The sequence below is a fragment of the Hyla sarda genome, chromosome 4, assembly GCF_029499605.1.
Source record: "Hyla sarda isolate aHylSar1 chromosome 4, aHylSar1.hap1, whole genome shotgun sequence".
NCBI classification, from domain to species: domain Eukaryota; kingdom Metazoa; phylum Chordata; class Amphibia; order Anura; family Hylidae; genus Hyla; species Hyla sarda.
Genome location: NC_079192.1, coordinates 378,907,953 through 379,052,131, shown reverse-complemented (window position 1 = coordinate 379,052,131; position 144,179 = coordinate 378,907,953). Strand labels below are relative to the sequence as shown.

General features: G+C 44.2%; 3 protein-coding genes and 1 long non-coding RNA gene across 6 annotated transcripts; 2 read left to right on the top strand and 2 right to left on the bottom strand.

The window, feature by feature from the left end:
• Positions 1 to 28,974: 28,974 nt before the first annotated feature.
• Positions 28,975 to 78,437, bottom strand: LOC130267323 (zona pellucida sperm-binding protein 4-like). Of its 2 annotated transcripts, none has more exons than XM_056516892.1 (14): positions 78,308 to 78,437; positions 66,610 to 66,687; positions 34,175 to 34,296; positions 33,705 to 33,798; positions 32,606 to 32,758; positions 32,070 to 32,260; positions 31,730 to 31,827; positions 31,061 to 31,188; positions 30,390 to 30,579; positions 30,164 to 30,314; positions 29,775 to 29,853; positions 29,585 to 29,698; positions 29,345 to 29,470; positions 28,975 to 29,127 (listed from the first exon to the last, which is right to left on the bottom strand). In XM_056516892.1, exons 3-14 carry the CDS (start codon positions 34,217 to 34,219, stop codon positions 28,976 to 28,978), a joined length of 1,521 nt encoding a protein of 506 aa, XP_056372867.1. In that variant the 5' UTR covers positions 34,220 to 34,296; positions 66,610 to 66,687; positions 78,308 to 78,437; the 3' UTR covers position 28,975. The 2 variants fall into 2 exon arrangements, with proteins under 2 accessions (XP_056372867.1, XP_056372868.1); XM_056516893.1 differs by having other exon boundaries at positions 33,705 to 33,795.
• LOC130267326 (uncharacterized) lies at positions 36,490 to 83,396 on the top strand. Of its 2 annotated transcripts, none has more exons than XR_008843144.1 (3): positions 36,490 to 36,538; positions 65,440 to 65,550; positions 83,273 to 83,396. It is a non-coding gene; the product is annotated as an uncharacterized LOC130267326 (long non-coding RNA). The 2 variants fall into 2 exon arrangements; XR_008843143.1 differs by lacking the exon at positions 83,273 to 83,396 and adding an exon at positions 79,887 to 80,011.
• LOC130267324 (zona pellucida sperm-binding protein 4-like) lies at positions 79,117 to 90,237 on the bottom strand. Its single transcript, XM_056516894.1, has 12 exons — positions 89,561 to 90,237; positions 86,444 to 86,565; positions 85,847 to 85,949; positions 83,259 to 83,411; positions 82,644 to 82,834; positions 82,164 to 82,261; positions 81,961 to 82,088; positions 80,478 to 80,667; positions 80,255 to 80,405; positions 79,915 to 79,993; positions 79,671 to 79,784; positions 79,117 to 79,263 (listed from the first exon to the last, which is right to left on the bottom strand). Exons 1-12 carry the CDS (start codon positions 89,742 to 89,744, stop codon positions 79,130 to 79,132), a joined length of 1,647 nt encoding a protein of 548 aa, XP_056372869.1. The 5' UTR covers positions 89,745 to 90,237; the 3' UTR covers positions 79,117 to 79,129.
• A 12,340-nt stretch (positions 90,238 to 102,577) lies between these two features.
• Positions 102,578 to 118,714, top strand: LOC130267321 (zona pellucida sperm-binding protein 4-like). The gene is made up of 12 exons (XM_056516885.1): positions 102,578 to 102,990; positions 106,710 to 106,831; positions 109,038 to 109,143; positions 109,652 to 109,804; positions 110,175 to 110,365; positions 110,787 to 110,884; positions 111,124 to 111,251; positions 111,994 to 112,183; positions 113,782 to 113,932; positions 116,848 to 116,926; positions 118,269 to 118,385; positions 118,578 to 118,714. The coding sequence occupies exons 1-12, from the start codon at positions 102,807 to 102,809 to the stop codon at positions 118,712 to 118,714; spliced, it is 1,656 nt and encodes a 551-aa protein (XP_056372860.1). The 5' UTR covers positions 102,578 to 102,806.
• The last annotated feature ends 25,465 nt before the right edge of the window (positions 118,715 to 144,179 follow it).

Genomic DNA, 144,179 nt, shown 5'->3' with positions numbered 1-144,179 from the left:
GGGGTAGAAATTTGTACCCAGCTTATAAAACTTGTTCAAGTGTCTCTGGACATGTCTCTGTCCCTGTCATTGTCCACAGTTTTCTTTGGTCGGAGTCTGAGTGGGTGTTAACACTTCCACCAGTTGTTATTGCAAGTCAGGAGTGTTTCTCTTTTGGCTCGCTCTGGGAGAGGGATTCTATATTAAAGGGGTACTCCGGTGGAAAACTTTTTATTTTTAAATCAACTGGTGCCAGAAAGTTACAGATTTGTAAATTACTTCTATTAAAAAATGTTAATCCTTCCAGTACTTATTAGCTGCTGAATAGTACAGAGGAAATTCTTTTCTTTTTGAAACAATGCTCAGTGCTCTCTGCTGACATCTGTGTTCGTGATGTCAGCAGAGAGCTCTGTGTTCCAAAAAGAAAATAATTTCCCTGAAGTATTCAGCAGCTAATAAGTACTGGAAGGATTCCGATTTTTTAATAGAAATAATTTACAAATCTGGGTGGAAGTGGAAAAGATTCAGCTCACCTGATCCTACACGTGCAGGGCTAGCCTTTAATTTACAAATCTGTTTAACTTTCTTTAGCCTTACCCCTTTAAGTCCATGGAGACCATCTCCTGCAGGAAGACTAGGAATGGAGCGCGCCAGGACCAAGGAGTGCTCATCCGCACACTTCACCTGGCTCATTCTGACAATGGAGGTCTGAACGCCCAGACCCTGACTGATCAAAACTTTTTACTTGTCTCTTTGTGATGGCAAAAGTTTATTTTCAAGTGTCAGGGACATTATAAATCTTTATTCACATATGGCATTGCTATAGTTGTGTTGTCAGAATCTTAAAGTGCAAACCCAACCTTAACAGTTGTGTGACTGATACATAATCATTGCATAATAAAAAATGTTCTACAAAGAAAAAAAAACCCTGTATAATCCTACTGTGTTGATCCAGAGGAAGGCAAACAGAGGGAAATCCCTAGTCACGTAGGTCTAGGCATTTATTATATTGTTCCTTGATGTTAACCCCTAATGACCAGGGCTGATTGGGCTTTAACCGATCAGGCTATGGACCAGGGTATTCAAGGGGTAAAGGGATTCTCTGATCCTGGCCTTCGTTGTTTTAAGGGTAGGGAAGACCTCTGACTGAAGAATGGAGATATGCTCTGTCCACCAAAAGGGTGGCCAGTAGGGGACCATGGGCAGTATGGAGGAATTGTATTGTGTGCATTTTTAGGGTTAATTTAACTATCCTATATTTTTTGTTGACCTATAAGTAACGTGTACCAAGTTTGGAAGTGATGGTGAATCAAACATACATACAGTACATTTATCAAAGCCGGTTTGTCACTGGAGAGCTAGTCTTAGGTGGGTTCAACAACACACACTAGAACAAGTGGGCTCAGCTATATCAATCACCATATGATACACAGGGGTGCTACATTGTGCATCAAAGCACTGACACTTCACCATACAAAGAAAAGGGATACACAGTACAGCGCACACCCAAAATTATAAATATAAGTTTATTAAGGTTATCAAATTACACAGCAGACAAAGGACATTTAAAAACAATTAAAAGGGCCAACAAGACCACTGCACAAACAGGGTGGGTCCCTAAAGGACCTCTACCCAGGACACCAGCTTCACACAATATATTGTTTGCCCGCTTTAACCTGTACTATGAATAAATACACTTTGTGACAATCTTAGCTATTATACAACCAGCATCCAGGTAAGTAAGATGAGGTACAGTGAAAGACGGCAGATGGAGGAGTATCTTGGCTGGCGCCGCACTACCCCCCCCCCCCCATATTATATGTGGGGGCATATGACAGGGGGCATTATATGTGGGGGCACATGATGGGGGAATTATATGTGGGGGGCACAGGACAGCGGGTATTATAAGTGATGGGCACATGACAGCGGGTGTTATAAGTCATGGGCACATGACGGGGGTATTATAAGTAAGCGGCAAATGTCAGGGGGCATTATATGTGTGGGGGGAGCATGACGGGGTGCATAATATGTGAGGGGCACATTACAGGGGGGCATTATATGCGAGGGGCACATGTCAGGGGGCATTATATGTGGGGGGCACATGACAGGGGCCCCCCTGTCATGTGCCCATATAATGCCCCCTGACATTTGCCACTTACTTATAATACCCCCCTGTCATGTGCCCATCACTTATAACACCCGCTGTCCTGTGCCCCCCACATAATGCCCCCTGTCATGTGCCCCCACATATAATGCCCCCATGTCCTGTGCCACTCACATATAATGCCCCCTGTCCTACCCCCTCAGGGAGCATAAGTCAGGGATATATGTCAGGGGGCATTATATGTGCATTATATGGGCACATGATGGGGGGGGGGGGGGGGGCTGTCCTGTCCCCACATATAATGCCCAATGTCCTGTGCCCCTCACATATAATACCCCCTGAGGTGGCAGGACAGGGGGCATTATATCTGAGGGGAACATGACGGGCATTATTATGTGGGGGGGGAACAGGACGGGTTATAATTATTATGTGGGGGCACAGGATGGGGCACTTTTATAAGGAAAGGGGCTTATTCACATATATACGCACTTCTTAAAATATTTTAATCACTATTTTTCAGTCTTCATAGGGACTTATATATGGAGTCTTTTGATTGGAAAACACTGAACACCACTGTGTTACTGGGGGGGGGGGGGGTGTTCCGCTTCTCCAGTTTGTATGGTGCAATTTATATACTCTAATTAGGTGTCAGAAAATGCTGAAAGTTGCATTTAGTTACTAGATAACTACAACTCCCAGCATGCCCTGATACAGTCTATGGTTGTGTGGGTGTTGCAGCATGTTGCACTGTATAGTAGTGCAGTTAAGGTTATTGTGTAACATGCTGGGAGTTGTAGTTTTGGTTCATGTCAGCTGTAGAGCCATAGGCTGTGTCAAGGAATACTGGGAATTACTGTTAGTAACTACAACACCCAGCATGCCCTGATGCAGCCTATGGCTCTGCAGCTGACCCGAACCAAAACTACAACTCCCAGCATGTTACACTTTATAGTTCTACAGTTTAGGTTACAGTGCAACATGCTGGGAGTTGTAGTTTTTAGTTCGTGTTTGCGTGCATCCGTGGGGCTCTTGGTCGGCGGGTGAGTATGAAGGGGGCGGGATTCTGGGGGTGTAATATAGTGCGGGTGCCACTGAAAATAAATAAAATTAGATGGCACAACTGGCAGCAGCACTTGTCAGTCCGCCCCTGTACAAAACATACATACACATACACATATACATACACCGGGCCACTGACCCCTATATTATACATTACATACATACATCATACATACACCCGCCGCTGCCCCCCCACATCATACATTACATACATACACCATACACACATTATATAAACACATACACTCACACCATAAATATACACCATACATACATCCGCCGCTGCCCCCTATATCATACATTACATATACACATGACACATACACCATACATATGCACACATTATACATACACCCGCCGCTGATACACCCCACATCATACACACATCACACATAGTCACTATACACTTTATATACACATGACACATACACCATGCATATACACACATCATATATACACAGACATCATACACACATCATATATACACAGACATCATACACACATCATATATACACAGACATCATACACACATCATATATACACAGACATCCTACATATGCACACATCATACATACATCCGCCGCTGATACCCCCCTAATCATACATTACATACATATCCAACCACCCTTCCCGCCACCTGCATGCTCAGCCTCCTCACCTGAGCTGGTGTGAGGTGAAATCCCCGGCCCGTGCCGTGCAGTCTCCTCACACACGTCCCCCTCCCCGTATTTTCCCCCGTGAATACTTGAAACCTCCCCGTGATAAATGAGGTCCTGTGTAGACAGAGTGGGGGAAGGGAGAGGCTGTGTACGTCCTCATTCTCCCCCTGTCGTCTTGTATTATGCAGAGCTGCGCTCTCCATCCTCGGGGAGGGGCGTGGCTTAATCATCTCCTGCAGACGTGCGACCCCTGGCTCTGCCCTCGCTCCTGCGATCTCCTCACACTGACTGGGGGGCTCTGAGCAGCGGCCCCCAGCTACTGAAATCAGCTGGGGGCCGCCACTGCCCCCTCCATACACTCTGAGCGCCGGTGTGAGGTGTAGACTTGCATCAGCTCCTGCGCCTCACACCGGCATAAAGGAAAAATAAGGGAGAAGTCGGTCTGTCCCTGCTAGCCCGATACAGGGCTAAATCTATGAACAATTCACCTGCCCGGCGCCCAAAACTACTTGTCCCAGGCGTCGGGCGATAGGATTTCCACATTCCTGCTATATATGAGTGGAACAGAGTGGTTTGCATTTCAGAGGTATAGGCCGGCATTTATCATTGTAGATGTAAGTGAAGTATTCTTCTACACCTTTTTTTTGTGTGCTGTAATGTGTAGGAGCACCAAATTTATTAAAAGGTAGCAGAGCATTTGATAAATTTTGTGCAGGTAACATTTTCTAAAATTTCACTCTTCACATACACCAAAAAGCTAAGTCTGGGCTGGTGTAGTTTTAGAGACATTTCAGTGGCTTTGTGCCTTTTTTGCGCCTTTTCACAAAAAGGTGCAGTTCATAAAATCTGTCCATATCATGTGTATTGCCAAAATCAGTGGATTGCAACTCAAGCGCAAAAAAGGCGCAAATAAACCCTGCTTGTGCCTTTTTTGCACTGTTTATGTTTTCATTTCATATATTATGTAAATATTTTCATAAAAAGGCCCAGAAAAATTCTCAGCACCAGGCCCATGATGCTCTTAATCCGACCCTGGCTCCGGCCCATAGTTGCGCACGTGCACAACATATTTATGGTCATGTCTATTCTAGCTGTATAAAACAGGCCATTGCGCCTGTGCACAGCATCAAAAACCACAAGGTATTCAATTTCCATGTTGGATCAATTATAACAAAAAACCTTTATATACTTCACTCCCATACATGATTTATGTTACAGAAAAAGTAGGCTAAAATTATTATTTACATATATGCTTATCTATTATGGAATAATATAGCATTGTAATAATGTATGTATCCAATTCTAACATATAGCCTATCCAGTCACTTAAGCATATGCCAGACATTAGTTGTATAGCATATATATTTCCAAAATAAATTCCCCCTTTCTAAAATCTTCATACTGCATGGTCGCATGAGCTATGGGCTCTTACAGTAGGTCATGTTCCCGACAACTTGAAAGACGTCCGGAGCTTCCTGGGATTTGCCGGTTAATACCGTTGCTTCATTTCACTTCGCCCATATTGCAGAACCCCTTACAGCCCTCTTGCCCTACAGCGAAGGAGAACTACAGTGGAAAGCTACCTGTGGCCTGGACCAAAGAGCACTAGACAGCCTTCCAAAGCCCTGAAACACCTATTGACGGAACCACCCATCCTGACATGGTCAGCAACCAAAAGATCGCACGTTTGGACTTCAAGCTCCATTCAATAACCCTCCGCAAGCTTCTAAGAAATGTGTCTCTGACCACCAAAGAAGGATCCAGGAAGCATAAGAGATTGTCAACAGAGAGATGGGTGAGACTCAACAGAGGCAGCAGCAAGGCTACAACCATCATGCCTCCACCAAACCTCTCCAAATAGGTGACATGGTGTGGCTGTGGTAGTTCCCGAGAACCCACAAGTTGGACTCTGTCTGGGAAACAGAGCCCTATACAGTGACCACAGTACCCTATCCCGACTCAGATGTGTATGCCATCCAGAAGTCAGGGTATGAACCGCAAGTCATTCATCGCAATCGAATCAAGTTGTGTCACAGGGAGGATTTGCCTGTGCTCCTGTTGCCTCCCTCACCACCAGTCAAACCTGCGAGGAATTCAACCATCCTTTAATGTTCCCATGCTCCCTCCTGGCCGAGCTGCAATCTTCAGTTTCATACCCACCTGTGGGCCCGTGCAACCAATTTAATCACCACACCAGCACAAGTTCTGTCACCGTTGGTGCAAGAATATACTACAGTCTCCAGCCCACCTGCCTCATCCATGTCCGAACCTTCAAGTCCAAGTCCTGCTGGTCCAGAGTTACAACCTACTTCGGCTGCTGAAAAGGGGTAATCTGTCGCGAATCCAGCTGAGTCAAGATCTCCTAAAGAGGTTGCTGTTCCTGAGTCCCAAGAGATGGTGCTGCGTAGGTCCCAACAGTGCACACAAGGGCAGATACCATCCAGATATAAAGACTAATGTAAACTTAAAATTTACACATAAGTAATGTACACCACAAGTCACATACAGTAGTACTGTAGCACTCAAAATTTCACAGTCTACTTGATATCATATGTCAAATGTCTCTGTCATATATTATTTTGTTTGTGTGCAGGATACTTTCCTGGCCAGAAAGTATTCCTGATACTAAGTAATGCACTTTGTCAATATAACCATCTAGCTCAGTTGTCTAGCATTCCTTTCCTTTCACTGCTTAGCCATTGGGATAGCGAAGATACCGTTCGTGTGGTTTCAGTACCCAAAACAACACTCTGGCCTCACGAACATTAGGAGTCAACAACACCTTGCCCCTGGGCTTAATACCATCTTGCCCCATCCTCCTAAACCGCTACACCACGTGGTCCCGCCATCACCGTAGGTCACCACAAGGGTTTTTATTTGTAATTGTAAATATTTTACCCATTGAGTAGCAGAAATCTGTAACAGGTTGGTAGGGCATGGTTGGCTCTAGATATCTGGACACTCTTACATATGCAGTATATGATCTCTCCAACATTAATAATAAAAGTTATAATAAGTGATCTCCATATGTAGATACCATGGGGGAAATTTATCAAAACCTGTGCAAAGGGGGAAAAAATAATAATAACAGGAGAAATCTGATTAGTAGCTATTGGCAACTGCTCCACTCTTCCTCTACACAGGTTTTGATAAATCTCCCCCAGTGTCCTTCATCTCCTAATATTAGGGTCCCCCAATGACTGTGTGTTCACATGTGTCCATCTTTACAATAATTTTTCGATTTTGCTGCAGTTTGTAGAAGACCCCAGCGGTTTTGTTACATGCGGGCACAGCCTTACAGGAGTGGTGAAATGAGCCTGTCAGTCATAAGTTCTACCAGACTCTTCTAATGGATCAGACTACCCTTCCAGCAAGGAATATACTATATAAAGGTGCTGAGAGCAGCCGGGCCCTTGTCCTCCTCATAAGTCATGGCTGCAACTAAATCCATATAAACCTCCATTTCTAATGTTATAGACTGAGCAGTCTATGTAGTGGCCCTTGCATAGTGTTGGGCCCTAGGTGACCTTCCAGTTTGTCCCCATTATTATCCACCCCATTTACCATGCAGAGGAATGTGTTGCGATTTTCAGAAGATAAATCTGCAAGTCTGTAATGCTTAAAAAATATGTCAAGGGGGCGGAACCTCGTTCAGCCCAAGAGTAAGCGACCATTCAGGTAGATCGGCACTTGTAAGGACAGGCGGGTCCATGTCAGCTGCTAGTCAAGCAGAAGAGATGCAAAACCATCTGGATATTGTGGGTTTGGAGACTTTCTTACCGTGCTGTGCGCCCTGGTATACAACAATGAGATTAAGCTCCTTCCTAAAGTCCATCCTTTGAAGACAAATTTTAAGACATCTGAGCAGATCCAAGGTTTTCACATTCTCATCTTCACCAGTAGAGACATCAGGTATGTACTGTGGAAGAACTATCGTCTGGTTACCATTAATGAAAGAAGGAACTTTCAGAGTCACAGATGGAAAAAAAAAATTCAGTAAACCCTCATCAGGTAGAACGCAGTGTGAGATTCTCTAGCTGAGAGGCCTGTCATTCATCCCTCATCAGGTAGAACGTTATGTGAGGTTCTCTAGCCAAGAGGCCTGTAGTTCTTCCCTCATAGATAGAATGCAGTGTAAGATTCTCTAGCCGAGAGACCTGTAGTTCTTCCTTCATCAGGTAGAACATAGTGTGAAGTTCTCTAGTCGAGAGGCCTTTAGTTCTTCTCTCATAGGTAGAACGTAGTGTGAGGTTCTCTAGCCGAGAGTCCTGTAGTTCTTTCATTCTCTTGCAGAAGGGACAGCTAGTGAGAATATAACCTTAAGAGAGGTTGTTCAGGCTCCTGGTAGAAACTTGTTTCCTCAAGGAGGCTCAAACAGAGGAGCACACAGCTGCTTTACAGCACAATATATGAGGAACATTCGGTCCGAAAAACCCTTGGCTTTACATCTGGACCTATCAATCTCCAAGCTGTCAGATTGAGAGACGTGGCAGAGCTGTGTGCCCTAAGACACCGGGTTCTGCTTAAAAGGAAGCCTTCAATACATCCCTTGGCTCATCAACATGAGCTGGGAGAACCATGACCCCTTGGGTCAAAATGGCATCCCGCAATGACAGGCTAGATCCTGCCAAATTTTAGTAATACCCTCTGTATTATTGAAGTTGGCAGAAAAATATGCACTAGTTGGACTTTCCACGGTATGGACAATGAGTCTACTGCAAAAGGGTAATCTACTGAATAAAGGGAGCAGAAGGTCTTGAGTTTGTTGTTTAAGTGGGCAGCCATAAGATCTATTTCCAGTACTTCCCAGCGGAGTATGATCTAGCTTAATATCTCTGGATTCAAGGACCATTCTCTTGGAATTGTCATATTCCTGCTCAAACGATCCGCTAGAACATTCTGTACTCCCTGATATGAACAGGAGATAACCTCCTTACCCAACTGAAGATCTTCCCCACCTCCAGGAGGAGGACTTGAAATCTGGTGCCTGCTTGTTTGTTTATGTAAGACACAGAGGCCATGTTGTCTGATCTTACCTGTACTGTTCTCTCTAGGTGGAGAGGGGAGATTGACTTCAATGTGTAAGACTGCTTTGAGATCTTTGTGGTTGGAGGAAAGAGTTCTTCCAAATTCCAGACTGTTCTGTCTTATAGGTGAGCTCCCCATCCCGAACCTGAATCCTCCATTATGAGAATCATCTATGGTGGTTCTTCTGAAGACACACCATCCTGAAAGTCCGCCACCAACTTACTGATCTTCTTGTGTTGTGGACAGTACATGAAGGGTATCTATATCAGACAGACAGTCTTCTGTTCCATCTGTGCAGGATCTCTGACTGAAGCGAGTAAGGATGCCACAAACGCAGAAGGCAAAAGAGAAAAGGCATAGTAAACCCATCAGAGTTCTGAGGTACACTGCGCCAAGGGTTCTAAGAAACTAAAACCACTTCAATGCCCTTTCTCTCCTGGCTGGCGAGAGATGAAAAGAAATAGACAGAGTCTATTCTGAATTCTGACGCTTTCTGGGTGTATTCAGGGTCAAATCTGATTGGTCCAGATTGATAATCCAGCCTAGCTCTGTAAGGAGATCCTGGTAATTCTGTCAACTGTAGAGAGCTGGCAATGATCAGCCAGTGGTCAGGTATGAGATAATTATTATCCCCAGTAACCTGAGAATCACCACCATGGCGCAAATGGGACTGATGTTATGCCGAAGGGAAGTTCTCTGAATTGAAGGTGATGCAGAATTCCTTGAATTCTTACTGCAATCCGAAGAACCTTCTGTGCACTGGCAGGATAGGAATATGAAAGGGTCTTTCAAATCCAGAGATCCCATAAAGTCTCCTCTCAAACAGAGATTTGCCAGATCTTATTGTTTCCACTTTGAAACTTTTGCTTGCCAAGTGCCGATTTAGGCATCTCAGATCTATAGTCAGCCTGTACTTCACCAATGGTTTTTGCACCAGACTGCAAAGATGGTACTTTGAAAGGTTGTCCCTTAGCTAGGTGGGGGTCTACAATTTGATGAGAGCAGGCACATTCAGCTTAGGATGGCATTGACCCCAATCAACTACTGATGTTCTCCTTAGTGCCACCTTGATCCTATGATCAATAGGATCACAAAGGCTGGACTCGTCTTCAGACAATAGTCCTCTTGGACAACTTAGTGATTGCTATGTCTACTGTAGGACACCACCTTGGTGATCATGGTATCTCCCCTGCCACCATAGTCTTTTCACACTTATTCTACTCAGCCATATAAGACTGATGAGGGCTTCTTCCCACATAAAGGCCCTAAGCCCTTAGGAAGTGGATGAGACCTCCCACAAACAGCAGTCTGACCCTCAATCTGCACTAGCTGAATTAATTTTTTGAGGTCAGGGGAATAGGTCTGTATGACAGACAAATTGTATAGTCGCTATCATCAGGCAGCGGATTGTCACCATTTTGCACACTCTGTCTTCTTTTAGCAGTGGCTTTGCCTCCCAGATCTCTGTTTCCAGAATCCACATAGACTAAAAAGGAATCTGAATCTACAAAAAATCCTGCAGAAAAACAAAAATACTGCAACACAGACCAGCAGTATCAGTAAGAAGAACCAGCAGCTCCAAGAGACTGAGCATCAATCCAGCCTCCTTATATAGAGGCTAGGAGCAAACAGCCTGAGAGAGGCTAATAATAATAATGTAATATACATAGAATATATATGACGTACCTATAGTCTGAACCAGCCTCCTTATATAGAGGCCAGGAGGAAGACATAAGCCTCTCCTGACAGAGGATGAGGATGATAATAATAATAATAATAATAATAATAATAATAAAATATACATGGCATATCTATAGTCTGAGCTATTTATTAAAGGATATAACAGGAGCGATGACCACAGAGCTACAGCTCGTCTTCATCCAGCAGAGAGCCGGAAGTCAGGTGATCAGTCAGGAGATCCCAGTCAGCTGATCCTCCAAATTAAATCACTCCCAGATAACAGTAAAAAAAAAAACAAAAAAAAACATCAAGACCGCAGCGAGCGGTAATACAGGAGAATCCCGTGTACAGAAGTGACGCACATCCCCACCCAAGCCAGAGACGGACACCAGGCACAGCGCAGCAAGCATAGCGTCATATTAAGCCACGTTGCCCCCGGCGTCCGCCCCCCGACTCTAACAGCAAGGAGCGTGCCAAAAAACACACATGATGGCCCAGTACTGGAGCTGTTACCCCGTTCCCTTGCTGCCCTGTCAGGCAGCCTCCCTTCAGTGTCCCCCCATGTACATATGTTTACCATGTATTATACTGTGTAATGTGTGAAGAAAGTGTTGTCACTTTAAGACTGTTTAACATGTGAGTTGTCATGTGATTGTTACCCAGGAGGTATCAGTGATCAGGTGACCTAGGGGTGACCAATGGGACCACACTGTTCGCTCTCTTGGAGCTTAGAGCTCTTGTTGCTGAGATCCAGTGCAGTCGAGTCTACAAGTAAGCCACAGTCACAGCATTGTCAGCCACAAGTCAGTCAAGTCAAAGTCATCTGTCAAGTCAGCATGGCCTGCACTAAATTGTCCCATTCTACTACAAGTCACAGCAAGCCCTTAAGGGGGTTCTCCGGTGCGTACACATCTTATCCCCTATCCAAAAGGATAGGGGATAAGATGCCTGATCGCGGGAGTCCCACAGCTGGGGACGCCCGCGATCATGCACGCGGCACCCTGTTTGTAATAAGTCCCCGGAGCGTGTTCGCTCCGGGTCTGATTACGGGCGACTACAGGGCCGGCGGCGTGTGACATCACGCCTCCGCCCCCGTGTGACATCACGCTCCGCACCTCAATGCAAACCGACGGGAGGAGGCGTGATAGCTATCAGCCAGGCACACTCCCGCGATCAAGCATCTTATCCCCTATCCTTTGGATAGGGGATAAGATATGTAAGCACCGGTGAACCCCTTTAACGTCTCTGAAGTCACCTCTGTGTGCCTGGCTGAACTGTATATACTTTTCCACCTGTCTAATCTCAGTAAAGCTACCGTTGTCCGTAACTTGGCATCAGAGTCATTATTGCCCCCATGCCTAGCCCAGGATCCAGCGGTATACCTTCGGGTGGTATTGCCACCCTGGCATCATGAATACAAGGGGTTAATGCCATCTGCTCCTAGGGTAATTCCATCTGCCCTGCATCACACCCCATACCACACACAAAGCAGAGCTGTGCAAGTTCTGTAGTCCTGCTCACATGACTCAGGGGGAGTGCTTACAGGGAGCCTCATATCCCCTTGTGGGGAGGAGGGGCTCTAGTTACTCCGGTTGTTTTTATTAAAATTATCCTAAGGTCCTGCAAGCTCACAGGGATGGGGTTACTCCATGATTGTGAGGAAATCTGGTCATACTGGAGATTGTTCCTGGACCTGTTAGCGCCATCTTTAGTCTTTTCCATGAGGCCACATTCACACAGTGCAGATCTGGCCCGCATTTAGGATTCATATTTACAACCCAGAACCAGGAGAGCATGAAAACTGAGAAGTACAGTATATATCTTCACAAATTTGTTGGCTTAAAATGACAGATTCAATTCACTTTCACATTATACGTAATAATAATTTGTATCAGGTGTCACAGGCCCCTGATCTAGGGGTAATGAGGGTCTCTGAGGTTGGATCTGCATTTCTAAGGCATTTATAGCATATCCTGATAAGAAAAATATAAAACCTGTATGACCTATCTGCAACGATTTAAGAAACGTGCCTGGCCTTGGGCCAAGTAGTAACTAAAATGCTTGTGTGCCCAGCTCTGCTGAGAACTCTTTATACATATTCTTCTACCTTCCGAGTTGGTTGCCAGAATGCTAATTGTGCCTTAAAAAAAATGCCTTGCCTAGTTAGGATTGTCTAAATTACTGTCATAACTAACCCCTTAACGACAATGGACATAAATGTATGTCATGGTGTGGTGGTACTTAATGGCGTACATTGGCACCATTGCGTACATTTACACTCTGCCACGACCGCGAGCACCGGACCATTGCTCGCGTCATGCGCAGCAGGTCCCAGCAGCTATCAGCAGCTAGGGACCCGCCGTAATGGCGGATGTTCGCCATTAATCCCTCAGATGCTGTGATCAATACAGATCACGGCATCTGCGGCAATGCGGTGCTTTAAATTGGTGACCAGATCACCCACAGCGCTGGTGCGGGGATCCGATCATCCAGCATGGCGGCCAGAGGTCCCCTCACCTGCCTCCGGCCATCTGCTGGGGTCTGAGATCGAGCAGAGCAGAAGACAGCCGATAACACTGACCAGTGCTATGCCCTATGCATAGCAATGAACAGCATTATAAATCAAATGATTGCTATAAATAGTCACCTATGGGGACTATTAAAGTGTAAAAAAAAAAAAGTAAGTATAAAAAAAAACGTGTCAAATCCCCTCCCCCAATAAAAATGTAAATCATCCGTTTTTCCCATTTTACCCCCCAAAAAGCGTAAAAAACAAACAAACAAAAAAAAACATATTTGGTTTTGCTGCATGCGTGACAGTCTGAACTACCAAAATATATTGTTAATTATCCCGTGTGGTGAACAGGGTAAATGTAAAAAAAATAAAATGTCCCAATTTTTTTTTTTTTACTTTTTTCCCAAAATTTTTTTTAAAGAATTTTATAAAGTAGTAAAATATCAGAAAAATTGGTACCAATAAACTACAGATCACGGCACAATAAAGGAGCCCTCATACTGCCCCCTGTACGTGAAAAAAAGCGTTAATTTTTAACGTAAATTTTTTTCCTTTAGTCCTAACAGCAGCACAAGTGGGGTGTTCTGCCCCTGTGAAGCTGGCAGGACGGTGGAATTTTTAATTCCGCCCAAGTAATTAAACATTTAATTAGTACCCCATATCAGGCCTCCTCCCTTAGGCCACATTGCTTTATAACAAGTAACAAACAAAAATATACGGGCGGGAAATTTGTGTGCTGCTGTTAGGACTAAGGGAAAACAAATTTACGTTAAAAATTAACGCTTCCCTTACGTCCTAACCAGCAGCACAAGTGGGGACTTAGCAAGTAACAACACAAATAGGGAGGGACTACGGCAGAGTGGCACTTAGGATTGATTGCCCAAAGGCCAACTCTTCCGATCGTTTGGCATGGACCCTGTAATGACTAATAAACGTATTATGGGTGCCCCAGGATGCAGCCGCACAAATTTGATCAAGAGGAACAGCTTTCCTTTCTGCAAAGGAAGTAGAGACTGCCCTAGTAGAATGGGCAGTAACAAAGGCAGGAGGAGTTAAGTCCTGGGCTACAAAGGCCTCCCGGATTGCCTCCTTAATCCATCTACTCAGAGAGGGTTTAGAGGCTTTAAGACCCTTGTTCTTTCCTGAAAACGAAACAAGAAGGTGCTCCGATCTTCTAAATTCTTCAGTTCTGGAGATGTAGACTCTGAGAATTCTTGAGATGTCCAGAGTGTGGTCAGCAACTTCCTCAGGAGAAGCTGGATTAGGACACAGAACTGGAAGAGATATGACCTGGTCGGTGTTGGAAAACGTCGGAACCTTAGGAACAAAGGTGGGTAAATATCTCAACAGGACTCTGTCCTGGAGAAACAATGTATAAGGCTCAAGGGACGAAAGGGCCTGAAGCTCGCCAACCCTTTTGGCTGAGGTTATGGCCAACAAGAAGGTGACTTTAAGGGACAAATACCTAAAGTCGACCTCTTCTAGCGGTTCAAAGGGATGAGAGCATAACCCTTTAAGAACAGTAGGCAAATCCCACTTGGGAATGGGTCTGAGAACTGTAGGTTTAAGTCTTTCAGCTCCCTTAAGGAATCTTTTGATTAGAGATTCTTGAGATAAGGACCTGCCTAAAAAGGCAGAGAGTGCTGAGACTTGTACCTTTAGAGTGGATGGGCTAAGACCCTTGTCAAGGCCATCCTGAAGAAACCGTAGTATTGCAGAAAGAGGAGGATCTGAGGTTACTACCTCTTTCGTAGCACACCATTGAAGGAAAATCTTCTTTATCCTGGAATAGACCTTATTTGTAGACTCTGCTCTAGAGTGTGCAATGGTTCTCAAGACCTCCGCAGGAAGCCCACTACTTAGTAGGGTCCTGTCAATCTCCAGGCTGTCAGATTGAGTCTCCTCAGATCTAGGCAGGAGCCTGTGTTGTGAGACACAAGGTTCTGCACGTGGGGAAGCCTCCAATAACAACCCTGACTCATCCTCATGAGTTGGGTGAACCAGGACCTCTTGGGCCAGAATGGTATGATGGCAATCACTGAGGTCTGGTCTTGCCTGACTTTCATCAATACCTTCGGTATCATGGAAAGTGGAGGGAATATGTAGGCCAGCCTGAACCTCCATGGAATGGACAGAGCGTCTATCGCCACTGGGTTGTCCTCTTTGTAAAGAGAGCAGAATTTGTTCACCTTGGCGTTCAGACGAGTTGCCATGAGATCTATCTCTGGCAAACCCCACCTTAAGGTTATCTTCTTGAAGATGTCTTCGTTCAGGGACCATTCTCCTTGGACCGGAAGCCCGCGACTTAGACGATCTGCCACTATATTGAGATCCCCCTTGATGTGGATCGCAGAAAGGTGGGTTAGATTGAGCTCTGCCCAAGAGAGGATCAGTCCGGTCTCCTTGAGGAGCACTTGGGACTTCGTGCCACCCTGTCTGTTGATGTAAGCCACTACCGTGGTGTTGTCTGACCGGACTCTTACCGCCTTCCCTAGAACAAGAGGCGTGAAGTGGAGGAGCGCTAGACGAACTGCCCTCAGTTCTCTCATGTTGGAGGAGAGAAGTCTCTCCTGAGGGGACCAGGTACCTTGTACCGGAATCTCGTCCAGGTGGGCTCCCCAGCCCAGAAGGGAGGCGTCCGTTGTCAAAGTGATCCAACGAGGTTGAATCAAGGACTTCCCATCTGTCAGATCCCTCCACCATCTGAGGGATGCTCAGACTTCAGGCGACAGGGTGCATTTTCTGTCCAACCCTCTGGGGTTGTGGTTCCAGACAGTCAAGACCTGATCTTGTAGAGGTCGTAGATGCCATAGGGCCCAGGGAACTGCCTCTGCAGATGCTGACATGTGACCCAACATCTTCATCAGAGTTCTGATGGATACCCTGCGAGGGACCATTAGAAACTCGGCGGCTCTTATGACTCGTTCTCTTCTTTCTGTAGTGAGGGACAAAGTCATCTGAGAAGAGTCGAGAACGAAGCCCAGAAACTTTCTGGAGGTGGCAGGGATTATTTCGGATTTTTCCCAATTTATAATCCAGCCCAGACGCTGGAGAAAATCTAGAGCCAGATGAAGATGGGAATGTAGTACGTCAAAGTAGCGGCCTTTAGAAGCCAGTTGTCTAGGTAAGGTATAATCTCTAGACCTCTTAATCTGAGGGCAGAGACTACCGGAGCCACCACCTTTGTGAAGGTGTGGGGAGCAGAAGTGATGCCGAAGGGCAACACAGCAAACTGGAAATGCCTTACCACACCTCTTATGGAGACAGCAACCCTCAAGAATTTCCTGTGGGCAGGAAAAATAGGAACATGAAGGTAAGCATCCTTCAGGTCGATAGTAACCATAAGATCTAGAGGGGCCAGAATGCTGATGACAGAGCGAATGGTCTCCATCCTGAACCTTCTTTTCCTTATGAACCGGTTCAAAAAGCGCAGATCTATGATCATACGCCAATCGCCTGACGGTTTCGGCACCAGAAAGATCGGGGAGTATACCCCTGAACCCCTTTGATCGGGGGGAACGTCTTCCAAAGCATGCTTTTCTATGTATTGGAGAACAGAGTTCTCTAGAATAGCCTGCTTTGGCTGAGGAAGTAGTTTTGTTAACACAAATTTTCTTGGAGGAAGGGACGTAAACTCTATTTTGTAATCTGACTGGATAACATCCAGTACCCAGGGATCTTGGATTTCTTCCATCCAAGCTGGAAGAAATAAACTTAAACGACCTCCTACCGGAGGGGGATCGGTAGATGACTTCTCTACCTGACATAGAAGGGAAGGGAGAGGGGAAACGTTGGTGGGTTCTAGAGGAGAGTCACAGCTCTGCCTTTCGATCTTTACCACGGCCACGGCCCCCTCCACGCTTCTGGTTGGACTGGCGCTTTTGGGATCTGGAAGGGCCCTGGTACCTCCCTCCCCTTGCTCTGCCCTTACCCCGAAAGGATTGGACAGGTAAGGATTTTCCTTTTCTTTCCGCATATCCTTCCATGATGCGGTCTAATTCGGACCCAAAAAGCCAATTGGGCTCAAGAGGCATACCACAAAGATTAAATTTGGAGGTATTGTCCGCCATCCAGGGGCGTAACCATAAGGGGCGCCTACTAGCCGAAGAGAGTCCCATAAACTTGGCCGCAAGCTTGAGGTGCTGTTGGGTCGATTCACAGAGAAAGTCCACTCCTAGAAGCAGTGTTTTAAAACTGTCCAGGATATCTTCCCTGGCAACATTTCCCTCAATCTCGGACTGGATCCGAAGAACTCTATCCTTCACGAATTCAGCAACTTCGTTAGAAGCGATAGCCACAGTAGCAGAAGCTGAAGCCGCAGTGTAACTGCGCCTCAATAATGAGTCCACCTTTCTATCAAGGGGATCCTGAAGGTTGCTTCCATCGTCCGCTGGAACAAGGACCCTCCTAGATAGTCTATTGACCGCCATGTCGACCTTAGGTGGAGGGACCCAGGAATCTAATTCAGCCTCCGGCAATGGGTACATGAGTCTGAACCTCCGGGTGAGAACTGCTGGCTTGTCCGGATGTTTCCATTCAGTTTTCATTATTTTCCTGAGGGTATCATCCACCTTGAAAACCCAAGGTTCCCTAGCGGTGGATGTTGAGGCTTCCCCCTGATCAACATCCTGGTCCCCTGACCGGATGGATCTAAGTAATCTCTGAATTTTCTCTATTGGAAAAAGTGGTTGAGAGACTACTTCTTCTACAGATAGCTCCGACTGATCTCCCACTGACATGGCGGGGTCTTCTACAACCGAAGGAGGGCTAGATGAGGTTCTAGGCCTTTTGGGAGCTAAGGAACTCTTTATTTCTGAGATAGAATTGCCCATAAACTCTTTCATCCATACAAACATGTCATGGACAGTGGGCTCCGCAGGGTTAGCAGGTGGACGACACCCAGGACACCTATTGTACTCATAGGCATCCGGTAGCGGGGTGCCGCAATCAGCACATGTCAAATGACGCTTCTTAGAGGCGGATTTGCGACCTCCAGACAAATGATCACTCAAGGAAGGAGTAGACATTGTCTAAGAGAAAAGAAATCAAAGGGTTAGAAACAATTCTACCTAACCCTGTTGCAGAGCAACCTACAAATAAATACCTATTAGGTAAATAGTTTTGCTCTAGCAAAGAAAACTCAAGGTATAGCACAGGTTTAACCAGTGCAAGTACTCCAGCTAGGGTAGCAGCAAGAGACACACTAATGGTCCAGCTGCTTTTTATAGGGGAATGGGCGCCTAGATTTAAGTTAAGCCCCGCCCCCTACAGGATGTGATGTACAATACCGAACAAAACATCCAATTCATGGAGAAATGCAGGATTATACAAGATGTGATCCTTCCCACCCTTGGAAGGGGCACATGCACAACAGGATTTGCGAAAAATCCTAGAAATTAAGGTAATCTGCGCTTTAGAAGCGCAGACGCCGGACCGGAAGTCGTCAGACGACGCACTTCCGGTCCACGGAGCTGCCGCAGCGATGGGGCGAAACAGACAGCGCTGCCAAATAAGGTAAGGGCGGACTTAGCCCAAACAGTGAGGCATCAGCGGACCCCTAACAGTTAGGAGGGGCGCACAGAGCTGCTCACGCCAACTCTCGCAACTTCAGTCAGAGACCGAAGTCGCGGACCGCTGAGCTTGGGACAGAACGCTGTCCCGCAGTAGAAAAAGATAAGAAAACATTATATATATATATATATATATATATATATATATATATATATAAAAAAAAAACTCTCCCGTAAGACTTGGGAAGGGAGAGGGATCCATGCAGGCTCTGCTAAAAAGTAGCAGAGCCTGCCCCGTCCTGCTGTCCGCACAGGACAGAAAAAAAGCAATGTGGCCTAAGGGAGGAGGCCTTATATGGGGTACTAATTAAATGTTTAATTACTTGGGCGGAATTAAAAATTCCACCGTCCTGCCAGCTTCACAGGGGCAGAACACCCCACTTGTGCTGCTGGTTAGGACGTAAGGGAAAAGAAAGTTATCGGTGGTCAACACATACTAATTTTGTTAAAATAGTTTGAGATTTATTTTTTTAAGCGCTACAAGTATAAAAGGCATATATCATGGGTATCGTCGTAATCGTATTGACCCACAGAATAAAGAAAACATGTCATTTTTACCGTAAAGTGTACAGCGTGAAAACAAAACCTTCCAAAATTTGATAAATTGCGGTTTTCTTTTCAATTTCCCCACATAAATAATAATTTTTTTTGTTGCTCCGTACATTTTATCATAAAATAAGTGATGTCATTGCAAAGTAAATTGGCGACGCAAAAGTCAAGCTCTGATATAGGTCTGTGGATGGAAATATAAAAGAGTTATGATTTTTAGAAGGCGGAGGAAGAAAAAAACCAAAATGCTAAAATAAAATTTGCCTGGTACTTAAAGGGGTACTACCGTGGAAAGCTTTTTTTTTTTTAATCAACTGGTGCCAGAAAGTTAAGCAGATTTGTAAAATCACTTCTATTAAAAAAAATCTTAATCCTTCCAGTACTTTTTAGGGGCTGTATACTAAAGAGAAATCCAAAAAGAAATGCATTTAATGTGATGTCCTGACCACAGTGCTCTCTGCTGTCCATTTTAGGCACTGGAGAAAATCCCCATAGCAAACATATGCTTCTCTGGACAGTTCCTAAAATGGACATCAGAGGTCAGCAGAGAGCACTGTGGTCAGGACATCACAGGAAATGCATTTTTTTTGCATTTCTCTTTAGTATACAGCCCCTAAAAAGTACTGGAAGGATTACGATTTTTTTTTATAGAAGTGATTTACAAATCTAAATATAAACTAAGGGGTTGTGAGCGCTTCTAGGTGAGTATGAATAAATGGATTAATATTACCATTAGTATCTATATAGAGACAAAACAGCTGTTATTACCTTGTAGTTGTATATTCTGATGAGGATGTAAAGGCCTGTATTGGATGGCTGATTGAGTCCTGCTTGTTCTAAATACCGTATATACTCGAGTATAAGCCGAGTTTTTCAGCACGATTTTTCGTGCTGAAAACACCCCCCTCGGCTTATACTCGAGTGAACTCCCCCATCCGCAGTGGTCTTCAACCTGCGGACCTCCAGAGGTTTCAAAACTACAACTCCCAGCAAGCCCGGGCAGCCATCGGCTGTCCGGGCTTGCTGGGAGTTGTAGTTTTGAAACCTCCGGAGGTCCGCAGGTTGAAGACCACTGCGGCCTTCAACATCATCCAGCCCCCTCTCACCCCCTTTAGTTCTGAGTACTCACCTCCGCTCGGCGCTGGTCCGGTCCTGCAGGGCTGTCCGGTGGGATAGTGGTTCCGGGCTGCTATCTTCACCGGGGAGGCCTCTTCTAAGCGCTTCGGGCCCGGCCTCAGAATAGTCACGTTGCCGTGACAACGACGCAGAGGTGCGTTCATTGCCAACGTACTTCTGCGTCATTGTCAAGGCAACGCCTCTATTCCGGGCCGGAAGCGCGGAGAAGAGGCGCCCCCGGTGAAGATAGCAGCCCGGACCACCTCCTCACCGGACCACCTCCTCTCCGGACAGCCCTGCAGGACCGGACCAGCGCCGAGCGGAGGCGAGTACTCAGAACTAAAGGGGGTGAGAGGGGGCTGGATGATGTTGAAGGCCGCAGTGGTCTTCAACCTGCAGACCTCCGGAGGTTTCAAAACTACAACTCCCAGCAAGCCCGGACAGCCGATGGCTGCCCGGGCTTGCTGGGAGTTGTAGTTTTGAAACCTCTGGAGGTCCGCAGGTTGAAGACCACTGAGGGCGAATGATGAGAAGAGGATGATGAAGGGGGGGGTGTGGGGATGATGAAGGGGGGTGGGGATGATGACAAGGGGATGATGAAGGGGGGGTGTGGGATGATTACAAGGGGATGATGAAGGGGGTGTGTGGGATGATTACAAGGGGATGATGAAGGGGGGGTGTGGGATGATTACAAGGGGATGATGAAGGGGGATGTGTGGGATAAGGGGATGATGAAGGGGGGGATGTGCGGGATGATGACAAGGGGATGTGTGGGATGATGACAAGGGGATGATGAAGGGGGGATGTGTGGGATGATAAGGGGATGATGAAGGGGGGATGTGTGGGATGATGATGAGGATGTTAATGACGGGTCTGGATGATGACAGGGGGGGATGAGGTATTTCCCACCCTAGGCTTATACTCGAGTCAATAACTTTTCCTGGGATTTTGGGTTGAAATTAGGGGTCTCGGCTTATACTCGGGTCGGCTTATACTCGAGTATATACGGTAGTTGTATCCAATCGTGTGGGTAGTGGCTAGGTGTGGATAATGGGCGATATTTTGTACCTTGTATCCTCCGTGTGGGTACCAGCTTTGATACGATCTTCCAGACCTGCTACTAAAGATGGAGTTGCGCTAGGAGATGCCCCGGCCGGCGTCGTCTACTAACAGCGTGCGCGAGTGGGATAGGGAACAACCAGGATGAAGCCTTTCGGCAATGTAAGTGACGTCTCTCCAGGTACCTGCGAGTGTTAGACGCGTTTCGGAAGTGACGACTTCCTTTCTCAAAGACATTAGCCATTTATTCCCATATCCCCATCAGGTCCACATCAAGGTGATTGCTAATTCCAACAAAGTAATCGTTGATTAATTGTACAGGCGTAAAAACTGAACTGTCCGTTATTGTTTTAGAGTAACGTCCATATAAGTTCGGGGTTTATTAGTCCATCACTAATAAACCCCGAACTTATACGGACGTTACTCTAAAACAATAACGGACACTTCAGTTGTGTAAGACCAATCAGCTGACATACCTCAGGGACTACTCCCCTCATCATACCCAACAAATAGTTTGCGCCCTCCACATGACCATAGCCATAAAAAGGTACTGAGCTGCAGTACCAGGCTCAAAGTCTTGCATCGATGGAGCTGTGCCAAGTACTCAACCACTTCTTCAGCTGCTGATCATAGAGACTTTGGGGGGGTGTTCAAGAGGAAATTGGTTCTCTTAGGGTATGTACACAGGCTTTATCCACTGCAGATAAATAAATAAAAAAAAGTTAGAACCTGTAAGCAGAGTGAACTAACAACTCATGGGGGCCCCCTTAGACCCCATCCTTGTCTGATCCACAGTTATAGATGCCCTGCCCATTTAAAATAATTTTTTTTATATATATTAATATTAGAGTACCTGTCAAGCCATATTTTCTCAGATTATGCCTGAACTATTTCTAACACCTGTCCTTAAAAATTTCCAAGCTTTAAAAAGCTCTGAATCATACCTTACTCACTCATTTATCAATGTTTGCTTATGTATTCTTTAGTAATTTTTTCTTAACTTTTTTTTTGCTTATGTGCGACTTATCAACTGGTTTCAGCCTGTTGATAATTTTCTTTCACGTAAGCAATTTTTCTCTTTTTTACTTTGGTAGTAGCTTTTTCTGCTCCATGTTTGAGCTGGAGTAAATTTTGTCATTTACCCTTATTGCGATATATCTGTCTCTCTCCAATTTTTCGTGTGACATTTTGACTGAAAAGCGAGATAAGCAAGTTTTCCAAAACTTAAAAGGGGTTATCCAGGAAAACACTTTTTTTTTATATATCAACTGGCTCAATCTTAATCCTTTCAATACTTTTCAGCTTTTGAAGTTAAGGTTGTTCTTTTCTGTCCAAGTCCTCTCTGATGACACCTGTCTCGGGAAACACCCAGTTTAGAAGAAGTTTGCTATGGGGATTTGCTTCTAAACTGGGCGGTTCCCGAGACACGTGTCATCAAAGAGGACTTAGACAGAAAAGAACAACCTTAACTTCAGAAGCTCATAAGTACTGAAAAGGTAAGATCATGCATTTTAAAGCCTATTAGTTTCCCCCACATTAGGTGCAGTCCCTGAGGTCATGTGGGGCTCTGTACGAGAGAGAGCAGCCAGGGTGGCGGGCGCACTGATAGCTGGCACAGTGAACTCAGACGTTGCGCTGCTGCGCTTAGACGTGAGGTCAAGTCACCCCCACGGTGACGTGACCTCACATCTAAGCGCAGCAACGCGCCACGCCGGAGTTCAAAGCGCCTCTCCCAGGCAGCTGACCACCCAGGGCCGTAAGTAAGAAGCAAGGCCGGCCCTCTTTTTCTGCTAAGATATTTATCGTCGGCGCCAGGCGGCCTATGCGCAGGGCCAGTGCAAGGAATTCTTGCTACACAAGCGAAGCTCCATTTTGGCGCCCCCCCCAATCCTCAAGTAGAAAAACAAAGCCACACCCCCCGCCCGCATCTCCCACCTGCTAGCTAGCAGCTCTTACAGTGAGGACATGCTAGGAGTTGTAGTTCTACCAGCTAGCCAGTGGGAGGTAGATGCGGGCAGATGGCCGAGGAGCGGAGCTTCACAAAAAGTTGTACAAAAAGTAGCAGTTTGCGACTTTTTGTGCACCTTTTTTAACCACCTAAGGACATAGGACGTTCTCTAATGTCCTCACTACCTGGGCTTTAATGCCCAAGGACGTTAGAGAACGTCCTGTTGTATTTCCGGTCTCTGCCGCTCGCCAGGCAGAGATCGGAACTGGATGCCTGCTGAAATCCTTCAGCAGGCATCCAGGGCAAACTCTGAGAGGGGCCATGTAGGGAGATCGCCCTTGCGATCTGCGGCAATACCGGGCTGATCGGTAATTTCGCATGATCCCGGCTGCTCACAGACAGCCAGGACCATGCTGAAGACTAGGAGCGAGGTGGCAAGCCTGCCACCTCCTCCGATCCCCTGCGATTGGTCGGTTAACTAACCGACCAATCGCAGGGGGGGGGGGGGGGGCGGCGTGGATACTTCTTCCCACCCTGCCCGGCCCCTTGAAGTCTGGGCATGCTGGGAGTTGCAGTTTTGCAACATCTGGAGGTCCACAGTTTTGGGACCACTGTGCCCTTCCAGATGTTGCAAAACTACACATCCTCAGCATGCCCTTACTGTCCAGGCATGCTGGGAGTTGTAGTTCTGTAACATCTGGCCCTTCAGATGTTGCAGAACTACAACTCCCAGCATGCCTGGACAGTTTTGGCATACTGGGAGTTGTAGTTTTGCAACATCTGGAAGGGCACAGATTGGGAACCACTGTATTAGTGGTCTGCAAACTGTAGTCCTCCAGATGTTGCAAAACTACAACTCCAAGCATGCTGGGAGTTGTAGTTCGGCAACATCTGGCTCTAAAGATGTTGCCGAACTACTCCTCCCAGCATGCCTGAGAATGCTGAGAGTTGTGGTTTTGCAACAACTGGAGGCACACTGGTTGGAAAACATTGTCGGTTTCCTAACTCAGTGTTTCCCAACCCGTGTGCCTCCAGCTGTTGCAAAACTATAACCACCAGCATGCACTGATAGACTGTGCATGCTGGGAGTTGTAGTTTTGCAACAGCTGGAGGTCCCCCCCCCCCTGTGAATGTACAGGGTACATTCACATGGGCAGGGGGCTTACAGTGAGTATCAGGCTGCAAGTTTGCGATGCAGCAAATTTTGCGCGGCAGCTCAAACTCGCAGCGGGAAACTCGCTGTAATCCCCCGCCCATGTGACTGTACCCTAAAAACACTACCACAAAATAAAAAGTAAAAAAACACTACATATACACATACCCCCTACACAGCCCCCCTCCCCTTCCCAATAAAAATGAAAACGTCTGGTACGCCACTGTTTCCAAAATGGAGCCTCCAGCTGTTGCAAAACAACAACTCCCAGTATTGCCGGACAGCCATTGACTGTCCAAGCATGCTGGGAGTTTTGCAACAGCTGGAGGCACCCTGTTTGGGAATCACTGGCGTAGAATACCCCTATGTCCACCCCTATGCAAATCCCTAATTCAGGCCTCAAATGCGCATGGCGCTCTCACTTTGGAGCCCTGTCGTATTTCAGGGCAACAGTTTAGGGCCACATATGGAGTATCGCCGTACTCGGGAGAAATTGCCTAACATATTTTGGGGGGCTTTTTCTCCTTTAACCCCTTATGAAAAGGTGAAGTTGGGGTCTACAACAGCATGTTAGTGTAAAAAAATTAATTTTTTACACTAACACGCTGGTGTTGCCCTATACTGTTCATTTTGACAAGAGGTAAAAGGGGAAAAAAAAAGCCCCTCAAAATTTGTAATGCAAGTTCTCCCGACGGAGATACCCCATAAGTGGCCGCAAAGTGCTCTTGGGGCGCACAACAAGGCCCAGAAGGGAGAGTGCACCATGTACATTTGAGGTGATTTGCACAAGGGGTGGCTGATTGTTATAGCGGTTTTGACAAACGCAAAAAAAAAAAAAAAAAAAACACACATGTGACCCCATTTCGGAAACTACACCCCTCACGGAATGTAATGAGGGGTGCAGTGAGAATTTACACCCCACTGGTGTCTGACAGATCTTTGGAACAGTGGGCTGTGCAAATTAAACATTTTGTACAGCCCACTGTTCCAAAGATCTGACAGACACCAGTGGGGGGGGGGGGGGTAAATGCTCACTGTACCCCTTGTTACGTTCCTCAAGGGGGTCTAGTTTCCAAAATGGTATGCCATGTGGGGGTTATTTTGCTGTCCTGGCACCATAGGGGCTTCCTAAATGCGACATGCCCCCCGAGCAAAATTTGCTCTCCAAAAGCCAAATATGACTCCTTCTCTTCTGAGCATTGTAGTTCGCCCGTAGTGCACTTCAGGTCCACTTATGGGGTAGCTTCATACTCAGAAGAGATGGGGTTACAAATTTTGGGGGGTATTTTCTGCTATTAACCCTTGCAAAAATTGGAAATTTGGGGGGGAAAAAAAACACATTTTAGTGAAAAAATATATATATTTTTTTACATATGCAAAAGTCGTGAAACACCTGTGGGGTATTAAGGTTCACTTTACCCCTTTTTACATTCCTCAAGGGGTCTAGTTTCTAAAATGGTATGCCATGTGGGGATTTTGCGCTGTTCTGGTACCATAGGGGCTTCCTAAATGAAACATGCCCCCCAAAAACCATTTCAGAAAAACATACTCTCCAAAATCCCCTTGTCGCTCCTTCCCTTCTGAGCCCTCTAATGCGCCCGCTGAACACTTTACATGGACATATGAGGTATGTGCTTGAGAGAAATTGGGCTACAAATATAAGTATACATTTTCTACTTCTACCCCTTGTAAAAATAAAAAAATTGGGTCTACAAGAACATGCGAGTGTAAAAAATGAAGATTGTGAATTTTCTCCTTCACTTTGCTGCTATTCCTGTGAAACCCCTAAAGGGTTAAAACGCTGACTGAATGTCATTTTGAATACTTTGGGGGGTGCAGGTTTTTATAATGGGGTCATTTGTGGGGTATTTCTAATATGAAGACCCTTCAAATCCACTTCAAACCTGAACTGGTCCCTGAAAAAGTTTGAAAATTGTGAAAAATTGGAAAATTGCTGCTGAATTTTGAAGCCCTCTGGTGTCTTCCAAAAGTAAAATCACGTCAATTTTATGATGCAAACATAAAGTGGACATATTGTATTTGTGAATAAAAAAATTTATTTGGAATATCCATTTTCCTTACAAGCAGAGAGCTTCAAAGTTAGAAAAAATGCTAAATTTTCAATTTTTCATCACATTTTGGAATTTTTCACTAAGAAACGATGGAAGTATCGACAAAATTTTACCAATATCATAAAGTAGAATATGTCACGAAAAAAACAATCTCGGAATCAGAGTGATAGGTAAAAGCATCCCAGAGTTATTAATGTTTAAAGTGACAGTGGTCAGATGTTCAAAAACGCTCCGGTCCTAAAGGTGTAAAATGGCCTGGTCCTTAAGGGGTTAAAATGCTACAGCACGTTTTGTCAGATCTGACCTGGCTCAAATTTGCGATTTTTTTTTTTTTAAAGGGGGTTTGGACTGAGACCAGAAATACACCCTGACATTTAAGAATAAGCAGTCCATTTTTTTTTTTGGTGGGGTCTGAATGCTGGGACCTCCACCAATCACCTCGCTTCAAGTTGCTTTCAAGCTGTTGCAAAGCTACAACTCCCATCATGTCTGGAGCCTCAGGCATTATGGTATGCAGTTTTGTAACAGCTGAAGGCCACAGATTGGAGTACAGTGTCCCCATCATCACTGCAGAACTTACAAATTACAGCTCTGATGGGACAGTCAGGAGATTACACAATGATATCACTGACGTGAGTGGTCTCTGTTGTCGTTCCCTTTTCCTCTGGTCCAGACGCCAGGTCTTCTTCCAGCTCCATCTTCTCTGCAGAGTCCAAGGCCCAAACTTCATTGTCTCCTCACTGTCAGCAGATCCTCATCCTCTGTATGACGACAATAATCATAATACTGCCACCCACTGAATGCAATACTGCCATACACTGCACCCTGAATATAATACTGCCATACACTGCACCCTGAATATAATACTGCCATACACTGCACCCTGAATATAATACTGCCATACACTGCACCCTGAATATAATACTGCCATACACTGCACCCTGAATATAATACTGCCATACACTGCACCCTGAATATAATACTGCCATACACTGCGCCCTGAATATAATACTGCCATTAGCCTTTGGATAGGGGGATAGGTTATAGATTGTGTGTTGGGGGGGTCCAAGCATTGAGACCCCCCCCCCCCCCCCCCACGGGGGCCCAGTCAGTATGCCAGAAGCCGATGTCGGCACGCTCCCTCCACGTATCTCTATGGAGTATACGGAGGGGTGTGTTAGGCAGCACTTTGTGCGGGGTCGGCATACCTCTTTTTTCCAGCTGACTGCCAAGGCCCATACTGGAGATCGCGTGGGTCCCAGCACTCAGGCCCCCCCCCCCCCCCAAATCTATAACTTATCCCATATTCTTTGGACCCCGCATCTATCAATCATGCCTATACATCTCCCCCTTATCCTTGGTTTCCTCAGCCTCACAACCCCCCCCCCCCCCCCCCCAATCCTTGTTATCCTCACTATGAGATGAGCGAATTTACTGAAAATTCGATTAGTCACGAACTTCTCGGCTCGGCCGTTGATGGCTTATCCTGCATAAATGAGTTCAGCTTTCAGGTGCTCCTGTGGGCTGGAAAAGGTGGAGACAGTCCTAGGAGACCCTTTCCTAGGACTGTATCTACCTTTTCCAGACCACCGCAGCACCTGAAAGCTGAACTAATTTATGCAGGAAAAGTCAGCAACTGCCGAACCGAGAAGTGAAGTTCGTGACGAATCGAATTTACTGTAAATTCGCTCATCTCTAATCCTCACCAACACCCCCCAGCCTCCACTCCTTCAATCATATACACCCCCCCTCCCAAATCATAAATATACACCCCCCTTATCCTTGGTACTAACCCCCCCCCCCCCCCCTCTCCTCAGTCTCCTAACCCATCCCCCCCCTGCACGCCAGCTTTATTCTTTTGTTCTCCTCAGCCTACCCTCCGCAGCCCTAATCACATGCAGATCCGTCCCGCACTCAGCAGCAGTGCCGGGCTCCCAGCTTTACGGCGTGAAGACGCAGGGGGAATGACGTCGCTCGTGACTCCCCTGCGCTCCCAGGGCTACGGAGAAGCAGTACAGCCGCAGGCAGCAATGAAGATGATTGCTGTGCTGCTGCGGCCAATCCTGCTGCCACCTGACCAGATGCACCCACCAAAGTAAGCCACGGCCCTTCTATCAGCTGCCGTGCTTGCCGGTGGGAGGCAGACAGAGCGGGCAACATATTTTCCACATAAACCTAGGCAAGTTCCAAAAGGAGCAGGAGTTTAACTTATTTTTGCAGCGATGAGAATAATGCCTTAAAGTGCACGTCAGTGCTCTCTTCTGTACGGGCCAACCACTCCGACAGCCCAGGAGTGAGGCGCACACTGCACCCAGCTGTAACTCAGTCAGTTGAATGACCTGGTACAAGCAACATTTGACATGTCAAAATGTTATGCAAACAACAATGCTGCTTTAAAGTGTACCTGTCAGGGCCAAGCAGAATTTTTTTTTAATTTTATATATGTGCCAAACAAAAACCACAGAAACCATGCTTTGGTGGGTGTCACTTTAATAATAGTTTTAAAGAGTACATTGTTGGGTTCCGACTCCTGTGACACTGCCAAACTCCAAACATTGCGGCGGTTAAGGCAAGGACTCCTCCTACTACAGCTGCTGCTCTCAGCCACAACACAGTGTGCGAATCCGGATCAACACCTAGTGAAGAAAGTTAGGAAGCTACATGTGATCAGTGAAAAGGTCCAAATATATATTTCTTTTGAACACTGCACCACTTTTGTCCTTAGGTTGTGGGTTATATTGCAGTTTTGTTTCATTAAAGTGAATAGGTCTTGGATAGGTGTGATTTTATTTTATATTTTTTTAAATAAATGATCTCCATCCCTGGCAAGCCCCTTTAAACACTATTCATTACCTTTGACTCTCTTGGGTAAGTTTTTGCCCAAATCTATTAAGTCACCATCCATGGAGTCTTCCTTTTCAGCACCAACAAAATCTGGATCAGATGTTTCGTTCTGCATATCATAATCCCAAATGTCTCCTGATGAAATGTACCATACATAACTAATGGGAAGTCAGCAGCATTGAGTCCTTATACAAGACCATAGATCAAAGGCTAGGACATTAACAAATGGTTAAGGAACAAACATTTTACCTTGAGTGCTAAAATACAAGTCAACGTTCATGTGAGATGGTGTTTCAGGGTCAATGAAGTTAACAGGGCCTTTGCTTACTGTGATCTCCTCCCAGCTTTCCTTGGTGGCTCGTTCTGCAGATAAACATTGTAAATTCTTTGACTTCCAGCTGAAACACTCCACACAATGCTTTAACATAGAAGCTCTTACTTTTTCTTTGGCCACATGAGGTTCTGCAGGATTCTGTTGCAGATGGGACACATACAGCAGCACTGCAGTGAAAGTACACCTGGAACATTAAATTGAAAAAGCCTCCATAAAAGAATGAGTAACGACAGTACAGATCAAGCTACGGTATTGCCAAAACGTATGCACTGGCTGTCGCCATGTTTATATAGACATGCAAGCTGTATCAATGTTTCTACATAGGATCTCCCCATTACAACTCAGTCAGGTTTCAGATCTACGGTCAGATTATGGCTCCTCCATATTACTTAAATTTAAACCTTGAAATCTCACTGGCCCCACCGATCCATTGGTATTTGCCAACATACTACCTCTAGTAAAACGCATGCAATAAAATATCAAATATACTTTACCAGTCCACCAAGAGAATGTTGCCCATTTGGAGCCATAAATGTGAAGGTACTGACAATGAAACGTTGGTAGTGGGTTGGGTACTGCACAGCCTGTGAGGAAGTGCCAACTGGGAGTTGCCTAGTCATGTAGTTGTCTCCAGTAAAGGGGCATCTGAAATACACATCACATGGTTACAAGGTTCAAACCGTCCCTATGGCATAAAAGCTTTTTATTTTCTAATCTTACCCATTTACTAGTATGGGCCACTGGACTTTTTGAGCGGGATCTGAACTGGGAGTGGCCCAACAGTTATCCAACATTAGAATAAGGCTTTGATCTGTTCTTCCTAGTATGTGGACCTCCAAGGACACAGGATCTCTGAGAAATTTAGTCACAGGATACTCGTTGTCCATGTAGTATGATGTATAGGCCTCATCTACAAGATACAAATTTAAGACAAAATAAGCCATGTTAGGCTGGGTCCAGTTATTTGCATCACAAACTTACAGCAATTTGCTGCACAAAAGTGGAAGAGATTTGAGATGCTAGCAACATGTACTATGCTGAAAATTTCCAAGAAGTCAAACTTCATGTTTAGTCTGAAACCCATGGCAAAACCTGTACCAGAAGTTATTTGCTACAGATGGGCCCAGCCAGTTTCATAATTGCCTTGCTTCAGGCAAAGAAGTTGGCCAGGGAGGTGTTATCAGACCTGCGGTCAGGCAAGGGGCTTGGAGCTGGAATACAGATGCCAAAATGCATATGTAACACTCCTGTGTAAAACACAGCCACAGCAATAAGTAGGACTCCCCAAAGGTGGGCATTATGTGCCGTGTATAAGATTTGTACAGGCTGGCAAGCACCCATACGTAGCCACAAACAGTTAACACATTGCAATATGACCAGTCAGATGTTACCTTTAGCTATCCTCATCTCCAGCACCAGAGGTCCAGTAGTTGACACAGGAAGTGGTGGAGGCAGTGTAAGCACTTCGACTTGTAGCGGGACATCGCCAGTCTGAGCATAGCTACAGAGGACAGTCAACCTTGGAGACAGGGAAATATTTGAGTATTTTGGGAATATATCACTATGATGACCCTTTTAGGCGCCATTAGATGTCATGAAATTCATGGTGCCAGACTTCATTTTTCTTAGAGTAAAATTTCCACTATTTTGCTACCATTGGGCCAGGTTCACACTTACGAAGTTCAAAAAAAAATTATGTCCGGAGTGCATTAGACAGCACTGGGACCGCGTGGACATTGCCTTCCAATGTCTGGAGTAGATTCAGCCTGAAGAACGAACAAGTTCATTTTTTTGGTGGCAGATTGAGTGGTGGGACGTCGGCCAATGAAGTTCTGTGTGCACTGTGCAGTGTAATCGCCGATCAAAGTTTCTAAGCAGACTTCCGGTAGGAAATTCTGTAGTGTGAACCTAGCCTTATAGTACACAGACCGATAGTCCTGAGCAAGATTTCACCCCCAATAAAATCAGTCTGGAATGGGCCTCTCAGCAAGGGCCCAGAGGCAGCCACATTGGCTGTAACTATGGCTCATATGCCTTGCCAACTGCATTAGTGCTCTTACCTCATTGTACTGTCTCTTGTGATTGAGGACCCTTGCCAGGTCTTAACATCCATAGTGGCTTGAACAGTATTTTCATACACAATTGTGTTACCAATAAGCTGCCAACGGATGGAAAATTGTTTAGAGACATAAGCAGTCACAAAAAAGTTACTAAAAATAATGCACATTACAGCTAGAGAAAAATTTGACTCTCATTAAGATTTCTTTTTCTGAAAGTGAATATTCCTACCTTCCATTATGGCAAACACACAAACCCTGGCATGTTTCATTGGCAGAGGCCACCTTGCTTAAGCTTGCCCAGCCATGGTAACAAAATACAAGTCATTTATTTTATTCTTACCCGACTCCCTTTACCACAGGAAAGAGGAAACTGAAACACGAGAAAAGTTGAACTCTTGGAAGTCGTCATTTCCGAGCATGATGAAGAATCTACACCAAGGACAGAAGCAGATTCCAAGATCAAGGATGGCGCAGTCAGATCTTTTGAGACAGTGATCAAAACCTGCCCTTCATCTGTACACCGTGTAGTCACTGGAAGAGGAAACAGTATGGACTGTTCAGCCTTCACAATTGTCATGAATGAAATTTTTTTTTATATATATTATATATATTTTTTTCTCTAATCTTAAATAACTTCTATTGATCAACCAAAAACTGCATATGATTTTGCAGAACAGCGCAACACATTAGATCTGGTCATTGCTGTCAGTCCCTTGTAAGACTAGTAAATAAAAACTAAGAATGTGCGTGATCTGTGCACCCCAAGCTATTTAATGACTAAAATCCATTTTTTGTGTTAGTAACATGTTCTCCTAAACTAAAAAAAAAAAAAAAAAAAAACAACAACATGCATGCCAGGGAAAGGGGTTAACTTACACTTGTTTCCATAATAACACTGAGGCAGGTCTCCTGGAGAGAAGCAGCATCCTAGTTGCTCACAGACGTCAGAAGGCACAGACGAGTTAGCACACAACAAGCGGTCAGTTCTCTGGATGGCAGCACAGTCACTAGGGCTTGGAGCATCCAAAGCTGGGAAAGAATTTAGAAAACTTCTATAGAAGCATTCAAGGAGACTTTTTTTCTGTATATGGGGATATATGAAGGCTAATTTTTTTGCACCATGATCTGAAGTTTTTATCAGTACCATTTTCATGGTACTTTTTGATAGCCTTTTACACTTTTTTTAGGGTATACAAAGTGACCAAAAATACACAAATTTGGTTTAACACAAAAATGTTAATGCCGTACACATAAAAAAATTCCATAGTATGGACATTTATGCACGCGGCGATACCACATATGTTTATTTGATTTTCTTTTTATAAATAGGAAGGAGGTTGATTCAAAATTATGGGAAGTGGTTAAATCACATTAACTTTTTCTTCACTTTTTTCCAGTGTTATAGCCCCCATAGAGGACTATAACATGCAATACCTTGATTGCAGACACCGATCAATGCAGAGCCATAGCATTGCATTGATCAGTGCTCTGCTGCTTCAGCCTGGATCTGCGGTCAACTTTGATTGTGGCATCTAAAGGGTCAATACCGATATCAGCCTGATAGGCGATGTCCGATATTAGCCACAGGTCCTGGCTGCTGATTGCAACTGGGACCTGTCGGGTATGGGAGCAGGCCAGTACTAAGCTGCTGTATACTGCAGAGGAATCTTCTCTTTTTGAATTTCCTTTCTTTCTGACCACAATTGCTCTCTGCTGCCACCTCTGTCCATGTTAGGAACTGTCCAGAGCTGGAGAGGTTTGCTATGGGGATTTGCTCCTACTCTGGACAGTCCCTAAAAGGAACAGAGGTGTAACCACTGGTCAGTCAGAAAGGAAATTCAAGAAGAAAAGTAGTATACAGCAGCTGAAGTACTAGGAGGATTATGATTTTTAAATAGAAGTAATTTACAAATACATGTAACTTTTTCTGGCACCAGAAGTATTTTTTGTTTTCCACTGGAGTACCCGTTATTACCTGGTAAGGGTGGGCACTTTAGGTCCTTTTTATGGTGTTCCACTTGACCATTCTTAATACGTTCCATGATCAGAGTCATGACATGATCTCCCTGCTGAACAGAAGATGCATAAATTATACATAGAGATCATATTCCCAGTGTAACAAGTTTAAAAGCACAACTGCCAAGTGCTGTACAACACTAACCCTTGGTCCAAAAAAATAAAAAAAAAAACTCGCCCAATAGCTGTATTTTTGTGGACCCAACCTTTAGTTCTACATTACTAAATAAGCCATGATGATCCATAATCAGTTTATCATTACTATGGAGGACAGAGTGGCTGTCAACTTTAATACAGCCACGTGAGACCAGTTTTGGGTTTGCATATAAGACTTTCAAAAACCCCTCTCCTAATTGGTTGCTTTAGACCAGTGGTCGCCAACCAGCATGCTGGGTAGCAGTTTTCATGCCAAATCACCACTTGACCTACCTCTTGTCTGACATAGCATCCATCATAACTAGCACCAATGGTCATTGAGCCATCTAGGTTTTGTGCTACCCAGAGGCCACAAGTCGTGTCATTGTGCAGATCTTGAAACTTTCCCTCATGGTCTAGAAGAAAGACAAAGTTCAACTCATACAATAAATAAGTTATCCATATTATAATATAACTAAAATGGCATAACAACCTGTCATGATTTATGGCAACTTTAGTTCTACTGCATTAGAGTGGGAGGGTTCCTAGGACATGAATTTCAAATTAGTGGGGGTTAAAATCCATCAACCAGGGGGTGACCTGACCCCCTGTGCTATAAAGGCATCGTAGTTGCAAATTACATGTTCCCCCCCCCCCCCCACCTTTTAAAAATCATAACCCTTTCAGTTTTGCACCTAAAGAGCCATATTATGGTTTATATTTTGTGCCACCAATTCTACTTTGCAGTGACATTAGTAATTTTGCCAAAAAAAAAAAAAAACACAGCGAAGCAAAAAAATAAAAAATAAAAAATTGAGAGACAAAATTGAAAAAAAAAAAAAAAGCCATTTTGTAACTTTTGGGGGCTTCCGTTTCTACACAGTACATTTTTCGTAAAACATTACACTTATCTTTATTCTGTAGGTCCATACGATTAAAATGATACCCTACTTATATAGGTTTGATTTTGTTGTACTTCTGGAAAAAAAAAATCATAACTACATGCACGAAAATGTATATGTTTAAAATTGTCATCTTCTGACCCCTATAACTTTACTTTATCGTGTATCGGGCGGTATGAGGGCTCATTTCTTGCGCCGTGATCTGAAGTTTTTAGCGGTACCATTTTTGTATTGATCGGACTTTTTGATCATCTTTTTTCACGATATAAAAAGTGACCAAAAATATGTCATTTTGGACTTTGGAATTTTTTTTGCGCGTACGCCATTGACCGTGCGGTTTAATTATTGATATATTTTTATAGTTCGGACATTTATGCACACAGCGACATGTTTATTTAGATCTTTTTTTTATGGGAAAAGGGGTGATTTGGACTTTTATTAGGGAAAGGGTTAAATCACACTTACTGTAAAAGGTAAAAAAAATAAAAATAAAAAGTGTTATAGCCCCCATAGGGAACTATAACACTGCAAACGTTGATCTTTTACGCAGATCACTGCAAAGCCATAGCTTTGCGTTGATCAGCGTTATCGGCGGTCGATTGCTCAAGCCTGCATCTAAGGCTTGGAGCAATCAATCGCCGATCGGACGCGCCGGAAGGTAAGAGGACCTCCGCTCATGCCCTAGCTGATTGGGACACTGCATTTTCACTGCGGTGGTCCCGATCAGCCCCACTGAGCAGCCAGGAAGCTTTTACTTTCGTTTTACTTGCGGCGTTCAACTTTGAATGCCACGTCTAAAGGGTTAATAGCATGCAGCATCGCGATCGCTGCCACGCGCTATTAGCCCCGGGTCCCGGCTTCAGTTGCATGCTGGGACTGACCCGATATGACACGGGTTCACCGGCTGACCCCGCGTTATATCTCGGGAGCTGGCCAAGGACGTAAATATACAAGTCCTTGGTCGTTAAGTGGTTAAATATACCGGCAGTGCGTTTATTCAACCAATCCTCCAACTCCCGGAATGTTGCACCATAACCTATAGCAGGGTTTCCCAACCAAAGAGCCGCCCGCTGTTGCAAAACTACAACTTCCAGCATGCCCGGACAGCCGTTGGCTGTCCGGGCATGCTGGGAGTTGTAGTTTTTGCAACAGCGGGAGGCACACCTGGTTGGGAAATACTGACCCATAATATATACTACAACATGCTGGGAGTTGTAGTTTTCGTTTGGGGCAGCTGCTGAGCCTCAGGCTGTATCAGGGCATGCTGGGAGTTGTAGTTAGTAACTAACTGCAACTCCAGAAATAAAAAAAGTCACAAAAGAGTGGTACTGTTCAAAACTACAGATCGGGATGCAAAAATAAATATGAGCCCTCATACAGGCCCATATAAAAAGGAGAAAACATGGGGTTATAGGGGTCAGCATAGGACAACATTTCCCTCGTATATGTACCTGTGATTTTACACATTTATAGTTATGCAAATTAGCATGGCCTTTTTTTGGGGCGCAAGAAAGGTGACAGCCCTACTCATAGGGACAAGTTGTAAAAATCCCAGTAGCAGCACCACTCTTGGCTATAGGCTATATCTGGAGTGATTTTCCCACAACAACCAATCACAGCTCAGCTTTCACTTTACCTCAGCTCCTTAGCTGAGCTGTGATTGGTCGCTGCGGGAAAATCCCTTTATTTGTTCTACCACACAGTTTTGTAAATCTGGGCCATTGGGTCTCAGCCACGAGACAAGCTGTGATCATGGGTAATAGACTTTTCGGCACTTCAGTGTTTTGCCAGACAGTCCAAGTCATTCTCTCCATAGTCTGAAGCAGGGAGTTAGTCAGATTTGATTGACAGCCAGGGAGTTCAGCACATGCAGCCATTCACCATATTCTATATACGGGCCTGTACGAGGACTTTTTTTGCATCCTGATCTGTTTTGAACAGTACAACTTAGGTTTTGAATTTTTTATTTATTTATTTTTTATTCTGGAGTTGCAGTTAGTTACTAACTACAACTCCCAGCATGCCCTGATACATCCTGTGATTATATATCATAACAGCCCATTTAGTGACTAAATATCATAAATTAGTAATGAGCAGTAGAGATGAGCGAACTTACAGTAAATTCGATTCGTCACGAACTTCTCGGCTCGGCAGTTGACGACTTTTCCTGCATAAATTAGTTCAGCTTTCAGGTGCTCCCGTGGGCTGGAAAAGGTGGATACAGTCCTAGGAGAATCTTTCCTAGGACTGTATCCACCTTTTCCAGCCCACCGGAGCACTTTAAAGCTAAACTAATTTATGCAGGATAAGTCATCAACTGCCGAGCCGAGAAGTTCGTGACGAATCGAATTTACTGTAAGTTCACTCATCTCTAATGAGCAGCATTGCCCATATTCCAATTCGCCATATTTCACGAATATTCATCCTATAGTTGCAAATTCGTTATATTCGATGAAGAAAACAGTGAGGGGGGGGGGGGCGGGCGGCGCTTCGGCAACTTTACTATTGGTTGCTAGGGACCTCTGACAAGTGTATTTGCATCATTCTAATTGGCCCACAAGTAAAAAAAAAGGAGGAATATGTAAATATTCACATATGCAGAAAAAAAAAAAAATAAATAAAATAAAAAAAATATATATATATATATATATATATATATATATATATATATATATATATATAAAAATATTGGCAATTTCAAATATTCACGATAATTCAAAATGCAAATATTCGGGTCCAACACTTATCATAATGCCAGTAAACCCCTTCAACTAACTTCATCTTGAGAAGGGATCTATTGTACTTACCCAACACTGTCAAAGCAGAAGCAAATTCTGTATGTATAGAAGGAAGAGAAAACCTCAGATCACTGGACCGACATTGCAGATTGGGGACTTCATCTAAAAACCCCTCAATGCCAGATACTAAACATTGGAAGCTACAGCACCAGACAACCACTAGCAGCTCCAGCACCCACCCCATCTTAACTATAGCTCCCAATACTCCCAGTAACCACAGATCAGTCCTTTATACCGTGAGAAGGAGGGAAGGGTCTCATTGTGATTGGACATGGATGAGACTACCTACAGGTGTATATTATCAGCGGATAACAAACCTCCATTCAGGGTGTTCATACACTTACAGTAAATTCAATTCGTCACAAACTTCTCGGCTCGGCAGTTGATGACTTTTCCTGCATAAATTAGTTCAGCTTTCAGGTGCTTCGGTGGGCTGGAAAAGGTGGATACAGTCCTAGGAGACTCTTTCCTAGGACTGTATCCACCTTTTCCAGCCCACCGGAGCACCGGAAAGCTGAACTAATTTATGCAGGAAAAGACAGCAACCGCCGAGCCGAGAAGTTTGTGACGAATCGAATTTACTGTAAGTTCGCTCATCTCTAATTGCAATCATTTTATACAAAGCGGAGAATAGATTATAAAAATAGAGAAGAATTCTCAGCCTTTCCTTTATGGATTACATACTTTGGCTAATTCGTGGTACTGGACCTAATTACTGCATGTGTTTTTGGTGCGAATTACCAAAATCTTTGTAAAAATTTGGATTTTTATGGAAATGCGGTAAAATGTGCCATTTCTTACTGGGATTTAGGTAATTTATGGCAAAAACACATGCAGTTATTAGGCTCAGTTCCCATTATGTCCCTGCCCCCGTTCATCTTATTCGTATACTGTTAGGCTAGGTTCACACTGCGGAATCTCCGGGCAGAACATTTCTGCCAGGAGATTCCGAGTGTGGCCAGTGGTGACTGAATCATACGGCGCTAGGACCGCGCAGACACTGAAGTCTTCAATAGACTGCAATGCGTTCCGCGAGTATTTCAGCCTGAAGAATGAACAACGCCATTCTTCAGGCTGAAATTTTCAAGTGGATTTTCCGTTCACAAATTCCGAAGTGTGAAACCCGTTCACTATACAGTACATTTTAGTAAGCGGAATTTCTGCCTGCAATTTCAAAGCGTGATTCAGGCGGAAATTCCGTAGTTTGAACCTAGCCTAAGGCTAGGTTCACACTGCAGAATTTCTGGGCAGAATTTCTGCCGGAGACTGAACCGGGGGTGCTAGGACCGAGCAGACTGCATTGCTGCTCCCATAGACTGCAATGCATTTCTGGGTGAATCTTTTTGGAGAAATGCTCAGAAATGCATTGCCATCTATGGGGACGGCAATGTAGTCCACGCGGTCCTAGTGCCGCCGACTCGATCTCCGGCAGAAATTCTGCCCAGAAGTGAACCTAGCCTAAGAGGGAGCAGTGGATCAAATTCACTTCTATTGTTGTATAGAATGACTTAGTGACTCAGTTCAACATATCTGCTATTTTAGGCAAACTTATAATGGGGGCTGAGGTGCTTTTGAAATGGCGCATACATCCCGAAAGGAGAAACTAGATGACTCAGTTCAGCCATACAAGAGAATGGTGTCTGCTGCTCCCTTTAACAGTATAAGAGTACACGTTGGCATACCGTTTTCAGTGGGATAGTGACGGATATAATTAATTAGGGCAGCAATGTAGCTGCGGTACGGTTAATTACGGTAGCTGCATCTTCATAAATGCCATTAGGGTAGGTTCATGCTACATTAGTGCCCCCATTAGTCATATCTGTCAGCATTCTACCATAAACGGGATGCCTACATAAACTGTTAATGGGAGCAGCAGACCACCATTAATTTGACCCTTGTTATGAACCTTTAAGGACATGTAAAGGAAGGACTTATACTTCTCCCTTAGGCTAAGTTTCTACTTTTTTTTTTTTTTTTGGGGGGGGGGGGAGGATAACGCCAAGAAAAACGTCAATTCTGCCAAAAAACGCTGCGGCCAGATGTTAGCTGTAAATCAATGGGTAATCGGTAAATTTTTATTCCACTTGGCGTTTTTTAGTCAAAATTGTGGCGTTTTTCTCCCATAGAAGTCTATGGAAGTGAAAAAAACGCCAAGAAAAACGATATGTGGGTTTTAACTTTGGTGTTTTTGCAGGCGGTTTTTATTCTTTTTTTGGACTTCAGCAATCCAAAAAAGTGATGGAGATATAATTTTTTATAAAATTTCGTAGGGTACCATTAAAAAAAATTTATAAAAAAGATACAGTAGTGAAGGAAAAAATTGTATCTAATGAAATGTATCTTTTTTATAACACACTGTTCCATGATGGGAGTAGTATTACCTGTACTAATTGACAGATTGCCCGTTGCGATTCTCCTGTATAATGTATAGATGCGGCCGGCCGCTTTTCTATGGTCTCCTGCACTGCCGTAAATATACACCTATTCATATTTCCTGCAGAGAGCTGTGATTGGCCAGTTGGTTCCAGCCAATCACAACTCTCTGTGGGAAATAGGAATATGTGTATATATACGTCAGTGCAGGGGACTAGAGATGAGCGAACTTACAGTAAATTTGATTCGCCACGAACTTCTCGGCTCGGCAGTTGATGACTTATCCTGCGTAAATTAGTTCAACTTTCAGGTGCTTCGGTGGGCTTGAAAAGGTGGATACATTCCTAGGAAAGAGTCTCCTAGGACTGTATCCACCTTTTCCAGCCCACCGGAGCACCTGAAAGCTGAACTAATTTACGCAGGATAAGCCATCAACTGCCGAGCCGAGAAGTTTGTGACGAATCGACTTTACTGTAAGTTCGCTCATCTCTACAGGGGACCATAGAAGAGCGGCCGCCCGCATCTATACATTATACAGGAGGATCAGGAGTGACATCCACTGTGATCTTTCCTTAACTGCCAGTACTACTACTCCCAACATGGAGCACAGTCTGCTTCATGCTGGGAGCTGTAGTACCTGCTTTAAAATATCGCAACAGGTGTCAGAAATTACACTCGCTGCGATCTGTCTATTAATGCAGGTACTACAGCTCCCAACGTGGAGCAGAGTGTGCTCCATGTTGGGAGTAGTAGTACCTGTAGGTAAGAACAAATCACAGAGATATTGCAGAGATGCAGAGCGGCTGTATACAGCGCTCGCATCTCTGCACTATACTCCGGCCGGCCACTTATTCATTCATATTTCCCTCTGAGAGCTGTGATTGGCTGCAACCATCCGGCCAATCACCACTCTGGGCGTAAAATACGAATGAGTGATGTTTTATTCACATCACTGGCTTAGTACAGAGCAGAGATGTGAGCGCTGTATAGAGCCGTTCCACATCTCTGCTATATTATGGATGATCGCATCGGGTGTCACAACTGACACCCGGGGCGATATGTCTATTAGTACAGGTACTACTACTCCCATTATGGAACAGTCTGTTCCATGCTGGGAGTAGTAGTACTACCTAAAAAAAATTAAAAAATAGAGAAAAAAAGTGAAACACACACACTTTATTAAAAAATAATTAAAATATAAATTTTGTAAAATATTTTTTTTTCCATCACTACTGCGTACTTTTTTTTTAATTATTATTGGTACCCAACAAATTTTGGGTACCAAAAAAGACTGCCAAGGTGCAATTTCCACACAAATGAAAAAACGCCAGAAAAAAACCCCAGATGCAGGAAATTTTTCTGGCGTTTTTTCTTGCGTTTTTTCAAACCAAAAAAACGCAGGACAAAAAAGCAAGTAGAAACTTAGCCTCATGGATCCACTTCTAACTTTAGCTCAAAAATTGCAGTGGCAGTTTTCGAAAAATTGTCAGAAAAAAAACCAAATGGAAAACCTAAGGTTGTGTTTCCACACCAGTAACCACCAGCAGGAAATCTGCTGTTACACTACAATTCATTAGAACAGATTTTCAGACTGCCAACAGACAAGTTCAAATTAATAGTAGCGTAACTTGCTGCAGGAAACCCTCTGCTATTTATCAGGCTAAGTTTTGACTTGGTTCTTTTGTGGCCCAAAAAAACACAAGAAAAAAAAGCCAGAAAAAACAATGCGTTTTTTGCCTTTGAGTGGAAATTGCATTTTTGGCCCCTTTGACATTTTTTCGAAGTTTGTTGGGTGCCAAAAAAAAAAAAAAAATGCAGTAGTGATGGAAATAAATTTAGCTGTCAATGATGAAAATGTAGTTTGTGTGTGTTTTTCACTTTTTATTTCTTTAATTTTTATATTTTTAGGTAGTACTGCTACTCCCAGTATGGAACACACTGTTCCATGATGGGACTAGTAGTTCCTGTACTAATAGACAGATCGCCCGGTGTCACCCCTGACACCCGATACGATCGTCCATAATATAGCAGAGATGTGAAGCCGCTCCACATGTCAGGGATGAAGGATGATCGCAGGGGGTGTCAGGAGTGACACCCGCTGTGATCTGTCCTTAACTGCAGGTACTACTGCTCCCAACATGGGCCAGAGTGTGCTCCATGTTGGGAGTAGTAGTACCTGCAGTTAAGGACAGATCACAGCGGATGTCACTCCTGACACCCGCTGTGATCCTCCTGTATAATGTATAGACAACGACATGTGGGTTTTAACTATGGTGTTTTTACAGGCAGTTTTTATTCTTTTTTGGACTTTAGCGATCCAAAAAAGTGATGAGTGGTGAGATACCTTTTTAAATAAAATTTCATAGTGTACCATTAACCCCTTAAGGACCGGGGGGTTTTCCGTTTTTGCATTTTCGTTTTTTGCTCCTTGCCTTTAAAAATATCATAACTCTTTCAATTTTGCACCTAAAAATCCATATGATGGCTTATTTTTTGCGCCACCAATTCTACTTTGTAATGACGTCAGTCATTTTGCCCAAAAATTTACGGTGAAAAAAAAATCATTGTGCGACAAAATTGAAAAAAAAACGCTGTTTTGTAACTTTTGGGGGCTTCCGTTTCTACGTAGTACATTTTTCGGTAAAAATGACACCTGATATTTATTCTGTAGGTTCATACGATTAAAATGATACCCTACTTATATAGGTTTGATTTTGTCGGACTTCTGGAAAAAATCATAACTACATGCAGGAAAATTAATACGTTTAAAATTGTCATCTTCTGACCCCTATAACTTTTTTATTTTTCCGTGTATGGGGCGGTATTAGGGCTCATTTTTTGCGCCGTGATCTGAAGTTTTTAACGGTACCATTTTTGCATTGATAGGACTTATTGATCGCTTTTTATTTATTTTTAAATGATATAAAAAGTGACCAAAAATGCACAATTTTGGACTTTGGAATTTTTTTCCGCGCACGCCATTGACCGAGCGGTTTAATTAATGATATATTTTTATAATTCGGACATTTCCGCACGTGGTGATACCATATATGTTTATTTTTATTTTTATTTACACTGTGTTTTTTTTTTGTTGGAAAAGGGGGGTGATTCAAACTTTTAATAGGGGAGGAGTTAAATGATCTTTATTCACTTTTTTTTCACTTTTTTTTTGCAGTGTTATAGGTCCCATAGGGACACTGCACACACTGATCTTCATCATTGATCACTGGTTTCTCATAAGAAACCAGTGATCAACGATCTCAGGCACTGAGCAGTCATTCGGCGATCGGACAGTGAGGAGGCAGGAAGGGGCCCTCCCGCTGTCCTGTCAGCTGTTTGGGATGCCGCGATTAGCCGCGGCTATCCCGAACAGCCCTACTGAGCTAGCCGGCCACTTTCACTTTTAGCCGCGCGGCTCAGTACTGAGCGCGCGGCTAAAGGGTTAATAGCGCGCGACGCCGCGATCGGCGCTGCGCGCTATTAGAGGCGGGTCCCGGCTTCACTATGACGCCGGGCCCGCCGTGATATGACGCGGGGTTACTGTGTAACCCCGCGTTATATCAGGAGAGCAGGACCAAGGACGTACCGGTACGTCCTTGGTCCTTAAGGGGTTAAAAATATATATATATTAAAAAAGATACAGTAGTGATGGAAAAAATTGTATTTAATGAAATTTATCTTTTTTATAACAACATTTTTATTAATTTTTAAACAGGGATCAATTTATGTGGGCGGACAGGGCACTAAAAATGTAGCTGACAATAATAAAAATGTAGTGTGTGTGTGTTTTTTTCACTTTTTTTTTTTTACATTCATAGGTAGTACTATTACTCCCAGCATAGAACATGGAACCATCTGGCCACTCACAGCTCTCTGCGGGAATTATGAATATGGGTATATATATATATATATATATATATATATATATATATACACATCAGTGCAGGTGACCATAGAAGAGCGGCCAGCCGCATCTATACATTATACAGGAGGAACGCAATGGGTGTCAGAAGTGACACCCGGGGCGATCTGGAAATTAGTACAGGTACTACTCCCATCGTGGAACAGTGTGTTTCATGATGAGAGTAGTAGTACTCCCTAAAAAATTTAAAAAAACATACACACTACATTTTTATTATTGTCAGCTACATTTTTAGTGCCCTGCCCACCCCCATAAATTGTTCCCTGTTTAATAATTAATTAAAATTTAGTTATAAAAAAGATACATTTCGTTAAATACAATTTTTTAATCTTTTTAAATATTTTTTTTTAATGGTACACTACAAAATATTTAATAAAAAAGGTATCTCCAAATCGTCCAAAAAAGAATAAAAACCGCCTGCAAAAACACCGAAGTTAAAACCCACATGTCTTTTTTCTTGGCGTTTTTTTTACTCCCATAGACTTCTATGGGAGAAAAATGTCACAATTTGAGGGGAAAAAACACCATAGGCTCAACAAGCTGCGACTTTGCAAAACCGCTAAGGAGCTAAAAAAGAGTGAAAAAAATGCCAAAAGGATAAAAAATGCAAACATGAAATGGGGGGCTCAATCCAGTACTCTAGTACAATGGGTGCTACTCAGTGAAAAAAGATTCAATATATCCAATGGAAAGAAAGCTACACTGAAATACAGTAGCACACTAAAAATATATAATATAAATATACAAGTAATCTTTATTGCACAATGACATAACAGATAAAACTGGCCATTTAGAGCCAAAGCACAATTCAGAGGAGAGGCCATGAACCCCTTCCCCTGGAGAAAAGCACCCGTCCCAAAAATATTATAAGATGTAATACCTGATGCACCCCAGTCAGCTCACCACATAGCTTTGTGGTGTCTTACGAACAGGATATGGGTGTGTGCCTACAGCTGTTGCCACCATTAAAGAGAACTCCCCCATTAAGAACTGTGATTAATGAACTCTGCAAAGATTTCACAAGCTGTGAATAATTGTGCGCACATGTGTGTACAGGACTGTGCTTACAATACTGTGTGTGAGAAGTGCGCACGAAAAGTAAGGGGGGAGGCGAAGTTTTTACGATCCTACGATCCTCTGGGCCATTCATCCCTGAAGGGGTTAATTACTTGCCCGAAAAGCGCGCAAAGACAGCCTTCACTCCTCCACAACCCGCCCCTGGGCGTGGACATCAAGTGCACTTGTCGCAGCCCAAAGGGAACTTAAATTCAGTGTTGTTGTTTGCTGGGGAACCAGAAGTCGGGGCTGCACCGATGACGTCCTTCCGGTCGGCAGCCATTTTGGAGAAGCCCCATATAAAAGGAGCACTGCAGGGCGACCTCTTCAGTCTGCACAAGGAAAAGAAGAGTACAGACATGGCGGAGAGCAGCATTCCACGTGGAGGGAGTTCCAAGATGGCGCCTGAACAACTGTTCCAAGATATGGCCGACCGCCTGCAGCGGTTGTCGCTCAGCACTGAGGGGACCCACGATCTACCTCCATTGCCTGATGACGATTTTAGCTGGTCACCCCGACAGGGGAATCTCCAGGGACTTCAAGAGCGGCATCACCGGTGAGACTGTCCCCTCACCATCGGACATGGGAGTCCTGGGCCGAGATCCCAACGAAGGAATCCATTGTTAGTACCCCGGCGGAAGCCGCGTTTTTACTCCTCCTCCAGGCCAGAGCCAGAAGTCCCCCTGTCCCAGCTTACCCTGCCGAGTGCACGACCGCGCTCAACCCCTCTGCCCAAGTGGGTGTTTGGGGATGAACCGGAGCTTGTCCAATATATGTGGGACCATGTTCTGCCCGCTCCGGGAAAATCTCATCCACCGGTCCCCACAGCCCAGCCTGCAGGGAGGCCGAAACAGCTAAAATCATAGAGAAGCTGAAAGCCTGACATAGGGAGCTTCATGGGCCAAAAGATATTCATCTCCCTTATGAGGAAAGGGTTAAACAGCAAACCGACACAAAACAGCTGGAGGCCCTTTACATTCGAATGTGGGACTACCCCCCGAGAGGGTGAAACAGAGCTAGAGCAACCAATGCGCTACAGTCATAAAGTTCGATAAGTCCAGGGGGTATGGTACCCTCCAGGATTGCAGGCACGGGGGTACCATCCTATCTACCTAAGAGATGTCACTCGTTGGAAGAGGGGGAAATTGTGGAGTACACCCCAGTTAAAGGTCTGCGGGGTGAATGGGCTGCAGCGGTCGCAAGGCCCAAAAACTCCACACAGCTCCCGTTCAAGTATTTCCCCTCTGATGACTGGGAGGCAGATCCATTTGGACTCAGGCCTACAAGGCCTTCTACAACTGCCAGCAGAGAAAAGCCAAGCTTCAGTTCCCACAACGTGGATCTTCTGCATCAACCAAGGTCCCACCATGATGTCTCCATGTCTGCAAATGTGCCCAGGCCTACTCCCACTGAGGAGGTTTGGCCTAAACTGCGGGCACCGACCACTGTGCCATATGCATACTCCGTGCCCAGAGGTTTGGCCTGACCACCAGACACCTACAAAGGTGCCACAGCCTACTCCTACAAAAGAGGTGAGGCCGGATCAACAGGCACCAACCATTGTTTCAGTGGCCCCAGCAGCGGCTGTTAACTTCATGGTTAATGTGAACCCATCCGTATCCCAGTCCAGGCTCACGATTGTTTCCTGGGATACAACCATTAACCCTGTAAAGGGGTCCTCACCTCGCTCAGAGTCCAAGAGGGGTAATAATCCAATCAGGCGAGGGTGGGGCATCCGAAGAGATTTTGTGGTGTCCCGGTACCGTATTGCATACCGTACCTAGTGTAGAGGTCCCCAAAGTCAGAGTAACTACCGCTCAGGTAGGGTCCCTCAGTTGGGACAGCCCCTAGTCGCCTCTCCTTAAGTCTAATTCTCTAATGTTAATACATGTATATATTTAATAATAATGTATATCTAATATAGTGTAAAGTACTTACCTTGTTTAGCGTCGCAGGACCTTCGGTCATGTGACCATGTTAAATATCCTCTATGGTATGTTGGAGGACCATTGGAGGTCCTTGGGTCACGTGTTGCCCACAAATCTTTGTAATGGTGATTGACACAATCACCCTGCCCATATAAGGGAGCTGTAGCCAATTATCGCTCTCTTGGGTTGCTGCTCTCGTGGATGCCGGACTAGCAGGATGGATCTGCGCGACTTGCAAAGACATGCTAGGCCTGAAAACCTACCGGCCTCAGCTGAACTAAGACCGTGAGTTCTAAACTACCCCCGATAATGCTAGCGTGACTGCTGGACCGCAACCAAATCCCCTAAATTCAGTGGAACAGCGAATAGTACCTTAAAGACTCTAAATTGCTAAGGTCCCAACCTTTGTCAATCTCCAAAGAAATCAGTTGTATGCATAGAGACTGTTCAGTTTATGAAGCTTGCAGAAAACCTTCAGTAAAAGTTATACCTGTTATAGAAAACTCTCCGGTTGTGGACATTCTATTATTATCTACCTCCCTATCACTCTTGGGAAGGGTGGTGGGACAAGCATTACTGAGGAGCCCTCACCCTGGCGTCACGAATAGCAAGGGTTAACAAGCACCCATTAGTCACCGCACCGCTACACTCCATATACCCTACATCCCCCCCAGGCTATCACATAGCTTTTTGGCATCACAAACAGGATACGGGTGTGTGCCTCCAGCTATTGCCACCAAGTAAAGTGTACTCCCCCTGTATAAAAGACTGTACCCATGTGTTACGAAGCACCATATAAGTGTACGGAAGTTTGCGCATGGTGCCGTGTGAGAGCACATGCGAAAAGTAAGGGGGGAGAGGAAAATTTTATTGCTGCAGAAATGAGTAAAGTGAGTAAAGTGTATGCTACGATCCTCTAGTCCGGTCAGCAATGCAAGAGTTAACCCGCTGCCAGAAAAGCGCGCAAAGAAAGCCCGCGCTGCGCCACGACCCTTTCGGCTGTGAGTGTCTCGCAGCCGAAAGGGAACTTAAAGACAGAGTTGTTGTTTCCAGGGGGACAGGAAGTCGGGGCTGCACCGATGATGTCCTTCCGGCCGGCAGCCCTTTTGGTGAAGCCCATTATAAAGGGAACCCTGCACAGCGACCTCTTCAGTCTGCACAAATGAGAGCCGGAAGGTACAGACATGGCGGAGATCAGCGTTCCACGTGGCGTACACCCCAAGATGGCACTGGAACAAAGGAAAGTTGCGGCAGTCGCAGCCCAACTGTTCCACGATCTTGCCGACCGTTTGCAGCGGTTGTCTTTGGATGAAGAGGGGGCCTGCAATCTTCCCTCACTGCCCGATGATGACGACGACTGGCATGATACCCCTCCAGGGGGCACCGTAGGGACATCTGGAACTCCTTCACCGGGGAGACTGTCCACCGGACATGGGGTTCGTGGGCTGAGATCCCGATGGAGGAATCCTCTGTGAGTACACCATCAGAGGCTGCTTTCTCTTCCTCCACCAGCCCTGAGCCAGAAATACCCCTGTCCGCTTTGCAGAGTGTACGACCGCGCTCACCAAAATTGCCCCAATGGGTCTTTGGGGTGAACCTGACTTTATTCAGTACATGTATGATGTGCTTCAACTGGGAAACCCCTTTTACCGGTTCCTAAGGCACAGCAGGAAAGGGCCCGTCAGGAGGCCGAAATAGCCGACTTGATGGACAAGCTAAAGGCCCGACACAGAGAACTGCATGCCCCCAAGCATGTGCATCTGCCTCATGAGGAGAGGATCCGCTACCAGGAGAACACCAAAGAGATGGAGGCACTCTTCATACGCATGTGGGACCATCCCCGAGAAGGGGAGAAGCCCTTGGAATGTTGTAGAGCAACAGTGGCCAAGTTCAACAAGGTCAGAGGTTACGGTACCCTTCTTGATTGCCACACCGGCTATACCATCCTCGTAAACCAGCGAGCTGTACAGAGGCCATATCTTCACAAAAAGTTCCATTCCCTGGAGGTAGGTGAAATAGTGGAGTACACCCCCGTCCAGGGCCTGCAAGGAGAGTGGGCTGCCGCAGTCACCAGACCAGCAGCTCCAACCCAACTTCCCTTCAAGTACTTTCCCTCTGATGATTGGGAAGCGGATCCCTTCCAGCTGAGGCCGAAATGGCCTGCTACTGACACCTCCACCTGCGAACCCCAGGAGGAGTCTCTACAGCAGCAGCCACTTCCTTCTACCTTCAACAAAGTACCCTGGACTACTCCTATCCAGAAGGTTTGGCCTCGATTGCGGGTCCCAACCAAAGTACCTAGGCTTACTCCCGATGTGGAGGTTTGGCCTGCTCATCAGGCACCGACAAATGTGCTGCGGCCCACTCCCGACGAGGAGGTGGAGCCGAATCAACCAGCACCAACTGTTAGCCTCAATCCTACAGTGTCACACTCTACCCTTACCAATGTGGTATAGGAGAGCCACATTAACTCTTTGCCTGCTCGTTATTCTGAGAGGGGTAGAGGCTCTAGGCGAGGAGCAGGACGACATCGCAAGAGTTTCATCTGAGCTGTGACACCCATATTGTTTTAAAGTTTTTTTTCTTCTTCACAGACTTTCTGCAACCTTTAAGAAGTGTGCCTAACAGGACTGTGCTAAGACTGTTCGAATTGTAACGTAACCATCAAGTTTTTGTGCCTGGTCCTTAGACCAAGAGACTCCTAGCGGCTGGAGATTCGTAAGTGTGTGCCCGGCTAGAGCTGGTAGCCGTGAAGTTTAGACTCTTAGTGCAGGTGGACTGCTGATCCTTGCACGCTTGTTTACATGTATATACCTCAATAGTAACGTGACATTTTTGCTAAAAATTGCAATTTTCAGGTGAATGCCCCTGAACCCTCTTGGAGTGTCTAATAAATGTTTATGCTAGTGTAACTAAAGGTAAATGGGTATTGTACACAGAAAAATTTGGGTCACGTGATGCCCACTAATCTTTGTAATGGTGATTGACACAAGTATGGACCAATTAGCACTAGTCCAGCCCCTGCCCATAAAAGGGAGCTGTAGCCAATTATCGCTCTCTTAGGTTGCTGCTCTCGTGGATGCCGGACTAGCAGGACGGATCTGCGCGACTTGCAAAGACATGCTAGGCCTGAAAACTTACCGGCCTCAGCTGAACTAAGACCGTGAGTTCTAAACTACCCCCGCTAATGCTAGCGTGACTGCTGGACTGCAACCAAATCCCCTAAATCCAGTGGAACAGCGAATAGTACCTTAACGACTCTAAATTGCTAAGGTCCCAACCTTTGTCAATCTCCAAAGAAAGCAGTTGTATGCATAGAGACTGTTCAGTTTATGAAGCTTGCAGAAAACTTTCAGTAAAAATTATACCTGTTTAAGAAAACTCTCCGGTTGTGGACATTCTATTATTATCTACCTCCCTATCGCTCTTAGGAAGGGTGGCGGTAGGACAAGCATTACTGAGAAGCCCCCACCCTGGCGTCACGAATAGCAAGGGTTAACAAGCACCCTTTAGTCACCGCACAGCTACACTCCCCATACCCTACATCCCCCATCACAATTTCAAGTGGAGCCTTATTAACTTTCTTGTGTGGTAGCTTGGGGGGTGTAGGGTGAATAGGGTGTAGCTGTGCAGTGATGAAAGGGTGTTGCATTAACCCTTAACTGTCGTGATGCCAGGGTGCGGGTTCCTCCTCATATATATATCCTACCGCCACCCGTCTTAGGAACGATAGGGAGGAATAAAGAATTGTCCACAAGCAGACTTGTAGTAACTGGAAATACCTTTACTGCAAACTTTATGCAGGATGAAATCAACAAACAGTCTATACAGAGGACCGGTACTTAGGCTCCTCACAGGTTGGTTGGGACAGAGCTCAGCTCGCTGTCATATCCCAGGGAAAGAGAGCGATGATTGGGTAACAGTGCCCTTATATCTGAAGGGGCAGGCTCAAAGCGTATTGGTCCCCCAAACCTGTCAGTCCTATTACAAAGGATTGTGGTACATCAGGTGGCACAATCACGTGACCTGGAAGGTCCTTACCTTAGCAACACATTTACTGTAGATCACATGACCTAAGTTCCTGGAAGTAACCTTTATAAAATAAAATATATACAATATACAAATTAAATTAAATTAAAGAAGGAAGAGGTGACTAGGAGTTATCCCATTAAGAGACTCCTATCAGGACGAAGGAACTCTGACTATGGGGACTTACGACACAAGGTACAGGACCAGGTCCAGTACCAGGACACCACACTTGGTTTAGTGTCTTTTGTTTCTGCAGACTGTTATGGATGCAACATGTTCAAGAAAGTGCCTGGCTGGACTGTGCCACGAAAAGTTCCTGTTATGTAACGTAATCATCAAGCTTTTGTCCGGCCCATGGCTGAGAGATTCCTAGTACTGGGAGATTCATAAGTGTGTTCCCAGGCGTATGTGGTAGCCGTGTCTTTTTATGGACTCTTAGCACAGGTGGACTGTAGTTCCTTGTGTGACTGTTCTATTGTATATACCTCTAGAGTAATATATTTTCCTTTTTTGTGCAGCAAATTTGCACTAATGTCAGATGAATACACCTAAACATTTAGATTAAGTTTAGACCATGTAAATGGTTATTGTACAGGGATTACACAAGTACACAATTTTCTTGTAGGTGTTGTAGTAGTTGGTCTTGGGTGCCCCCCCCCCCCCCCCAGCACCTTCTGAAAAAAAAAACATTCCCTTAAAGGGGTACTACGCCCCTAGACATCTTATCCCCTATCCAAAAGATAGGGGATAAGATGTCAGATCGCCACAGTCCCGTTGCTGGGGACCCTCGGGATCCCCGCTGCGGCACCCTGCTATCATTACAGCACAGAGCGAGTTCGCTCTGTGCGTAATGACGGGCGATACAGGGGACGGAGCAGCGTGATGTCATGGCTCCGCCCCTCATGACATCACGACCCGTCCCCTTAATGCAAGTCTATGGCAGGGGGCGTGATGATCGCCACGCCCCCTACCATAGACTTGTATTGAAAGGGGTGGACCGTGATGTCACGAGGGGCGGAGCCGTGACATAACAATGCTCCGGCCCCTGTATTGCCCGTCATTACGTGCAGAGCGAACTCACTCTGTGCTGTAATGATAGCGCAGTGCCGCAGCGGGGATTCCGGGGCTCCCCAGCAGCGGGACCGCGGCGATCTGGCATCTTATCCCCTATCCTTTGGATAGGGGATAAGATGTCTAGGGGCGGAGTACCCCTTTAAGATGCCAAGACTAATCTCATGTAGTTTCATGTACACATAGTACATCTCATAATTCTACTAGTGTACCTACCTCATGCTAAATTTCAATACACATAACACAAAAAAATATCTGACACTTCCAAAATTCAAGCTTTAGAGACTGTAACATTCAATTTTTCAGTTCCATACCACTGTTTGTACACTAACTTGTTTTCTTTCCTACGTGTTCAGAATGCTCTTCCTGGCCAGAAGATGCTCCTGTAAGCCTAAGTAAAAGCACGTAACCAGAAAGGTAACCCTCAGTAAATGTTATCTAGAAAGAGTTCTAGGGATAAGAGCGTATAGCCAATAGACCCTAGTAGCTGGTATGGGTCAGAGAGCCACAGGCAAGCCAATACAAAACCAGTGTATAAAACAGGTAATTAAATGTGGTATATATAAAATAAAGGTGAGATTAATGTTGTTCTTGTATGTAGAAGCCTTCAATTCAATATACATACTTCTGGTGATTTTGTCAATTGTCAGTAAGAAAAAAAATAAAAATAAATAAACAATACAGTGTTAGTCAGCACTCAAACTCATGCATAGACAATAGATGCATAATAAGATAAATAGTGATAGTAAAAGTAAAGGGATTTCTAAAAACAGTCTAGAGTGATCCTGCAAGGAAAATCCAGTTGTGAATTGAGAATTCATCATTATCCTGGTTATCCTATTCAAGAATTCATAGTCTCATATTATCCTGGTCGTGAATTCATGGTCATACACTATCTTGTTTGAGTATTCATAACGCTCTACAATCCTGTTCATGGAATCCTGTTCATGAATTCATGGGTGCTACAACCCTACTCGTGAGTTCACTAGTACTTCCAATCCTGTTAATTAATGTAATATAATTCTGTTGGTATATATACATATATATATATATATATATATATATATATATATATAGAAAGAAAATTTTGGAGCTTGCAAGGACATTTTATTATACACAAGGACTCTTTGCTATTGTGTGTTCTCTACAGCCTGAAGGACATTATAATTATTAGTGTTGCTCGCCAATATTTGCAATGCGAATTTTATTCGCGAATATTCGCGAATATAGCACTATATATTCGTAATTACGAATATTCGTTTTTTTTTATTTTTTTTATTTTTTTATTTTTTCACAGTACACATCACAGTGATCATCCCTCTCTGCTTCCAGCTTGTGTGGTGTAAAGAAGGCTCTAATACTACTGTGTGAGACTGGTGTGCGAATTTTCCCTTATGCTAATTTTGTATATGCTAATTTCCGCATATGTTAATTTTCGCATTCGCGAATTTTCACTTACGCGAAAATAAAACGAGAATATTACGAATATGCGAATGTTCGCGAATATATGACGAATATTCGAATATGGCCTATGCCGCTCAACACTAATAATTAAACCCAGGACTGTTCATGGACTCTCAGCATTTCGTCCCTCTGTCCTTGGGGACCACTGTCGAGGCCGACTCATCTTTAGTATGGGGGATTGTGGTGTCCCGGTACTGGACTTGGTCCCGTACCTTTGTTGTAAGTCCCCACAGTCAGAGTTCCTCCATGCTGGTAGAGCTTTCCTGATGGGTTAACCCCTAGTCGCCTCATAGTGCTATTTAAAAGTGTATATATTTAATATATTTTATTATAATATAATTTATGTACAGGACCTTTGGTCACGTGATTTATGGAGAGTTGTGTTATGCTAAGGTTCAAGGACCTTTAGGTCATGTGATTAGGTCATGTGATGTAACCATAATGCCTTGGTTTAGGACTGACAGGTCTGGGAACCAATAAGCCTTGATCCTGCCCCTTCAGTATTGTATATAAGGACGCTGTATCCAATAACCTCTCTATTGTATCCTGGATATGAAAGAAAGCAGATCTGTAATCACAGCTACAAGACAAGCTAGGCCTGAAGCCTTCCACTTCAGTGCATTCTAAACCATGAGTTAATCCGACTCAAATCTCACCAATCCTACGTGACTACTGAACCTAAACATACCCCAAAATTCAGTGGAACAGCGTACAGCAAAAATCAAAGCTTACTTTACCTCAAAGTCCCAGCCAACCTGTGAGGAGCCTAAGTCCCGGTCCTCTTGCAAAAGACTGTTTGTTATCATCATCTGCATAAAATCTGCAGTAAAGTTATTTCCAGTTTATTACTACTTCTGCTGTGGACAATCCTTTATTCCTCCCTATCGTTCTTGGGACGGGTGGCAGTAGGACATATACATTGAGGAAGCCCGCACCCTGGCATCACGACAATAAAGGGTTAATGCTACACCCTGCAACACTACTTTGCAACACCCCGGTTCACCCTACATCCCCCAAGCTCACCACATGTTATTAGGACATCATTGACCTTTATCAATTGTTTAACTATTGGTCATATGTACAGACTGGGGTGCCTCAGGTATTACATCTTATAATATTTTTGGGATGGGTGTTTTTCTCCAGGGCAGGGGGTTCATGGCCTCTCCTCTGAATTGTGCTTTGGCTCTAAAGGGTCAGTTTTAATTGTTTTTATGTTTGCTTTTTTTCATATATCTGTTATGTAATTGTGCAATAAAGATTACTTGTATATTTATATTATATATTTTTGGTGTGCTACTGTATTTCAGTGGAGCTTTCTTTCCATTGGATAAAAGGATTTAAAAAAAAACTCCAAACTGAAAAATGCAATTTTGCGGATTTGCTGCTGCAGATTTTGCTTTCCATTGACTTCAATGGGCAAGCAATATCTGCTGAAGCAAGTCTGCAGCAGAAAATATGCATGTGTGAACTGACCCTTTGGCTGGATTTCCAGTTTGTTTGAAGACTACCACTGCAGATTTTTTGGCCAAAGCCAGGTGGATCCAGTAACCACTAAAATCCCAGCCTAAAGGTAGGTCCACTTTACATTTTGCCTGTGTGTTAAGTGTATACATTGGCAACCTATTAAAAATGGATGCCGACAAATACTGTGCTGTACGGAAAGCTGTGTCAAATAAAAACAAAAACCCTTGAATGGTCCCTGGACATATTCAATGCAAAATAAAAAAGACCTTTGAATGCAACTCCCCTGTGGGTAAGCCCTGACCAATAAAAAAACAAACTGGATTTTATTATTACCATTAAAACAATTACTTATAACAACTTATAATTATCAATGTCAATATTGATTAAAAACACGATCGCTAGGCTGAATGAGGTGATAGTGATTAGTGTTGAGCGGCATAGGCCATATTCGAATTCGCGAATATTCGCGAATATATGGACGAATATTCGTCATATATTCGCGAATATTCGCATATTCTCGTTTTATTTTCGCATATGCGAACATTCGTGCATGCGAAAATTAGCATACACAAAATGAGCATACGCGGAAATTCGCATATGCGAAAATTAGCATATGCGAATTTTCGCACGCCAGTCTCACACAGTAGTATTACAGCCTTCTTTACACCACACAAGCTGGAAGCAGAGAGGGGTGATCACTGTGATGTGTACTGTGAAGAAAAAAAAACAAAAAACGAATATTCGTAATTACGAATATATAGCGCTATATTCGCGAATTCGCGAATTCGCGAATATGCGATATTCGCGAATAATATTCGAATTGCGAATATTCACGAGCAACACTAATAGTGATGTTAAAGTGCACCTGTCATTGGCAAAAACTTTATATATAATGTAGAAAATAACATTACATATACACTTGTAATATACATTGGTTAAAAAAAATTGTATAGTTTTGTCCCTGTAGCTATTGCCTGTCTGTGTCTGTGAAGAGTCCAAATACAGGATGTGAGGCTGGACAAGCAGGGCTCTGTGCACTGAGGACAAGCAGGGCTCTGTACAGTGAGGATAAGCAGGGCTCTGTACACTGAGGACAAGCAGGGCTCTGGGCACTGAGGACAAGCAGGGCTCTGTACACTGAGGACAAGCAGGGCCCTGTACACTGAGGACATGCAGGGCTCTGTACAGTGAGAACAAGCAGGGATCTGTACACTGAGGACTAGCAGGGCTCTGTACACTGATGACAAGCAGGGCTCTGTGCAGTGAGGACAAGCAGGGCTCTGTGCACTGAGGACAAACAGGGCTCTGTATACCGAGAGCAAGTAGGGTACTGTACACTGATGACAAGCAGGGCTCTGTGCAGTGAGGACAAGCAGGGTTCTGTACACTGAGGACAAGCAGGGCTCTGTACAGTGAGGACAAGCAGGGATCTGTACACTGAGGACAAGCAGGGCCCTGTACACTGAGGACATGCAGGGCTCTGTACAGTGAGAACAAGCAGGGATCTGTACACTGAGGACAAGCAGGGCTCTGTACACTGAGCACAAGCAGGGCCCTGTACACTGAGGACATGCAGGGCTCTGTACAGTGAGAACAAGCAGGGATCTGTACACTGAGGACAAGCAGGGCTCTGTACACTGATGACAAGCAGGGCTCTGTGCAGTGAGGACAAGCAGGGCTCTGTGCACTGAGGACAAGCAGGGCTCTGTATACCGAGAGCAAGTAGGGTACTGTACACTGATGACAAGCAGGGCTCTGTGCAGTGAGGACAAGCAGGGTTCTGTACACTGAGGACAAGCAGGGCTCTGTACAGTGAGGACAAGCAGGGATCTATACACTGAGGACAAGCAGGGATCTGTACACTGAGGACAAGCAGGGATCTGTACACTGAGGACAAAGAGGGCTCTGTGCACTGAGAACAAAGCAGGGCTCTGTACACTGAGGACAAGCAGGGCTCTGTGCACTGAGGACAAGCAGGGCTCTGTACACTGAGGACAAGCAGGGCACCGTACACTGAGGACAAGCAGGGCTCTGTACACTGAGGATAAGTTACACTGATAAAAATCAGTGTAACGCCCCTGTCCCTCCCCGTAGACCCGCTGACCGGGAGCGCTGCTCTAGTGTCCCCGGTGGGGATGCGATCCGCCTGGTGGGACATGCCCGCCCGCGGGTCGCATCCCGATTTTCTCACCTGCCCCGTCCTCCTTCAGGTCCGTCCCGGCGCGCGCGGCCCCGCTGTCTAGGGTGCGCGCGTGCCGACTCTCTGAAATTTAAAGGGCCAGTGCACCACTAATTGGTGCCTGGCCCAATCAGTGTAATTACTCCCAAAACTCATATAAACCCACTTCCCCTTCCTGTCCTCGTTGGAGCTTGTTGCCTTTGTGCCAGTGAAAGCGTTTTTGTGAGCCCTTTTTGTGAGCCCAGATCCTTGCTGTTGCCCCTGACTACGAACCATTGCCGCCTGCCCTGACCTTCTGCTACGTCTGACCTTGCCTTAGCCTTGTCCTTGTGTCCCGCACCAGTCTCAGCCACCAGAGGGGTTGAGTCGCTACCGGGTGGAACAACCTGTGGGTTACCTGCCACAGCAAGTCCATCTCGCTTTGCGGCGGGCTCTGGTGAAAACCAGTAACCTCTTAGATTCCATTCCCCTGGTACGGCCCACGCCATCGCCTCTCTGGCACAGAGGATCCACTACCAGTGTCCTCCCCGTATACCTGTCCGAATCCTGACAAGCAGGGCTCTGTGCACTGAGGACAAGCAGGGCTCTGTGCAGTGAGGCTCTGTTACATGCGCCCGGCTCACACAGCAGGCTGATTGACAAGCCAGAAGCCTGCCCTGCTTGTCCTACCATCACTTCCTGTATTTGGACTCCTCACAGAGACACACAGGCAATAGCTGAAGGGACAGCATTTTTTCACCCAATAATATACATATTTTGTAACCAATGTTTATTAGAAATATACATATAATGGTTCCGGGCCGTATGGGGCCCCTGGCTCTCTTTCCTATCATCGCCGGAGTTTGATTCCCTGCACTTGGGGCACTAGCGTGGCCAACCTGACACCACAATGACCTGCTCTCCTCATGACTGTTGCTGCAAACGGTCTGGGGGAGGGCCGAGCCGTTCCGGTCCGGGAGGTAGGTGTCTCCAGATGTGACCTGCTTCTTCTTACTTCTTCCCTTTCCCCTCCCTTTCTCTCCCTGTCTATTACTTCTCCTCCTTCTTTCTCTTCCCCTTTTATTGTGCTTCACACACTTCTCTCCTTCTTGGAACCTGAGATTAGAATATACCACTCTGTAGCCTAAACAATACGGATTGGTTCCCACATGGCCCCTTGATAATATATACCATGCGCAGTGTTTTCCCTGCTTCAATGTGGCGAGGTGGCTTTTTCTCCATAATTCCTGCTTTTGACCTTACCTAGTGTTAGTGTTTATGACTGTCTCTCGCTCTGCAAGGGTATACAGACTGATCTGGAGAGACTGTTCTTCATGGCTTTTCTGTTGTATGATACCTGTTACTATGTGTTATAATCTTGACTTACTGATTGTTCTTTTTGTTAAAAACAATAAAACTTTACTTTGAAAAAAAAAAGAAATATACTTATAATGGTATTATCTACATTATATAAAAATTTTTTGCTAACGATAGATACACTTTAAATTCAGCTCCAGTTTTGGGTAATTTAATTGCATTTAGTATGTTGTGCTTGTAATGACCTCTATTTGCTATGTTGTTTAGTTGTGACAGCTAATGAATGCACTAAACTGAGATTCCGTAATCCCTACCAAGCTTCCACTAGTTCAAAATCATTGTCTAGCCTCCTCGACGTTTTGCCAATATATTGGCTTTGTCAAGAGCTTGTGGCTTAAAGAAACCCTTGACAAAGCCAATATGTAGGTGAAACATCAGGGAGGCTAATGTGTCATGTAGCATGTCTCACTTAAGATAGTGAAGCATGTATCTTTTCGAGTGGGTGCACGAGTGGGTGCGGATTCAAGAGATCTCTGACTTCTCTAAGGCTCTGCTGTAATAAAGTAAATCTTCCTTGAGGAGAAAACATGGGGGAAACCCTGTATAGAAGAAGAGTGTTTCAGTTGCCCATAGCAACCAGATGCTTCTTTCATTTTTGGCTGCTATGGACAACTACACCATTCTTCCTCTACACAGGTCTTGATAAATCTCCCCCACAGTCTTTCAGGGTGGTCCTCTCAGAAAAAAGAAAAGAAATGCTGCTTAAATTGTTTAATAGTCAACAATCATTTCCATTACACCCATATAAACACACTTAATTATGTCCCCAAAATTACTTCCCTCTCATTCCTTGTCTCCAGCATCGCTCCCCATCTGATTAATAGTACCCCGGCAAGGCTACCAATCTCATGTCTATTCCACAGCCTAGCTCATAATGCCAGTCCTTGTGTCCCCATCTCATTCATGGGCCCCAGCATGGCTACTCTCCTGTTTGCATTATGACATGGGTTTCATCCACTCTCCTATCCAGTAATGCTCGCTGGTGCTGGATATGCTCCTCCTCCTGCTTTATAGGCTCCAATGATGCAGCACAAGGTTGGCAGCATCTTCCTTGATGTCCCTTGTCCCTCTTTCATGTTCCAGTTTGGTCATGTAGTGCAGGTAGGATGTGCACCCAGATGACATATAAGTCCAATGTGTGATCTTTTCTATGGGATTCCAACTAAAAAAATTGGTTACAAAAGAAAAGAGAGTATTCAGATAAGGGTGTGGTCTGCTTTTGGAGGGGCAGCTACCATAGATTCCCTTACGTCCTACCAGCAGCCCAGATGGAGTATTCTGCCCGCGTGGACTAGTGGGACAGCAACATTTTGTAATGAGCCCAAGTAGTAATTAAGAAACCTCTAAAAAGAGGGAGATCACGCCCAGCAAACTGTGTTTTTTTTTTTTGTCCTCCCGGACACGGAAACTGGCGGTCATCTCCCTCTCGAGATCCAGGAGAGGATTATCTATCCTCTCTTCTGTTTCTTTTTAAAAAGGTTATAAGGCATTTAATCCTACCATCAGCAGGTAGACTAAAGAGGTAATTAGAAAAGTCTTTGTCGCGCAGTCATTGGAACCTTCAGATTTTGTTAGAACCCACTTTACCTTTGCTGTTGCTATCTTTTTTGCTCAAATAAGATTGCTTCCACCTAACCTATTCTTCATTGCAGCCTCCTGGAGTTTTGAGCCCACCTTCATCTCCCTCTATAGGGTAGATGCCAGTGTGTCTGAATATTCAGCTTTTGGGCAAACTGTGCAGGAAAACCCTCCCATGGGATCCTCTTCTTGCTAGATGCCCATCTGTGCTGCTGCTAGGACATAAGGGAATAGTTAATTTCTAACAATAATTTGTTTTCCCTTAGTCCTAACAGCAGGGCGCAAATTTTGTGCCCTTTTTATGGCTTAGTTTTTCTTATTACAACACAGAGTGCTGGGGGTGATCTTCCTCTTTATATAGGAGGTTCAGGAAGATGGAAATGTGGTGGCTGGGTGGTGCAGGTAATAGTGTAGGGTATGTTGGTATTAACCCTATGTTGTTGTGATGCCAGGATGCGGTTTCCTTATTGTAATGGTCCTACCGTCCCACAAATGGTAGGGAAGAATAAAGGAATGTCCACAGCAGATATTGTTGAAAACCAGAATAAACTTTACTTCATATTTTATGCAACTGCAAGTAACAAAACAATATTTGTATAGAGTACCGTAGTTCAGGTTCCTCACAGGTTTGCTGGGACTTCTAAGTACAATGAACTACCATCCTACATTTTCTCTCCGATCTGCTAATGATCTCACACTAACATCTTCTATAATCCGAACTTCTCACTCCCGTCTCCAAGACTTCACTCGTGCTGCCCCGGTTCTCTGGAATGCTATCCCTCCTCAGACTCAACAACAACATCCATAGTTTCAAGCGTGGCCTAAAAACACATCTCTTCAGACAGGCCTATAACATTCTCTAATTGGCCTCAACATATCCCCACACCTCTTGTTTGAATAGTTATTGTGTAATATTATGTCTGATACTTGTCTTTGTTTGTACCCCATAATTGTAAGCGCTGCGGAATCTGTAGGTGCCATATAAATAAATTAAATAAATAAATAAAATAAAAACTTTGATTTGCTAGCCACTGTGCTACTGGTTTGAAGACAATTGAGTTGCAGTAGTCACACAGGATTTTAGTAGTTTTGAGCTGAATGACTCACTGTTTAGTGGCTGCGGAAGATTAGGCTTCAGGCCTAGCTTATATTGATGATTTGTGTTGAGATGTGCTTTCTTTAAGTGCCAGGAACAAGAGAGAGAATTTAGTGGCAGCAGCCCCTTATATATTAAGGGGGTGGGACAAAGCTCATTGGATAGCCAAACCTGTCAGTCCTGACCTCTGGAACTCTGGGTATATCACATGACCCAAAAGGACTTAAACCATAGCATAACATAAATTAAAGGCACGTGACCTCTAAGGTCCTATACAGAGGTATCCTAGATTAATTACATATAATACAGTGAGGTTCAAAAGTTTGGGCACCCCAGGTAAACATTTGTATTAATGTGCATAAAGAAGCCAAGGAAAGATGGAAAAATCTCCAAAAGGCATCAAATTACAGATTAGACAGATATTCTTATAATATGTCAACAAAAGTTAGATTTTATTTCCATCATTTACACTTTCAAAATAACCGAAAACAAAAAAATGGCATCTGCAAATGTTTGGGCACCCTGCAGAATTTATAGCATGCACTGCCCCCTTTGCAAAGCTGAGACTTGCCAGTGTCATGGATTGTTCTCAATCATCATCGGGGAAGACCCGGTGATGTCAATCTCAAAGGTTTTAAATGCCCAGACTCATCTGACCTTGCCCCAACAATCAGCACCATGGGTTCTTCTAAGCAGTTGTCTAGAAATCTGAAACTGAAAATAGTTGACGCTCACAAAGCTGGAGAAGGCTATAAGAAGATAGCAAAACTTTTCAGATGTCAATATCCTCTGTTCGGAATGTAATTAAGAAATGCCATGCAAGCCGAGCAGACGTGTTCCTGCTGAGCCCCGCCGCCGCCCACTGTCCAGGGCTCACCAGCCTGCTTCTATGCAGAGGAGATGCTCCCGGGGCGCAGCTAGGAGGACCCTAACCTCCCTGGCACCCCCCACACCAATTTCTAACTTTTTTACCCCGCTGGTGGCTGTACCGGAGGCCTCTGTAATGGACCCCCCGGGCCGCAACCATCTCCCGCTCTGGCTTCCCCACCACGCAAAACTCCACCCCCGACTGCGGGGCACGCGAGCAACGTGGAACGGTTGCAGGGCCGGAGTGCTGGGGGACACCCTGCTGCTGCCGATAGCCCCGAAAGACGTGGGGACCCTCGGCTGGGTGCCGCTCCTCAGCCGCCGCCACTATTGATTGACCTGCCGCTGACTGACCTGTGCCAGAGTCTCGGGCCTTCCTCACCTCCGCTGGCGGCCTCCACGCTGCTGCGTCACTCTGCAGGTACGGACTCCGGAGGCCTGCATACCCCGCTCAGGCCTCGGCTCTGGGGAGAGACTGCCCCCTCCCCCAGCCCCCTCTTGGACTCTGCCTGGGGGCCGAACCGCTCCCCTCACCCACTGGGGGTAGTGAGCTGTGCTCCGGTGCCTTCTTGGCAGGAGGTCCTGGTGGTCTGACGTCAGTTATGGCTGAAGCCCCTGCGGACCTGTGGAGCAACATGGGCCTCCATCCAGCCCCACCTGGGCCTCCTCTGTGGGTAGCCCCTGGCAGGCCCCACCTGACCCTCCATCTTCCCCGGGGGTTCCAGCACCTGCCCCCCCCCCCCCGCTGCCTCCTGGCCTGCCTGCTGCTGCTGCCCACCATGGTGGCCACACTGCCAACATCCAGCTACCCAGCCAATCTGCAGCTTTTATCCTCCAGGCTCACCCTGAACTCCAGGCCTTGCTCTCCTTTGTACCTACAAAACAGGACATGGCAGCGATTACTGATACCCTAAAATCAACATGGAGGCAGGATCTACAGTCTGTTCAAACAGAAATGGACTCTCTGACCTCCAAGGTGGAGTCACTGGACTCTTTCCATTCTGAAGTGCAGCACTCCTTGAGTGAATTACGTACCACAGTGTCTCAACAGGCCACCCACCAGAGACTCTTACATTCTAACCTGGATGACCAGGAAAATCACAACCGTCGCAACAATATTAGGTTATGCGGCCTCCCTGAGGCGACACGGGCGGATGACCTCTTGCCTACAGTGACTGACATCTGTAATTCCCTGTTGGACCGGCCGGCTCAAACTCCTCTTGCTATTAATAGAGTCCACAGAGACCTGCGACCCCCTAGTACCGACCCTAATAATCCCAGAGATGTTATATGTCGTGTCCATTATTACTCGGAAAAGGAGGAGATCATGAGACGGGCCAGGCAGCTCAAGAAGATTGACTTTGATGGTGCCAAGTTAATACTGTTCCCCGACCTGTCCCGACACACCCTACGCCTCCGGGCTGCCCTGAAGCCACTGCTTGCGGAACTGCAGTCACGTCACATTCTCTACAGATGGGGGTTTCCGTTTGCTCTATTTGCTCACCACCAAGGGAAATATGCCACATTACGCACCCCAGAGGATTTACCTGACTTTCTGTCCGTGTTTGACCTCCCTACTGTTCGCCTGCTGGACTGGGAAAGACTCCTGGACAACCCCTTTGCTCCTGCTCCTCTGCCCCAGCCCCGACCACAGGGGTCTCAGCCGGATAGACCCTCGCCACATCCGCAGCGCTCCCGTCGCCGGCCCCGGAGTCTCTCCGGGTCAATGGATGGTCCGGGCGGTCCGGGAGAGCGCTGACACTCCTCTGCTGCTATTCCTCCCTGATTGACAGTATTGTGGTGAACTGTTATGAATGCTTTGCATAATGTTGTTCCCTCATGGTGTCTATTTTCTCCTTTTTCATTGTCTCACTGGCTGTCTTAAGTTTTCTCTCTCCTCTCTGGCCTGTATACTCACCCCCCCGAGGGGCGTCTCTCTCTAACTCCTCTGGTCTATCTCCTCCCTGGATGGCGGCTTGGCTTCGGTTGCTCGATTTATGTCATCCCCCTTCTCTTTCATTTTCTTTGTCTGCTACTTCTGCACCCCCTGACTGACCTATCCCCAATAGGTAGCGACAGGATTATACCCCTGTCTGGTTATAGCTTGTGCTGCTGTTAGTGTATTTTTGCAGGCGTCCTATCCGTCCTGCTGAGTTTTCCCCAGTTTAGTTTGTTGTCGTTTTTTCCCCGAACTTGTCTCGTGTCCCTTCCTCTCGTTCTCTCCCCGTTCTATACCCCTATTCCCCCTCTCTCTCCCTAGTTTCCTTGCCCCCCCTCCCTTCTGCAGTAGTCTTTCCCTCCTTCCCCATCTTCCTTTGTTCCTCTTTTTTCTCCTCTTTCTCGCTCTTTTTCTTTCTCGCTCTTTTTAATGTCCCTGAGAAAAGAGCCAAGATCCTTTACTCCATGCATAAACAGCACGCCTCCATCCTTTGCTTACAGGAGACCCATCTCTTGCACGACCACGCCGCCGTGGTCTGCAACAGATACTTCCCTGTTTGTTTTCATAGCTGCGACCCCTTCCAAAAGGTCAAGGGTGTCTCTATTTTGTTTCACAAGTCCCTACCAGTTGTCACGATTCGGCTGGCTGGAGGTGGATCCTCTGTGCCAGAGAGGGATTGGCGTGGACCGTGTCGGTGGACCGGTTCTAAGTTGCTACTGGTTTTCACCAGAGCCCGCCGCAAAGCGGGATGGTCTTGCAGCGGCGGTAGCAACCAGGTCGTATCCACCGGCAACGGCTCAACCTCTCTGACTGCTGAGATAAGCGCGGTACAAGGGAGTAGACAAGAGCAGGGTCGGACGTAGCAGAAGGTCAGGGCAGGCAGCAAGGATCGTAGTCAGGGGCAACGGCAGGAGGTCTGGAACACAGGCTAGGAACACACAAGGAAATGCTTTCACTGGCACAATGGCAACAAGATCCGGCAAGGAAGTGCAGGGGAAGGGAGGTATAAATAGGGAAGTGCACAGGTGAAGGTACTGATTAAAACCCATGTGCCAATCAGTGGCGCACTGGCCCTTTAAAGCGCAAAGACCCGGCGCGCACGCGCCCTAGGGAGCGGGGCCGCGCGCGCCGGGACAGCACAGACAGGGAACGAGTCTGGTAAGCGGGTCGGGATGCGCATCGCGAGCGGGCGTGTCCCGCATCGCGAATCGCATCCCGGCTGGAGGCATTATCGCAGGTCTGACTGGGGCGCTGCGAACAGGAGAACGCTGTGAGCGCTCCGGGGAGGAGCGGGGACCCGGAGCGCTCGGCGTAACACCAGTTCACATTAAACTCGACACTAAACTCGATGCTGAGGGGCGCTATGCCTTTGTTTCCTGCACACTCCAAGGTAGACCCTACACCATCGCTAATATCTATGTGCCTAACCATGGACAGTTGTCCTTTCTGCAGCGTACCTTTGATGACCTTACCTCCTTCACGCAGGGCACTCTTATTGTGTGCGGTGATTTTAATGTGTCTCTGCTTCCCTCCTTAGATTCCTCCTCTGGGACCTCCGCCCTCTCGTTCATGCAACTGAATAAGATCCGCAAGCTTCCACACCTGATGCAGCCGTCTGACCCCTGGAGGTTATACCATCCGGACATACGTGACTATACTTTTTTATTCTCATGCACGACAGGTCTACACCAGACTGGACTATATATTTGTTAGTCACTGTCTCCTCCCTCAGGTTCTTTCAACGACCATAGGCTCGATAGTGTTCTCTGACCATGCCCCAGTGTTCTGTGATTTGTCTCTCCCGGACTGTCCGCGGGGGGAGTTTGTGTGGAGACTCAACGAATCGCTCCTTTCGGATACTCTTTGCTTGGCGGATCTGAAATCAGCGATTACTAATTTCACGCAAGATCACGCCAACGATCCTACCTCCTCTCAACTTAAATGGGAGGCTTTAAAATGTGTGCGCCGCGGTGTTTTCATTAAGCACGGCTCTAGACTTAAGCGTGAATCTTCCTAGAAATTGAAGGAATTGCTGCTCCGCTTGCACGCATTGGAGTCTCGACACAAATCCTCCCTGTCGGAGGAGGTGCTTAAGGAATTGCTGGAAGTCCGTAGAGACATTCAGGTTCGCATAGATAAGAAGTATAACCGATACAGACAGATTTGCTCTAGTGTGACATACGAATGGGGTAACAAATCGGGGCAACTGTTAGCACGTGCACTGCGGGACAGGAGGGCGGCCATGCATATGCCATCTATTAAGTCGCCCTCGGGCTCCCTGGTCCACCTCACCTCTCAGATTCTGGATAGTTTTCGAGCTTATTATGAGGGCCTTTATAGTCTTGAGTCGGGCCTTGTAGGTCCCAACCCTATGCCCCTCGATCTCCAGGCCTACCTGTTGAGGACGAGGTTGCCTTCTCTTTCTCCCCAGTCCCTATTGGACTTGGAATGCCCCTTCACACAGGAAGAGGTCGCAGAGGCCATCAAGTCTATGCCCTCTGGGAAGGCACCTGGCCCTGATGGATACACTGTCAAGTTTTATAAGCTGCTTACTTCAGAACTGTCCCCGCCTTTGCTTTCATTTTCATATGTCCTAGCCATGGAACATCTTTTGCAAGCCATCAGACAGAGCGAGGGGGTTCGGGGGGTGCCGATCAAGGGTGAGGTTGTCAAGTGTGCTGCTTTCACTGATGACCTGTTATTGTACCTGTCAGACCCTGGTGGTAGCCTCCCTGCCCTCTTCACTCTCTTGGATGAATATAGTCCTCCTGCTCTCCAGTAAAATCTATGAATGGAAAAAAAAAAAAAAAAAAAGTATTTTTAATCCATGCCCTTTCTACTCCATCGTACTAGAGCAGATGCTACAGAAATAAGAGCCAGCTAAGTACTGCACTAATACAGCCTGCAGTCTCTGCCCCATATGTGTTTAAGATGGTGCTGAGACCTCAGGCTATACTAGTGTAGTATATAGAACACTGACCTCTTCGAGATCACTAGTAACACTGCTCCATCTTCACACACACCACATCTTCTGGCCCTTACATCCCCTCAGCAAGCAGCCCTGGACCAGGTGATGTCTCCCAACGTCAATCTACAGTTATATGACGCGGTGCTAATTTTCACTGCGAATATCGGCACCTTGCGATTTCGCTAATATTTAGAATATAGATATATATATACGTAATGACGAATATATATATATATATATATATATATTTTTTTATTTTTATTTTTATTTTTTTTACTTGTTGGTTTGCAACCAACTAGTTTGACCAGAACTGCATGTTTTGCAAAAGTTCAGCAAGTCATACTATCCAAATGTTTGCTCATCTCTAATAGGTGATATAAGATGGAGATCAAACACAGTCTTAATACTTATATGAAGCAACCACAGCAGCTCTAGCATCAATAAGCAGAAGATGGAGCTGAGCATTTAAGTGGGTGCACTGGTTCCAAATAAGCCATGGCCCCTTCTTTCCTTAAAGAAATAGGTGTTAAAACCCAAAAGTGTAAAAAAAAATTAAAAAAATTACATTTAGAAGGTTAAAGCGTACCTGTCATAGAGCCAAAGGAAAAAAAAGAGATACATGTTACTCAGTACCTAATCATGATCATGTACATATAATTTTGATGTGTCTAGGACCTATATATTCCTAACAAATGGTATTTATATGTTGCTCACTTGCTTTGTTTTCTTGCTTTATGAAGGGGGCATGTCCATCTCTCTCCCTCACTGTGGATGACTCATCTGGTCTGAGTCCGGGAGCAGTCTGGCAGACTGTAAATCACTTCACAGTAGTTTTTATGCATACATTTTCTATCTGTTCTTCGTAAAGTTGGATACCAATCAACATAGCTGTCACTATGGGTGTGATTCAGCTTTCACAGACTCCTGAATGTCTAATCAACTTTGTCATTCAGGAGTCAGAGAAAGCTTTGGCTGTTCAGTTGTAGTTTTGCAACAGCTGGAGCTGCAGTGTTTGTAAAGCACTGTGTTAGAGCAGTGTTGCCTTTAGCTGTTGCAAAACTACAACTCCCAGCATGCCCACACATCCTTTGTCTGCAGTTTTGCAAGAGCTGGAGGCAAACCGCTCTAAAATACAGTTTTACGAAGATTGTACCCCCAGCTGTTGCAAAACTACAACTCCCATCATGGGAGTTGTAGTTTAGGAACAGCTGAAGGCAGTAGTGTTGCAATGGTGATCTCCTATACAGAGTAGTCTGTCTGCTTAAAGATAGATGACTCCTAGTGGCGGCTATTTTCATTTTTTTATTTTAGTAAAATTGACTTTTTAATAAATGTATATTTAAAAAAAGTAATCTTAGTAGTAAAATGGACTTTAATAAATGTATATTTAAAAAAAAAAAAAAAAGTAATCTTCGTAGTATTACAAAACATAAAACGTTTTTCATTATGACAGTGCCTCTTTAAATAGAGCATAAAATAAAAACCCTAGGCTGCAGACCGGAAGCAGAACATATGTCACTCCAAAGTGGAATGCACATGTGACCAGATGATTCCACTTCCGCCTGAACCTGAGCAAAGCACAATTTACTTCAATTTTACTTTTGGATATAGCACTTTTTTTTTTTTGAGGCACTTTAGTGCCACTAAAAGGAGTAGTCTGGTGAAATATAACTTATCCCCTATCCAAATGTGATGACTAAGTACAGTATTGTATCCTGCCGTCCTGTGTGGCATATGTTGCCTTCAGTGTCCATCTTGGGCCCACACTACTCAAGACATTTTTTTGTTAATTTATTTTCCCTTAGTCTCCTCAGCAGTACAATGCGTTAATTTTTAACGTAATTTTTTTCCCTTAGTCCTAACAGCAGCACAAGTGGGGTGTTCTGCCCCTGTGAACCTGACAGGATGGTGGAATTTTTAATTCCGCCCAAGTAATTAACATTTTAATTAACACCCCCATAAAGGCCTCCTTCCTTTAGGCCACATTGCTTATAGAACAAGTAACAAACTAAACAACTAGGGAGGGAAATTTGTGTGCTGCTGTTCGGACTAAGGGAAAACAAATTTAAGTTAAAAATGAATGCTTCCCTTACGTCCTAACCAGCAACCCAAGTGGGGACTTAGCAAGCAACAACACAAATAGGGAGGGACTATGGCAGAGCGGCACTTAGGATAGACTGCCCAAAGGCCAACTCTTCCAAATGTTTGGCATTAACCCTGTAATGACTGATAAATGTGTTATGGGTGCCCCAAGAGGCAGCAGCACAGATTTGTTCCAAAGGAACAGAATTCCTCTCGGCAAAGGAAGTAGATACTGCCCGAGTAGAATGGGCAGTAACAAAAGCCTCCTGAATTGCCTCCTTAATCCATCTACTCAGAGAGGGTTTAGAAGCTTTATGACTTTTGTTCCTCCCTGAAAAAGAGAGGAGAAGGTGTTCTGATCTTCTAAATTCTCCAGTTCTTGCAATGTAGATTTTCAGGATTCTTGAAATGTCCAGAGTGTGATTCGCAGCTTCTTCATGAGAAGATGGGTTAGGACACAGAACTGGGAGAGATATGACCTGGTTGATGTTTGAGAAGGTTGGGACCTTAGGAACAAAAAGGTAGGCAGATATCTCAACAGGATTCTGTCCTGGAGAAAAAGTGTATAAGGCTCAAAAGCTGAAAGGGCCTGAAGCTCACCAATTCTTTTGGCTGAGGTTATGGCCAACAAAAAGGCTACTTTAAGGGTTAAATACCTAAAGTCAGCTTCTTCCAGAGGTTCAAAGGGGGGAGAGCATAACCCCTTGAGAACAGTGGATAAATCTCATCTGGGGATAGGTCTAAGAACCCTAGGTTTAAGTCTTTCAGCTCCCCTGGGGAATCTTTTGATTAGGGATTCTTGTGACAAAGATCTGCCTAAAGAGGCAGAGTGCGCTGAGACTTGAACCTTTAGAGTAGATGGGCTTAGACCCTTGTCAAGGTCATCCTGGAGAAAACGTAGTAATGCAGACAGAGGAGGATCTGAGGCTACTACCTCTTTCATAGTACACCACTGATGAAAGATCCGTTTTATCTGGGAATAAACTTTGTTGATTGTGCTCTGGAATGAGCAATGGTTCTCAAAACCTCTGCAGGAAGCCCACTATCTAGTAGGGTCCTGTCAATCTCCAGGCTGTCAGATTGAGTCTCCTCAGATCTAGGCAGGAGCCTTTGTTATGAGACACTAGGTTCTACATGGGGGGGGGAAGCCTCCAATAACACCCTTGACTAATTCTCATGAGTTGGGTGAACCAGGACCTCCTGGGCCAGAATGGTACGATGGCTATCACAGAGGCCTGGTCTTGCCTGACTTTCATCAATACCCTCGGTATCATGGAAAGTGAAGGGAATATGTAGGCCAGCCTGAACCTCCAAGGTATGGACAGGGCGTCTATCGCCACAGGATTGTCCTCTTTATAAAGAGAGCAAAACTTGCTCACTTTGGCGTTCAGACAAGTTGCCATGAGATCTCTCTCTGGCACTCCCCACCGCAGAGTTATCTTCTTGAAAACTTCTTCATTGAGGGACCATTCGCCCTGGACTGGAAGGCCGCGACTTAGACTATCTGCTACTGTGTTGAGATCCCCTTTGATGTGGATCGCTGAAAGAGGGGTCAAGTTGGTCTCTGCCCAAGAAAGAATTAGACCGGACTCCTTGAGGAGTGCTTGAGACTTCGTGCCTCCCTGTCTGTTGATGTAGGACAACACAGTGGTGTTGTCTGACTGAACTCTTATCGCTTTCCCTAGATTAAGGGGTGCGAAATGGAGGAGAGCTAGACAAATTGCTCTTAGTTCTCTCATGTTGGAGGAGAGAAGTCTCTCCTGAGAGGTCCTAGTACCATGAACAGGTTGCTCGTTCAGATGCGCTCCCCAACCCAGAAGGGAGGCGTCAGAAGTCCTTGATTCAACCTCGATGGATCATTTTGACCACGGTCAGATCCCTCCACCATTTGAGGGATGCTCGAACTTCGGGAGACAGGGTGCATCTTTTGTCCAACCCTTTGGTATTGCGATTCCAAACCAACAAGACTTGATCTTGAAGTGGTCGGAGATGTCAAAGGGCCTAGAGAACTGCCTCTGCAGATGCTGACATGTGGCCCAGTATCTTCATCAGAGTTCGGATGGAGACTTTACGAGGACTCCTCAGAAACTCTGCAGCTCTTACCACTCGACCATTTCTCTCTGGAGTCAGAGATAAAGTCATATGGGAAGAATTGATTATGAAGCCTAGGAACTTCCTGGTTGTGGAATGAATGATCTCGGACTTCTACTAGTTTATAATCCAGCCCAGACACTGAAGATGGGATTGTAAGACTTCTGGAGAAGCGGCATTTAGAAGCCAGTCGTCCAGTTAAGGAATAATCTCTAGACCTCTTAGTCCGAGAGCAGCAACAACTGGAGCCAAAACCTTTGTAAAAGTGCGGGGAGCAGAAGTAATGCTGAAAGGCAGGACAGCAAACTGGAGATGCCTTACCACCCCCTTTATGTTGACAGCAACCCTCAAGAATTTCCTGTGAGCAGGATAAATGGGAACATGAAGGTAGGCATCCTTCAGATCGATGGTGACTATAAGGTCTTGAGGGTCCAGTATGCTGGTGACTGACCGGATGGTTTCCATTCTGAACCGCCTTTTCTTTATGAAGAGGTTCATGAAACGGAGGTTGATAATCATGCGCCAGTCTCCTGACGGCTTTGCAACTAGGAAGATAGGGGAGTAGACCCCTAACCCTCTTTAGTGGAAGGGAACTTCCTCTAGAGCTTGTTTCTCTATATATTGGAGAACCGAGTCCTCCAGAAAAGCTTGCTTTGTTTGGGGTAATAATTTTGTTCACACAAATTTCCTTGGGGGGGGGGGATTGGGGGGAATAACATTTATTTTGTAGCATGACTTTACTACTTCTAAGACCCAAGGATCCTGGATTTCTTGCATCCAGGTGTCTAGAAACAAACTTAAGCGGCCTCCTAAAGGAGGAGATTTGGATAAACTTTCTGACTGAAGATCTTGAAGGGAAGGGAGAGGGGAAACGTGGATGGATATCTCGGGACTTCCGGTCTTTACCCTAACCGCGTCCTCCACCACGTTTTGAATTATATTGGCGCTTCTGAGTTTTGGAAGAGGCTTGGTTTCTACTTCCTCTACCCTTACCTCGGCCGCGAAAACTTTGGACAGGAAGGCATTTGCCCTTCTCATCAGCGAAGCCTTCCATGATCTCATCTAACAGACCCGAATAGTCAGCCGGGCTCAAATGAAAGACCGCAAAGATTAATTTTAGAAGCATTATCCACCATCCAGGGGCAGAGCCACAGGGGGCCTCTACTAGCTGAACAAGGCCCATGGACTTTGCGGCCAGCTTCAGATGTTGCTGGGACGCTTTGCAAATGAAATCTAAACTAAGAAGAAGGGTCTTAAATGACTCCAGAATTTCAATGTCGGACTGGATCTGGAGAATTTGGTCCTTGTCGAACTCAGAAACTTCTGATGGACGCGATAGCCACGTTAGCGGAGGCAGAAGCTGCTGAATAGCAGCGTCTCATTACAGAATCTACCTTCTTGTCAAGGGGATCTTGGAGATTGCTCCCGTCGTCGGCAGGAACCAGTGCTCGCTTTGACAGTTTGGTGACTGCCATATCCACCTTGGGAGGTGGGAGCCGGGAGTCCGATTCCTTTTCTGAAAGAGGGTACATAAGTTTAAATTTTCTAGAGAGAACCGGAGGTTTATCAAGATGTTTCCACTCAGTAACCATCAGTTTCTTAGCAGAAAAAAAACGACTTCAATTCACTGATGGAGTTCCCCATGAACTCCTTCATCCAAATAAGCAGATCTTGAACGGTGGGTTCCGCCAGATTAGGGGGTGGCCGACAGCCGGGACACCTGTTAAACTCATAAGAGTCTGGAAGCGGAGTACCACAATCCGCACAGGTGAGGTGTTTTCTCTTGGAAGTTGTTTTGAGGCTTCCATGGTGGGACTCACCACTAGGGGGAGTAGACATTCTGGAAAACAAAAATAGCATTTAGAAGCAAGCTACAAAGTAATGCAAAGCATAAGGATAGCGAAGCACTACCTAAGAGAATAAAGAGAGTGAAGAATACACAAACAAGTACTAGCAATCTGGAGCAGTGATTGCTAGCAAGTCACTCAAGCAGCAATGCAGCAAGAGACCTGCTGTATGGGGAAGCTGCTTTAATAGAGGAGCGGGCGGAAATCTAAATAACCCCCCCCCCCCAAAGGTTCTGACATCACAAGGTCATAGTGAGGGAAGTATCCCTTAGAAATATACATAAAATTAAAACAGCGCCCATTCCAGATCGAGGAAGGGGCTAAGAAAAGTACATCCTAACATAAACAACTATAAAATTCATGCAATCAGCGCTAGAGAGCGCAAATGCCGGACCGGAAATCGTCAAATGACGTACTTCCGGTCCGCGGCTCCGCCGCTACAGGTGGACATACAGACAGACAGTGTTGCTGCCTGGAGAAAGACCCAGGTATATAGTTAAACCGGAGGGGGAGGGAGACCGCCCGTAGAAAAAAAAAAAAAAAAAAAGGACACTGCCCAGAAGACAATGTCAGCGCTACAGGCGCTGCCCCCAACGTTAAGAACTTAGACACGGGCGGCTATGCCTCCTGTTTCTAAGTATAATAAGTCCTGGCGGTGTTAGACGCCGCACAGGAAAGGAATAAGCAGCAAGGCTGCAAACAATTAGAGAAAATTAAAAAAATACATCCCTTAAAAAGGGGGGGGGGGGAATCTCCAATAAGTTCCCTTGCTCATTAGAATGAGCTGGGAGAACCAGGCTCTCTTGGGCCAGAATGGAATGATTGCTATTACAGCGGCCTGGTCCGGTCTGATATTCATCAATACCCTGGGTATCATGGAAGTAGGCGTACGCTAGGTTGAAGTATCATGGCACTGTCATGGCATTCACTAGAAAGGGTTCGTCCGCCAGATAAAGGGAACAGAACTTGTCCAGTTTGCGATTGGCTCTCATGGCCATCAGATCTATCTCTGGAAGACCCCAGAGATCCACAAGTTGAAGAAAAATTTCCTGATTCAGAGGCCATTCTCCGTAAACTGTAATATCTCTGCTTAAGCAGTCTGTTATGGTATTCTGGGTACCCTTTATGTGGACAGCGGCTAAGCTGGGTATCCTGGGTTCTGCCCAACAAAAAATCCTTGCCACTTCCTGAAGAAGTGTAACTGATCTTGTTCCTCCCTGTTTGTTTAGGTAAGAAACTGCTACCATATTGTCCGATCTCACCTTGACAGCCTTCCCCATGAGCAGAGGGGTGAAATGGAGGAGCGCATAGAATATTGCTCTTAGTTCTTTGACATTGGAGGAAAGAAGTAGTTCTTCTTGACTCCATCTCCCAGAAACCTCTCTTCGTAGAAGTTGGGCTCCCCATCCTGATCCGGAGGCATCTGTCATCAAGACTAACCATCGTGGCTCTAGAAGAGACATCCCATCCTGTGGAACAGCCTACCACTTTAGGGATCTGCAGACTGAGGGAGAGTCTGTGAAGAGAAATATTTCTGTCCCAAACCTGAACCTCCGTTTGTAGTAGTCTCAGGTGCCAAAGGGCCCAAGGGACAGCTTCTGCTGAGGAGGAGTCCTAGGAACCTCATTAAAGTCCTCAGGGAAACCTTGCAATGAATCTGAAGATATTGATAGCTCTTGGATATCCTCTCCTTCCTTCCTATGAAAGTAGGTCTTTGAGGTCTAGAGATGCCATATAGTCATCTTTCAGAAGAATGGATTTTACAGACTGTCTCCATTCTGAATCTTTTCTTTAATATGAACCTGTTTAGAAAACAGTTCTATAATGAGTCTCCACTTTCCTCCTGGCTTGGGGACAAGAAATACAGGAGAATACACTGCTAGGCCCTTCTCTGCAAATGGGACGGGTTCTACTGCAGCAGAAGCAATGAGATCCAGAATGGATTGTTCTAAAAAGTCCTGTTTCAGGGACTTAAGAATTGAGGACACCAGAACTCTGTCTTGAGGACGGGATATGAGAGGGAGAGTGTACCCTCTTATAATATTAAGAACCCAATTGTCCTTTATAAAGTGCTGCCAAGCAGGGAGAAAAGTTTGAAGACAGCCGCCAACAGGCATGCTTCCCGAGTCAGAACTCAGGTTTCTTGGTTCCTCTTGCTCTGGAGGAACCTGTTCTCTGCCACATCCAGAGTTTCTGTTCTGTCTAGATCTTTGAGGGGATCTCTCGTCTAGGCTGATTATAGTGTCCTCGAAAGGACCTATCAGATAAGGGAAGTTTTTCCCCCTTATCAGAAAGTTCTTCCATGATTACACCCATTCCGAACTGAAAAGCTTCCCAGGTACATACTCAAGATTACAGAGTATATTTGGATGAGTTGTCTCCAGATCAAGGCCTAATCCAGAGAGCCCATCTGGCAGCTGAGGAAAGGTGCAAAAAAAAAAAAAAAAAATTTAAATCTGTTGACAACTAGATCTTTTAAATACATCAGTTTGGGTATGGATCATCTTTATGAGCCTAAGGATCTCCTCTCTGCTGATGCCAGAATCTATATCTTTGACTCTTCCTATCAAAGACTTCATGGCCTTGATAACCTCAAACACAGCGCAACCCATGGTAGCTTCGCTAGCAGCGGTAGAATATGACCGCTTTAAGGCGACCTTAATATGGCGATCCATGGGGTCCTTTAAACGTGAGTCATCATCTGATGGTACAATGGTTCATTTGGATAACTTTTCAATGGCAAAATCAACCTTGGAGGAGGAGAGATCCAACTCTTGGCCTTAGACTGGTCCAAAAGAAAATCTTGAAACGTCTGCTCAAAACTGGAGCCTTCCCGGGATGTAACCATTCGGATTTTATTAAATCCATTAACATGTTGTCCTCAGAAAAGACCCTAGACCCTTTTGAAGTGGAAGGAGTTTCCCCGACTCAGGCAAACTCAGTTCACACAGTCCTAAAAAATTTAGGGAATTTCTCAGCAGGGAAATATTCCTTTTCTTCAGAAATGGATGATTTAGTCTCATCCACCACCCGGAATTCATCCGAATGAACTATAAATCGGACTTTCACCCCTTTTAGACTTCTTGCTAGGTGGAGGGGCTACTGCTGAAGAATCTGAATTCTAATAGAACCAAACACAAATTCCTTTACCCTTATGAACATGTCCTACATGGATGGTTCCTGATTTGCCAACCCTTAAACTCCACCCACTTTTGGCAGAAAGGAAAAGAAAAAAAAAACCTGTCTATAAAGGCAGGAATAAGGTAAGACCTTTAACTACGTATATTTACGTCCTTGGCCGGCTCCCGCGATAACGCGGGGTCACGCGGTGACCCCGTGTCATATTGGGTCGGTCCCAGCCTGTATCTAAAGCCGGGGCTAATAGCACACAGCACTGTGATCGCTGCTGTGCGCTATTAACCCTTTAGATGTGTCGTTCAAATTTGAACGCATGGTCTAAAACGAAAGTGAAACCTTACCGGCTGCTCAGGGCCACCGCAGTGAAAATGTGGTGTCCCGATCAGGTGGGATGCAAGCGGAGGTCCTCTTACCTTCCTCCGGCATGTCCCTTTGGAGATTGCTCTAAACCCGAGATGCAGGCTTGAGCAATTGACCACTGATCAATGCAAAGCTATGGCTTTGCAGTGAACAGTGTACAAGATCAGTGTGTGCAGTGTTATAACCCTGCAAAGTAAAGTTTGCCATTTAACCCTTTCCCTAATAAAACTCCAAATCATCCCCTTTCCAAAACATGTAAAAAAAAAAAAAAAAAAAAACACACGTGGTATTGCCATGTGCGTAAAAGGTCCGAACTATAAAAATATATTTAATAGTCAATGCAAAAAAATTCCAAAATTAAATTTTTTTGTCACCATCTCATGGAAAAAGTGATCAAAAAAATATCAATACAAAAATGGTACCGCTAAAAACTTCAGATCATGGCCCAAAAAATAAGCACTCATACCGCCCCGTATGCGGTAAAAGTTATAGGTGGTCAGAAGATGACAATTTTAAATGTATAAGTTTTCCTGCATGTAGTTATGATTTTTTCCAGAAGACAATAAAACCTATATAAGTAGGGTATCATTTTATTCATATGGACCTACAGAATAAAGGTGTCCTTTTTTACTAAAAATGTAGAAATGGAAGACCCCAAAAGTTGCAAAATGGTGCTCTTCAGTTTCATTGCACAATGATTTGAGTAAAATGATTAATGTCACTGCAAAGCAGAATTGGTGGCACAAAAAAAATCATGGATTTTTAAGAGCAAAATTGGAAGGATAATGATTTTTAAGAGGTGAGGAGGAAAACGAAAGTGAAAAAACCTGTGGTCCTTAAGGGGTTAAAATCAGTAAGTTATGCATGATATTTATTAAACCCTATTCCAGAAGTAGTTGTGGCATGGCTGCCAGGGAACTTCTGGTGATGTCACCGTAAGTGATGTGCACTCCGGAACAAGTGTAGGGAATACAGCAAGAACATGGCGCTGCAGACAGTTGCACAGAATAGGTAGCAAACAAGAAAACAAACATTAGTTCTGGAATAGAATGTCCATAGCTTACGAGGACAGAACTGTACTCTGTGTGGAGTGTGTTTATAGGCAATAGGGGAGATGCCTATGTACTTTTATAAGTAAGTCAGTCCTATTTAGCTCACAGGGGCTTTTATCATCTAGCCTGCCCCAGTAAAGTCAGTTTTTCCCCATAACCTTACATTGGAGTACTTCTTGCCCTGTGCCTGGCCCAGGAGAAGCTGGCTCAACCTTGTGTGGTTTATAGTTTAACCACACCCTGGCATCACAAAAAGGTTAATTGCACATTATCCTCCCCTGACACCACATAAAAGGATAGGGGATAAGTTTTAGGTTGTGGGGCACTGAGTGCTGGGGCCCCCGTGATCTCCTGAACAGGCCCTGGCAGTTTGCTGGAAGCAGCTGTCTGACCCCCTGCAGGAAGCTGTGGCTGGCGCACCCCCTCAATGTGGGGTACATGAGGGGGCATGTTAAGAGCTCTGTGCGGGGGTTGGCACACACTTTTCCAGCATTCTGCCATGGCTCCATTCATGATATTGCAGGGGGTGTCACTCAGACACCCCCCCAAATCTATATAACTTTTCCCCTATACTTTGGTGAAAGATAACCATCCCCTATCCAGTCTACTTTAACCCTTTTTATGCAAAATCAGATACATGTACGTGATGATTAGGGAAGACTTCCTGCATCATGTAGGCCCGTTGAAGCACTCCAGCGCGAAATGGTACTATTGCCTGTCTGAATGCACCTGCTGAACCCGTCCGTCCTGTGTTTGTCCACGCTGCACATTTTTTGCTATGAATAAATCTATGGGATTCATCAGAACTTGGGTGAGTGCCCTCTTTTTTTCCACATCTTCTATGAAGTTTACTATATGAACTTTTACCTACAAGAGCGAGCACCACATGCTGATGGTGGTTTCGTTGGAAGGAGCGGTGTAGTACATGCTGCGCTGCAGAGTGGGACTAATTGCAGGAGGCTACAGCTGTTGCCCAAGGTATAATCTCTGCTTTCCTGCATCATGTACATTTACCTGATGGAAATAAACTGTCAGAGCCACCAGGTGCTGCGACAGTGAGCTCAGCTGTGATGCAGCGGTCCCTGGCTGACGACTGCTATTGGTCTGTCAGTACAGACGGACCAATAGTGAAGGAGACTTCAGCCAGATCCCTGCTGTGTGAAGTGATCGGTGGTGGGGGGCCACATCAGAGGCCACCTGCGGGCACTCTGGATCAGAGTTGTGCTCTGCAGCATCTATTAGGTTAACAGAGAGCGCTCCCTCTGTCACTGCTCTGCTTGCCATGGCAACTGGAGGACTGACACTGGCCGGCCTCTGTCATGGCAACATGAGTAAGCAGTCCCCAACTACATACATAGTCATCATTCAATGGAGTACAGAAGTATATAAATTTATCGCTTTAATCTTAACCTGCAGTTTAGAGCGAGTTTAGTCATTTATACTGCATGATGGACAAAACCTATTCTGCTTTTTTTTTATGTATACCACCTCAAATAAAATCCAGGGTGTCAAATGCAGTTTCACTGGCTCCCAGTATGAAATACTGAAATGTTTTAAACTAAAGTTTGCTTATTACCAAGTCTCAATACACTTAAAAGGTTATTACTAAAATTATCCCCAGAGATTTCAGTTCTTGTCATAAAAAAAAAAAAAATTTATACAAAGGTTTTTTTTTTAGCTCTGCTTTATTTAAGCATTCACAGTGGACACTGCACATTTCTTTGGTCTTCTGTACAAGTAAATACCAAGGAGTAACACCATCAAGACAAGACCAGCAGCGGCTGCTCCTTGTAGGAAAACCAGGGCAAGCTCAGAAACGGCACCTGTTAGACAACATAAGACTATTTAAGAATAAACCTGAATTTAGGGTTCATACAAGCATGTTTAACAGCAACACTTTCTATATGTTCATTATAAGTGTCTGAAGCATATATCAACTGTGAGACAGCATTTATAGCAGTGGTCTCAAACTGGGGCCCTCCAGATATTGCAAAAAGTCAACTGTTATGCAACATCTGGAGGGCCAGTTGAGACCACTGATCTATAGTGGTGTCAAGAATTGGCCATCAATTCATAGAGTCAAGTTCAAGTCTTATTATAGAGTTGCTCAGTTACTTCAGGAAGCTGTTCTGCAATCTTACAATTTTGACCCAATATACTAGGTCTATAGTAAATTCTTTCCTAAGGTCTAAACCACTGTACTAACATTTGTTAGTCTATAGCACCTCACCTTCCTCCTGATTGAGAATCTCTGCTCTCCTCTCGTCAGAATAAAATATAACTGGGCCATGAGATGTGACCATGGTAGGAGAATCTTCTGGTTCCCACAATTTAGCGGTTCTCTCTGGAAGACAAAATTCTGTGTTACTAACCTGTATATCTGGTAGCCTGACTTTTATTCCCGAAAGGGTATCTATAAAGATTAGATTTATCCCTTTCTTGGTAGGTCTTGTGCACACGTTACTTCTACATACTATTCCTTGGGGTGCAGTTCACAGAACATGACTCCGTGGCAGATGGGACACATACAGAAGTGCTGCAGTGGAAGTACACCTGTAGGGCCACAAGACACAATCATTGGACACCAATTTTGAAATCATATTGAACCAAGATCTTATAGCATGTTCATTTTGAATACTAGGCCAAATGCCATTATTAAAAATAAAAACCACTTTCTCCCCATCTGTTGTACAATATTGAGTGAATACAAAGCAATAACACTTCTGTAATAACCTTGCAGAATAAAATTAGTTTAAAAAACTTTAGCTCTCTTGTTCATAGTCAAGTCTAAAAAAAGGTTACATAGAAGCTTACCAATCCATTAAGAGCAGTCTGGGTGCTAGAATCCACAAAGGTGAAGGTGCTTACAATGAAGCGCCTGTAGTGTGTTGGGAAAGGCACGGCCTGTGTGGAAGGGCCAACAGGAACCAGCTGGGTAAGATAGTTGTCTCCTTCAAAAGGGCAGCTGAAACGTGAACACAATATATAGTTATACCTTGGCTACCATGAACAAGACATTCTATAAGTCAGTCCTCACCTGTTTAATAAGATGGGCCATTGGGGAGCATCAGTAGGCACAGGAGAATTGGTGGCCCAACAGTTGTTTAAGACCAGGATTATGCTGGGGTCAGTCCTCTGCAGAATCCGAACTTCGACATCTACAGGATCCCTTAATATTCTCTCAATAGGATAATCTTGATCTGCATAGTATGTGGTATACTGCCCATCTGTAAGACATGGACATGTTAAGTGTATTGGTTATTGGAACTTAAATTTGACAAAATTAAAAGGCCAAAACCCATGCTACAGCATAGAACCACAGCTTTTGTTTCTGCAAGTTGACTTCACTAAATTTGGTTTTGCAACTGGTTAGCAGTCTATGTTCAGTAGTTAAATGGGCACTGTCACCAACTTTATTTTTTGATATGTTGTAGTACTTATGTACTACAACATCTAATATACTTTTATTTTCTTCATTAAAAAGTTTTAATTTACATTTAAAAACCGGCCACTGAAAAAGGACTGATTTTTGCCTGGCAATCAGTCCTTTTTCAGTTAGGCTGCACTTGCTCCCTGCCTGTCAGACAGGCGGGAGCGAGCGCACTGGCTCCCCGGCCGGGAGGCCACTCCTCCTGCACATCGCCGCCTCATTGCTGCTACTGTCCCTGCAAGTGTAATGAGGGAATGGGGTATGCGGGGGGGTATGGTGTTGGGAGTATGGGCTAGCACAAAAAAAAAAAATAAAGGGGATGGTGGGAGCTACCCTTTAAGGCAAATCAAGTAGGGACTACAAGCTACTCTACCAGTTCAGAAGGGACCTACAGACTTTAGTTGACAGCAGTAGCCAGCATAATATTAAAGCGGTATTGTGGGATTTTTTTTTATTTGACTATGCTTCAGGGGCTGTAAAGTTAGTGTAGGTAATAATATAGTGTCTGTTGGGGTGAAAATCAGAAAACTGAGAACCATCACACTAATATTTATTTTTTAACAGCATACAAAATGACTGGTCTCAGATTTTTTCCAAGGTGGCAATGTGGCCGAGACCTGACTCACTAGTCAGCCGATCTGCTCCAATGGGTAGTGATCGCTTGGTGAGTGAGATCTGCAACAGCTGTAGGCACCCTGATTGAAAACCACAGGTCTTGAATGGATGCAGCTCATATATATTTCAATAGGTGGGGTGGCTGATGTGTGGGAAGGAGGAAAAATTGAATTTGTAGCCAAGAGAAGAGAATACCAGTTCACAAAAAGCTAGCCACAGTATTATGGTAATCTTACAACATAGCCATTTAGCCCCAAGACAAGCGCAGATCCTTCCTAAGCATGTCCATTACTGTCTGCCAGGTACATACTAAAACCACCTTATGGTCGATAACCCCTTTAAGTACTTTTTAAAGCATGGGCCCTTCAGGTGTTTAAATTTACCTTACTAGTCAGTTTAGTGTGTGCCAGTACAATGAGCCATTGAGCAAGATTGGCAATGAAAGTTCTCCTTTTACTAGCCAACCACCAGTTACCTTTACTTATTCTCATCTCCAGGAGCAGAGGTCCAGATGTAGATACAGGGAGAGGTGGAGGAAGGGTCAGAACTTCTACTTGCAGAGGGGTAATACCAGAATTGGAGTAGCTGCAGCGTACAGTCACCCTGCATTAAAATGAGCATGTTAGTAATCTGACCAGTGCTAGTAGGGTCTCCATCACTCTGGAATTCTCCCCTTACCTCATTGTACTGTCTCTAGTGATGGATCCCATTGGCCAAGTCCTTATATTTTTTGATGCCTCAAATATGACTTCATACACTATGGACATATCAGCCACCTAAGTAAAACCAATGGAATCATAGGTTAACATGACTTTGCAATCCCACAACCCCTATTCACATGATAGGTAATAAGTGTCATATTTCAGGGGGTATGATCAGTGGGACCCCCCCCCCAGCTCTTTACATAGATGTGTCAACCACGTCATGAAGCTGCATGCTCAGTCTCTCCCATAGAGCTACATGAAGAGGGCATGTCTGCCACTACATTTTGCAGTGGTTGACATGCATTGATGGAGTGGAGAACCATGTGAGAGTTTAGAGGGCCCTGGTAGTTGGACCCCTGAGATGTGACACATCCACTTCAAGAGAATATGTTTTTTAGATTCCGATTACTTTGAGGTCACTCAGTAGTTAGGCATTTGCCAGTACTTTGCTTACCTGCTTGGGACTTCTGCAGGACAAAGGGATCTGGTATCCAACAAATGATGCAGTTGTTGCTGCCCTGAGGTTGGGGCAGGAGTTGGAATCCACATCCACTACTCGTACAGAGTCCAAGATTAGAGATGGAAGGGTAATATCTTTTGAGATGGCAACCACCATGTTATTATCAGCAGAACAGTAGGCAGTCACTAAGTATAGGAAAGGCAAAGTGTTAAGTCCTCTACTGACCATAGTGATATTAAGTTACTACATAGCTCATCCATATCTTTAAAAAAAAAAAAAAAACTAGCCAATGAGATGCTAACTTAGCCTTTGTTTTCTATAAGTTTCAATGCATGTGCCAAGTAGTTCCCATTGCCAACCAAGTTTTCAAAGAGAATGCACACCACAACTTACCTGCTTTGGGACCCAAGGTTGGTCAAAATATCGATTTTAACGTAGGTGTTGGAATATATTGATTATAGCTCTAATCAGTGATTGTAGGTCACTAATTGAACAGTAGTTCATTCTGTATTTTACCTGCAGGCCCATGCCTAGAAAATCAGCCATGTCCAGTCAAACTTCTTGGCTATATCTGATCTAAAGCTTAAGATACTGTTGACAAAGACTTACATTTCTTTCCATAGAAGCAGCGCAGGGCGACATCCTGAGAGAAGCAGCATCCAAGGCCTTCACAGATCTCTCTGGATACAGAGTCATTGGCACACTGCAGACGGTCAGCTTGCTGAACTGAAGCGCACTCACTCGCACTAGGAGCATCCATAGCTGTAAAGTAACCATAGGTCAAGATTTGACATAATGCACTTGTCCTACTACATTACAATTCCCATTAATTTAGGTTACTAAATCTTGGTTGAGTCATTTGGTTCAATATATACATACAAAACTCATTGAGGTTTGACAGTATATTTACTAGTGCATAGTCCCGTCTTGTCAGATTGCAACACAAGACAGCTTTCAAAGGAAATTCAAGAGCAGCAAGACCTAGGACTGAACATGGAGTGGTCTCTTCAGTTCATTTGGTCTGGACTAGTCAAGGATATGTAGTATAGTTAGGTGCCAGCAAATATGTCTTTATGTGGTGTCCCAGTACAGGACGTGTCCTGTGCATTTTGTCTGGAGTCCCTTCAGCCAGAGCCCCTCCATGATAATGGGCTCTCCTGAAGGGCTAACCCCTAGGTGCCTCTTAATATTGTGATATTCAATGTGTATGCATTTAATTCATATAGGAAACCTATGTATAAGACCTTAGAGGTAATGTGCCTTTAATTTATGTTATGGTTTAAGGACCTTTGGGCCATGTGATATACCCAGAGTTCATAACGGACAGGTTCTGCTTACAAATGAGCTTTGTCCCACCCTTATGATATATAAGGGGCTGCTTCCACTAGATTGGTCTCTTAGCTCCTGATCTCTTGGTCCCTGCACATCGATCTATATCTCTTCATCAATTCAAGCTAGGCCTGAAGCCTCATCTTCCGCAGCCACTAAACCACGAGTCATCCAGCTCAAAACTACTAAAATCCTGTGTGACTACTGCAACTCAATTGTCTTCAAACCAGTAGCAGTGGCTAGCAAATCAAAGCTAATTATATTCAGAAGTCCCAGCAAACCTATGAGGAACCTGAACTCCGGTCCTCTATACAAATATTGTTTTGTTATCTGCAGTTGCATAAAATATGCAGTCAAGTTTATTCTGGTTTAATCAAATATCTGTTATGGACACTCAATTATTTCTCCCTACCGTTTCTGGGACGTTTGGCAGTAGGATCATTTATCTAAGGAAACCGCATCCTGGTGTCACAACAACATAGGGTTAATACCAACATACCCTGCACCACATTTAGTTAAGATAAAGTATAGTTACTGAATGCACTGGAGGATTTGTATAACATAGCATGTTTTACCAAGTTTGTCAAAAATAAGCAAGTCCCTTGGACTGGCAGTTCAGAAGACTGTAGAATATTCGAATCCTCTGAGATGCATTTAGTTATGAGGATTGATAGAGCTGGTTTGGTGGAGGACAATGGATTCACTATACCAAATGTGAACCTTCCTATACCAAGATGTTCTTTAGTCTTGAGATTATATATTTTATGTAAGTAGTGTTTACAACTACTTGTTTTCCATTGATCCCTCAATGGTTCCAAGTCCATTCTCTTGTATATCTTAACACATTGTGTGGGCATTTGTGTTACAACAAAAAGGCATCTTCTGCAGACATATCAGATAGACACAGTACTGCAGAGGGAACTTGCATGTTGTACACTATAGTGTGATAGCCTGGGGGAGTAGGGTATATGGGAGTGTAGCTGTGCGGTTACCAAAAGTGTTTGCTTAACCCTTTCTATTTGTGACACCAGTGTTAGGGCTATTCTCTGTAAGCTTGTCCTACTACCACCCGTCCCAAGAGCGATAGGAAAGGATTGTTCACAACCCGAGTTGCAGAAACTTGTCTGACAACAGAGTCTATTGGAGCTTGACAAGTGGTTGGGACCTCGTGAGTCTTGAGCAGAAGGTAATTGTTGCTGTGATACACTGGATTTAGGGGGGGGGGGGGGGGGAATTAGATTCCGTCCAGTAATCATGCTAGCTTTAGTGGGGATTTAGTTGTTAACTCATGGTTCAGTTTAGGCTGGCAGGTTTTTGGCCTATCTTTTCTTTGAAAGTTGTGCAGATCCGTCCTGCTAGTCTGGCATCCATGAGAGCAGCAACCCAAGAGATAATTTGCTACAGCTCCCTTATATGGGCAGGGGCTGGACTTAAGTTCACTGGTCCATAACAACTGTCAATCTCCTGTAGAGAGAGTTATGGGCAACACGTGACCCAAGGACCTCCAAAAGGTCCTCCAACATACCATAGAGGATTTAACATAGTCACATGACCGAAGGTCCTGCAATGCTAACAGGGTAAGTAGTATACCTTATATTAAATACACATACATAAAAGCATTATAACACTAATAAAGGATGAGGTGACTAGGGGCTGTTACACCTGGGGGACACTACCTGAATGTAGCAACTCTGACTTTGGGGACCACCACACAAGGTACAGTATGTAATACAGTACTGGGACACCACAATAGGTAGCTTGACACTAAGGATCTAGAGCTCTACTTATGGCCAACTGACTATTGAAGCTGGAGATCTGTCTTCTACGAAAGTCTACCATCTTAAACACAGTTCATTATAGGTCTTTACCTGGAAGAGCAGGATGAATGGGGCACATAAGATCCTTCTTGTGATATTGGGATTTCCCATCATGAGTTTCTTCCAGAACGATTGTCAACACGTAGTTCCCATTCTGCAAAACATCTGACTGATGAAGAACCCAGATATACCAGGAGCCCACAAAACCTTTTCCATACTTTGAGTGTTCTATTGAGTCGCATGGCATATATGTACATAACTTAAGTGCAGTGGTCTCCAACCTGCGGACCTCCAGATGTTGCAACCACCATGTTGCATCTGGAGGTCTGCAAGTTGAAGACCACTGCTTTCGTGTCTTCACTGTCATCTGGAGTAAGGCTGACTTTGGGCGTTAGGACATCTGCTCCGCATATGGTGTTCTGTCATACAGTGCCATATATGTTTTTCAAAGTAAGGAAGCACTGAAGTATGGTTATTAAGTGAGTGACTAAGATGTACTGAACAGCATAAGTAGCAGGGATTTGTAGAACTATTGATATGATAAGCATGTGCTCAAAAAAAAAAAAAAAAAAAAACACAGATAAGCAATGTGGTGAATATGGATTGCCGTGATCAGGTGTTCAGATTCTAGATCCCATCATGACTTACCTCCTTGCTCACATAGCATCCATCAAAGGAAGAACCAATCACCACTGAGCTGTCAGATTTCTGTCCAATCCAGGTTCCACAAGAGGAGTCATTGTGAAGATTGTGAGATTGTCCATCCTTGTCTAGATTCAGTGCAGTTAATTACAAATTACACATTTGTTAATGAAACTCAGTATGAGATTTAAGACTTGCAGCACAGATATTCTTGATTTGAAGGTCCCAGCACAGGACTCCCACACCCATTAAAGGGGTAATCAACTGGTGCCAGAAAGTTAAACAGATTCGTAAATTACTTCTATTAAAACAGCTTAATCCTTCCAGTACTTATTAGCTGCTGAATACTACAGAGGAAATTATTTTCTTTGGAAAACAGAGCCCTCTGCTTACACCTGTCCATAATAGGAGAAAATCCCCATAGAAAACATATGCTGCTCTGGACAGTTCTTAAAATGGACAGAGATGTCAGGAATATTAGTATATAATTCAGACAGTACCAATGCCCCAGCAGTTGCACCACGTGTCCAGGAGTCACCCAAGTGCCAATGGGCAACACACACACACACACGTTACATCTCACACACGCAGTGAAGACAATGTATTTGGAGAATTCACACTAGGATGGGCCATAAACTGTCCTGCTATAGGAACATAGACTAAATAGATAAGAATGAGAAAAGGGGAGGGAGCAGGGGAAAGACTGGTAATTAAGTGTTGGTTGTGATTATTTGCAGTGCGAATTTTAATTGTGAATATCGCATATTCGTGAATATAGCACTATATTCACAATTATGAATATTTGCTTTTTTTAACAGTACACAGTGATCACTGATAGATGAGCAAACTTACAGTAAATTCGATTAGTCACAAACTTCTCGGCAGTTGATGACTTATCCTGCATAAATTAGTTCAGCCTTCAGGTGCTCCGGTGGGCTGGAAAAGGTGGATACAGTCCTAGGAAAGTCTCCTAGGACTGTATCCACCTTTTCCAGCCCACCGGAGCACCTGAAGGCTGAACTAATTTATGCAGGATAAGTCATCAACTGCTGAGCCGAGAAGTTCGTGACAAATCGAATTTACTGTAAGTACTCATCTCTACACTAGCCCATTAGTTTTCTATACTTTTAAAGGGAGGACTCAATATTCGCGAATATGCAAATTTAGCGAATTCAAATATAGCTTATGCCGCTCATCACTAGTAATTAAGCAGGACAAAGCGAGATGCAAAAGAGAATCTAGTACAGGTTATAAGAAATTTTGATAATGAGATAAGCTCAAATCCACATTGAGTCCCCTGTTTGAGAGTCAAAAAAAAAAATGTGTGTAGTTTTGGCTTCAAATGTTTGTGTTTTTGAAATTTCCTTTCAGTATCCTGATTGTAAGGTCGTGTATGGAGTGGCCTGTTTGGGTAAAATGGTGTCCAACTGGGGTGCAGTAGACATTTCTTTATGGCGGTTGATGGAATGTCTGTAGATTCATCCTTTCGTTGAGTTTCTGGCTGTTTCACCAATGTAGCATCCCATGTCACACTTGTGCATTGTATCATGTAGACCACATTTGGGGATGTGCAGGAGTATGGTCCCCTAATGTTATATGTCTTGTTGTGGGTGGCTTCCATCTTGGTGCAGATATGTTGGCAGAGTTTACAGTGAGGTTTGGTCCCATTGTCTGGGTCTTTTCTTTCTGTAGGTAATTTTCAGCTGACCAGCTTTTGTTTTAAATTGTGTGGTTGTCTGAAGGCCAAGTTTGGGGGTTTAGGGAAGATTTTATAGCATCTCATCTACCGTCCGTGTACAGATAACCCACAGACCGATCCAGCCAGCTATACAAATCCAGTTTCCATCCTTCACACACACGGAGAGGCATCATATACAGCCAAGCTACTAGGTACCATCGCATCTGCTCCAATCCTGATGACAGACCTGCATCTACAAACACAGAAATTCAGACAAAACAGATACAAGCCAAGGACAAACCAAGGACAATCAAAAGGAAAATTAACTCCACCCTTCAGACACCACAGGAACACCTGCTACAGTCCAGAGAGATACAATCACCACATGTACCAATGGTAGCCACATACAATCAGAAATACACAAAACCAAGGACCTGCAGCTTATATTGGTGGAAGATTAGATGCTAGAAGAAATCTTCCCTAAACCTCCAATCTTGGCCTTCAGACAACCACACAATTTATAACAAAATATGATCAGCCGAAAATTACTTCCAGAAAGGACAGACCCAGACAATGGGACCAAACCTCACTGTAAACTCTGCCAACATATCTGCACCAAGATGGAAGCCACCCACAACAAGACATAACATTAGGGGACTATACTCCTGCATATCCCCAAATGTGGTCTACTTGACACAATGCACCAAGTGTGACATGGGACGCTACATTGGTGAAACCAGCCGAAAACTCAACGAAAGGATGAATCTACAGACATTCCATCAACCGCCATAAAGAAAGACTACTGCACCCCAGTTGGACACCATTTTACCCAAACAGGCCACTCCATACATGACCTTACAATCAGGATACTGAGAGGGACATTTCAAAAACAGACATTTGAAGCCAGGGGACTCCATGTGGATTTGAGCTTCTTATCTCATTATCAAAACTTCTTAGAACCTGTACTGAATTCTCTTTTGCATCTCACTTTGTCCTGGCCCCCCCCCCTTATCTTTATTTTGTCTGTGTTCCTATAGCAGGACAATTTATGGCCCATCTTCATGTGAATTCTCCAAATCTATTGTCTTAACCCTTGCATATTTCTGAGATATAACCTGGGTCTTCTACTTGTGAACTTAGAAAAAGGAGGAATCCCATAAGCTTGTCTACAAAATTGTTAGTCCAATAAAAAAAAAAAAACAAAGTGGTATTACAAGAGGCTGAGGTATTATTTTATTTGCAACACACATATATACATACACATACAAAAGATTCATCAAAACCTGTCCAGAGGAAGTTGTTTAAGTTACCCATAGCAACCAGATTTCAAAAGCAATCTGGTTGCTATGGGTAACTCAGCAGCTTTTCCTCTGGAGGAGTTTTGATAAATCTCACCCAGTTTCCATACAGAAGTTCATAAATACACTGGACATTCCAGCACTCACCAATGATGGTCAAAGCAAAGGCTGCATCCTCCAGCAAAGAAGGGAGAGAAAACTCCATCGCTTCAGATCCACAATGCAGATGGGAAGGATCATCCCAGTAGTCCTGTACTGCACACACTACAGATCCCAGCCAATAGGTCCAAAGGACCAGTGCAATCCCCAAACCTGCTCCACAGAATCCCATCTTGTCAGCAGCCCCCTATACCTCAGTCTGCTATAGCCTGGAGCTTTATACCTTGTGAATGATACCAGAGCCGCTCTGTGATAGGACGGGAGATGTCAGGTGTGAGGTGTATCATTAAGGGTCACTAGTGAATTCTATCATCAATCAGCGTGGAGTGGCTTAACCCTTCATAGTTTACATTGAGGTAGTGGTGGTTTACATAGGACTGCAGTAAGGCAATGTTCACACACCAGAATTTCTATGCAGAATTCCGCAGCAATGGGATTTTGCTGCACTGTTCACATAGCAGAATTTCCGTACCAGAAACTTCAGGTGCAGAAATTCAAATTCCAATGTCCGCAGAAAGAATAGACATGTCTATTTTTTTTCTGTGGACTCCGCACGGAATGCAATACTGTCTATGATATGGTACATTCTCTGTTTTTATTTTTTCCAAAATAGTTTTTTATTAACCCCTTAAGGACCCAGGTACGCCCTGATGCTTAAAGGGGTACTCCGGCCCTGAGACATCTTATCCCCTATCCAAAGGATAGGGGATAATATGTCTCACTGTGGGGGTCCTGCCGCTGGGGACCCCCACAATCTTGTATTCGCCACTCACCTGTTTGGCCACCCGGCTGTTTGTGAGCTGACACCGCGTCGTGCAGCACAAACTGGTGGGTAGCGAATACAAGATTGCGGGGGTCCCCAGCAGCGAGACCCCGCGGTAAGAATGGCAGCAACGGCTACGGAGGCTGTTGATGCGGGGGGGACCGGCGGCAATTACCCGGAGGCCACGCGGTGACCGGTGGTAGAAAGGAGGCGCAGGCAAGTGGATGCAGCGGCGACGTCAGAGGTAGCAGTGAAGATTGCTGTAAAGTGATCTTCACTGCTGCTTCTAGGAGTTTCAAAACTACAACTCCCAGCCTTTGGCTGTCTGGGCATGCTGGGAGTTGTAGTTTTGCAACATCTGGAGGGCCACAGTTTTGACACCACTGTGCAGTGGTCTCCAATCTGTGCCCTTCTAGATGTTGCAAAACTACAACTCTCAGCATGCAAAGACTGTCCAGGCATGCTGTGAGTTATAGTTTTGCAACATCTGGAAGAACACAGTTTGGAAACCACTATACAGTGGTGTCCCAACTGTAGCCCTCCAGATGTTGCAGAACTTCAACTTCAAGCATGCCTAGACTGTCCAGACATGCTGAGAGTTGTAGTTTTGCAACATCTGGCCCTTCAGATGTTGCCAAACTACAACTCCCAGCATGCCTGGGCAGTCTGGGCATGCATGAAGTTGAAGTTCTGCAACATCTGAAGGGCTACAGTTTGGACACCACTACACAATATCTCCAAACTGTTCTACTTCAATTGTTGAATAACTACAACTCCCAACATGCCCTTCAGCTGTCTGATCATGCTGAGTTGTAGTTTTGCAACAACTAGAGGCACACTGGTTGGGAAACATTGGCCCTCATTTACTATTCTAAACCCGACTTGTTTTGTCGGGTTTTTTTGTCACATCTTTGTCTGCAACATGTCGCAGACATCACGCGTCAGTCTGCGACACGATGCGAAATTTTTTGCTGACGGACCCGATTTGGATTCTCCCAACCCCGAAAAAGGGGCGTAACCCGACATTTCTGAGCTTTCCCACATATTTATGAAGCTTTCCAACCCCAATTTGTTGAATTGTTGTTGATTTTTTCCCGACAACTCAGAGGAGTTGGAAACCAAAACCAACAAAACCCACGTGCGACAAACAGGATGCGACATAATAATAAATACCAGGGGAAAAAAGCAGTCGGGTAAGAAAGCAACATAGACTTACAACCTGATTTTCTAAGTAAATGAGGGCCATTGTCTGTTTTTTAACTCAGTGTTTCCCAACCTGTCTGCCTCCAGCTGTTGCAAAACTATAACTCCCAGCATGCACTGACAGACCATGCATTCTGGGAGTTGTAGTTTTGCAACAGCTGGAGGCACATGGGTTGGGAAATACTGAGTTGAGTAATAAACTCTCACGGGGACATTTATCATCGTTGCTTTAGTAAGCGAGTTCTGTAGGCATTTTTTTCTTGCTTTTGGTTTTTCTTATGTATGACACATTTATCATACTATCACAGGGGGTAGATGAATTTGGCTCACATAGCAAAAAACAATAAATGACTTCAGGACACCACTTTGTCACCCCACCTCAAGTCGCAGCTGTGAAAAAAACGTACAATATAAATATGTGTGTTTATTACATTTTTTTTACACATTTTTTTCCCCCTGAATGTACTAACCTTCTCATTTCAGATCGTGTATGCAGAGGACTTCTTCAGATTTGATGGCCTACGATGAACCACTTTCTTTTGGTTTAATATTAAAGTGCTATTCCAGGAAAAAAAAATTTTTTTATATCAACTGGCTCCAGAAAGTTAAACAGATTTGTAAATTACTTCTATAAAAAAAATCTTAATCCTTTCAATAATTATCAGCTGCCGAAGTTGAGTTGTTTCCTGTCTGGCAACATTGCTCTCTGCTGACATCTCTGCTTGTCTCGGGAACTGGACAGAGTAGAAGAGGTTTGCTATGGGGATTTGCTTTTAAACTGGGCGGTTCCCGAGACACGTGTCATCAGAGAGCACTTAGACAGAAAAGAAAAACTCAACTTCAGCAGCTCATAAGTACTGAAAGGATTAAGATTTTTTAATAGAAGTAATTTACAAATCTGAGCAACTGAATAGATAAATTCACTAGCGCTGGATGGGTTTGGATATGATCAGTGGCTGGACTGCTGCTAAGCCAATAGATGTGCTCCCCTGTTGATGCACACCAATATATAGTGGATATAGCAAAAAATATCTGTGCGTGGAGCAGAAGCCGATCAGCCAAGAGGAACATCACCCTCTCAGCTTACCACATCAGCCGTTCAGACTTCTACCGCTTGCACCAGCGCGACTGATCATTTAAAGGTAGATCACGCTATATAGACAGAGCTCAAGTCTATTGACACGTATATCATTTCACACAATTTAGTTACTGTGTATTCATTTTTAGTCATCAGGAGAGCACTCCCTCACACCACTTACAGTTCCATCTGTATTACCAGGATCTCTCCCTCCTTCTACAGCATATACAGGTCAGTTTTATCTACATAGCTACAATCGATATGTGTCTGATTCAGCGTTAGACAATTCAATAATATAATTTACAAATCTGTTTGACTTGCTGGAGCCAGTTGATATATATAAAAAAAAAGTTTTTTCCTGGATAACCCCATTAATAAAATGGTTACCGAGGGCTTGTGGGGGAGTGTTTTTTGGAATAAAAGTTTTTTAATAGTGTTGTGTTTTTTTTTTGTTTTTTTTAACTTTATAGGCTTAGTAGTGGAAGCTGTTGTCATGATGCCGGCTGGCAGGTAGTGGATCCTCTGTGCCAGAGAGGGATGGCGAGGGCCGCGCTAGTGGACCGGTTCTAAGCCACTACTGGTTTTCACCAGAGCCCGCCGCAAGGCGGGATGGTCTTGCTGCGGCGGTAGTGACCAGGTCGTATCCACTAGCAACGGCTCACCTCTCTGACTGCTGAAGATAGGCGAGGTACAAGGGAGTAGGCAGAAGCAAAGTCGGACGTAGCAGAAGGTCAGGGGCAGGCGGCAAGGTTCGTAGTCAGGGGAGATAGCAGAAGTTCTGGTACACAGGCTTTAAACACACAAAACGCTTTCACTAGGCACAAGGGCAACAAGATCCGGCAAGGAAGTGCATGGGAGGAGGATAGATATAGTCAGGGACCAGGTGGAAGCCAATTAAGCTAATTGGGCCAGGCACCAATCATTGGTGCACTGGCCCTTTAAGTCTCAGGGAGCTGGCGCGCGCGCGCCCTAGAGAGCGGAGCCGCGCGCGCCAGCACATGACAGCAGGGGACGGGAACGGGTAAGTGACCTGGGATGCGATTCGCGAGCGGGCGCGTCCCGCTGTGCGAATCGCATCCCCAACGGCCATGACAGAGCAGCGCTCCCGGTCAGCGGGACTGACCGGGGAGCTGCAGGGAGAAAGACGCCGTGAGCGCTCCGGGGAGGAGCGGGGGCCCGGAGCGCTAGGCGTAACAGCTGTCTTACAGATGGAATCCATTACAAAGCCGGGGCTTAGCGTTAGCCCCCAAAAATTGCGCTAACCCCCAAATATTACCCCTGTACCCACTACCAAAGGGGTGCCAGGAAGAGCCTGTACCAACAGGCCCGGAGCATCAAAAATGGCGCACCTGTACCTAGGTGGTAACAGGCTGGCGTTATTTAGGCTGGGGAGGGCCAGTAAAAATGGTCCTCGCATTCCCTCGTAACGTCAGGCTGTTGGCTTGGTTTGTATCTTGCTGATATTGAAAATACAGGGAACCCGATGTGTTTTTTTTAAATTATTATTATTTTTTTTTTTTGGGGGGGGGGGAAAGGGTTCCCATAGGGTAAATTCAGTATCAGCCAGATACCAACCAAGCAGCAACAGCCTGACGTTACCAGGGTGGGCAAGGACCATTGTTACTGGACCTCCCCGCCTAGGCACAGGAGTGCCATTTTTGACGCTCCGGGCCTGTTGGTGCGGCGGGTTGGGGGAAAGTCGCGGCGCGGTGGTGGGGGGAGCGGTGGCGGTGATAGGACTCAGGACCCCGGGACAGGCAGGGGGAGAGAAGCGGGTGGTGACGGCGGCGGCCTATGGCACCGCAAAAGCCACTGCAGTGCATTGATTTAAAGCGCCCGCTTTAAATCAATGATCTGCAGCGGTGTCGCGGGAGGATAAATAGCCGATAACTTATACCGGAATATAGGTATAAGTTATCGGCTATCGGCCCTAACCTCCACTGATTATCGGTATCGTCCCGCAAAAAAACGATATCGGTCGATCCCTAGTTAGCACTAGTTGTTTTTTGGGCTAACACTAAGCCCCGACTTAGTAATGGATTCCGTCAATAAGATGGCTTCCACTACTAAGCCTGTAAAGGAAATTAAAAGAACAACACTTTTTATAAACTTTTATTTAAAAAAACACTCCCCCACAAGTCCTCGTTAGCCATTTTATTAATATTTAGCAAAAAAAAAAATGCTGGTCATCGACGTAGTCCACCGAATCCGAAGAAGTTCTCTGCATATAAGGATCTGAAATGATAAGAAAAAAACACGGAAATTGGTTTGTATGTTTATGGCCCCCTTCCTTTGGGAAAACAAAGTTTCTCCTACTCGTCTCGCATCACCCATCACCACCATTAGTATTAGGATACGGTCACACATAGCGTATTTTGCTGCGCATTTGACTTCAATGGGTAAGAAAAAACACAGCATCAAATGCGGAGTAAAATATGGCACGTGTGACCCTCCCCTTAAAGTGTGTATTCAGCCGTCCACCCCCTCTCCCCCTTTCAGTATCCAAATGTTTGTCGTGTTATCATCTGTTGTTTATTATGGTGATAGTTTAAAGGGTTCATGATCTGTAACACAGTAGTATCACAGCGTGTCCGTGGCCCAACATCCCCTTCCCCTATTATTAGTAAAGTATTTCTTTGGCTGTGGCGCCATCCATCCCCCCTTAGTATCTATGTGTCTCCTGCTCGTTGCACATCCCCCTCCTCCTTCTTAATAAACTATGTCTCGCTGTGACCATAACGCTTTCAATTTTTCCCCTACAGACCCATATGGGCTTGTTTTTTGCACCACCAATTGTATTTTGTACTGACATCAGTCATTTGACCACAAAATCTATGGAAAAACAAAAAATATATATTTGTGGGGCAAAATTGAGAAAACGTAATTAGGCAACTTTATGGGGCTTCCGTTCCTATGCTGTACACTTTTTAGTCAAAATGACACCTTATCTTTATTTTGTCGGTTCATACAATTAAAATGATATCCAACTTATATAGGTCTGATGAAGCACTGCTTGTTCAGTGTGAAAGCAGCTGTTAACCAGTTTGTCCGAAAGTCCGCAGCATCCCGCTATCTGAAGTCTGTCCACTGAATAAAGCTACCACCTGCAATTCTTAAACCATGAGTGCTCCCTCTGTTTTCTGTTACTCTCCTAATGAACCAACTTATATAGGTGTTTTTTTTTTTTTATTCCTTAAAAAATCATTACTTTTTGGATGAAAATGAGTATGACTAAATTTAGAAAGTTAATTTGTTTTCCCTTAGTCTCCTCAGCAGCACAATGTGGGGGGTGTCTCCGCCCCTGTGAGCAAATGGGACCTGGGATTTTTTAATGATTTAAATAAAAAATTACCCCGGAACCTCCCCCCCCCCCTGGTATAAAGCACCAGGATCACACTAGAACAGTGAGTAGATTATAAAGCAAAAAGAAAATAAGGGAGGGAAGCTTGTGCTGCTGAGGAGACTAAGGGAAAACAAATTAACTTTCTAAATTTAGTCTTCCCTAGCGTCCCTCAGCAGCACAATGTGGGGATCTAGCAAGAATCACCCCTAGGGAGGGTTTTCCTGCATAGCAGTTTGTATAATAGACTTAGCGAAAGTAGTTTCGCTAGACAAAAGGGTATCCACTCTATAATGTTTTAAAAAAGTGAGTGGAGAGTTCCAGGTTGCGGACTGGCAGATCTTTTCCAAGGGAACAGAGTTACGCTCTGCCCAAGAGGCAGAAACAGATCTCGTAGAGTGCGCTCTGGTGAACTCTGGTGAAGTTAACCCTCTAGAGGTATAACATAAATTTATGCATTCGCATATCCATCTTGAAATGGATGGTTTAGATGCCTTGGCACCTTTCTTTACACCCTGGAATAAAATGAGGAGATTCTCCGCTTTCCTGAATGGTTTTGTTCTATCTAGATAGACCCTTAGGCATCTTACCAGATCCAGGGAGGTAAGGTCCTTCTGGGAAGATTCAGAGTCAGGAAACTTTGGGAGACAGATAACCTGGTTAATATTTGCGAAGGAGGGGACCTTAGGCAAAAAAGAAGGTAGGAATCTCAGAAGGACTCTGTCCTGCAAGAAAACTGTGTAAGGTTCTGCCGCAGCTAATGCTTGAAGTTCACCAACTCTCTTGGCGGTGGTGACAGCTAGAAGTAGCACCACCTTAAGAGTGAGGAACCTAAGTTCCACTTCCTCTAAAGGTTCAAAGGGTTGAACACACAATTGTTGCAAGACCAATGCCAGATCCCAGGGTGTCACTGGTTTCACCGCTCTAGGACAAATTCTAGTGATGGCCTTGATAAATGACTTTATCACTGGTTCCTGAAACAGTCGTCTTTGTAAGGTCGCCGACAGTGCGGCTAGTTGGACCTTGATGGAATTTGGAGAGAGACCTCTGTCAAATCCATCCTGTAAAAATTCGAGAATTGATGGAGTGGATGGAGAAGAAGCATTGATCTTCTTGGTGACACACCAGGAGAAAAAAATCTTTTTGATTCTAGCATAGGCCTTGTTGGTTGCCTCACTCCTAGAGTGAGATAGTGTTTCAAGGATGCGGTCCGAAAACCCTCTGGCTTTTAATAAGGACCTATCAACTTCCATGCTGTCAGATTGAGCGTCTTGAGATTGTGGCAGAACTGAGTGCCCTGAGACACAAGATTCTGCCTGACAGGAAGTTTCCAGTATATTCCCTTGCTCATCTGAATGAGCTGGGAGAACCAGGATCTTTTTGGCCAAAAGGGAATGATGGCAATCACCGAGGCCTGATCCTGCCTGATCTTCATTAATACCCTGGGTATCATCGAGATAGGAGGGAATATGTAGGCCAGTTTGAAATTCCATGGGATCGACATTGCATCCAGATAAAGAGGTTTGTCCATCTGGTAAAGGGAGCAGAACTTGTCTAGTTTGCGATTGGATCTTGTGGCCATAAGATCTATTTCCGGGAGACCCCAGCGGTCTATGAGCTGCAGGAATATATCCTGGTCTAGAGTCCATTCTCCCGGTACCGTAAGACCTCTGCTTAGACAGTCTGCTATGATATTGTGTACTCCCCTTATGTGGACTGCGGAGAGCCTGAGAACTCGAGTCTCGGCCCATCGAAAGATCTTTGCCACCTCTTGAAGCAGTGGAACTGACCTTGTCCCTCCCTGCTTGTTTATATAGTAAACAGCCGACATGTTGTCCGTCCTTATTTTGACGGCTTGTCCCAGGAGAGAGGGGGCGAAGTGGAGAAGGGCATAATATATTGCCCTTAGTTCCTTTATATTGGAAGAAAGAGGAAGTTCTTCTGTACTCCACCAGCCATTCACCTTTCTCCCTAGCAGGTGGGCTCCCCATCCTGACCCTGAGGCGTCTGTCGTTAGGATTGACCACTGAGGTTCTACCAGAGACATTCCGTCCTGGGGGTTCGCCCACCAGTTTAGAGATCTGCGGACTGTGGGAGAAAGTTTTAGACACCTCTCTAGAGAGGAACTCCTCCTGTCCCAGGCCTGGAGAACCTCTGTCTGGAGAGGTCTCATGTGCCAGAGTGCCCAAGGGACAGCTTCTACTGAGGAGGATAGGAGTCCTAGGAATCTCATGAGAGTCCTCAGTGACACCTTGCGGGGGACTCGAAGGAATTGATATCCCCTGGATATCCTGTCCTTCCATGCTGGAGACAGATAGATTCTCATGTTGTGGGAATCCAGGTAGAACCCTAAAAAGGTTATTTCCTTTGTGGGAAATAGTCTGGATTTCTGAAGATTCACTATCCAACCTAAACTGTGGAGTAAGTCTAGTGTGGTGGTGATGTGATGGCTGAGCTCCTCCTGAGTTTTGGCTAGAAAAAGCCAATCGTCTAAATAGGGTATGATTCTGATGCCCTGTCTTCTGAGAATCGCCATCATGGATGAAACCACCTTTGTGAATACGAACGGGGCTGTGGAAATGCCAAATGGCAGAACCTTGAACTGGAGATGATGGAGAATTCCCTTGATAAAGACAGCAATTCTTAGGAATTTCCTGTGCCCTGGAAATATGGGAATGTGAAAATAGGCGTCTTTTAGGTCTAATGATGCCATGTAATCGTCTCTCAGAATGAGGGATTTTACTGATCTTATAGTCTCCATCCGAAATTTCTTCTTGACTATAAATTGATTGAGAAACCTGAGGTCTATTATAAGCCTCCATTTTCTTCCAGGCTTGGGTACTAGGAACACTGGGGAATAGACCCCCATGCCCCTCTCGTGTTTGGGAACAGGTTCTACCGCAGAACTTGAGATAAGCTCTAGGATGGCTTCCTCTAAAGCCTCCTGTTTTGCAGAAGCTAGAGAGGGGGATATTAGACACCTCTCTGGAGGGAGATACGTTAGGGGAAGGAAATAACCATTCTCCACTACATTTATGACCCAAACATCTTTTATTAGAGTTTTCCAAGTCTTGAGAAAAAAATGAAGGCGCCCGCCTACAGGCAGACTTCTCGCGTCAGAATTCTGGCTTCTTTGAGCCTCTGGCTCTAGATGATCCCTTCCTTGTGGATCCTGATCCTCTGCCACGTCCAGGACCTCTATATTGCCTGTTACCTTGTGGAGATCGATCTCTCCTGGGTTGATTATAGCGCCCGCGAAAGGACTTCTCTGATAAAGGAAGGTTCTTCCCCTTTTTATTGGAGAGCTCCTCCATAATGGTGTCAAGTTCAGGACCAAATAATTTAGCCGGATTGAACTCCAGATTACCAAGAATGTACTTGGAATGACTGTCTCCAGGCCATGGTCTTAACCAAAGAGCCCTCCTAGCAGCTGAAGATAGGGCCATGTTTCTAGAAGCTAGCTTCACCTGTTGACAATTTGAGTCATATAGGTAGTCCATACCTAGGTTAACATATTTAAAGGACCTAAGTAAGTCCTGTCTACTGACTCCAGAGTCTATGTCATCCTGTATTCTTGAAAGCCAAGATCTCATAGCTCTTATGACCTCAAAGGAGGCATTCCCTACAGCACACTGGCTGGAAGATGCTGTATACGATCTTCTGAGAGTGACCTCCATGCGTCGGTCCATGGGATCCCTGAGACTAGAACCATCATCAGATGGGATAATGGTTCTCTTAGAAAGTTTGGCGATGGCGTAATCCACCTTTGGTGGGTTGACCCAATCCTTAGATCTTTCCTGATCCATGGGGTAAAGAGTTTTAAACCTTTTATTTATAACAGGTGCCTTCTCTGGGTTGATCCATTCTGCCTTCATTAAGTCTAGGACCGTGTCCTCAATCGGGAAAACTCTAGGCCCCCTGAAGGTAGAAGGAGCGTCCTCGCGGGTGGCTGGTGCATTCTCTGCTTGCACAGCTCTGATAAATTTCGGAAACTTCTCCATAGGAAAAAATACTTTCCCCTGAAGCTCCTCTTCCTCTGAACTAGATGATTTTGTCTCATCTATAACCCTGAACTCTTCATCAGAGTGTACAACTACAGGCCTATCGCTTAGTCTGGGCTTCTTCTTAGGAGGAGGAGCAGTGGTTAATGAATCCTTCAATTCTTTGATGGAAGAAAAAACGAAATCCTTAACCCAGCAGAACATGTCCTGCATAGAAGGCTCAGTGTCTGGTGGTAACCTGGGGCGACATGTGGAACAGATAGGATAATCGTATCCGTCTGGAAGGGGAGTCTTGCATGAGTTACACTCCAAATGCTTCCTCTTGTGGGAGGATTTCCCATGGGTCTCCCTGCGCCCTCCAGAACCTCCAGAATCCATAGAAGACATCTAAGAGGTAAGAGAAAGGATTTAAAATGTAAGGGAAAAAATCAACTCGCAAGTATAAATGGACTCCTCCTATCAGGGCAGTAAGAATACCTATTTCTCAGGTATATTAAGTGTGGAAACAACACACCGAATAGGGTAAACGTCTAGTAGCTTTCAGACAATAGTCTTCTGGCTCCAAGAGACCAGAGCCAGGCTAGGGGGCGTTTAAATAGCTGCAAATTGCGCCAAAAAATATATATAAGCCCCTCCCACTTCCGGGTCCTGAGCCCGGAAACTTAATAATAAATCAAATCTCTTACCTCAACTCTAGGAAACCTTTACCTAACCATATCACCTAAACACCCTTGATCTCTAACATATTTGGGCTCCCCCTAATAAGAACTCTATACTGCTCTGTACGGATCCGCCGGAAGTGACGTCCCGCAATCCTCGGGCTACAGGAAAATGGCGCCGAAACCGGAAGTGCGGCTAGCGTGGGGTCCGCGAATCCTCCCGGACCCAGGAAAGATGGCGGCGTGCAGCAAACCGGCGGATCACCTGCAAGAAAAGAGAAAGTAGGTAGGGGGAGCGTGGAACGTCCATGCTCACACTAGGACAGAGAAAAAACTCACTGTTCTAGTGTGATCCTGGTGCTTTATACCAGGGGGGGAAGGAGGTTCCGGGGTAATTTTTTATTTAAATCATTAAAAAATCCCAGGTCCCATTTGCTCACAGGGGCGGAGACACCCCCCACATTGTGCTGCTGAGGGACGCTAGGGAAGCTTAAAATTATCCTCTTCTGACCCTATACAGTAACTCTTACATTTTTCCATGTATGTGGTCTATGAGGCTGTGACCTATAGTTTTCATGCAGCATTTTTATTCTTATATTACTTCTTGATTGCTTTTTATCATTTGCTTTCTGCTACATGAAGTGACCAAAAAATCTTGTGGAACAGTGAAGCACAAAACACAACCCATTGAAACACCCACCCAGTGTCCCCGTCCATTTGTTTATCTAATTTGACAGAAACTGATATGTTTAACTGATAGGAAATTCGACAAAAACGGAAGTTATAAAAAACTAATCTGCTAAACATGTGTAAAGAAGCGAGCGAAAAAAGCACTTCATAATGCATCAGTTAAACTGAAGTAAAATATGCAATGTGAATGGAGCCTAACTTCACTGCAATACCATAAACAACATGAGGAGATGTTTGGTGCTGTTTTTGGAAGAAATCAACTCTGTTGTTTTTCTAATCCTAGATAACCCCTTTTAGGGTGTGTTCACACGCTACTACTAGCAGCGGGTTTCCTGCTGTGGGAATCACGCTGCGAGTTACCCTACTATTGATTTAAATGGGTCCACAGACAGTCCGCAATGCTACAGAGGAAGTTCCTTTCTTTTTGGAACACTGAGCACTCTGCTGACATCTCTGTCCATTTTAGCAACCATGCATAGCAGATGTATGCTAAGAGCAGCATGGTGGCTCAGTGGTTAGCACTGCTGCCTTGCAGTGCTGGGGACTTGGGTTCAAATCCCACTAAGGACAACAATAAATAAAGTGTTATTATTATTATAATAACGTCAGCAGAGAGAATTGTGGTCGTGATGTCATCAGAGAGCATTCCAAAAAGAAAAGAATTTCCTCTATAATATTCAGCAGCTAATAAGTACAGGAAGGATTAAGATTTTTTTAATAGAAGTAATTTACAAATATGTTTAACTTTCTGCCACCAGTTAATTTAAAAGAAAAAAGGTTTTCACCAGAGTACACCTTTAAGGGTACAAACAAACTACGTTTCTGCCACCGTTAATCGTATCTGTCGGCATACTGCCGAAAACAGGGCGCCAATGTATACTGTTAATTTGAGCAGCGGACCCCATTCGCTTCTATAGCTGAACAGAATCACTCTAGTGACTCCGTTCGGTATGTATGCGCTATTTTAAACAGACCCATGGCGGAGAGTATTGCACCCTTAAAATGGTGCATAGGTCCTAGAAGTGAATGCGGCCCTCTGCTCCCATTAACAGTATACGTTGACATCCTATATTCAGTGGGATGCTGATGGATATGACCTACCCTTAGTATAGTATGAACCTACCCTAATGGACTGTGGCGGAGATTTATCAAAACCTGTGTAGGGGAAAAAGTGGTGCAGTTGCCCATAGCAACCAATCAGCTTGCTTCTTTCATTTTTAAGAGGCCTTTTTAAAAATGAAAGAAGCAATATGATTGGTTGCTATGGGAAACTGTGTCACTCTTCCCCAACACAGGTTTTGATAAATATCCCCCTGTATAGCTAGGCTAAGAAGGGGTTAAGCCACTCCATGCTGATTGATGATAGAATTCACTAGTGACCCTTAATGATACACCTCACACCTGACATCTCCCGTCCTATCACAGAGCGGCTCTGGTATCATTCACAAGGTATAAAGCTCCAGGCTATAGCAGACTGAGGTATAGGGGGCTGCTGACAAGATGGGATTCTGTGGAGCAGGTTTGGGGATTGCACTGGTCCTTTGGACCTATTGGCTGGGATCTGTAGTGTGTGCAGTACAGGACTACTGGGATGATCCTTCCCATCTGCATTGTGGATCTGAAGCGATGGAGTTTTCTCTCCCTTCTTTGCTGGAGGATGCAGCCTTTGCTTTGACCATCATTGGTGAGTGCTACAATATATTAGCAAGTGAAGCCTAAAACCCTCTAAGGAAATATTATAAAATATGACTTAATGTCCTAGACTTGTGATCTCCACCTGTGATGATTGGGCTATAGGGACTTTATGGCAGCTGAATAGCTATAGTGTCAGTGGTGTCTCCTGACATTGGTTTATCAGACATGTAGCTAAAGTCTTTACTCATCTATCCTGGCATAAAGCAGTGTGGTGCATGTCCTACCAGCAATGCCTCTTAAATTACAACTGAATCTCACAGGTACCCCCTAAAAGGGCCTTGTCTGGTAGCAATCCCTCTAAAATGTGTGTACCACCAGTTTAAGATCTATTCACATGTATGGTATTGTGCACAGGATTTTCTGCTGCAGATTTCAATGTAAACTGACTGATCACAGCTGAAATCCTGTGCAGAATACTGTGAATAGATCCTAGAGGTGATCTCCTGTTTAGTAAATGCTGTTGGGGGAACTCTGCCCCTAGACATCTTATCCCATATAATTTTGGGCAGGGGATTGGATGTCTGATTGCAGGGGTCTGCCACTGGGACCCCTGTGAACTCAGCAGCACCTGGTGTTCATTTACAATGCTGGGTGTGTGGTGAGAGGTGTCATGTCCCCTCCCATAGACTTGCATTGAGGATTGTGGTGTGGCCATGTTGTGACCACTCAAGCATTTGGAATGCTGGGTAGTGGAGTACCCCTTTAATGCCAGGGCTACACTATGGCCAAAACTTGTCAATTTGTCTAATCAAAACTCTCCAGTTTAGTCATGTAACCAATCAGAGCTCAGATTTCATTGAGATATGAAAGCTGAGCTGTGGGTGGTTATGGTCAGTCTTGGTTTCAGGCATGTTAATCATTCTGGGACTTGGAATTCTTGTCGCACTAATGGTTTATACCATGGGGTGACTTAAAGGATAACTGAGGATATTGTTATACTAGAAGGCTGACTCGGCGTGCTGACTGACCCAGTGTGTGCTAGGACCACACAGACACTGCTGTCTGGGGAGTGAAAAACCAGTTCAATGTTCTGGTGGAATACTTTGATCAGGTTTTCAGGAGGCAATTCCACCTCAAGCTCTGCAGTGTGCAGCAGAATCCCACTGCCGGCAAAGGGACTCTGCTGCACCGGAATTTCAAAACTGAATTTAATTCGGAAATTCCATAGTGAACGCCGCCGCAAAGTTTAATAGTTTAATCCCACTGCTTAAAGGGGTACTCCAGCCCTAAGACATCTTATCCCTCTATCCAAAGGAATAGGGGATAAGATGTCTGATCGTGGGACTCCTGCCACTGGGGACCCATGCTATCTCGCATGAGGGGGCACTATAAGTAAGGAGCAAATGTTGTAAGGGGGCATTATATGGGCACATGACAGGGGGGCCCTGTCATGTGCCCCTCACTTATGATTTTCCCTTTTCTGTGCATTCACACCACCCCTTCCCCAAGTTTTAAGAATTCCCCTGTACCATACAGCGCACGAGTGCCTTCTCACATGCTGCTCCGTTCTTGCAGTGTGAGAGCTGCGGGGAGGTGATCTCCGGGTGCCAGCACAATGATGTGATGTCATTGTGCTAGCCTGCCGTGGATGGAGTCCCCGTGGCTCACACTGCAAGAATGCAGCAGTGTATGAGGGAATGGTGGAGTGGGACAGCTGAAAGCTCCTGCTCCACCATGCTGTAGTACAGGAGGGGCAATTGCCCCATTGCCCCTCCCTGGATCTGCCACTGGCAGTATGGAGGTGATAGAGCAGGGGTCTCAAACTCAAATGATCTGGGGGCCACTAGAGGTAGCAGCTGGGTCGCATGCCCCCTCATCATCCACCAGAAGTATTACCACCATAATCTACCAGCAACCCATTCCCCCTTACCCCTGTGTGGTAATGGCACGAGATTGTGGACGATGGGGGTGCTACTTCTGGGGGAAGAATTAGGCAGGCAGCAGTTTCCAAACATTAGGTAGGTAGAATGTTCCCCGCATTAGGTAGCATTGTCATCCTCCCCACATATAAAGACACACACTTACTGTCCTGCGCTGCGCTTCTCCTCTCCGGCAGCCTGACGAGTGACATCCTGCGTGGGTCTGCAGAGGGACGTCACATGTGCGACGTCCCTCATCAGACTCGGGCTGGAGACCAGGAGGAGGAAGGCGGGGTAAGTGAAGTCTTCTGGCATTTAGCGCTGCTCGCCTGAAGCAGCCTTGAATGCCTTAAGAAGTTATCTGCATGGAACTGCATGTTCCGGGTGTTGGGCAATACAAATTTCACATACCGCAAACTTTCGTTCTGCGAGTTTGAGGCTTGATTGTTGCGGGCGCCGGTCGGTTTATGCGGGCCGCCAGGCCTATTTTAACGCAGGGGCCTGGAGCTGCCACTCCATCTGCCCCTACATTAATCTGGCCCTGGCCGGATCATGTCACAACTCCACCCTATGTGATGACATGCCCATCCCCTGCTATGCAAGTCTATGGGAGGGGGTGTGACAGCCTCCCATAGACTTGCATTGTGGGGGTGGAGTTGTGAAGTCATGAAACTCCGGCCCTGTAGTCATGACCTGGCAGACTCTGAGGCTGCATGTGAGATTGTGGGGCTCCTGCCACTGGGGACCCTCACTATCTGATATCTTATCCCCTAATCTTTGGAAAGGGAATAAGATGCTTCAGGGTGGAGTACCCCTTTAAGTCTAGTGCTAAAACTCATCTGAAGTTTTGGTGCTAGTCTTGGGCAATGGGATTGCACACCTGTCTAACTGTATCCTGCCACCAGCCATCCTGACAGTGATGCTTTATAACTAAAATCAAGTAGTGACATAAATTGCAGTCTGGCTCTATCCTTAGACTCTTGTAATTTTCCTGCAATGTGTGGATTCCTAATGCAAATAAACAGGATTGCTGCAGAAAGTTACAGCAAATCAGACTACTCCCTTAGAATGCTCTCCAGCTGTTGTATCACTAACTCGGCATACTAGGAGTTGTAGACTTTGCCACCGGTTGGTCATCACTGCCAGCTTATAAACATACACTTCAACTCTTCAGGACAAAATGTGACCTAAGTAGATTCTTGGTACTGCGCTAGTGTGATCCCTTAAATTGTACGATGGCCACTAGGTGGTGTGCTTGTAATCGGAATAAACATGGAAACTTTAATGCCATCTGCTGGAGACTCTGCTATATGACAGTGGTATTTAAAAGAATACAAAGTTAAAGGAGTACTCCAGTTAAAAAAAAACACACTGGGACCACCCATCCAAATCCCTCAGTGCCCTGGCTCTCCCATGAATGACTGTTGGCCAGACCATGGCACAAAGCAGTGGTGAACATGCCTTCCTCCGTGTATCTCTATGGTAGAATCAGATACATGAATGCTATGGAGGTGGCATGTCAGCTGACTTTGTGCTGTGGTCAACCCAGCTCTTCTAATGCGGAGTCAGGGCACTGTGCAGGAGATCGCAGGGGCTCACTTGGCTAGGAAAAGTTTTTTACTATATAAACTACTCTAATGTTGAATCTCAGTTCTTTGGTTCCAGTTCTAGATACTAGTGTTTACTGCTATAAATAGACATGTCCTGCATCAAATGGTGGGGTGGGTGGGGGGGGGGGTGGTCATGGGTCACAAGGGGTTCTGTAAGGCCTGAACACTCAATATTGTAGTCTGTAGCTGTGAATGTCATCCTTGGGGTCAATAACTGTAAGATATCTGACTACTTGTAGACAAGGATGGAAAGTCTCACTACCTTCACAATGACTCCTCTTGCGGAACCTGGATTGGACAGAAATCTGACGGCTCAGTGGTGATTGGTTCTTCCTTTGATGGATGCTATGTGCGCAAAGAGGTAAGTCATGATGGGATCTAGAATCTGACAGACTAGACTCTGATACTACTCAGATGTTGCTCCCCATGATCAGTCACCCCTGCTAAGGCATTCCCTAAGTGTCACTTGTTCACAAATCTGAATACTGTCAAGTCCCTTAACTTGGTCACTGCATTGTGCTATTTACTTGGGTACATTTTTTTGCAATATATGATAGCGCTGTTATGTATGGCTAATCAAGTGTGAATGTAGTGGCCCAGTAAAGGTCCTGTCTAAAGTCCCCTCAGCCAAAGTCCCTCCACTTCCATAGGGCTCTACTGCAGGGTTTACCCTGGTCGCCTCATACAACTTGTGTTTATATATTGTATAGGACCTTTCACGGGTCATGTGATGTACCCAGAGTTAACTGGGTTCAGGACTTACAGGATTGCTGACAAACAAGCTTAATCCAGCCCCTTTATTATATATAGGGCTGTAGCCACTAACTTCTTAGTTCCTGCTCTCATCTCCTGGATATCAAGCAAGCACAAAGATCTCATCAGAAATCTCAAGTAATTTAGGCCAAAGCTTAAGCACCTGCAGCCACTAAACCATGAGTTACAAAGCTCAATCTAACAAATCCTGTGTGACTACCAGCTAAAATATTACAATTAGTAGCACAGTGGCCTGCATCAAAGCTCATTGCTTCAAAGTCCCAGCAAAACCTGTGAGGAACCTGCATTCTGGTTACCTCTTAAGAGACTTGTGTATAGAGACTGTTGCATAAACTCATTAAGTAAAGTTCTTCAGTTTATTCATAAAGTCTGCTGTGGACATTATGTTGTTTTCCCTGCTATTTCTGGGATGGTTGGCAGTAGGACCATTAACACTAAGGAAACTCACCCTGGCATCACAACATCTAAGGGTTAATACCACCAGACCCTGCACTTACATCACTAACACCCCAGACATCACAACTCTCCTGGCTCACCACACATGGTCCTTTTTTAGGTGGATTCTGGCCCCACACTCCTCAGGACTCTAGTTATGTGTTTGTTCCTACAAATGGCTAATGTGTGTTTTTTTTTCTTCCTGTTAAGATGTGTAACCAAAGGTGCCAGTGACCAGGTGTCTTGGTTCTCCTTTCTCCCCCTTTCACCAACCAAGTGAATGTCATAGCCTGGCAAGCAGTCAGAGGGGTGAAGTTTAGTCAGTCATAGTCCTGCTAAAGTCAGCTTGGGTCTGCATAATTCAAAGTCCCAGCGAGCTCTAAAGTCACTGATCATCTCCTTGGGCCTAACTGAGCCATAAAGACTATTCCATCTGTCTACCTCAGTAAAGCTGCCATTTTTCTGTAACTTTGCATTGGAGTGGTGATTTGCCCAGTAACCAGCAGCCATACCTCTGGTGTAGAGAACCATGCCCTGGTGTCAAATAAAGGGGGTTAATGCCAACTGCCCCTAAAGTAATGACATCTGCCCTTCATCACACCCTCACAGCAAGGCCTTTTGGACATTCTGTAGCACAAAAAATTAGGAATAGGCAAAAAGCCATACAGATGGTGCTACCTGCTGCCATTACCCAAGGTCATGCTTAGTGAAGGAATAAAAGGTTTTGCTTACAATTGGGCTAAGAGCTCAACACCTGTGTGCATATCTGGAAAGACCTTAATAGGATCCAGCAGCCACCGACTGGTCACATATACAAAGAATAATCTGCACTCTAGAAGTGAGTGTTTTCTGAGCACTTACTGGCGAGTCCATAGGATAGAGCTTTCACTTATGATTCCATCAGTCATGATCAAAGACAATGTGTATTGGGAGATGTCCATGTAACTTCAGTGCTTTTCCCTTCACTACACTGACCTGATAAAGGGACATGGACCTCTCCCAAAACACTGTCTCAAACAAGTAGAGCATTTATTTAGGATTCTGACCATTGTGATCATCAATCCTACAGAATTATCAGTGAGCTACCAGAGACAATACATAATAAAGATAAACTTGGTTGCCTATAGCAACTAATCAAAACTTGACATTAATGTAAAACTCTGGTTGCTCTTGGTAACTTGATATTTATGTATTTTTAGGAAGGTGCTGGTACCACAACATAAACCCTTCCTTGTTCCTTCATAGTGTAATGGCAGGACACAGTTGCATGAGATGGTGTGACACGAACTCTATACACAAACTACTTGTGGTGTATCGGGGTTCTGCCATTTAAAAAACTTTTTTTTTTTTGTTTTCAGAATGGAAATTACATGGTGACTGTCACTCTAGAAGAAATTCTACATAGTGGAAAAACCCAATATCACAAGAAGGATCTGATGTGCCCTATTCTTCCTGCTCTCCCAGGTAATCCTTACAGATAATTCAGCTGAGTAAGTCATTATTGGTCATGGATTTCCCCAGAAAGGTTTGCCTGCCACTAATGTTGGCATTAGTAGTCACTTGAGACCTAAAGCCCACAAGACAACTTTAACCTTAAGCCTTAAAGGTGTTAGTCTGACAAAAAATGGCTCCCGTACTCAATGGATGGGGTTACGTCTCCAGCAGTCCCCTGTAGATAGGGGATAAGTTGTTTGGCAGAATATCTCTTTAAAGTCACCTTAGCCCTATGATGTGTTAATCCCCTTTCATGGTGTCCCACAGGTGCTGTAAATGTCTGGAGGTGTTGCTTTACATAGAATGTAGACCCCCCCTATTCCAATGTGACAGGCTGCAGTACATCTGGAAGTCTCCTGTAAAGTAAAACCTACATGCATTTTGTGACTGGCTAAGATGAAACATAATAGTAAATGCAGGCTACTAGGACCTTGCTGTTGAATCAATAATGTAATACTGTTTTCTACATCTTCTATAGCTATGGATGCTCCTAGTGCGAGTGAGTGCGCTTCAGTTCAGCAAGCTGACCGTCTGCAGTGTGCCAATGACGCTGTATCCAGAGAGATCTGTGAAGGCCTTGGATGCTGCTTCTCTCAGGATGTTGCCCTGCGCTGCTTCTATGGAAAGAAATGTAAGGCTTCTATAAAGCTACTGGAACTAGTGTAGCAGAGTGATGCATGACAACCATGGCTACGGTGCACCTTATGTGACCTGCAGGTAGAACAGTATACTAGAACAAGGAACGAGCTGCACACTGCTTCTAGAAAGTAAGGCCAGTGTTCACTACTCGGCTGTTGGAATACATATAACTTTATTAATGTCACCTCTGAAGAATTATCCATCCTTGGGTCCTAAAGCTGGTGATACTTCTGCATAAACTTGCTCAGTAGTGCCCAGAACTTGGTTATCTGGGTACAAGCCACCGGTGATCATGGTATTGAACACTCGTAGAGGGGTAGTAATGAGTAGATGCCTTAACAATTTGTCTTCCCTGTACATAGTGACTGCCTATTGCTCTGCTGAGAACACCATGGTGGTTGCCATCTCAAAAGACCTGGCTGTACCATCCCTACTCCTGGACTCTGTACGTGTAGTGGATGTAGATTCCAACTCCTGCCCCAACCTGAGGGTAGCAACAACTGCATCATTCATTGGGTACCAGATCCCGCTGTCCTGTGGGAGTCCCCAACAGGTAACTGAAAACAATCCATAAATGTCTGCAAGATGAGCCTGCATTTGAGTCTAAGGCTCTGTTCACATGCTGCAATGTTCAGAGAGAATGTCCATGCAAACATTCTGGACACTGCTGGGACTGCACAGGAATGCTCTGTCCCATAGAACATGTTCGTTCTTTGCATGGACACAGAAAATGGAATTTCTGTGCCAGAAACATCTGGCACAGAAATCCCTCTGTGCACATCAGCAGAATCCCATTGAATTCATCAGGACTCTGCTCAGAAATCACTGCCAGATTGTAATGCATAGAAATGTGAACATGGCCTCAGGCTTCTACCAGCTTTGCTCTGTCTGCAATGAATTGTATGCACACTGCAATCTAACTTGGTCTTGCAGACTTAATTTAGTAAGGTTGTCTGACTGCTCTGGCTTCACAGGTGGCTGGCATCTCTATAGTGTACGAACACACATTTGAGGCAACCAAAAATATAAGGACTTGGCCAATGGGATCCATCACTAGAGACAGTACAATAAGGTAAGGGGAGAATTCCAGAGTGATGGCGACTAGAGATAAGCGAACTTACCGTAAATTTGATTTGTCACGAACTTCTCGGCTCGGCAGTTGATGACTTTTCCTGCATAAATTAGTTTCAGCTTTCATCAACTGCCGAGCCGAGAAGTTCGTGACAAATCAAATTTACGGTAAGTTCGCTTATCTCTAATGGAGACCCTACTTGCACTGGTCAGATTACTAACATGCTCATCTTAATGCAGGGTGACTGTACGCTGCAGCTACTCCAATTCTGGTATTACCCCTCTGCAAGTAGAAGTTCTGACCCTTCCTCCACCTCTCCCTGTATCTACATCTGGACCTCTGCTCCTGGAGATGAGAATAGCCCGAGGTAACTTGGTTTGAACTGGTCAAAGTACAAATTCTGTACAGCTTTGATACGTTGTAGGATTCAGCATAAGAATCTGTGATAAAATCTAAAGCAGATGTTGTTGCAAAAATGTAGTGATTTAGGATGTTTGTAAAGATGTACTGGTAAATATGGCCTAGCTTAATGTCCAGACTACAGTAAGGATCTCACATCAGGTGCCATGGGGAAATACATTAAGACTCCGCTTACTCTTGTGGCAAACTGGGACATGACACAGGTCTCTGGCTTGTCCAGAGGCCTTATAAAAAGATCCAGTGTAAACTTAGCAATGCCCTTGTACAACTTATCCTTGCAACCTTTATAAATGCTTAAGAGCAGGAATTTGGGTTAGGGTCAATCTTTCAGACTGGATTGGTGATAAATGAAGCTTAAATGTAGGAGGTAATCCTGATATTGTCAGTACCTTGGCTCACTATCTTCAGCCTCATCAGAACAATTCATGTTAACAGAGGGACTGACCTATTCCTGCTTTGGAAGCAAAACTGAACTGTTAAAGGGGTATAAAAAAAAATGTGAAATGCAGAAAAAGCACTTTAAAATCCACAGGGCAGCTTTTAGAAGTGCTTATGTTTATACAGATTCTGAGCTGTAGTTTCCTTCCAATCTGCAGATATCAGTAGTGTGCAGCTGTAGTAGCCGCTACTTTATAAAGCTCTTCCATAGTCGTATTAGTGTTACAGAAACTGATGTCCATGTCTTACAGATGGGCAGTATACCACATACTATGCAGATCAAGATTATCCTATTGAGAGAATATTAAGGGATCCTGTAGATGTCGAAGTTCGGATTCTGCAGAGGACTGACCCCAGCATAATCTTGGTCTTAAACAACTGTTGGGCCACCAATTCTCCTGTGCCTACTGATGCTCCCCAATGGCCCATCTTATTAAACAGGTGAGGACTGACTTATATGTTCATGGTAGCTAAGGTCAGGGGTGTGGAAATAAAAAAAAAAAAAAAAAAAAAAAAAAAAAAACTTGTCCAAGGGACTAAAGCGGAACACAATCTACTTGTCCCTCAAGAAAATCCACTTGTCCTGGTAGATAAAATAATTTAAACCAAAATAGTACAATCCACCAGGGATGGATGTAAGACCCCTTTAGACACTGCTGTGTCTAATGGCTTAATAGTCGGCCATGGCGATCGCAGCATGCCAGACTATTAGCGGCAGGAGAGCTGTAGCTAGCTACTTTTACACCCGAGGCAAGCCCCCCCATAACTCCAATTCCTCCATATACAGGGATGTATGAGGGTAATCTTATGTGCCATGATAGTTTTTATTGGAACCATTTATCAGAACTTTTATTAGGAAAGGGGCTTATTCACATACGCACTTTTTAAAATATATTAATCACTATTTTTCATTCTTAGGGAGTTGTACAGTATATGGAGTCTCTTGATTGGAAAACACTGAACGCTGTTACTGGGGTTCCGCTTCAGTTTATGTGGTGCATTTTACTTTAATTTATGTGTCAGAAAAGCTGGAAGTTGCATTTAGTTACTAGATGACTACAACACCCAGCATGCCCTGATACAGCCTATGGTTCTGTGGGTGTTGCAGCATGTTGCACTGTATAGTAGTCCAGTTAAGGTTATTGTGTAACATGCTGGGAGTTGTAGTTTTGCGTCATGTCAGCTGCAAAGCCATAGGCTGTGTCAAGGAATACTGGGAATTGCAGTTAGTAACTAAAACACCCAGCATGCCCTGATGCAGCTGACCTGAACCAAAACTACAACTCCCAGCATGTTGCACTTAATAGTTCTACAGTTTAGGTTACAGTGCAACATGCTGGAAGTTGTAGTTTTGGTTCGGGCGTGTTTGCAAGCATCCGTGGGGCTCCTGGTCGGCGGGCGAGTATGAAGGGGTGGGATTCTGGTGGTGTGATTTAGTGCGGGTGGCCAGAAACAACTAAAAAAATGTAATAAAAATTTAGCACAACAGGCAGTAGCGCCCCGCCATGAGACACTGGCCCTAGTGCCCGACATGTCAGTCCACCCCTGTACAAAACATTCATGCACATAACCCTGCCACTGATAACCCCCTAATCATACATTACATACATATACAACCACCCTTCCCGCCACCTGCATGCTCAGTAGTGTTGAGCGGCATAGGCCATATTCGAATTCGCAAATATATCAACAAATATTTGTCATATTCGCAATCTCGTTTTATTTTTGCGTATGCAAAAATTTGCATATATTGAGGGACAGGGGCCTCTGAGCAGCGGCCCCGGCTACTGAAATCAGCTGGGGGCCGCTGCCCCTCCATACACCCTGAGTGCCGGTGTGAGGTGCAGACATGGATCCGCTCCTGCACCTCCCACTGGCATTAAAGAAAAATAAGGGGGAAGTCGGTCTGTCCCTGCTAGCCCGATACAGGGCTAAATCTATGAAAAATTCACCTGCCCAGCGCCCGAAACTACTTGTTCCGGGCGATAGGATTTCCACATCCCTGCAAGGTATAACTATATATTGTGTTCACGTTTCAGCTGCCCTTTTGAAGGAGACAACTATCTTACCCAGCTGGTTCCTGTTGGCCCTTCCACACAGGCCGTCCCTTTCCCAACACACTACAAGCGCTTCATTGTAAGCACCTTCACCTTTGTGGATTCTAGCACCCAGACTGCTCTTAATGGATTGGTAAGCTTCTATGTAACCTTTTTAGACTTGTGTGTTTTTTTTATTTTTTTTCTTTAAACAATCAAAAGTTGGCATACCCTCCCCTCCGCTACCAGCACGCCATGCCACATGAGCCGTAGTACATAACTGTAATTATGAGCAATTGAGGGAAGGGAGGCCCACCCAGAACTACAATACATAAAGAACAGACACTACATGTGCACACACATCCAAGCATACCCTAGGAGCTCCCCAGTTCCCCCTAGTCACTCTGACTGAGAGGCTCCCCGAACTGGAGGATCCGAGACTTCTAGCAACAACAAGTCCAGACCTTGTCAAATTTCTTCAGACACTTCCTACTAACATAGTGCATGGTACAGAGGGAAATATTTAACTAGGGCAATCCAGAGGGGGTGAGGACACATCCTTCCATGCCATCCCTAACTTTACAGGCACAAAAGGAAACTTATCAAAATGCACTTATAAGAGCCCATTAACAACTCTCAACATACCTCGGGCATTAAAACAAAGGGGAATTCTGTGATCTGACAATGTCACAACATCCCTCCAAAAGGGCGCAACAGAGGAACAAGTCCAAACCGCATATAAGAAGGTGCCCCTCTCACTCCCACACCTAAAAAAGATATCACTACTCCATCCAATGTAGTCTAACTGGAGTATAATACAAACTGAGAATAAACCTGGATTGAATAAGCATATCCCGGGCACTAACTACTGTAGAATACGTTTTGACAACCTCCTTCCACATATCCTCTGAGACTGGGAATATCCTCCACCCACTTCAACTCCGCCATAGCAAATGGATCTGGACCCACCAACTGCAGTAGGACATAACACTGAGTGAGAGGCTTCACCAGGTCAGTGGTCATCAGGAGCAATTCTAGCTCATGACACACGGGGTAACCTCCAGGGACCCAAACTGCGCAGAGACCGCATGTCGCAACTGAAGATACCTCAAGTGGGCATCCTGAGGGACATTAAAACGCTCTCTAACCTCAGCAAAGGAAGGGAAGACACAGTCCTCTCCAAACAGGTGCATGGCAAATATGATTCCCCAGGAGCTCCAAAAGCCGGCTGCCTCCAACTCCCATAGGTGGTCCAAATGTGGATTGCCCCACAGGTGCTCTCAGGGAAACTTCCAGTAGTCACTGACCAAACCTCAGCCACCGTCTTAATAGGGGCCGGCAAAGAGAGGGAACATACCTGTAAAACGTGTTAGTCAGCGTCTCATAAGAGGCCAGGAGAGCCCCCTACCAAAGCAATGAAGGTGTTTGAAAGGTCCAGGCCGCATACACCAGCTGCAAAGCTAGAAAATGTATGCCTATTAGGGGCAGCTAGTCCTCTTTCTCCTAGGCATCCAGAGCAGAGCCTGTCCCAACCTCGGAGGTTTATTCTGCCAGTAGAACAGCTTGACAAAAAACCCTGGGAGGAATAATAGGGGACAAGTGAAAGAGGTACAGGAACTTGGGGAGATCATTTTAAAGATTAACCCTGCCAGACAAGGGCAAGGAGTCCCACGCCTGTGAACGAGTAAGTGTAGTAGTAAGTAGGGGATCCAAATGAAGGACCATAAACTCAGAATTGTTAGGGGACAACTCCCCTCCCAAGTATTTGAAGCGGGACACTGCTTGTAATCCATTAAGGACAGAAGGCAGAACCTCCACTCGGGACAAGGACATTATGGATGACTTAGTCCAATTAACTTGCAAACCCGAGACCTCTCAACAGATATAATAGTGTCCAGGGAGGCCCCAACATCAGCTAAGTACACTAAGGTATTGTCTGCCTATAAAGAAATCTTCTGTCAGGGAACCCCCTAGCGATCCCTTAATGGAAGTAGAGGAGCGAACTGCCGCTGCCAGGGGCTCAACAGCTAAAGCAAACAAAGGGCGATAGGGGGTACCCCTGTTTAGTGCCTCTGCCCAACTGGAACAACCCAGAGATCTCTAAATTGGTGCATACACAGGCCCTAGGGGAGTCATACAGCAACCAAACTCATTTCTGTAAAACTGGTCCAAAGTGGAGGACTCGCATCAGGCACCAAATGTAGTGCCACTCAACAGAATCCAAGGCCTTTTATAGACATCAAGGCTGACCACATAACCAGGGGATCCATCCTCCTCCACTGCAGAAATGTTTAAGCTATAGTCTCTTCACATTTAACATCAGTGGCTCTCCCGGGCATGAACCCAGTCTGATCAGGATGAACAGAGGAAATGACCCCCCCCCAGCCTGTTCACCAGGACATTTTGCCAGAATTTTGATCTCCACATTAAAGGGGTACTCTGGTGGAAAACTTATTTTAAATCAACTGGTGCCAGAAAGTTATACAGATTTGTTAAGTACTGGAAGGATTAAGATTTAATAGAAGTAATTATCAGCTACTGTATACTACAAAGTTCTCTTCTGTCTGACCACAGTGCTCTATGCTGACACCACTGTCCATGTCAGGAACTGTCCAGAGCGGGAGAGGTTTGCTATGGTGATTTGCTCCTGCTCTGGACAGGTCTTGACATGGACAGTTGTCAGCAGAGAGCACCATGGACAGAAAAGAAATTCAAAGTACTAGGAAAGTTTTTTTTTTTTTTTTTTTTTTTAATAGAAGTAACTTACAAATCTGTAACTTACTGGCGCCAATTGATTTACATCTTTACGTCTGTGACATGTCAGACAAAGATGCGCCAAAAAAAACCAACAAAACAAGTCGGGTTTAGAATAGTAAATGAGGGCCAATGTGTTTAAAACTGATCACTTGTGATTTGACTGAAGATGCCCCCAGCAGACTTGCTATGTAACATACTTAGTGCTTGATCTTCTATACAACAGCATTTGTTCCAAAATGAGCAGTCTGTACAACAACTTCTGGTTTAATGTCTTCAACCTGGTGTTCAATGACTTGTCTTGTCACCCTACAGGTGTACTTCCACTGCAGCGCTTCTGTATGTGTCCCATCTGCCACGGAGTCATGTTCTGTGAACTGCGCCCCAAGGAATAGTATGTATTGCTGTATAGTGTTTCTCATAAGGTTAGACACCTGTTGAATCGAGATTCTATCCACATTGTTTACTACTAAAAGGGCAACTTTTTCTGAATATCTGTTTCTTGAATGTGCTTACTCTATGCACTTACTGTTTTATACTAATGAGCAAATTGGGAACTGTGGGTGCATTCACACCATTTTAGTAATACAGTTCCTGTATACATTTTTAACTTCAACTGTGTGCCAAATAATGCAACCATTTTGCATCTTGTACAGTTTTGTCAGTTTTTCATCCAATTGAAAAACCATAACCTTTTTTCTAATGGATGCAACCAGACACTTTTCAAACCATATACAGGTTAACATTTGTACACATGTTCTGAGGAATTTATCAAAAATGAGACGTAACTGTATTGCAAAAAATGTGGTGTGAATGCTCCCTGACCAATGCTAGGAGTCTCAGTCCTGCTTTTTTTTTTTTTTTTAAAGCCGCACATCAGCTGCAGTAAAAAGCTAACTGGCTGACATCTGTTTTTTGAAAGGCAAAGGCATAAGGCAGCCTGGCAGATCCTCTAACTATGCAATGTACAGTCCATCAGATTACAAAGTGGGCCATCACAGCAGGACTTCTATGTAGTAGACCAGTTTTCAAACTGCCCCATAGATGGCTTCAAAGGGTGCTGTGACAGCCCACCTGGCAGTGCTCCTAAAATTATGCTCTTGGCCACTGTCTGATGGTCTACATCCAACCACTGAAAGTAGGTGGGCAGGTAAAAAGCAGTGATGGGAGACAGAGGCTAAGACTGCTCCTCCCACTTACTAAGACACTGCTCCCAACATTCTTGCTGGAGGTTATGTAGAAGTCCCTTATCAGATGATGCCAAACACCACTAATCCTCACTACATCACCTATGTGCCCAGAACAAGACTCATTTAATGGTCCACAGCCACAAAAATTGTCCCGCAGTGTCAGGACTTGGTGGGCTCTTCTGGGGTGACTACACCAGACGGGCATTGCCTAGTAACACGGCTTCAGGATGGATCAGGTCCTGGAGCTGCTGAGCTGGGAGATGTGATTCTACTGTTGACCCAGGACTGCACCAAGAGGTAACACTGTCTGTGCTACCCTGGTAATACTAGAACAGTGCTGGGTCAGTCTGGGAACCACTATACGATGCCCCCTGCCCCATTAGTGCTAAGGGGAAGGGTTAGTAAGACACTCAGACTTGTTTTGGAGAAAAACCATAAAATAGGGAATTTATATACACCTTTTAGAAAGATCTCATTTGTGCTTGCTGTATGTAAGCTTTACTATTTGTATTTTGTTATAGAGTAACGCTTCCCTTTTTCCTGCAGGGAGAGCAGCTAAATCATGGGAACCAGAGGATGCACCTACCACAGTCACTTCTCATGGTCCAGTTATGTTTTATTCTGAAGCGATGGAAGCAGATAAGGTTCTTCATGAAGAGGAAGGTAATGTGATATACAGATTAACTAATGTGGATATTGGGATCCATGGTAACTTAATGTCTTGGGTCAAATTGCAAGTTGGCATAGCACCAACTCATTGGATATTACATTAATTGCACTTTGAGATTAATTCTTGTAGGAGCTGAAAATGACACTTGGTTGCATGGTATCCTAAAGTCTAACCCCCTATTACAGGTCCCCTTGGTTCTGATCTTGCCCTGATTTGGCTACAAGGAGCAGCAAGTGTTGGCTTCGTCTTGATGGTGTCACTACTTGGTATCTACTTGTATAGCAGACAAAAGAAATGTGCAGTGTCCAGCGTGAATGCTTGAATAAAGATTTCTTAAGAACTTGTGTTTTTTTTTTTTTTTTTTTTTTTTCTTTATCCTTTGGGGATCTGAAGTTATTACTAAAATTCATTGAGGTAACAATGCCATAAGGTCCCTGACTGCAGGCAGGTCAATGTCTAGAATGTGTCTACCTCTAATGCCAGGGGCCCGGAGCCTTCAGTGTAGGGCCACATGGGAGGCACCTCCATCCCGGGAGCAGTTGGGAATAGCGAGGGTTAAAAAAAAGTATATGCTTATATATTTATAATAGTGATAGGGGGTTGGATGTGATTGGTCCCTTACCCTGTATCTAGGCAGATGTTTTCTCCTGGCCAGATGTTCAGCTGGTCCTGGATTGGGCACTGGACAACAGCAGGAACCTCTGTTATAAATACAGGTGTCCAGGATCTATTCCAGTCAGAAGTCGGCGTGTCAAGAGTAAAGAACCCGTCCGCGGCCTGTGAAGATGGATTCGGCTGAGGTCATTCCCTCCGGTTCCGGTGCTGCCACTCCGGCAGCAGCCGCTGTAAAAGAGCTATAGGAGCGGCTGCTGAGGAGAGCAGAGGCAGCCGGTGGCGAAGATTGGCTCCAGAAATGTTTGAGCCTGTCGCTTACCGGGGGCGGCAGCAGTGCGGCACTCCTGGGAGCGGTGGAAGCGGAAGTAGCGCTGGCTCCGGCAGATGTTGGCGACGAGGGGATCGGGCATGACGCGATGACAGCGCCGGAGGCCTGTTCCGGCAGCCCCGGTGGGGGAGCGCCGGTTGCAGAGGCAAGCAAACGGCAGAAAAGGCGCTTTGCCCCAACGGGGGCTGGTGCCGGGAGTTCAGTATGGAAGACGGCATCAGCTAGATGGACGGGGGTCCCCATAATTTAGGGTCCCAGCGGCACCCGGTGGTTGCAACATGTCCTCCGGCAGCTCCATCAGCTCCCCCCCCCCCCCCCCCCCCCCCCGGAATGCTAGTTCAGGGTCTTCAGCCTTGCGGAGGTCTACCACCCCTTTGGGGGCAAGCAGGGAGTTAGTAGCATTTTCCACACCTGCGCATCCCGGGCCTGTACCTCCAGTAGTCCCAGTGGGTGATGCCTCCTCTGAGCCGGCCATGGGTGAGTGTAGTAATTCTGTTCCCAATTCTCAGGTTGGGAATGAGTTTTTAAATGTATTGCCAGGTAGTCAATTGCTGTCTGGGGTGGTGGCATTCTTTAATATGCTGGCTGCCATTCCGGCTAGCAATACCGGGGCACATAGGGTTAATGCTGGGCAGTCCTGTGCTGCAGCATGGGTTAATCCACCCACATCTAGTGGGGGGATTCTAATGTGAGGACCAATGTTACACCTCATATGTCTAATTCAGCTGTGGTTGGTGTTGTTAACACTGTGGTTCCTACTACTAATCAGAGTTCTGTGGCTACTAATTCTAATGTGATTTCTACGATTACTAACCCTTCTGTTTCTGAGCAGGACAGTACATCAGTCACGCCCGCTATCTCTAACATTCCTGTGATGTCCCAGTCTGTCCCCGAAGTCTGTAAGAGGCTATCACTTGTGAAGTATCACCTTTAGGTTACCATTTAGCCATGTCTGTTAAAGAGAACTTGGAAAGGTGAATTTGTTTTCGTTGCTCCAATCTTTCAAAGAGCCGGTTAAGGATAAAGTGGAGAGAGGAGGCTAAAAGGAAGGTGGCAGCAATGAACTTTTAATAATTGGTTGCAAGCATTTTGCATTTTTTTTCAGCAGTCATGGGCGAGAAATTTCCGCATAGATGTGCTTTGCTTTTCCAACACCTGGATATTTTAGAAGCATATTGTAATTTTGGTGGTTCGGCCTGGCACATCTATGATGAAATGTTTAGACAGAAGTTGTCAGTGCACCCGTCTGTTAAATGGGGACAAAAGGATGTTGGTTTATGGATTAATCTAATGATTCCACAGAGAAATAGACAGGTGCCGGACAGCACGCCTCCTTCCTTTCGGCAGGGAGTGTTTTGCTTACAACGAATCCCAATGCAAATGGCAGTCCAACTGCAAATAAAAGCATGAGTGCTCCCATTGTGGGGGTACCCATTCACTGTAGATGTTTCAAGAAGAATTCATTGTCCTCCCAGCAGCAGCCCTCAGTCAGAGATTCAATTTCAAAAAGCCTGGACGCCAGTGAGGGTTCAAAACATGCGTCCTTGGCTAGATCTCTACCCATACAGAGCGAAAGCTGAATAATTATTGAATGGTTTTACTTTGGGTTTCGAAGTGCCGGAGTTCGCTGGTCAGGGCTGCTGCTGGGTGGATAATTTAAGTTCAGTTAATTTTAATTCTTCAGTGGTTCAGGAGAAAATCGACAGGGAGATTAGGGAAGGTAGAGTGGAGGGGCCACTTTTGTCCCCGCCTTTTCCAAATTTTAGGTTATCCCCTTTGGGCCTGGTCCCTAAGAAGGAACCCAATTATTTTAGACTAATTCATCATCTTTCTTATCCTATTCATGGTTCCCTTAATGACTTGGTTGATCCTGGGGCTAGTTCGGTTAAATATGTGTCTTTTGACTCCATTAGTTTTGTTGTGCCAATTTGGGCGGGGTACTTTGCTCGCCAAGGCTGACATTAAGTCAGCTTTTCAGCTCCTGCCGGTTTGTCCTAAGGGGTTTAATTCTTTGGGTTTTCAGTTTAATGGTTATTTTTACTTTGATAAAGCGCTGCCTATGGGCTTTTCTTCGTGTTTTTTTACTTTGAAAGTTTTTCTACATTTTTGGAATGGGTGGTTAGTTCCTCCTTCCAGGGAGAGGGGCTTTTGCATTACTTGGACAGTTTTTTGGTAGGCAGGGCACTAATGAGTGTTTTAGATATTTTTTCTTGTTTTGTGCGCATTTCCCAGTATTTTGGTATACCTCTGGCAGAAGAGAAAACTGTTCATCTGTGTACTAGGTTAGAATTTTTAGGTATTGTAATTGACACGGTTGATATGATTTTTTTTGTTTACCAGTTGAGAAAATTCAAAGAATGTTACAATTAACGTTATGTTGTGTAAGAAGACAACGCTTAGGGCCCTACAGAGTCTACTCGGCTTATTGGTGTTTGCTTCGAAAGTGGTACCTATGGGCAGGGTTTTTTGTAGAAGGCTGTTTTTAGCTACCAGGGGTCTTAAATCACCCAGAGCACATATTCGCTTGTCTAAGAGTCTGAGAAAGGACTTATTGTTGTGGGCGGAATTTTTACAAGTTTTTAATGGTGCTTCTGTCTGGCAACATGAGTTTGTTGAACTGGGAGCTCTTGGGGTTTTTACCGATGCAGCCGGCTCATTGGGCTTTGGGGCATTTTTCTCTGGTCATTGGTGTGCGGAGCCTTGGCATGATTCTTGGGTTAGGGCAGGTTTGGTTTGTAAAAGTGGAGTTATTTCCTGTTTTTAGTATCTCAGGTTATTTGGGGTCAACATTTTAAGGAGCGTAGGATTATAGTTCATTCTGATAACAAAGGTGTAGTCTTCGCAGTTAACTGTTTGTCTTCGGCTTCTGACCCAGTTATTAAAGTACTTAGACACTTGGTTTTGATCTGTTTAAAATTGAACATATGGTTGAAGGCTAAGTATGTTAAGGGAGTGTCCAACGTGATAGCTGATGCCTTGTCTCGCTCTGTTTTCCAGGTTCCGGGAGTTGGTTCCGGATGCAGATACAGAAGGGGTAGCTTGTCCGGACCATCTTTGGGACTTGGTTTGGGACTAGCCGATCATTACCTTCGTCAATCGATTGCTCCTAAGACATGGTCTGACTATAATCGGTCTTGGAATTTTTGGTTGCAGTTTTGTGTCAACCATGGTCATGATTATTTGACTTTGGATGGGGATTTAGCTATGGTTTTGTGTCAAGCTTGTTATCTAGGGATGTGTCATAGTTGCTTACTTAAGCAGTTGTCAGGTATATCCTTTTTTCAGAAGTGTTTTGGGGTTTGACCTGGGAAAAGACAAAACAGGCCTAACACGTTTTGAAGGGTCTGAAATTTGCTAAGTATAGGAAGGATGTTCATCGCCCTATTAACTACTGCCTGTTGGAGCAGCTGTGTGCTGCTTGTTTTCAGGTTTGTTTTTCCAATTATGAAGCTCATTTGTTTTCTACGGCTTTTGTTGTTGCATTTTTTGGGGGCTTTTAGTATTAGTGAATTGGTGGCTCCCAACTGAGCTAGCTTGTCCCCGTTATTGTGTGCCGATGTTTTGTTGTAGGAGTGTCATGTCTCTATGTTTCTCGTTCAAAAACCTGACAGTTTTGGTAAAGGTTGTTTCATACAATTGAACAAGGTTGAGGGTATCGCCTTTTGTCCATGGAGAACCATTTCTAATTTTCTTTGCGCCCCTTGGGATTTGAGTTTTCTCGTTCATTTGGATGGTTCTCTATTGACAGTCAATTTAATGGTGGTTTAAAGAAATGTTTTTGTTCGTTGGGTTTGGGCAATTTTCACTTCAGTTCTCATTCATCTAGAATAGGGGCAGCTACTGAGGCCTCTTTATGGGGTTTAGATCCACAGGCTATTAAAGCTATTGGTAGGTGGTCTTCTGACAGATATCAGTTATGTTCGCCTTAATTTTAGGTTCATCTGCAAAGGTGATCTGGATTTTAGGCCATTCCTTTATCTGTTGGGCGGCCAATAGAGCAGCTTCGTGGGTGTATACTCTGAACTTGGGTTTTCCTCCTGAAAGTTTCAACATCTTCTGGTGCAGAGTAAGTGGTTTACAGCTCTGCCATATATGGGACATTATTCTCCAGCGCTCGGCTAGTTGGCCTTACTCTGATATCATAGTAATACATGCGGGGGGGGGGGGTGTAAGTAATGATATAGGTAAAGTGAACACAGCAGTGCTGTTTTCTGAATTGAAGGCGCTGTTCCTGGAACTCCAGTTGGTTTGGCCTTCTTGCACGCTGTGCTTTTTAGAAATGGCTCCTTGGACGCCCAATGTAAACGAGGAACATAGTTTCTTGGAGCGCATTCGAAAGAGGGTCAACAGAGGCATGGCCCGTTTTATGGTTCGGGTAGGTGGGGTTTCTTATAGACACGTGGATCTTGAAGGTTTCATCCTTGGTCTGTATCGTGATGTCACACATCTGTCTGATGTGGGGAATGACATTTTTAATGCGGGTCTACAGACCCTAATTGAAAAGGCCGCGGTTTTGGTGGAACATGGATAGGAGGCTATCCATGTTTGGGTGTTGCCCAGCTAGGCTGGGCAGACAGGTGGTAAGAATTACATTGTTGGTATTCTGGCTTTAATATTAGTACCGTTTATTATTCTGTTATGTTATTGGTTTCCTTAATAATTGAGGACCGCAGCCTGATTTATCCAAAATGGTGTGTTTGTCTTTATTCCTTAGTATTAACACTCGAGTTTAATTATATGTTCATTGGCTCCTGGGGTATGGAGGTTAGCCCTCCCATGCCAGGGGCCCAGAGCCTTAAGTGTAGGGCCACATGGGAGGTGGGAGCGGTTGGGAATAGCAAGGGTTAAAAAAATTGTATATGCTTATATATTTATAATAGTGATAGGGGGTTGGATGTGATTGGTCCCTTACCTTGTATCTAGGCAGATGGTTTCTCCTGGCCAGATGTTCAGCTGGTCCTGGATTGGGCGCTGGACAACAGCGGGAACCTCTTATTTATAAATACAGGTGTCTGGGATCTATGCCAGTCAGAAGTCGGTGTCAAGAGTGAAGAACCTTCGCCCCACCCCTGTTTTTATTTGTTTCCATTGTCGCGGTCCAATTTTGTTAAGTAGGGTGTCACCCAGCTAGGCTGGGCGGACAGGTGGTAAGAATCACATTGTACTAATAAATATTAAAACCAGAATACCAACAGTTTAATCTGTTATGTTATTGGTTTCCTTAATAAATGAGGACCGCGGCCTGATTTATCCAAAATGGTGGTTGTGTCTTTATTCCTTTTAGTATTAACATTCAAGTTTAATTATATGTTCATTGGCTCCGGGGGTATGGAGGTTAGCCCTCCCATGTTAGAGATCCTAAATGGGCAATGACTCACTGGACCAATGACAACTGTAGACCACCTTGTGCTGTATAAAACTCAGTTTGGACCTCCACCTGGAATTCAGGGGTAATTGATTGATATGCAAGTCTTAATACATTTAGTATATTCAATGAAGTGCACTTCTCAATAAGGGGCAATAGCCTTGTAGGGACCAATCTCCTTACACTTGCAGACAGGGATGCAGAAGAGTGCTCTATAGGTGGCGTAGTAGTAACAAATATAAAAGCAGTAAATGTTTATCAAATCCTGTGCTACTTCAAGGGCACTTCTGCAGAGTATACATTTCAGGGAAAATGGTCTGACTGCTTAAATGGGCTAGGCAGTCAGCCAATGGGACAGGTCAGGCTGTATATATCAGCATCACTTTGCTGTGCAGCTTGACATTTTATAGTGCATAGGGTCTCACAGTGCTTGAAGAGCCAAATCACTGGAAAGATCTTTGGGTTAAACACTGCACAACCATTTTATATACTTCCACCCCATTCTGGACTATTTTCTATATGTGATCTTGGTAAGACAGAGTTTTTGATCTCGCTAGACTATATTTTAGGAGGAAGAACTTGAAACAAGTGTCCTGTGTGGGAAATATACTTATAACCCTTAGTTTGGCGAGTAGGAGTTCTATCAATATGTCTAAGCAATTATTTAATGCGTTGATAGTCTTCATTCTTCTCCAGGTCGAATGAAGTCTTGCAATATCCTAAAACTACAATCACAATATGGAGAGAATTTTTTATATTTAAAATTATATGCCAAGCTAAATGGTACAATTCCATCCAAATCTGTCTTAAATGGAATACCATTTTTGTGTGTCTTACCAGGTCTATTTAGGAACCTTGCTTCAGCTCTTAGGAAAGCTGGTCCATAGCATCGTCATGGGTAGCCATAGTCTGTATCGTGTGATCAATCCGGCTTGCCGGGATCTACAATATCATGGCTTCCAGCTTGTGGACCTCTTTCAGTGGCAGACCTTTGTCTAAGTCTTTCCTCTAGTTATGTCTTTGTTTCTGTGTTTTCCACAGTGTCTAACATCTGGTTTACCAGACTCTTTAAGACACACCCTCCTAAATTGGAATTCCCCAATTAATGTAGGTTGGTTGTGTACATATGGTAATGATTATCACATCACTATAATACCCAGAATGCATTGAGCATATCACCAATAATGCCTTTCCTGTTGATGTAATGTCAACTACCCATATGCTAGGGGGTGCTATTGCATGAACAATTGGCATTACCATTAAGGGTTAACTGTCCAATGTTGGTTTCAAACCCACATTCCACACTTATGTATATGTCAAAAAATATTCCCTGAATTATTTTTAGGGGTTCATAAGTAACTAAAACCTGGAATCTTATAGACATCATGGGGCCCATCTAGACATCCAAATGTATTGGAGACATAAAAATACCATGGAGGTAGCTTTCACAGATGTGTAAATCTCTGTCTGGTCAAATGGGTAATTGTTAGTTGCAATGCACTGCTTAGAACAAGGTCACATTTCACATCTGGAATGCTCACAGATGCTAATGACTGCAACGCTCTTCAGTAAAACTAAGGCATTGGCCGACATTTATCATTGTCTTTAGACAGTTTTCTTGTGTCTACAAAAGGCACAAAAAGGAGCAAGCGGGGTTTATTTGTGCCTTTTCAGTTTACACATTTCTGCTGATTTTGAGTTTCAATCCACTCTTTAAGAAAAAACACATGATATGGAAGGGTTTTATGAGCTGCGCCTTTTTGTGAAAAGGCGCAAAGTCATTGAAGTCTCAAACTACACCAGCCCAGACTAAGCTTAGTTTTTTGGAGTATGTGAAGAGAAATTTCAGAATTTTTACCTGCCCAAAATGTATCAAATGCTCTGACAATGTAAAATTTGGTGCTCCTGAACATTACCAGCACACACAAAAAAGGTGTAGAAAAATGCTTCACTTACACCTACAATGATATATACTGGCCATTGTCTATACTGTATGCACAATATGGCGGATGTATAAAAGATGTCCGATATACTATTAAATATGGTGAATAATTTTTGGGCCTACAATAAGTATGACAATTGCAAAGTAATATTTTCCAGATCCATTATATTGTGTGTGTGTGTGTATATTTTGTTACTAGGCAGAAGTCAACACTGCTCACCCGCTCGCCGACACAGGACAATAGTAAGAACAAAAGGCAATGTCCAGCGTGGTAGTTCAAGCAATGCTCAACGTTTTATTAAGCAATTAGCCAACCTGGGGAACAGGTGATACGTTTCGGCCACAGTGCGCAGCCTTAGTCTTACAAAATACAGACATGGGTAGATGTCATTTATAGGGGAAGAGGTGGGGTTTCCATCCGGGACTAACCCCAGGAGATTAACCCCCTCTCTTCCTAACAACCAAGATAACAATTAAAAAAACGCAGGGAAGGAATATCCTGCAGTGTGAATAAGTCCTACAAAAACCATACATTTATTAAAATCTCAGATGAAAACATTTTCTTATGTTATCTTCATAACTTGCAATGTCGATCTAGATCATAAGTTCTTTTCTTCTTCACTTTTCCCTTGTCTTTCCTAAACAGTACATAAGCATCTGAAAGACAAAAAGAGCCATATCTATTATACGTACATATAACCTGGTATTCATATAGATATTCCGAAATGTCGACTGATGCATCTCCGGGAAAATCTCTAGAGAGACTCCACTATTGGCAAAAGTAGAAGATCATTATGCCCATATGCATTGTATGAAGTAAAGGAAGGGAAAAAGCTGAAAAATAGATATAATTAATGGAACACATGGACTTGCAAAATTTATCTCTAACAGACAAAAAATATATACATATTTTCTCTATTATATATATATATATATATATATATAACACTAATACTTAAATCAGATTATTATACAATGTATGTGACAATACCATGCTCACAATCAGGAGTTAAATTCATATTATATAGGTATTTCAAATAATAACAATGTTAAATTATGTGGACAAAGATATATATGCACATAAATAAACAAAAACTATCTCCTCATGTTCAGACAGATAAATAACCTTACCCATCCACTAGAAACATCCCTGTGCGGGATCATAATATCAATGAAACATTCCGTAATAAAAAATATATACATAAAACAAATCATATAACTGTTAAATATATATATATCAAAAAAAAATTTTTTTTATAATTGTAAAAAATATATATAAATAACATTATATTAATATTCGGAAGTATGAATACCACCGCAACTCGCGCAGGAACACTAATAGTGGAGAATGACATCCTGTCCCTGATTCATTCCTTTTAGATATCTGGTTTGAAGTTCAGTTATCCAAAACACTTATCTGTCTAGCAATTTCTGTTTAGTATTCCCTCCCCTCGTAGGGTTAATAATTTTTTCAATACCGAGGAGAGACAAAGAGGAGAAATCTCCCCTGTGTCTCTCCACGCAATGTTTAGTTGCCATGGAAACATGTCGGGACAAGAAGTGTGGAATGTCAGACAGGTGTTTTCTAATGCGAACCTTGAGTGCATTCGAAGTACAACCAACCTATTGATTAACATGTTAACAAGTATACTACATTCCTTGTATTGCAATTAATAAAATGTTTTATATATCTGTTTTGTAACTGAGCAAGAAAAACTTTTACTATTTTTCATAATGCCACAGACAATACATTTGTTGTTTCCACATCTATAGCTACCATTGGCATCTAGCCCGGTTTTATTGGTAGAATTTTTCGAAGTGTAAAGACTCGGTGAAATGGACTGTCCTATAGTTTTCGCACGTCTAGCAACACATTTATATCCATTTTCAAAAACTTTAGCATATTAACTATCATTCGATATCATGGGCATATATTTAGGTTTGATGTTGCAGACTGCCCTATAGTTTTGACTATAGGTGGTGGGAAAAAAACAGTTGTTTGTTGGCATCATTTTTATTTTTAGTGTTGCTTGAATTGTCCCCATACATAAGATTTTTTTCTATTTTTTTTGTCTGGCAATATTTTTAGTCCTTTCCAAAGTCCATCCCTTGTAAACTCTTGCTGACAAGTGATTGGTGATGTCACCTGCCTCCTTCTCAAATAATATATCAGAGGAACAGTTACGTTTCGCTCTGATCATTTCCCCAATGAGGAGATTTTCTATTACATGGGGCGGGTGACATGAATCGGCTTGCAATATGGAATTAAGTGATAGCTCTTTACGGTATGTCTTGGTAACAATTTTAGCCTGTTCTACATTTCCACTTAATTTATGATCAAGAAAACATATTTCTTCGTAATGACAATTTACTGTAAATTTTAAATTATAAGGATTCTCATTCAGAAAATTACTGAATTCCTGTACGGTCGGCATAGACGACCCCCCAATAAACAGGAGATAGTCTATGTACCGACCGTACCAGATAATGTGATCATCAAAAATGGTGCCCAGTTAACGGCTGCCAGACCCCGACGCATCCAAGGCCCCCGCACCTCGCCGCCAACTTTCCCCTGCTCTGCCCCGAAATGCAGGGGAGGGCAGAGGGGGAAATGAACGTTCACCCTGCCCTGCGATTCACCAATCGCAGGGGATATAAGGAGGTGGCACTCTGCCATCTCGCTCCTATCCTCTAGGATGATCGGGGCTGTCTCTCACAGCTCCGATCATCCCTATTTTCCGGGCTATCGGGTCATCAGAGACTCGATCAGACCTGAATAGCAGTAAGTCGCCGATCTGAATTGATCGGCGATTTGTGGTAATTGCCGACGGGGGGGGGGGGGGGAGGGGGGGGTGTCTCAGGACCTCCCCTCCCCCCAAGGCATTTGCATAGGATGCCTGCTGAATGATTTCACCAGGCATCCCGGTCCGTTCCCCGCCCGCTGCACGGCGGGGACCGAAAATCCCACGGGCATACAGGTACGCCCTTGGTCCTTAAGTACCAGGGAGCAAGGGCGTACCTGTACGCCCTTCGTCCCCAAGAGGTTAAAGGGGTACTCCACCAAAAACATTTTATCCTCTATCCAAAGGATAGGTGATAAGATGTCCGATCGTGGTGGTTCCCGCCGATGGGGACCCTGCGATCTCCGGCACGGAACTCCAGTCATCAGAACTCTGCTCCATGCTGGATGACTGGTGACTACAGCCACCATGCTCCCTCCATTCATGTCTATGGGAGGAGGCCTCCCCACGCCGCCCCACCCCCCCCCCCCATAGACATGAATGAAGGGGGCTTAGCATGATATCACAAACGGAAGGCGGGACCCCTGCTATCAGACATTTTACCCTTTAGATAGGGGATAAGATGTTTTTCAGTGGAGTACCCCTTTAATGAATCAGCAGAAAATCCACAATAGTGGCAAATTTATCAATGGTAGTAAAATTTGTTGTAGAGTTTCTGCAGCAAATATCCTGCAAAAAATCTACAGGAAATCCGCCTGTGTGAACAAACCCTGAAACCCCATTCAAAAGCATTGTAGCAATAATTTTTCAGCTTATATAGGCAACCACACATATATACTAAATATATATATATATATAATATATATATATTACCAAAGTTCCCATCAGACCATTATTATGCATATACAACCTCATTGCATCTATAGCCGGTCTAGACCATTCTATAAACCTCCTGTACCGTGGAGGGCTCTATGGGCAACCATTTTTTACCAAAGAAAAAATAGAGCTACAAACTCCAAATGTTATAAAATTACAAATCTTTATTAAACATTATTCAATTAAAAATATGAGGTACATCAGGCAAAAGTACACCAATGTATAAACCAGCAGGAAACAACACTGAATTATGGGTGGTACATATCAAACAAGTCACCTAAATGGTATACAACATGTGTCCTTCAGAATAATACCTATAATTGCACACTCCCTGTGGACCTTTTATGTTGGGGATCATAGAGTCAAATGCAGTAACCTGTCTCACTATATTTCCTCCTATGCCCAAAAGGTAATAACCTTCCTACATTATGTAGTAACCAGATCACATGATGTAAAGTCTTATGTACACTCACCCATTATGTGTGTCACAGCGCGTCCCAACCCCCTACAGCTGCTGTTTCGCTCCTTCTTCAGGGGGCCTGCTCTCTCTTGTTTTCTATCTCCTTATATACACCCTACCTCGCTTCACTTCCGGAACGCCAATCCGGCTTCCGGTCCTCTGGCGTCTGCGCTCATCGCATGAAGGGGAATAGATTGAATTGTGCCTCCGGAACGCATGTGGAACACGAATTCCACTTCCGTTTTTTTCACGCATGCGTGTGGGGAAAATCGGGAGTCCCGCCGCCCTCATTCAGCCTCATGGAGTCAGTGCGCATGTCCTGCCCTCACCCTCCTTTGGACAATTGCACTGAATCCACGGACATCATGAGAAACAGCTCCCCCTTCATCCACCACATACCTGCAATTAGATATGTGAAGTAACTATACAATGCTATATATTTCTATCGCTTAAATAAACATTAGATCTGTATAGTCTTTTTACCGTAACTATATTTATCTGTTGTCTCTCTCCATTGTTATTTTTTAACATATGCAAGTGTATGTATTCAAGGGTTATCTTCTGTAAACTATGTAATTTTAAAACCATGAACATTTTGTTATTATCCTATAAATGTTATAATGCATAAAATGACCCGCAGTGATTACATTATAATTTATGACCAATATATTGATACAGATTTTTAAATATACATCTATACATCTATTTCCGGCCTTCCACGTAGAAGATGAGAATTTTAAGCAAGGATGGGAAGAACTAGCATCCAATTGCTCTAGGGGTTTTATGCAATTACTTGTACAATTAAATATGACTACTTTGGAGAGTCTTGAAAAAGACATAGAAAAGCATCAAGAGTCCATTAAGAGGCAATTATCTAATGAGGCCCTAGAAAAACTGAGGAACTAGAAAAGCAATTTCAGAAATGGGAAAAAGAGATAAGTACAGTTAAGCAAAAGAAATTCCAGAGAGATCTACAAGATCTAGAGAGGAACCAAGTATATAGATGGCGTCAAAATTACCCAAGATCTAGGTCTAACTCAAGATCCAGGTCATCATCTATTTCATCCAGGGCTTCTTCTGATGAGCCATCTAGATTAGTTGAACGCAGGATGAGCATAGAAAATCAATCCCATAACCAAACACAAAGTACTTGGAGAGGACGGATTGTGGAGAAAAGGAAAAAGTCCCCCTTGGATAAGGAAGGGAAAAAGACCAGAAATATGGAGGTAATACATTTTGTCTTCACATGTCTTAACTGATGCCGAGTATGATGTGTTGAGCAAGGGTCTGAATTTCTCTCCCTCTAATCGTTTCGATTTTTTTGTAGCTTTAAAGGATCTGCACCTCTTCTCTAGGAAGCTCCTCCTTAAACGGCTGCACTTTAAAAATGAACAAACAACATTAAGTCCTGAGGAGAGGGAAGCTATTCAAATACTGGATGAACTTTTGTTAGAACAACATCCAGCAGGTGAGCCAGACCATTTTCCAAAGGATATTTATCCAAAATCAAAGACATTTCCCCCCTTGTCCCTATGTCCAGCAGTGGACATTTTTACCAAATTGGTAACAGAAGAGTTTAAAAAAATTCCCACACACATAGCGAAGGATAATTTAACAAAACAACAACGTGAGGCTATATAAAGACTACAGAGCTATGATGATGTGGTAATAAAACAGGCGGACAAGGGGGGGAAGGAACGTGGTGGTCTGGCCCACAATTTCATATGAAAAGGAGGTTAACCGCCAGTGAAAGGATAAGAACACATATGAAAAATTACAGTGTAACCCCCTCCCCAGACATATGAAAGAACTCAAATCAATCTTAGATACAGCCTTAGATCAAGGGATCATCAATAAAAAAGTATTTGAAGGCCTATGTAAGCTATATCCCCAAGTACCGACTTTTTACATTATTCCGAAGGTCCACAAAGATCCCCTCAGCCCCCCAGGACATCCGATCGTGTCTGGGATAGATGGTTTATGCGAACCAGTCTGTAAATTTATTGATTATTATTTGAAACCTTTGGTTGAATTATTACCTTCCTTTGTTAAAGACACGACGGACGTCCTGGGGAGGATTGATGGGATCTCTGTGGAACATGGATATGATCCTGGTGACAGCCGATGTTGAGGGATTATACACATGTATAGCCCATGAACATGGACTTAAGGCAGTTGAGTTCTATTTGGGAGCCAGCAGTTTGGGAGCCGACCTCTGCCACTTGATTTAGATTTTGTTGAGATTTATTCTCACTCATAATTTTTTTACATTTAAAGATTCTTTTTATTTACAGAAACGCGGCACTGCGATGGGGGCGGCCTGTGCCCCGTCATACGCAAACCTCTTTCTTGGGTATTGGGAGAGGGAGGTTTTGCAGTGTGACGGGGTGCAGGCCATCGACCAGGTGCAGTGCTGGTTACGTTATATTGACGATGTTTTGTTTCTGTGGAAGGAGTCGGCAACCGAACTAGAGAGGTTCATTGAGGAACTCAACTGCAACGACATGAACATAAAACTTACATACAGGTATAGTCCCAATAAGATAGATTTCTTGCATATTCAGATTGAAAGAGAACTAAATGGTCTGTTGTCAACAGATGTGTATAGAAAATCAACTTCAACAAATTCCCTATTATTGGCAACATCACACACCAAAAATCAACAATCAAAGCAGTACCAGTAGGACAGTTCTTAAAAATGAAGAGGATCTGTTCCTCTAATGAGAAGTTTGAAAAACAAAGTCGAGATCTAACACAACATTTTTTGGAAAGAGGATATAGCAAAAGGTCAGTAAAACAAGCATATCACAGAGCAAAATATACATCTAGAACAGATTTACTGAGGAGTAAATAGAGGGAAGAAAGACGGGAACAAAATATTACGAGATTCATTACCCCATTTAACTGCCAGTGGGACCGTATGTGATCAGCTATCCAGGAACACTGGAATGTATTGCAAGTAGATCCAATAGTTTCCAAATTTATTACAGACCAAGTCCCAATGACAGCTAAGAGGGGAAGAATCTAAAAGATTCCCTTGTATGAAGACACTCTGTGGCCAAGATTAAAAATCCATTTGGAGTAGGACCACCTAGAACAGGATTTTTCCCTTGTGGAGAGTGCAGAGGATGTGAAAACATGAAGAGAGCCAGGAAATTTACATCTGCAGATGGTATTAAAAGACTCAATATACAACAGTATATGACAAGTAGTAGCACACATGTGGTGTATTACGCCACGTGTGGTTGCCAAAAAATCTATGTGGGTTTAACCTCACAAGAATTAAAAATCAGGACAAGAGAACATGTAAGAGATATTCTATTGGCTAAGGACATTCATGATAACCATCTACTCAAAACATTACCCCGTCATTTTAAACAGGTACATGGGTTCGATCCAAGATCGTTACGTATTAGAGGGATTGAGAAAGTGAAAAGTGGCATCAGGGGAGGCAATGTGAAGCAAATTTTGGCCCAGAAGGAGACTAAGTGGATTGTCACTTTAGGTACGATGGCTCCAACTGGGCTAAATGAACAATTGAGCTTTGTATCGTTTTTGTAATTGCATCCACAATAATTTTAACTTGTTTTCTTTTTTTCATGTTTTTAATTAGTTTTAGGTTATATTCATATGCACCTTAATACATCCATAATACCTCGGAGGATACTGATGCTGACGTCGTGACAAGGAAGATAAAAACGGGGATGTGCAATATTTAGCTGGAGGGGGACGCAAATCTATGTCAGAAATTAATTGTCATTAATTTAATCATGAAGGTATCTCATTTTCTATTGTCTTTTTTATACACATTCACTTCGCACTGCGCACTTTTTTCCCTATTAATTTTTGCACGAGGTGGTATGAATTTTCATTATTTGTATTTTATTTATTTTCATATAAAAACTTTTTTCAGTGTGGGATAAAGATGTATATTTAATAATCTGTATCAATATATTGGTCATAATTTATAATGTAATCACTATGGGTAATTTTATGTATTATAACATTTATAGGATAATAATGTTCACGGTTTTAAAATTACATAGTTTACAGAAGATAACACTTGAATACATACAATTGCATATGTTACAAAATAACAATGGAGAGAGACAACAGATAAATATAGTTACGGTAAAAAGACTATACAGATCTAATGTTTATTTAATCGATAGAAATATATAGCATTGTATAGTTACTTCACATATCTAATTGTAGGTATGTGGTGGATGAAGGGGGAGCTGTTTCTCATGATATCCGTGGATTCAGTGCAATTGTCCAAAGGAGGGTGAGGGCAGGACATGCGCACTGACTCCATGAGGCTGAATGAGGGCGGCGGGACTCCCGATCTTCGCCACACGCATGCGTGAAAAAAACGGAAGTGGAATTTGCGTTCCACATGCGTTCTGGAAGCACAATTCAATCTATTCCCCTTCATGCGATGAGCGCAGACGCCAGAGGACCGGAAGCCGGATTGGCGTTCCGGAAGTGAAGCGAGGTAGGGTGTATATAAGGAGATAGAAAACAAGAGAGAGCAGGACCCCTGAAGAAGGAGCGAAACAGCAGCTGTAGAGGTTTGGGACGCGCTGTGACACACATAATGGGTGAGTGTACATAAGACTTTACATCATGTGATCTGGTTACTACATAATGTAGGAAGGTTATTACTTTTGGGCATAGGAGGAAATATAGTGAGACAGGTTACTGCATTTGACTATATGATCCCCAACATAAAAGGTCCATAGGGAGTGTGCAATTATAGGTATTATTCTGAAGGACACATGTTGTATACCATTTAGGTGACTTGTTTGATATGTACCACCCATAATTCAGTGTTGTTTCCTGCTGGTTTATACATTGGTTTACTTTTGCTTTAATGTTTAATAAAGATTTGTAATTTTACAACATTTGGAGTTTGTGGCTCTATTTTTTCTTTGGTAAAATATATATATTATAATTTTACTAAAGAAAAAATATAGTAAAATATATATATATATATATTATACTAAAACAATAATTAGTGTAAAATCTTCCAGTAAAAAAGAATTCAGCACAAAAGTGTTCAATGTCCACTATATACCCTACCTTATAGTTATATAGCACGTGACAAGGTGTTGATTCGAGCGGTTGCCGCTCAGGCTAAGAGGGGATTCTTCAAATATTTCACCGCTATCGTCCATATCCTCAAACTCTGAGAAATCAAAGTCTTCCATCTGGAAAATAGAAAACACAACAATATTTTACACTTTTTTTTTTTTAGGTACCTGGAGTCTTGCGGCTTTCAAAACTCCCACAGCATGTGGTCTATTGTATTGGTATACTTGACATCATAAGTATCGGACCCTCATCCAGCTGATTGGGATGCACTTACAATTCTTTGTTCTTACATTATACCTGTAGCATATTATGCAAATTATATCTTATGCAAATACTTTAGAAGGTTTCCCCTGAGGATGCCGATACATCTCAGCAGATATACGTCGAGACACCTACGAGTTGGGTCACGAGCCCATATGTGACGTAATATACTGTAATATACATTTGTATTTTCTGTATAGTGTCTTATCATTTGGGACCCTTTTGGGCAGAGACGGTCCACACATCCATCTCCAAATGATTATGACCGTTGTTGTCTGGCAATAATTTTATAATTTTTTTTCCCATGATTGGGATATAGTATCTACACTATTTTAATTGATTATTAGTAAAAGCTATGTTTTAAATAAGTCCCTCCCCGCTCCATATGGTTTGCACCAAGAGTCTTGTTTATTTTAATAATAAGTATAAATAAGTGCTAGAGGGGATTCTAGTAGGAGAACACAGTATATACACCAGATTCTCAGCAAACACTGACACTGAATGATCTGAATGGAAACCAAATTATTGGGAAAACTCTTCATGTCAGAACTATTAGAAGCAGAACTATTAAAAATTAGGAATTTTAGGATTTGTTTTGAACATTAACCGGTTGTTTTCTGTGGATAACCCTGTCTCTATACTCTCATAACACATGTGGTCATCATAGAGAGAGTTACCCACTAGGGACCCCCATACCCCTCTATGAGCCAGAGCAGAAAACAAGGTCTCTGTTCAGAAGACTCCATTCATCTGACCTGACTGGCAGCCATGTAATGCTACATCAGAGGTCAGGTGACGCCTATGACGGACAGTTTGCAGACAGTATATACAGGTATTGGGATTCGGAATCCTAATTTGCATCAGATGTTCTGCTAAGGATCTTCCATACTGTGCACTAAACAGCAGAATCCCACAGAGATCAATGGGGATCTGCTGCTCAGTGCACACTACGGAAGTCCAGTAGCAGATCTTCCAAGGAAGATCCAGATTATGCTGAAAGAATAAACATGTTCATGCCATTGACAGAATCCTCCTCCATTCTATGTGGAACCGAATCCGCAAGGAAATTCACTGACAAAATTCCTTGATAAATTTCTGTAGTATACATGGGTCCTAAAGCCTGAGCTGCTAAACCAGTCCATGGGCATGAGCGGCACAGTTTCTGGGAAAACACCCATTTTTTTTGCACATACATGATATGCAGGGGATTCCAAAAGGATGGTGCAAAATGATATTCAACAGTATTCAATTACCTGGGAGAACGGAACACGAATTTATCAACATGGAAAGGCGCACGATCTATCCAGGACTTATCTATACACCACAAATGTTCAGAGCGATTTCTATTGGTTACACGGCAGATGTCTAGAAGGTGGTCCAGTCCTGTCCAGACGCCTTCAGCATATCCTCCTATATGGTCTCCATTGTGTCAGGGATGTATTGTCTTAGGTGCTTCAAATCTTGTGGCTGGAAGGAGAAGATACACTGAGTCATTTATGTAGAGAGAAGTCACAAGGTGACAGATCTGACAATTGTGAAGACCACTGCAACATTACTGAATTGTTCAGTCACTATAAAGATGTGGAGGTACCGGCACTGCTGTGTCACGGAACGGTACTATATGCACGGCCAAAAATTGTACAATATCCCAGATAATAGAAGACGTGCGGTGCTGTACATTAAAGTGCTACAGTATATTGCACAAAAATAGAAAAAAGCTAAGATGGAGCACTCACCACGTAAATCTTCTTCTTATAGTCTTTATTCCATTGCACTTCAATGAACGTGAATGAACAGGGGACAAGTTCAGGGGAGGGGGTTACAGACAGGAGGCGGGGAGAACACAGGTGGAGGGCGACCATCGTTTCACGCTATCAGCGCTTCTCCGGCCCAGACTCGAGAGAAGAGAACAATGGTCGTCCTCCACCTGTGTTCTCCCCGCCTCCTGTCCGTAACCCGCTCCCCTGCACGTGTCCTGTGTTCGTTCATGTTCATTGAAGTGCAATGGAATAAAGACTGTAAGAAGAAGATTTACATGGTGAGTGCTCCATCTTAGTTTTTTTCTATTACTGAATTGTTGTTTCCATCTGAATGTTCTCAGATACCGGAACGTTGGGTCGGCCGTGCCGGAAACAACAATTCACCAATGTTAAGCTGCCTTCATGATGGTTAAAGAGAACATCTCCTCCCCCCCCCCCCCCCCCACATGATCTGGAGGACCTGACACAATGGAGTGAAGACCATATCTGAGGATATGCTGACACACGCCTAGAATACACTGAACTACCGCCTAGACATCTTCTGTGTTACCAACACTTGGATAGATAGTGTGTCCCTCCATTACATAGTTGTGAATGTGCCCCTAGGACTCATTTACATTATGTAATATCAGTCCGGAGATATTTTTGGGGTGGAGATTCCATCTGGGGTGGGTGCCGGCGAAACAAGCCAGCGCTAGGACCACTCACAAATGCAATGTCTCAAAAGATGGGAATGCGTTTCCGAGCATATTTCGACAGAAGAATGAAAGTGTTCATTCTATCGGCGGAGTCTGAGATCTGGAATTTCCAAGGAGGAATTTAATGTGAATGTAGAAGGATCCCATTGAGAACAAAGGAAAACCAAGTGGAATTCCACTCAGAAAATATATAGATGAAGGGTATGTCCATATGTACACTATTCGCTGTAGAAATTCACCTGCAGATTTTCTGCAACGGACAATCAATGGGTAGCAAATGTATATTGCAGTCATTCAATAGGAACCTTAATGAATGGGATGGAGTCACCGCGATTTGTTATATCAGTCCCGCACTGTACATCACATGACCAGGACTGATTTTTATGGCTCCTATTGAATGACAGCAAGCAGAGATCTTGACAATTAATGCTAAAAAATATACTGAAAACTTTAGCTCAGTGTTTCCCAACCAGGGTGCCTCCAGCTGTGGCAAAACTCCAAGCATGCCCGGATGGGTTGTAGTTTTGCCACAGCTGGAGGCACCCTGGTTGGGAAACTCTGCTTTAGCTAATGAACCTGTTAACTCTTTTCATTCAAAACAAACTTCAGATTTCAGTAAATCTATCTAAAAGATTTATGTTTTATTTGTCCAGGTCCAAGCCGGTTGCTGTTCTGTTGCTATGAAGGACTCTGCAGAGAGGACACACTAATTAGAATATTAAAGGGGTATTCCAGGCAAAAACTTTTTTTTATATATCAACTGGCTCCGGAAAGTTAAACAGATTTGTAAATTACTTCTTTTAACAAATCTTAATCCTTTCAATAGTTATTAACTTCTGAAGTTTTCTGTCTAACTGCTCAATGATGATGTCACGTCCCGGGAGCTGTGCATGATGGGAGAATATCCCCATAGGAGCTGCACAGCTCCCGGGACGTGAGTCATCAGAAAGCAGTTAGACAGGAAACAACAACAACTCAACTTCAGAAGCTAATAACTATTGCAAGGATTAAGATTTTTTAATCGAAGTAATTTACAAATCTGTTTAACTTTCCAGAGCCAGTTGATATATATATAAAAAGTTTTGGCCTGGAATACCCCTTTAATAAAGATCAGCTTTATTGCTAAATTGTGAAGGACATTATACTTCTGGCTGGATGATCACCACGCAGACCGAGTTATATAAAGAACATTTTATGGGATTTCATTATTACAAATAGTGAAAGAAAGGGCATCAAAGACTTCAGAGCCTGAGATTCAACTATATATTTAACTCTAAGAGATAAAGGGGGAGCAAGGAAAGGGAATTCTCCATTGTGGAGAGGAAATTCGGTAGCTCGTGGGGACATCAAGTGGTCATTTTCAGTACTGCAATTTAAAAGACAAACTTTGTGTAAACTATTTAAGGTGGGTATTACGGTGTAAAATATCAGATGGACAGTTAAAAAATGTGGGGGATATACAGAACATCCCTAAAACAGGTTGTCCAACAGTATAACTAACACACATATATATATATATATATATACATATATATATATATGGCCATACATTTAATATATATTTGCACAATCGTCTGTAGAGAAACGCGCCGGAGGGTGAGATGAAAGAGCAGGAGATGAAGAGTGTCCTACAGACCCTAGGGTGCGGGTCCCTACCAGGGGACAGGCAGCATTGCTTTAATAGTAATTTTACTTATGCACTGTGCAGTGTTATTTCTATTTATTGGGCCCATGTGCTTTATAGTATATAGAATATAAAATATATTTGGATATTTGTGCAATTGTTCAGATTAATTATCTACAATATTTGGAATATCTTTAGATTCCGGGCACATGCAATTTGTATTGTATGTCTGTCATTTCCTCTTATGTAGATTTACCATTTGTTTCATCATATCTCGTGTTCCACCACCACAGTTTTTAATTTGTCAAATGTGTTTATGGGTTTTATGGGTATTTGGGGATTCTATGGATTGTATATGAGAAAATAAAATAAAATAAAAACGAAATAAAAATCTAAAATAAAATCTATTGGATATTTTGTGTAATTTTGTCAGAATGTGTTCTTTTGGCCATCTTGTCAGGATTATCAAAGTGTGTTTAAAGGGGTACTCCACCTCTAGACATCTTATCTCCTATACAAAGGATTGGGGATAAGATGTCTGATCGCTGGGGGTTTGGAAGCTGGACCCACGCGATCTTGGTCCGGCACCCTGGCATTTTGTGTTCAGAACCCCAGCTGCCCTAGGCTGCAGGTGGCCGTGGTCATCGCTACCCCTTTCTTAATGTCTATGGGAGGGGGTGACGGTTATGGTCGATTGTAATATGGCACGGAGTGGAGTTCCCTCCGTGCAGCAGATTACTTGGGTGTCAGGCTGGAGATCCTGGTGGTCCCTGTGGCTGGAATTCCAGCGATTTGACATTTTACTTCTATACTATGGATTAGGGATATGATGTCTAGGGGCAGAGTACCCCTTTAAATTCAGAGACCTGTGTATTTCTTGATTTTAATGTTATATTCCATCTATGATTAAGTGACAATGTAGGGGCTGGGTGGTAGGCCCCACATATTGTTGTTTATACCTGCACTCTATTAGATATAGAATACTGTATAATATAGATGGATGGACAGTTTATATAATATTTAATAAAGAACATTTCACCCGACACATGAGAATGAAAATTACCAACTGTGTCCTGTATCATTTGGTAGTATTTCTTAAAGCTAATGTTTTGTAGACAGATGGCTACCATGCAGCATTGGGCACCATAGTCAATAGTCTATAGATGCTATATGACAGAGCTTCCCATATCCACAGCACCCGTCTCTACATGGCGCTGGGTCACACATGGGAGACGGTGCTGTGGAGAATGAAGTCCAAGAATTCAACACTCTCCTTACTAAAATGACTTGTGAAACTGATTACCCCAAGGGTTAACATTAAAGTATGATGAAAATAAAAAGGGTCCAAAATATCCACTACCTCTCTGTTCTAAATAAATATGGGGTCATCTAGGTATTGTTAAATAACACTACATTGGATGTCCACCTATGGTGGCTATCAATGAAAATTTTTCAAAAGCCCCACATAGACAGTGATGATGATGACCAAGACGACCATGATGACCAACCTGTATAGTTCCAGCTGCCTCGGAAAAGCTGGAAAGGATGGCGATCGGTATTGCTATAGTACACTGAGAGCCATATTGACAGCATGAAGGAAACAGATGAGTACGGATAAAAGAAACTTCCAGAAGATCAACCGTCACTGCAGCACTCCACCAATATGGTTGCAAAGATACACTTAAAGACTGTGAGTTAAAATTTATATTTTTTTATACATACATATACATACATAAAAAAAAACAATATATATATATATATATATATTTCTCTCTATCCCTCCACTTACTGAAGTATAAAATCCAGTTGATGACATCACAATGACATCATGAAGGTTCTATTCAGACAGACGAAGCTGATGACTTTCCCTCATTCACTTGCTACTACTTACTCAGGAAAGTTATATGTGAGTGCTCACTTGCAATTTCTGCGATTCTAGAGAGATTTTTCTTCGCATTCTTCATACAATGAAGGCAACAAAGAAGAGAAATAATTTAGAAAAAGAAGGAGAGAAGAAGGAGAACAAAACTGCCATCGAGCAGAGAGATAATGGCCAGGAGACTAAGAAACCAAAAAAGAACAGGTTCTTAGGCTACCTGCGAAACGCCGGGACCTGGATGAGAAAAACTTCTGACAAAGAAAAGAGAAGTTTGAGTGAACTCCCAGGACCCAGCAACATTGATGTGATGGACAGCAAAGGTAGGACCTCTCGTAATAATCAGGGACTGGAGAAAGCCAAGAAAAGGCCAAGTGTCTTAGCCCATCTGCAGACGCCATGGAAGTGGCTTGCTGATCTAAAATGGAGAGGATCATATGTACTCAATGAGGAAACTCCAGACATTTCCTCCGAACCAGGTCACAAGGAATCAGCACATGAAGCCAAGAAATGTCCAAGGGTCTCCTTAGTGAAGCTACAGGCACCTTGGAAGTGGCTTGCTGATCTTAAATGGAGAGGATCATATGTGGTCAGAGAGGAAATCCCAGGACCCAGTACATCTAAAGAGCAGCAAAAAGACGATGAGGGGGATCATACCATCCTACAGCCTGGTACGTCATCTAAAACAGTCCCCCTATCACTACACTGCTTCACTTTACACAGTATACTTGGGAAAGGAGGTTATGGCAAAGTCTACTTAGGAAGAGACATCATACGAAAAGAATATGTGGCCATTAAAGAAACAAACAAGAAGTGGTTCACAAGATATGGACACACGTTCATAGAGCGCCATGTCCTCCAACTCTCCCACCAGTGCCCTTATTTAATCCATGGCCTGGCAGCCTTCCAATCACTAAGAAGTGTCTACTATGTTATGGAGGTGGCCACCAGAGGGGATCTGTATGACTTTATCCTAAGGTACAGTCCTCTTAATGTCAGAACAGCTAAATTTATCACAGCTGAGGTGGTTTGTGGCGTACAGTTCTTACACAGTAAAGACATTGTCCATAGGGACCTCAAACCGGGAAACATTCTTCTAACCCAAGATGGCCACATCAAAATAACAGATTTTGGCCTTGCTGCGAGAGATGTATTCCTGAAGATCAGAGGTACACCGGGGTACGCAGCCCCAGAACTTGTAAAGAACAAGGCACATGGGAGAGGAGTGGACTACTATTCCATTGGCGTCATCCTCTATAAGATGCTAACTGGACGGCTTACAGTTTACATGATAAATGATCATGATGCATTTTACCCATGGTTCCTGACTCCTGACTCAGTAGACATCATAAGAGGACTGCTTTGTAAAGACCAGTTTCAGAGGTTAGGAGTTACATGCAACATCAGGACACATCAGTTTTTTGCAGACATTAACTGGAAAGATGTGGAAGCCAGAAGGATGAGACCACCAGCAAACATGATGGCAGCTCCTGCTATGATTTACCCAAATGCTGAAGAAACTGGGCACCTTGTGGAACAACCATTGGAAATCACAGCTAAAACTCACAAGATCTTTAATGATTTTAGCTTTGTGTGTCCAGCATGGTCGGATTATTATCATCCTGTCATCATTCAGACTGAGGACAATCGGATGGGTAAAAGGCTATTCAGGAAGAAAAAACCCTAATACCCTAACCACATCCATTTTCTACCATATTTGCTGTCAATAAAGGCTGTGGCTGCCACCATTTGTATATGTGTTTCTTTATAATGATGGTTAGGAAGCTGGGGACATTACAACACTATATTATATTCATGTGTCTATATGGCTAATACCCCAAGTATCCCAAAGGGAGATATTGGGGGAGATTTATCAAAACCTGTCCAGAGAAAAAGTTGCCCAGTTGCCCATAGCAACCAATCAGCTTGCTTCTTTCCTTTTTAACAAGGCCTCTGCAAAAATTAAAGAAGCAATCTGATTGGTTACTATGGTCTATGGGCAACTTTTCTGATGTGACAGGGTGGGAGAATGGGACAGGGGGGGGGGAGAATGTGGTGGGGGGAGGAAGTGACGGGGGGGGGGGGGGGATGTGACAGGGGGGGAATGTGATGGGGGGTGGAGAATGTGACAGGTGGAGGAGGTTACA

Bases quoted from the DNA above. Each gene is read 5' to 3' on its own strand.
- LOC130267323 (XM_056516892.1), bottom strand. From the start codon at position 34,219: ATGACCATTGGTGCTAGTTATGATGGATGCTATGTCAGACAAGAG. The intron at 31,828-32,069 runs GTAAGAATAAAA...ATCCGTTGGCAG, and splicing joins CCTGTGGTAAAGGGAGTCGG to CTTATTGGTAACACAATTGT. The intron at 29,854-30,163 runs GTAAAGTATATT...TTAATGTTCCAG, and splicing joins AACATTCTCTTGGTGGACTG to GTGTACTTTCACTGCAGTGC.
- LOC130267324 (XM_056516894.1), bottom strand. From the start codon at position 89,744: ATGGGATTCTGTGGAGCAGGTTTGGGGATTGCACTGGTCCTTTGGACC. The intron at 85,950-86,443 runs GTAAGTCATGAT...GATGTTTTGCAG, and splicing joins GATGCTATGTGAGCAAGGAG to AATGGGAACTACGTGTTGAC. The intron at 82,835-83,258 runs GTAAGTCTTTGT...TCCTATACTTAG, and splicing joins CTGCTTCTATGGAAAGAAAT to TGACTGCCTACTGTTCTGCT.
- LOC130267321 (XM_056516885.1), top strand. From the start codon at position 102,807: ATGGGATTCTGTGGAGCAGGTTTGGGGATTGCACTGGTCCTTTGGACC. The intron at 102,991-106,709 runs GTGAGTGCTACA...GACTACTTGTAG, and splicing joins CTTTGCTTTGACCATCATTG to ACAAGGATGGAAAGTCTCAC. The intron at 109,144-109,651 runs GTAATCCTTACA...CATCTTCTATAG, and splicing joins TATTCTTCCTGCTCTCCCAG to CTATGGATGCTCCTAGTGCG.